At 40.4% G+C, this 144,179-nt stretch overlaps 3 protein-coding genes and 1 long non-coding RNA gene across 7 annotated transcripts; all 4 read left to right on the forward strand.

Annotated features, from left to right (window-relative positions):
• Positions 1–3,920: 3,920 nt before the first annotated feature.
• On the forward strand, positions 3,921–52,654 carry ETV4 (ETS variant transcription factor 4). Of its 2 annotated transcripts, XM_058182312.1 has the most exons (13): positions 3,921–4,093; positions 5,521–5,642; positions 5,761–5,857; positions 7,069–7,116; positions 24,768–24,821; positions 28,689–28,815; positions 32,966–33,040; positions 36,786–37,036; positions 39,361–39,435; positions 40,600–40,668; positions 46,060–46,223; positions 47,103–47,204; positions 49,156–52,654. In XM_058182312.1, the coding sequence occupies exons 2-13, from the start codon at positions 5,583–5,585 to the stop codon at positions 49,369–49,371; spliced, it is 1,338 nt and encodes a 445-aa protein (XP_058038295.1). In that variant the 5' UTR covers positions 3,921–4,093; positions 5,521–5,582; the 3' UTR covers positions 49,372–52,654. The 2 variants fall into 2 exon arrangements, with proteins under 2 accessions (XP_058038295.1, XP_058038296.1); XM_058182313.1 differs by lacking the exon at positions 40,600–40,668.
• Positions 52,655–55,258: 2,604 nt separating this feature from the next.
• Positions 55,259–108,510, forward strand: TMEM101 (transmembrane protein 101). 2 transcript variants are annotated; one of them, XM_058181798.1, is made up of 5 exons: positions 55,259–55,410; positions 58,879–59,059; positions 62,204–62,350; positions 64,025–64,183; positions 108,331–108,510. In XM_058181798.1, the coding sequence occupies exons 1-5, from the start codon at positions 55,274–55,276 to the stop codon at positions 108,355–108,357; spliced, it is 651 nt and encodes a 216-aa protein (XP_058037781.1). In that variant the 5' UTR covers positions 55,259–55,273; the 3' UTR covers positions 108,358–108,510. The 2 variants fall into 2 exon arrangements, with proteins under 2 accessions (XP_058037781.1, XP_058037780.1); XM_058181797.1 differs by lacking the exon at positions 108,331–108,510 and having other exon boundaries at positions 64,025–69,617.
• A 113-nt stretch (positions 108,511–108,623) lies between these two features.
• LOC131197571 (goannatyrotoxin-Vere1-like) lies at positions 108,624–115,218 on the forward strand. Of its 2 annotated transcripts, none has more exons than XM_058181800.1 (4): positions 108,624–108,845; positions 110,012–110,199; positions 113,267–113,341; positions 114,700–115,218. In XM_058181800.1, the coding sequence occupies exons 1-4, from the start codon at positions 108,624–108,626 to the stop codon at positions 114,722–114,724; spliced, it is 510 nt and encodes a 169-aa protein (XP_058037783.1). In that variant the 3' UTR covers positions 114,725–115,218. The 2 variants fall into 2 exon arrangements, with proteins under 2 accessions (XP_058037783.1, XP_058037784.1); XM_058181801.1 differs by lacking the exon at positions 108,624–108,845 and adding an exon at positions 109,203–109,341.
• Positions 115,219–133,102: 17,884 nt separating this feature from the next.
• Positions 133,103–143,822, forward strand: LOC131197285 (uncharacterized). Its single transcript, XR_009154925.1, has 3 exons — positions 133,103–133,238; positions 141,583–141,734; positions 143,667–143,822. It is a non-coding gene; the product is annotated as an uncharacterized LOC131197285 (long non-coding RNA).
• Positions 143,823–144,179: the final 357 nt, after the last annotated feature.

Here is a 144,179-nt window from a genome sequence, read left to right on the forward strand (position 1 = left end):
GTGGACATGCTCACCAAGATGGCACACTTCATCCCATGCCCACAGCCGCAAAAACGGCCCGTCTCTTTTTGCAGCACATCTTCTGCCTCCATGGTCTACCGGACAGGGTGGTTTCGGAGTTCAGTTCACAGCTCGCTTCTGGAAGAGCCCGATGGCCGCGTTGGAGGTGCAGGTGTGTCTGTCGTCATCGCACCATCCGGAGACCGACGGGGGTACAGAGAAGGTCATCGGTATACTGGAACAGTATCTCCGTTGCTTCATCAACCAGCAACAGGACAACTGGGCCGACTACCTGTCCCTGGCGGAGTTTGCTTTTAACAACTCTCAGCACACCTCTACTCAGATGACCCCGTTCTTTGCCAATGTGGGGTACCATCCGCGGCTCTTCCCTCTGGCACCACCGGACTCTCCTGTTCCCGAAACGCAGACCTTCCTGACGGAATTGCATGCGGTCCAACAGTTGGTACGTCAGCAGCTGAATCGGGCAAGGAGGACTACAAACGGTCCGCCGACCGCTCCCGACGGGCAACGCCCCCGCTGGCAGTTGGAGACCGGGTGTGGCTCTCCACCAAACACCTCCCGTCCGACCGCCCGGTAAAGAAGTTGGACCACCGATTCATCGGCCCGTTCCCTGTCGAGGCAGTCATCAACCCGGTAGCCTACCGACTGACCCTGCCACGATCCATGCGGATCCACCCCGTTTTTCACCGGTCCCTTCTGGTTCCTGAGGCCACACCGAGTGCCCTTCGGTGCCCAAGAGCACCCGTCACTGTTGCCGAGGACGGGTCGGAGGAATACGAAGTCCACAGCGTACGAGACTCCCACTGGCTGAAGGGTCGTTTCCAATATTTGATCGTGTGGAAGGGATACAGGACTGATTTCTCCTGGGTAGATGCCTCTGACATTCATGCCCCTGACCTGGTGCAGGCCTTCCATGAGCAGAACCCAGCCCGACTGCATCCCGTTCGTCAGCCCCGGGGGAAGGGCCCTGCGGTGAGAGATAGTGTTGTGACCCAGGTTCCTGGACCCGGACTCCTGGACTCGGATGATTCAGAAAGTGAGGGAGAAGGCCTGGCCAGCCCTGCTTCTCTTGGGCCCTTTCCCTCCCCGGCACCCACTCAAAGGGAGGAGGAGGGGCCGGCACAGCCTGATTCCATGGAGCCTCCTTCTGATTTGGCAACGCCCCAAGAACAGTTTTGGAGTGATGCAAGATTACGAGGCGTGATCGCGCGCAGCAGCGGAAGAGTTGGGACAAAGCCAAGTCATAATTGTCATGCAGTGACATCTGCAGAGACTATAAATAGGAGGCGGACTTCCTGGTTTTTGTCTTGGACAAAAGCAATGAATTGGTGCGAGCTAACTATTTCAATGGAGGGAAGAATATATTCGTGAGTAATTCTGGCCTTATCTATAATTTCCTCGTTATCTCCAGAAACTTGGCAGGCCCGTGGGTAGACGTGGCCAGGACATGTATCTATGTAAATAAAAGGAAAAAAAAGGAAGGCCTCTGACGGACTCTTTGCTGGGAGTATTGGGGGAAGGGAAACAGAACAATAGTTGTACGTGTGAGGACCAGTCAAAAGTGTGAGAATCTGTCAGAAATCACTTTTTTCAGCCGTCTGGGTAGTCCCTATGCACAGTTTAGGCTTAAGTATACTATATGTGTGTGAGTTATATATATGTGCATGTGTATCTCTATGTTTGTGTACGTGTGTGTTTGTGTTATGTTGATTTTTAATGTAATATTTTTAAATATAATTATTCAGAAAGGCATGCGGCTGGACAACAAACAGTATATAAGCCTAGTAAATTCATGTGTGGCCCGGGCCACACACAAGAGGTGACATATTGACACATGATTACTGTGTGTATTTCTAACTCACCTATAATGTGAAGAACATTGCTCTCAGTGGGAGCAGTGATGCTGTCCTTTGGATTGAAGGCGAACTCGGCCTCGGGATGCTCTGGGACAGAAACGCCGCAAAAGAGCGACGGCTCAGCTGCCCCCAAGGGAAGGAGGACCCGGAGAAGAGCCCGGCCCGCCGCAGCCACGCACCTGATCGGCCTCCCAAGGAGCTACGGCCGGGTGCCCGCCAACGAGCTCAGCTCCCACAGCCAGCCCGGCCTCGCATTACCCGGCCCCCCTTTCCAGCAGCTGGTCGGCAGCGGGGGCGTGCGGGGCGCGGCTGGGGCCTCCAAAAGCAGTAGGGCCGCCCAGGCCTTGAGTCCGCGGCTGGCGTCCTCCGGCCCTTGAAGCAGCAGCGGGGCGGCGGCCTCCGTGGCCCGCCGTCTCTAGGCGGAGAGCAGGTGGCAGTCAGTGGCTCCCAGGCGGCGATCCCTCAGCCTCTTCCCCCACTCCCGCCTCCCGCCTGACTCACCAGCCCTGGGCCGCCTCCCGCCTGGCCCGGCCTGGAACCACCAGCGGCTCTCCGTCCGCCTCCGCTGCCTCTTCCTCCCGGGCAGCCGAGGGCACCGCCTCGCTTCAGTCCGAGCGCCTGTGCCTATCCCGCGCCGCTTCCCCCCGCCGCCGCCCCAGCGGATCCCGCCACCGAAATTCATCCTCAGAGTCGCCCATTTTGGCGGCGCAGCTACGCAGGCGCCACCTTTCCGTTGCTGCGCGAGCTCCCCCTGCTGCTCCGCGGCTGGACTGCCCCCACCCTCTTTGCAACAGCCCCGCGCCGGGACGGAAGAGTCACGTACAGAAACAGGAGCCATCTACGATTTTTATTACATATTTTACCCGAGACGTTGCGCAACCTTCTATTGCACCAGGCCACCCCACCTGGGAAGCCAGGCAGAATGGTGAAGGCGGCGGGCCATATTCAATTATATTTTCAGAATTTGCTGCGGGCCAATAAAAACTGACCGCGGGCCGTAGTTTGGACACCCCTGGTATAAACGAATGAAATGCAATGCAGCCAAAGCACTGTAGGCCGAGATAAGTCAACCATATCTGGATTCAACCTAATATTCATGGCTCCGAATATTATAGGCTAAACAGCTTCATCTTTTAAGCAATAAGTGTCTTCTTTATTCCATGTTCATAAAATAAATAATGTTCTTTTTAATACACCTTTTAAAAAGCATAAATCCAGGGGTGAAATGCTCCCTGTTCGGACCGGATCATGAGATCCGGTAGCGATTGTAGCTGGTGGTTGGCAATCCGGTAGCGATTGCCACCCGCCCAGGTATCATTACTTCCTGGTTTTAAGTAGGAAGTAATGTATTTTTAACCTTCTGCACATGTGCAGAAGGTTTTGCACATGCAAAAGGTTTTGCGCAAGGTCAGCACGTGCACTTCTGAACTGGTAAGGAAGGTAAGTAGACTTCACCCCTGCATAAAATTCCTTTGAACCTATTACAAAAACATATTTTCCACTTCTTCCATTTACAAATTGAGTTCTAAATTTGGAGGGAGAAGGGGAAAACATCTCCCCCCAACTTATTGATATGTTCAAGCAAACTCAGTACAGAACATACCTATGAAAATTAGCAACTGTATTTTTCTCTGGAGATCTTCCCTGCCCCCAGCACCTATGGCGGATTTAAGAACGGATGGTAAACAACTATACTTACACCTTTACTTATGTAACTTAATAACCAGTTTCAGGCCAATTAGAAAACGGATTCGATCTAAGCCAAGCCTTCGAATCTACAACCCGTGACACATTCCCTCCCTCGCCAGCCTTTTATGAATGAACTTTGGGCGCTCTTGTTTTTTTATGAATGAGAGTTCCAACACTGAATGAATCTTGGAACATCTCGAGCTGATTGGCTCAAAGCATTCAAACCACGCCTTATTCCAATCTGGGCGAGGGACACGCTGAGCCTTGATTGGTTGGGCGTGTCCCAGCGAGCCTAGGGAATCCCCCCTCCTTTCTTTCATTCACAAAGTCAATGAAACAAAGAGAAACAGAAAAGAGTCTGTTTCTGTGAAAGAGGAAACGACTGAGGGCTAGAGGCGGGAGCAACTCCACACGGCTCTGTTTTTTCGCGAAGCAGTATATTCTTCTTGTTTGAAATCAGCTGCCTTCAGGTGGGGGCCGGCAGGAAAGACCTGAACTGACCCGTCGCGTTTCCACTCTGAAGTGAGGTAAGGAAAACATAAGTTTTCATAGAAACTCCTTTATTTCGCATATTTTTACAGAAGTTGGGGAGTGGGGAGGGGACGAGGAGGATTTTTTTCTTTAAAGAGCCATGGGGCCTAGTGGGTGCTGGGGAAGGAGGTCTGCTCTTGTAGAGAAAATCATATAACAAACACGGGCAAATAAGAAGTTCTAAAGGTCGAAGCCTTGAGGGAAGGGCAGCCGAAACAAACACAGGGGAATTTGAAGCTGGAGAGATTTAAACCTAATCTTATTCTTATTCATAGGTCAATGGGGCTTTACTCCCCAATACAAGATGCATAATAGTAATGAAGATTGGCTTCTTGAATTTGTGAAGAGGAGGAAATTGGGCAGGAGTTGTTGTTGGGATGGGCAAAGCAGACGCTGAGGAAGGGGTAGAGGAAATTACAGGGCTAAATGAGTAATAATGATGATGATGATGATAATGATAATAACCTGTAATCAACCATCAGCACCAGTCAATGGTATTTGTGATGCCTTTTTGAATGTTCAGTTGACTGAGTTTCATGTTTAATGAATAATAATAATAAATAATAATAATATCCAAGCACCCAGGAAAGGAGAAGGAGGAAGGAGGAAACTGCAGGAACTCAGAAGGGTGAGAAGCTTGTCGAGGATCTTAAGTTTTGAAAGTAGACTTTTGGTTAAGGGTTGCATCCATCCTCCTTCATTAGGCATTTTGTTAAGCTATCCCTTGCTGTACATTGGATCCATCTTCAAGGTAGCGCATGGCTCATGAAGGCTGGAAATGTTGGGAGTTGTAATCCCAACAGATCTGAAAGCATCAGATTAAAGGACTTTTATTCTGGAGGGGGCTGAGGAGGAAAAAAAAGAGCACCTTTTGGCATTCCAGCAGGCAAAGGTAACAGGAGGGTCAAGTAAAAGGACCCATGCCTTGGGAATCCATTTAAGAGACCCTTCAAACTATTTACTAAGTCTGCACTACTATTAAACTTCTCATTGTTCCCATCACCCATCTCCTTCCACTTATGACTGTATGACTCTAACTTTGTTGCTTGTATCCTTACTATTGATATTGATTGTTTCCTGATTGCTTATTTGTACCCTATGACTATCATTAAGTGTTGTACCTTATGATTCTTGATGAACGTATCTTTTCTTTTATGTACACTGACAGCATATGCATCAAAGACAAATTCCTTGTGTGTCCAATCACACTTGGCCAATAAAAAATTCAATTCAATTATTTTATTCTATTCTATTCTATTCTTGCAGATGCTGCTGCAAATTCCATGCAATAAGAAACTTATCACAACTAGGATTTTAAAAACTTCAATCTATTGATGCATTTTCCTTCTTTCTTTCTTTCTTTCTTTCTTTCTTTCTTTCTTTCTTTCTTTCTTTCTTTCTTTCTTTCTTTCTTTCTTTCCAGCTACCTGGTGGATTTTTCATTTCGTCTCTGATGCCCTCCATGCCTTTGAGAAAGTTGCATCCATGACTGATGGGAGAATGAAAGGATATTTGGACCAACAAGTGCCTTACACTTCTGCACAGGTGAGTGAGGATGGAGAGTTTGCCCTTTAAGGCTTCTGTTTTTTTCTGAGCAGTAGTTTGAGCACCCGGTACAGTGGTCTGTCTTATATTAACTTTAGTGCTGTTTGTCTACTTACAGAAACCAACAGGGAATGGAACTATGGACAGCAGAGCTGTGATGGCTTCACGGAGGAAATCTATGGACCCAGGTGTGCCCCATGTCCCAGATTCAGAAGGTGTGTGTGGGGGGGGGGGTGGGGGGGAAAGAGGGGCAGATATGGAGGGCATTAGAGATGATCCTGTTCCAGGTGTATTCTAGCTTGAAGCTTCAACCTGATTTGGAAATGTAATGATATCCCAGTGCAATCATGCTTCCTGTTTTGCAAACAGGGAATAACAAAAGTTTTATCATGGACCCAGATTCACTAAGATTAATGTCCAGTACATGATCTACTAAATGCCATTTTTGGTTCTTTCACTTTGGATAACTGTGAAACACACCTGAATAATAAAAAATGATGTTTCAGAATCTGTACCTTCTTTCTTTGCATAGTCTTTGCCTGCAGCCTAGACAGAGAGTGATAATTTTTGGAGATTATCTCTTTGTTTTCAGAGAGTTACACCTTGAGGATACAGATTTTCTTTTCAGAACCCTCTTGGTGGGAAGCAACTGTGCCTTGTTTCCATACTACAAAGTCCTTGGACCACAATCTAAGAAATTCTCTTAAGAACTTCCGTCTTCCTGACTATAAGCCACCATATATAAAATATTTAAAAGGTTAACATTCTCTATTTAGCTTGAATGTTGATAATTCAACATTCAATGTTGATAAAAAAAATGTTGATTTTTTAAAAATGGGTTCATTGGGGACAGAAATGCCTTTTCTTTTTTTCCTTTTAATTCGGAAAAAGTGTATTCTTAGCAGCTTTGAAATGAATCTCCCACAATTCTGCAGTGGCTAAAGCATTGAATGCTTGCAGGTTGCATAGCTGCTTTATTTCTTCCAACACTATTTTAATGAGCCAGTTCTGGAAACACAGATTAGTTTAGAAAAATCAGTTTTTCCTGACCAGCCCTTTTTCCCTGTGGGACTAGTGCAATTGTGAAGAAACAGCTGCTAGAATTGAGGAAATCTCTCTTTTTATTACCATTTTTATTACTCAGACTAGAGCTGGATGTTTTAGGATTATGAATTTAAAATAAAATGCCCTGAATTCCAGAGTGTAGTCTCTTAAGGATTGTTCCTATTTTGGTTAAGTTGCATGATGCTTCAAGATGGATAGACCTCAACTCCAGCTTGCTTGCTGGAGAATTCTGGAACTTGAAATCCACCAGCTTCAAGCTGCTAAGATTGAGAAATGCTGCCTTAATTGTTTCTTTCAAATATTCTTCACTGTTCCAGAACTACTGTTCAGTGATATCACACTTTGCTCCATTTCCTTGCAGATCTCTTCCTTGATCTAAACCAGTTCCAGGAAACTTGGCTGACTGAAGGTAAGGCTATCTTACGGATCTCTCTTTGTCTGCTGCCTCTTTCCTTGTCATGCCCATTATCATCAACTTTTCAGTATCTTTCCTTTTGCTTCCATCTGTTTTCAGTGTAACTGAGCCTGAGTAAATTCAAGAATATGAATGGCATCATTGTGCTGGTATTTGCTTATGAAAGGAACTTGGCAAAGGGCCTTCAAACTTTCCAGCCCTCTGGAGTGATGACTGTTGACCAGTGGAGTTCGGCTTCCCCCCCTTGCAAAAACCCATGGAGCCCCTCCCTGCTTTAAAGCTTTTGAAAGAGGGTGGTTTGAAAATGGGACTTAACTTAGAATCTTGTTGGTTTTCATTACTTTCTGCTCGCTCTTACCCGTCCTTTTTGATCAGTGTTAACCTGGGATGAGAAACATCAAATCTGCTCATTCCCTAAGTGCCCAATTAAGATACATAGTAGCTAATTGCAGTTTGGAAATGGATTTTGTATTTTGTTCTTGAAAGTGTGGGCCTGGGGACATGGCAATTTGAAAAGGTTACAGAGGCTATCTGCATGTTTACTTTACATGTATTGTTCCTCTGCTTATCTGAAATTGGTGGTGCTCTCTGAAACCAGAGCAAAAATGGAGTAAAAGTGAGGAGCTGATCAGCAGTCAGATTTTGTTAAAAAAAAGTATATAATATGGAAGAAGGAATTCCATATTCGTGTATAATTTTTTTTAAGTTAAATAAATATTGTACTTGTCAGCCCAACTGATGCTCTAATACAGTTTGGTGATGGCTAATCTAGAGTGTTGCTAACAACTTCTTTTTTGCAATTCTGATGCCTAAAAATTGAGAATTTGCTATTGTGACTGGAAAATGAATATCCTAAAAAACTGCATTTTACATGCTACTTTTTGAAAGTAAACTTCGTGGTTTTAATGAAAAACTTGGAAGATCTCTATAACTTCAAATTGAGCCAACTTAAGCAAGAACACATAATTATAGCATTTTATTTCCTAATCTTAGTATAAAATACTAAGACCACACTGATGCTATTGACAGCAAGAGGTAGGATACGGAATTGAAAACATGCAGTAGTAGTCCTCAAAATCACAACCATAATTGAATCTGGAATTATGGTTGTAGGTCATGTTGGTCATTAACCAGATCACCATGTGACCAAGCCTAATTTTAAAACTTTTTTTGTGGTAGCCATTAAACAAATTCATTGTCCACAATGTGCTGCTTTTTTTTTTTGCCAGAAACTGGAATAAATGCCATTTTCTAGCAAAAAAAATTGTAAATCATGGTCACATGACTGCAGCACACTGCAAACAGCTATACATTTTTGGTGGTTGTCTGAATTTCAAATTCAGACTATAAATCAGTCATAACTTCAAATCCAACCCCAACCCCCAAATTCAGATGCTTAGAACTGGATTTGAATTCTGAGATCTTAAAATTTGCTGATGACAGCAAATAATGTAGAACAAAGACAGGAAAAATGAATTTTTATTTGTGGTTTCTTTTGGATTACATTATCTTAAATAAAAAACAAAATATTTTTTTTCCAAATCAAGACTTTTCTTACACTTCATGGTGCATATTATTAGAAGTGGGAGCAGTTAGTTCTTTATTTTGATACTTTATATATTTAGATTTGTTTATTTAAGCGATTTATATGGTTGTCACTCTAACAGCAATAAACAGCCATTTAAACAATCTAAACTTAAGGTTCCTAGAAATGCTACTGCCCCCAATATTCATCTTTTATGTTAAAAGAATCGAATCAGAATAATGTTAATGTGTGAGATTTAAACTCTCCCCATTCCTTCCAACACAATTGGTACTGGATTACCCAACTCATCTGGAAGAATTGATAACCAAGTTCTTTTATATCCCTTAATGAGGTTATTAACAGTTTGGAACAGTTTGTTTTAGCAGCTCATCAGTTAAAAAAATAAAATAAAAACCAGGACTAAACTTCCGCAGACTAAAACAGAAGTTGCACCAAGCCATTATCTTATTCATTGTGGTTTGCGGGAGAATTATCTACAAGTCACATGGTTTACAATTGTAGTGTACTATAAGTTATCTAGCCACACATATGCAAAGCTTAGAGCCAGTGAAATGAAACAGGATATGTTGATGTATTCCTGGAGTTCAGATCTAGATAAGTAAAAACTATTGCAAGTAAACTGAAGCAATTGTATGCATGCATAACTGCATTTTTGGATATCAGTCTAAGATTCTAAATGGATCTAGTGGGAGAGACTGATTGCTCAACTCAAGTGTTTTTCAATCTCAACTATTTTAAGGTGGACTTCAACTCCCATAATTCTTCAACCAGCACGCTGGCTGGAAAATTCTTGAGAGTTGAAGTCCACAAGTTTTAACATTGTTGAGATAGACAAACATTGCTCTACCCCTCTCTCCAAGGCCATTTACTATAAGTCTTCGTTAAAAACTAACCTGTGAAGAGAATGTTTGTCTGCATTTCTAAGTTACTTACTGAGGAAGAAAAATTCTCTACAATTAGTATTAAAATACAAGCTACTATTTGCTTCATTTAAAAAAAATCTTTTAATGAAATGGACTAGCAGAGAAAGGCATGGAGTAATTTTCCTTTTTCATTAACTTATTTATTTTATTTTATTTTTTATTCATTAAATCAATTTGCCACCTATCTCATTATGGGGCTACTCTAAGCAGCTTACAACAATAAAAAGGAAGAAATGAAAGAGTGTAAACAAAAGTAAGGTAATAGAACAATAAAAAAGTGAAAAAACCACAGTGAGGATACTTATAGTCTTTGACTTACAACAGTTCATTTAGTGACCATTCAAAGTTACCACTGAAAAAAGTGACTTATGGCTATTTTTCACCCTTACAACCATTGCAGCATCCCTATAATCATGTGATCAAAATTCAGATCTTGGCAACTGACTCACATTTATGATAGTTACAGTGTCTAGGAGTCATGTGATCAGCTTTTGTTACCTTCTGACAGTCAATGGGAAAGCCAGATTCACTTAACAACTCTGTTAATAAATTAACAACTGAAGTGATTCACTTAACAACAGTGGGAAGAAAAGTCATAAAATGGGGGCAAAACCCACTTAACAAGAGTTTCACTTAGCAACATAAATTTTGGGCTCCATTGTGGTCATAAATCTGAAAACTACCTATACAACAAAATGATTACCAAAAAAGAAAGATGGACAGATAGAGAGCAGAGAACTGGGGGGGTGTGGCGGGGAGGTAGAGTCTGCATTTGACACTCAAAGCATTGGCTTGCAAGGGAGTTGGTGATCCTCTGTAATACTCAGTTAAGATTGCATTACAATTTGAATAATCTTGGAGAACTTATATTCTTGATCTATTGGGAAAGAGGCTGCAAACCTATTAAGAATGATGGAGGTTAGAAATGGTAAATGATGAAAAAGGTGAAAAGCTCATATACACACATACAAAAAATGGTAGTGCATGAAAGAAAATGAATTGTCGTAAGGATAGGTAGGATAGAATATATATAGAAACAAGAGATAATGGGACAAAAATTATAATTAAATGAAATGACAGGGGGGGAAAGAATGTAAATATTAGAATAGTGAAACAAAGCTGATGTAAAGAAGAGTATATGTTTTATGTTACTGTTTGTTATGTCTTGTTGGTTTTCTGTTTTGTTTTGTTAAAAAAAGAATAAAAAAAGAATAAAAAAAGAATGATGGAGGTATGGAGGCTACTGAAAGAATAGAGGTATGTGTTTGATGGGAGTGCTGGCCACAAGCCAAACCCACAGTGAGCAATGGCTGCTAGCTTTTGTCTTTATTCAGCAAAGTTAGAAACAGGTGGGGTGTTTTTTTATCTTTTTTTTTTTTAATTCTGCTCTGACAACATCAAAGGAAGAGAAGGCTGAGAGCTACTTTGGGGGATGCAATGACTTGAATAATGGGTGCCATCTAGCCACTTCTTAAATATGCCTTGTGCTGTTTGCTTCCCAAATTGAGCCAAGCATGTTACTGAAGTGGATTGTGTTGTCCAGGATGGGTGGTAGAATGAGTTTTATCTGAGATTATAAATGTTTATCCTCATAAAACACATGCATAGCAGAGATTGGATTCTTTACTTTAATTTAGATGGGTATGCTAAAGACTCTGAAATTATCTCTGCATGAGTTTGAGGCTTTATTTTATCTGAAATAAAAAAGAGTACAATTGCATAAAAAACTGGTTGGAATAAAGAATTATCTAGCAAGACTTATCTAGCAATGGTCAAAATCTCTGAAAATTTACAGGGAGGACATGATGGACAGAAAGATTCTCCATTGCTTGCTTCCAGTTTTTGACCAAAAACTATATTTTATAATTGTATTTTATTTAGCCACTGATATTTTCCATGAACTATTTCCATGAATGAATTGAACAGATAAAGGATTTATTTATATCCCACCTGTATTACTTCTATAAACAACTCAAGGTGGCAGACATGTCTTTCTTCCTATTTTCCCACAACAACCACCCTGTGAGGTGGGTTGGGCTGAGGGAGAGTGAGTGGCCCAAAGTCACACAGCTGACTTCTATGGCTAAGACATGACTAGAATTCACCATCTCCCATTTTCTAGCCTGGTGCCTTAATCACTAGACCAAATTAGCCGATATCATCCCAGGGGATGATTAGTCTAATCCTTGTGCCTCAACACATAAATGTGGATTTCTCAAATGTTTTACCAATAGTTTATCTAGCCGTGATCATCTTATCTCTGAAAAAGGCTCTTGACAGCTTTTTAATCCTTTGCATGATGGCATTAGCAGGAAGAGGATAACTGTGCACTGGAAAATAATTGAAGAAAGAAGGGGATATTTAACCTATGCAGTTTTTCTTTTCTCTAGCCCCCTCCCCCAGCTGTTCTTTCATCCTGCTGGTGTTTCTTACCCATTTATCTTGCAAAAATCATCTTGGGGACCAATGGGAGTAAAACAGCTGTGAATGAAAGAACTATTGGCAAGAAAGAAAGAGTTAAACATTACTTCCTTTCCTTAGAAAATCCAGTTTTTCTTTGAAGACTATGGCTTCTTTTCTTAATTTTCTACTTTACTGTAGATTTCCTTAATACTTGCCTTTTTAAAGTATTATTCCCATCAGCTCCAGACAAGTGATTAACAATCTAGGGTGCTCGGAGTTCAACATTTTGGGAGGTACAGATTTCCCTATAGCTTGTCAAGTGATATGTGCATGAATAGTGCTATATAAATAAAAATAATTTCCCTTTCTGCCAGAATATAATGCAAAAGAAGACAGGCTGTCTGGGATTCACTGTAATACAATGGTAATTTTGTCGCTGGATCAGAAAGGGCTTAATTTTGAGATCATTTTAAAACTTGTTTTGCCACTTCTTCAGTACTTAACTATCTTTTGCTATCTAGTAAATGTGTTTCAGCATTGCAGTTTTAATTGGCTCCAATCCAGAGTCTCACTGAGGTTAGTAAATGATTTAATAATAAATCATTCAGTAGAATACATAATAAATACGAAATGTCATTCACCAGGCTGACCACATTTTATTCCAGTATTGTTCTTTGATATAGAAAATGAAACTTAATGGATCATATTCCATAGAAATGACAGTATTATAAGAATATGTGCAGTAATAATGTACTGAAACATTGGCTGAAATTATACACTACCCTAAAAGTATGGGCTGATAAGCATGGTTTAATTAATAAATAATAATGGATGCGCTCACAGCCTGCTAAATCCAAGCCAAATAAACTATCTTACAGATTAGAATAATATGTGAATGCAACCATTGTTTTAAGTCAGCTTTGTTAACAGTAAGTAAGATTCAAAAGCAATTAATGTAAGCTGGAGAGAAACTAGAAATTTAATGAGGTGGATGATGAAACTTAATTGGGAAAAGATTCAATTTATAAAAACATTGTTAGTGATGCCTCTTCTTTCTCAGGGTTTTTGTAGAAGTGGCTGGGGAATTCTGGAGTAGAAGTCCTGACTGGTTCCCTATCAATGGGTACTAAGTTATGATTTATTTATCCATGTTAATTGAATATTTTATTTATTTATTTATTTATTTAAACTTTTATACCGCCCTTCTCCTGAAGGACTCAGGGCGGTGTACAGCCACAAAATAAAAACAATAAAATATACAAAGTTAAAATATCAATTTAAAATACATATTCGATAATGGCTGAATTAAAACTGCCAATTGACCCAACCTAAAAATACCCCATATAAAATTACAAAATTAAAATTTAAAAAATTTTAAAATTAAAAATCAGGCCAGTCCCGCTTGGATAAATAAATAAGTTTTTAATTCCCGGTGAAAGGTCCGAAGGTCAGATATTCGGCGCAAACCGGGGGGAAGTTCGTTCCAGAGGGTAGGTGCTCCAACAGAGAAGGCCCTTCCCCTGGGGGCCGCCAGCCGACATTGCTTGGCGGACGGCACCCTGAGAAGACCCTCTCTGTGAGAGCGTACGGGTCGATGGGAGGCATAAGGTAACAGCAGGCGGTCCCGTAAGTACCCAGGCCCTAAGCCATGGAGCGCTTTGAAAGTGGTAACCAAAACCTTGAAGCGCACCCGAAAGACCACAGGTAGCCAGTGCAGACCGCGCAGGAGCGGTGTTACCCGGGAGCACCGTGGAGCTCCCTCAATCACCCGCGCAGCTGCATTCTGGACTAACTGGAGCCTCCGAGTGCACTTCAGGGGTAGCCCCATGTAGAGAGCATTGCAATAATCCAGACGAGAAGTGACGAGAGCGTGAGTGACTGTGCATAAGGCATCCCGGTCCAGAAAGGGGCGCAACTGGCGAACCAGGCGAACCTGGTAAAAGGCTCTTCTGGAGACGGCTGCCAAATGGTCTTCAAATGACAGCCGTCCATCCAGGAGAACACCCAAGTTGCGTACCAGTGACTTGCCCCCAACAGACAGCCGTGGTTGCAGCTGGCTGTACCGGGGGGCGGGATCCACAGCCACTCCGTCTTGGATGGATTGAGCCTGAGTCTGTTTCTCCCCATCCAGACCCGTACGGCCTCCAGGCAACGGGACAGCACTTCGACAGCTTCGTTGGGGTGGCCCAAGGTGGAAAAGTACAGCTGAGTGTCATCAGCGTACAGCTGATAACCCACCCCGAAGCCACTGATGACCTCGCACAACGGCTTCATGTAGATGTTGAACAGGAGAGGTGAGAGAATCGACCCCTGAGGCACCCCACAAGTGAGGCGCCTCGCGGTCGATCTCTGCCCTGCTGTCAACACCGTCTGCGACCGGTCAGAGAGATAGGAGGAGAACCACCGATAAACGGTGCCTCCCACTCCCAAACTCTCCAACCGGCGCAGCAGGATACCATGGTCGATGGTATCGAAAGCCGCTGAAAGATCTAACAGGACCAGGGCAGAGGAACAGCCCCTATCCCTGGCCCTCCAGAGGTCATCCACCAATGCGACCAAAGCTGTCTCCGTGCTATACCCGGACCGGAAGCCGGACTGGAACGGGTCCAGATAGACAGCTTCATCCAGGTACTGGGGAAGCTGCCATGCCACCACACTCTCTACAACCTTCGCCACAAAGCGAAGGTTGGAGACCGGACGATAATTACCCAAAATAGCTGGGTCCAGGGAAGGCTTCTTAAGGAGGGGTCTCACCACCGCCTCTTTCAAGGTGGCGGGAAAGACCCCCTCCAACAAAGAAGCATTTATAATTCCCCGGAGCCAGCCTCGTGTCACCTCCCGAGTGGCCAGCACCAGCCAGGAGGGACACGGGTCCAGTAAACATGTAGTGGCATGTAACCTCCCCAGCAACCTGTCCATGTCCTTGGGAGCCACAGAATCAAACTCATCCCAAACAACATCAACAAGACGTGTCTCAGTCATCTCATCCGGATCATCACAATCTTGGTCCAAACTATCCCGAAGCTGAGCGATTTTATTGTATAGATAACCACTAAACTCCTCAGCACGTCCCTGCAAGGGGTCATCCCGTCCCCCTTGATGTAGAAGGGAACGGGTCACCCGAAACAGGGCAGCCGGGTGGTTATCTGCCGACGCAATGAGGGTGGAAACATAGGAACGTTTCGCAACCCTCAGTGCCACTAGGTAGGCTTTCGAGAAAGACCTAACTAGTGTCTGATCAGCCTCGGAACGGCTGGACCTCCAGGTACTCTCTAGGCGTCTTCTCTGGCGTTTCATCTCTCTCAGCTCCTCAGAGAACCAAGGAGCCAATTGAGATCTATGCCGGGTCAGAGGCCGCAAAGGCACGACACGGTCCAAAGCCCCAGCCGCGGCCTGTTCCCAGGCCGCAACTAGTTCTTCAGTCGTGCCGTGGGCAAGATCCTCAGGAAACGGCCCAAGCTCCATCAGGAACCTCTCGGGGTCCATCAGGCGCCTGGGACGGAACCAACGCATTGGCTCTGTCTCCCTGCGGTGGTGAGTGGCGGTCTGAAAGTCTAGGCGGAGGAGAAAATGATCTGTCCATGACACCGGTGTCGTCACTAAATCCCCTAAGACCAGATCATTGAACCACTGTCCAGAGATAAAAATCAAGCCCAGTGTGCCCCCCCCCGTGTGTGTAGGGCCATCAGTTACTGAATCAGGTCCAAGGCTGTCATGGAAGCCTCTAACTCCTGAACTACCGTCGACGACAAGCCGGTCGATGGCAGATTGAAGTCACCCATGACCAAGAGTCTGGGGATCTCAATTGCCACCCCGGCAAGCACCTCAAGCAGCTCAGGCAGGGCTGTAGTCACATAGCAAGGAGCCAGGTACGTGATCAACAGACCCATCTGATTCTTATGGCCCCACTTCACAAGAAGGGATTCACAACCAGCTATCTGAGGCACAGTGGACTCTCTCAGCTCCAGACTCTCTCTCATCGCAACCACCACCCCGCCACCCCTACCCTGGGCCCTCGGCTGATGGAATGCTCGAAAACCCGGTGGGCACAGTTCAACCAGGGGCACACCCCCTTCTGCGCCCAGCCAGGTCTCCGTAATGCCCATAAAGTCCGCAGACTCCCCCCGAATATGATCACAAATCAGGGGGGCCTTATTAACCATGGACCGGGCATTACACAACATCAGCCGAAGGCCCGGGCCCTGGGGATCCTGACCTTCCGGGGAACGGGTAAGAACTAAGGGACCGGAGCATGTTATCGCTTTTAAACAGCGAGTTCGTGCTCCCGGAAAATGATACAGCCCCTTGCTTCTGCCATATCTGCCCCTCCCACTTACCATACAGATGGAACCAACCCCTACGTCTGGGACGAACCCCTCACCCCCCTCCCTCGGACCAGATAAAACGCCATGGACAGACCCCAAATACACTGCATTTGGCTGCTTTCAAACAACATATAAGGCATATATGGTGGTTTCAAGGTTTACATGGTTTATAAGGGAAACTGGTTTATATAATACACTAAACACAAATCAAACAAACCATTTTATGGCCTACGTAAATCTATAAAATACCTGCTAAAAGAAGAAGATTTTTTTCCCAAGGAAGATCCAATGAGTTTTTGCTTAACTTGTGTTGGAATGTTTCCCCCTAACCCGTTGCAACAAAGCATAAATGTATTTTTCAATCTCAGCTAGAGATATTTCTTCCACAAAATAAGAGCTTTAGTTACAATCACTTACTGTCAAAATTTTTAGGGTTAGTGGCCCAGTAGTCTTGGTCGTACAACCATAATTGAGTCTGGAATTAATATTGGTCATTTTATTTTTTGTGGGGGAGGGTTGATCAACAGGGTGATTGTTAAGCAAGCAAAATGGTCATTAAACATAAAACAATGCCCATTATACCCAGTTGGCATCTTTTTCCAGAAACCAGAAGCAAACATTGGTTTCTTGCAAAAAATATGATAAATTGCAATCATGTGAATGTAGAATGCTACAAATATCTACAAATGCAGACCAATTACCAAGCACCCAAAATGTAATCATTGGGGGGGGGTGTCTAGGGTGGCTGTGGCAACTTCAAAACTGGGTTGTAAATAGCTTTGGGAAGGTCCATCATAACCTTGACTGTTTGTAACTCCAGGACTACCTGTACGTTAATCTACTATGAGTACACCATGTCAACTCCAAAACAAACAATCTGTTGTAGCTCAGCCCTCAGCCACCCTGTCTGGGGAAAAGGATGACATTTGAAACTGCTATGATGAAAAATAATATCATGGAAAGACCTGAATTAGAAGTTTGTGTAGGATTGGTAAGCAATCACATAAATATGCTATTACGAATATCTTTGTGTCTCTGCTCTTGACTTTGGTATCTGGTACAGATCTTGTCCACTATTTTTTTCCCTGCTCAAGACTTCTTCCAAAACTAGATTCTGCACAGAAAAAGATTGCATCTGAGGAAAAGTTTTGATTTAGTAAACTATATTTTTCTTCTTTCCTTTATGAAGAATAATGTTGTTTCATTTCAAAGTGTTACTAAAGAATTCTTTGCTGAGTGGCCACATCTGAGCAACAATTGGATGGTGTAATTTCAAAAGAGAGATTATCATTTTCTACTTCATCTTAAGCAGTTTAGTGGGCAGTCTTTTGTATAACGTGAACCATTTCCAGCACCTGTTAAAGCCTAATTATAATGTCTATTACCACCTCCTTTGTTTCATTAAAGGCTGTAACAGACTGATTTCACTGTTGTTCAGTCCCCCCCCCCTGCTTTTTGGTCTCTCCCCTTCCCATTCATCTAATTTCCAAATAGATGAAAAATGCTAGCAAATTTGAAAGTTTCCAAGACAGTGCTGTTATGATTAACCTAATAATATGGGCTGGATCCAGAATTTATTTATTTATTTATTTATTTATTTTATTTTTTATTTATTTATTTATTTTTGTCACAACAATATACATAAGCATCACACAAAATGGTTATATAATATATTTATTTATTTATTTATTTATTTATTTAAATTTTTATACCGCCCTTCTCCCGAAGGACTCAGGGCGGTGTACAGCCAAAGATAAAAAACAGCAAGTATACAAAATTAAAATATCAATTTAAAATACTTATTCAATAGTGGCCGAATTAAAACCGTCAGATTAACCTAACCTAAAATACCCCATATAAAATTACAAAGAATTAAAAATTAAAAATTTAAAAAAATCAGTCCAGTCCCGCTTGAATAAATAAGTGAGTTTTTAATTCCCGGCGAAAGGTCCGAAGGTCAGATATTTGGCGCAAACCGGGGGGAAGGTCGTTCCAGAGAGTAGGTGCTCCAACAGAGAAGGCCCTTCCCCTGGGGGCCGCCAGCCGGCATTGCTTGGCGGACGGCACCCTGAGGAGACCCTCTCTGTGAGAGCGTACGGGTCGATGGGAGGCATAAACATATATATGAGGAAATATGAGGAAGTATAAGCATATATGTATAAGAATAAAAAAAACAATAGGACAGGAACGGTAGGCATGTTTATGCTCTTATGCACGCCCCTTATAGTCCTTTTAGGAATGGGGTGAGGTCAATAGTAGAAAGTTTTTGGTTAAAGCTTTTGAGATTATAAGAAGAGACCACAGAGCCACGTAATGTGTTCCAAGCACTGATAACTCTGTTACAGAAGTCGTATTTTCTGCAATCAACATTGAAGCGGTTAACATTAAGTTTAAATCTATTGGTTGCTCTTGTATTATTGTAATTGAAGTTGAAGTAGTCTTTAACAGGAAGGACATTACAATAGATGATTCTATGAGTTAAACTTAGGTCTTGTCGAAGGCGACGGCGTTCTAAATTTTCTAAACCTAGGATTTCAAGTCTGGTAGGATAAGGTATTTTGTTGTTTTCAGAGGAGTGGAGAACTCTTCTTGTAAAATATTTCTAGACACGTTCAATTGTATTGATGTCAGAAATGTGGTGTGGGTTCCAGACAGGTGAGCTATATTCAAGAATTGGCCTAGCAAAAGTTTTATATGCTCTGGTTAGTAGTGTAGTGTTTTTGGAAAAGAAGCTACGCAAGATTAGGTTTACAACTCTTAGAGCCTTTTTTGCTATGTAGTTGCAGTGGGCTTTGGCACTTAGATCATTTGATATGAAAACTCCAAGGTTTTTAACAGGGTGAGGGGGTCATCTGTAAGGTAATGTCCATCAAGCATATACTTAGTGTTTGGGTTCTTTTTTCCAATATGTAAGACTGAGCATTTGCTGGTTGAGATTTGGAGTTGCCAAGTTTTAGACCAAGTGGTTAGAAGATCAAGGTCTTTTTGAATGGTAGATGTATTGTCGGTGGTGTTAAATAGTTTGACATTGTCAGCAAAGAGAACACAATTACTTGAGATATGGTCACAAAGATAATTTTTGTATAGTATGAAGAGTGTTGTGCTTCCTCACTCAAACTCGGGCAGTATTTCTATTTTTCCCCCTCCATTTTACTTATTTAGAACGCTTATATCACTCATCTTCTCCAATTCATCATAGTTTTCTTTGACTGAGGCATTAGTTTTAAACCATAGTTAGTTGAGTCACAGGAGCTACGGTAGGTTTGTACATAATGTTAAATTGGAAATAAACTTACTCATTTCAGTCCTCTCCTTGTTCTGTGAGCCTTGAGGAATAGTTATAAGATCACAGTTATTTTCAGTAGGAAGTAACTGTGGCACTCCAGATGTTGCTAACTACTAGAATATTCCCGGCATCCATCACTATTGGCTGTACTTCCAAGGGAATTGTAGCTGAGAACATCTGTCTCTAGTTGCTTAAATCTTACTCAAGATCAGCTCAAGGATAGCATGATTTGAACCTTAGATTCCCCTGTCTCAGTTCAGCACTCCCCTGCACCCATTCAATTAAAAGTAGGGCAGCCATATCTTGACTCTAAAAATCAAGATAAGCACTAGTGTCAACAAATAGACAGAAGTAAGAGAGATTATTGAGATGTTAGAATAAGAAGTGCTTGGCCTTTCTCCTGTAATGTTTCCTCAGTTTAAGAGCTACCTACTGGCAAGCTACTATGAATGAGATGTAGAATTCAATTTAACCATCCCCCATTCCTGCGAGGGGAGGACATGAGGAAAAAAGATGATGCAGTGATGCTGAATAAAATCTGAAGGGAAATATTCCCTGATGTTAACAGAACAAGGGCAAAATAGAAATGGAACAAAATGGCTGTTTCGGGAAGGCTTACTTAATGGACACAATTTGGGATCTCCTGTGGCACATCTGCTGTGGCTTTTATACTTTCTGCTGCTTTAGTTTCTAGGAAACAATTTTTTCTTCACTAAATTCAGAGCCAGGTTGGAATGGGCAAGTGTATCACTTTTAGCTTAGTGCCATGTGGAAGACATTAGCAAGTGCCAACATCTTGGAAAATTTGAGGGTTCTATTTATATTATGCAGGCAGGAAATAAAGAGTAGACAGTCTGAGGGTGTAATGACTGGAGGAGGGAGACAGGAGACAGCCAGACAGAGATTATTGAGGATTTAAAGGGCAAGCAAAACTTAGCGAGTGGCGATTCTTTTTTAAAAAACATATTGTTTCAAAGATTTACCCAACATCCATTATGGATTAAATTATAACAGAGCATCAGGTTTAGCTTCATTGTGATTTCCAAATATGCTTCTGGGCCCCACATGGGCCCCGTTAAGACCCCATGTGCCCAACCATGCTCACAATGGAAGGCATTTTGTGACATACCATGCTCACTTAATTCTGTGGAATCCTTGGTCCCCTCTGAGCTTGCAGAAAATTTCTTCCTGGAATTCAAAAATGTTCTGGAGAGTATAGCTACCCAATATGTTACTAATTAATCATACATAGTCAAATATACTGCCACATCAAAACAGTAAGAGTCACTATTAAAGTCATCAGAATATTCTCTTTAGTATGGACAAATAACAGACAAGATTGATGCAGTAAGGTAAGCTCAGGAAACAGAGATCTGCAGATCTGAGTTATTTCCAAATGTTTTATATTGTCATGGAGACATATGTGGTGGTGGTGGGGAGCTTTGGAAAGTGATGAAACTATACAAATAGTGAAATAATAAATAGCAATATATAATTATCATTTGAATCAATGAATTGATTTTAATATTTCAGAAACCATAAATATAGATTTTTCTCTGTGATAATCTGCCCCTCACTTAATTTTTCGGGTCTTCCAATAATATAACCATCACCCACTGTAACGGAATCTATCCATCTTGCTTCTGTTTGTCCTCCTCTGTTTTCTTCCACCTTTCCTAGTGTTAGATTTTCTCCAGAAGGCACCTCTCCATTTACTTGTAAAAAGATTTCAGATTATCCTGTTGGAAGAAATGTCCATCTGGGTTCAGTTCCAAGTGAGGAAAAAGACACTGGATTCATAGAAGTTGCTTGGAAAGAAGGTTTATTGATGAATATGATCACATGCCTTGGAGATCTTGGGCAAAAAATGGAAGAGACGCTGGGAGTCCCTGGGTTTTATGCCCTCTGTTGGGCTTTGAATTTGAGCTTGTATTCTGATTGGTTGTCAGATTCCCATGGGGCCATGCAAAGGCAACTCTGTAGGCTATGTGTTTCCCAGACTTGGTTGAGCCTTGCTGGCTGATGTAGTGAAGGGGCTTTGGACAATTCCTATTATGACTCTCTTAGAAGGAGCTAGATCTTTGTTATGTAGAATAGATTGGCCCAGGCTTTAATGGCCCATTGACAAAGGTGGGGAAATAATCTGCCCTTTTAATATTTCCTTAAATATTTCCTTTTTTTAAGAGAGGGGTGGGTGCTAACCAGGAATGAAATCCTGCAGGTTTTGGAGAACCGGTTCCGGAAAATGAGTAGTTCGGAGAATAGGCAAATACCACTTTTGGTAGGCAGAGTAGGGTGGGAATGGAAATTTTGCAGTATCCTTTCCCTGCCATGCCCACCAAGCCACACTACGCCCACCAAGCCACGCCCACAGAACCAGTAGTAAAAAAAATTGGATTTCACCACTGATGCTAACTTCTTACAATCCTTTTCATAACATTTTTGTTATTAGGAGACCAGAAATTTATATACCATTACTAGTATGCCAAAATATACAAAAATAAAAACCTTCATGAATCTGAAATTTGGAGTTTGGAATGAAGTTCCAAGAATGAAGTAGACTTATGTAACAGAAAGTGAATCGTTTGGTTACAACCATGCAAGATATACTAGGAGAGAAAAGGGTGAAGGGTGTAAAATAAAGAATACTTTACCAATTACTAAATGTGGGAGTTGCTTTGGGATTGGGTGGTAATCCAGTGGCATAGGAATCTTATAGAGATGGGAGAGTGGATTCAACTAAATGTCAATATATCATAGAAACTAAAGATGTATAATGAATGAAAAAATACACCAAAACCCCCACAAGTTTGAACACCAGTATTTTCCAGCAACAGAATGATCTGAAATATACCTCCATCAACTATAAAATACTTATGGGAAAAAAATAATGGTTTTAGAATGATCGTCAAAGTTGAATATTATTGAAGATCTATGCGGAGATCCCAGACATGCAGGAGACTTTAGATTTCTGAGCTAGAAAGAGTTCTGCAATGAAAAATGGGAAAAATTATGAGAAGCAAAAATAAAAAGAGTTGTAGCTGATTAAAGAACACGTTTGGAAAAACATTATTTCTGCCAAAAGACGTACAGTATAATATGTAGTGACTGGAAGGGTGTCCAAATTTTTGCACTCATCTGTATTCATTCTTCATTTGTTCTGAATATGCAAACAACTGCACATAAAAAATAAATATGCATCCATATTTGCAGAAAGATGCAGTGCTTAACTATATAGAGGCTGTGTCAGGTTCTGTTCACTTACAGATTTATTGGTACATGTAAATTGATGAAGTGTATATACATTTTTGCAGCCAACCATACATAACACCTTTTAAATAAACCCTTTAAAAACCTATAAAGAAAAAAAAACCATTATGACATAGTCCTTGAGAATTTTTTCCCTTGGCCTACAAGGAAGGGGGCTGATAATTCGGTGGAAAAATGCCACAAATGTGTGGTGTCTTGCTAACTTATCAATGTTATCCAAAAAATGCAGTGGGATTGTGTCTGGGGCTATGCTGACCTAAATTGGAAGATGGTTAGTATGGCAAGTCAGCAGCTGCCATTGATCCTAGTCCAAAAAGTCCAAACAAAAAGTTATAAATCACAAGTGCCCTGATAAGAAAAGGGAGTTGCATTTTTCTTTCAAGCAGAGGAAAAATGTTAATATAGGAATAAAATTCATTTTTTTGCCTCAAGATAATTAGTTTTTATGTCTTGGTAATATGATTGATTTAATAAACAATGTAATTCTATGGTATTTAACTGGGTTCTTGGCATTTTCTTGGCCAGTTTTTTTCCTTGTAGACATTTTATTATTGGGCAAGATAACATAAGTGATGAGAACACTAGGAAACCAATAATTTTGTCTGAGCTATTTATATTTGCAATTATTGCCATTCTGGCATATTTAAATAATTCAGTAGAATTTTCTTTAAAATATGGGATTACTTTATAATTTTCCTTGATGGATTGCCTTTCTAACAAATGTCTCTGCAATCAACATTAAGTTTAGTTCCAATACATTCCATGCAGATAATTGTTTTGTTGCTGATCTGAAAAATGGCATTATCTAAAAAAGTATCCAGAAGAGAGTTATAATGATAAATATTCTGGGTATACAAATTGGCTGGTTTTACAGATTGTGCTAAATTATATAATGGTCAGTATGATTTTGATTGACATAATATGTAACGCATCACTGGGAATTATAAACTATGATTTATATAGTTATACTGAATGTTGCTTTTGAGTCTTTTCCAATAAAGCACAATTAAAATACTTCACAGCTGGATATATGGTCCTTTGGGTGGATAAGAAAAATAAAACCTATACAAGTAGTCCTTGACTTACGATCATAATGAAGCCCAAAATTTATATTGCTAAGTGAGAAATTTTTTAAGTGAGTTTTGCCCCAACTTTTCTTGCCACATTTGTTGAGTGAATCACTGCGGTTGTTAAGTAAGTAACATGGTTGTTGAGTGAATCTGGCTTCCCCATTGACTTTGCTGGTCAGAAAGTCAAAAAAGGGAATCATGTGACCCTTGGACACTGCAACCATCATAAATGTGAGTCAGTTGTCAAGCATCTGAATGTACAAAATGTGCAAAATGGTCATAAGTCCCTTTTTTCAATGCCATTGTAATTTTAAACGATCACTGTTGTAAGTCAAGGACTACTTGTAGTTAATTTGATCTCTTCGGTATTGCTTAATCTGCCATCCTTGTTTGAGCTTCCTTTTTTAGGATTTCATGGTGATCCAGATCGTTTGGTGTGATTTATGAGGACTATGGAATTAGGGAATCTCTCTTAACCTATGGTGTGCAGTAGATGTGCCTATTTTAACTAGGTCTTAAGTGTTAAGAGGCCTGTATTGCACCACGAGAAGAGGAAAACACTCTTGGAATAAAGAGCTAGGTCTGCTAATTTGCTAATGGCAATTCTACTGGGGGAGAGATTACGCAGACAAGGTTGCAATCTCAAGAGAAAAACTCCCTCCTGTTTCTTGGCAGTGATTTGTTCCCATCTCGTACAAAGACAGGGTTTCCCCCCCCCTTTTCTGTTATTTGTTCTTTCATTTGTGTGAGCATGCGTGTGTTTTAAATAAACCTTTTGTAGGATGCCAAATGTTACTTATCTTCCTCCATTACAATTTGCAGCACAGGTTCCGGACAGTGACGAGCAATTTGTGCCTGACTTCCATTCCGAAAACTGTGAGTCTTGAAACTGGGGAGATGGAGAAGTGGGAAGGCCATGCTTTGATGGGGAAGAAGATGAAAAGTACCTAAACATGATGCCAATGTCTGATCCTTCATGCTGAAAAAGCCAGAGGCTGAGTTTACTTCTCTGGATGCCATATAGGATTGGAAAAAACCATCCTAGCCACATGTTTTTGATTCTACCCATGACCCTTCTTCTACTTAATCTGCTTCTTGGACATTGTTCTTTTTCATATTCCTACTCTTGATTTGTTCCTACTGAGTATTTTATTTTAAAATTTTGTTTGTAGGAGCATATTTGTGATAACTGGAAGTTTTGTAGGCTGTCAAATAACTTGTTAATGTTTGACATTCAGTTATTGAACATAGGGAGGGCCCTTAAGACTTCTCTTCCCCTTGGAAGGGTAGATGAGGGGCCGCATTCCTTAGCTAAACAGCCTCTGATTTCTCATTGCTCCATTAATGGATCTAGGAAGGGGATATTATGGGAATATTTTGGAGCACACCATGGAATCCGGGCACTGAAATTTCTATACATGTCCAAAATATGAGGCAAAAGCGATACTGGCCCAGGAATTGGCATGATTTATTTTTCTTCTATTATTTTCAGTAGGAGTAAAACACATAATAAATGTCCTTTCTCCACTCTGCCCTTTGCAAGTGGAGAATTTAGGTAGAGGCCATTCACTGCTACCATTTTTCCCTTGCAAGATAGTTTTTATATCCTGAACACTATTTGCTTGCAAACTCAATAATATAATCCTTCTAATTGTTTTTAAAAATCTGGACAACCATTTGGGGTGGGGGGAGATAGTGTTTTATTCATCTGAGTATTTTTGACTACAGGGGCCTCTTCCTGCTTTCTTTTGCAATTATGAATTGAAATGAACATTTCTAATCCTTTTAGTTTTGGAAATTTAAGATATTATGAACAACATTCATGAACAACAAAATTCTCTTCAGAGAATTTTGATTCCCAAGATCAGAAAAGATGGGATGTGAGTAAAAAAATGACTCCTATTTTTCTTCATTATTAATTTTCAGAATAGAATAGAATAGAATAGAATAGAATAGAATAGAATAGAATAGAATAGAATAGAATAGAATTTTATTGGCCAAGTGTGATTGGACACACAAGGAATTTGTCTTGATGCATATGCTCTCAGTGTACATAAAACAAAAGATACATTCATCAAGGTACAACATTTACAACACAATTGATGGTCAATATATCAATATAAATCATAAGGATTGCCAGCAACAAGTTATAGTCATACAGTCATAAGTGGAAAGAGATTGGTGATCTCTTATTATGTACATATGAGACAATTAATAGTAGTGCAGATTCAGTAAATAGTCTGACAGTGTTGATGGAATTATTTGTTTAGCAGAGTGATGGCCTTCGGGAAAAAACTGTTCTTATGTCTAGTTGTTCTGGTGTGCAGTGCTCTATAGCGTCGTTTTGAGGGTAGGAGTTCAGGGTAAAGTACCCAAATAACTTCAGTGAAATTTGTCCCTTTAGATTTCCTTGTACTTTGTTAATTCATCCTCATCTCCCTCTCTCACATACATTGTTGTATGGTGTTCTGGCAATTGCTTGGACGAGTTCCCTCAATTGTCTTGGCAAGATTTAGAAGTGGTTTGCTTTTCTTAGACTTAGAGAGTCTGCCTCAAGATCCCCACACTGGCTTTATGATTCATGACAGGCCTAGAACTCATGGCCTTCTGATTCCTAGCCGGATGGCTAAACCACCACACCAAACTAAGTCTCCCTTACCTCTTTAGCCTACCATATTTTCACTGCAAACCCTTTGTGGCCCTAGGCCTGCATTCCATATTAGGCTTAGGTTACTGTTCTCTTCTATTGTGTGTGTCTGTATATTGTTGTTAATTAGTAATGCCCAATTTTGTTTAAAAAGATTTCTTAGGTTGGATCGAGATTTGGGAATATGTGACTGCACTTAGGAGTGACTGACGACCTGTAAATTTGCTCATTGACCTAACTATGCAGTTCAATGAGTACAGTCTAAGGCAGTGTTGGCTAACCTTTTTGCCATCGCATACCAAAAGCCAGGGGAGTGCTGGTGGTGGGTTGCACACGTGTGTGCCCACACCCATAATTCTAAATGCCCTGCTCCCCCGCATGCAACCTCCCCACGCTTTGGGGACAGGATGGCACGGTGGGCCCAGTACGCCCGTTTTTCACTCTCCCCAGGCTCCAGAGCCTTTCTAGGAGCCTGGGGACTGGTGGGACTGGAAGTCGACAAACGGGCCATTTCTGGGGAGAGTGAAAACGGGCATTCTGCATACCTGGAGGCCCTCTGGAGGCTGGAAACAACGTTTTCCTGACTTCTGGTGGGCCCAGAAGGCCCAAAAATCAGCTGGCCAGCATGTGCATGTGCACCAGAGCTGAGCTTGCATGCCCACTGATATGGCTCTGCATGCCATAGGTTCGCCATCATGGGTCTAAGGGTTTCATGTACACAGGAGAATAAGCAGAAATTTTAACTATCAAATCATAACGATCCAAATCCGAACAAATACAAACTAAACACGATATGGCAGCACTTAGTCACTTTTGTAGGCCTTTAGATACTATTACATAATCTGGTTTGAATGGCTAACCACACTCACAAAATCATCCAGATCTTATGAAATTTAAGTTGCCTCAGTCCAATACCTGGGCAGATTCTGACATTTGTTTTTATTAAACTAAAGAAATATTCTAATTTTAAGGAGATGTAGATATATGTAAGGCAAACGCATTTGTGGGGAGGAAGAAAAATAATCAAGATGAAGACCATGAGCCCATAATTAATCCACCCCTCTTTTTATTTAACTTGTACTTGATGCACTAAAAAAAGAATTGGGTTTCTATTGTATGATGGTACTTCCTTGATTAAAATATTCTTTATAGGAAGTAAATGACAAAAATACCTAAAATTCATAGAAAAGAATACTCCACTCATAGTTTCTCATAGAAACTCCTAGAACATCATAGAAATTCATGGAAGAGAACCTAAAACTCATGGCTTTATGATTGACCGATATTTATCCAACCAAAGTGAGTAAAAGAAGAAAGAAGCATGAAAATTTGTTGGATGATTCTGAGTCACCATCTCTTAACTTGCCCTTTAAAGGGTTAATAGCGTGGGCGAAAATTGGAGGACAAACAACTGTGTGAAGCTCCTTTTGAAAGGAAATCTAAATTTAATGAACAAACACAACATTCCAAGGAATTTCTCAGATAGAACTGAGATGATCTAATCTAAATAATTATTGAAACGGAGGGATGGAGCTGCATGAAATACAGAAACTGCCTTATTTCATATAGGACAATTTTACCTTATGATTCTTGACAAATGATTTTACCTTATGATTCTAGGACCTTATGATTCTTGACAAATGTATCTTTTCTTTTTAAGTACACTGAAAGCATATGCACCAAAGACAAATTCCTTGTGTGTCCAATCAGACTTGCCCAATAAAGAATTCTATCTTTTATCTATCTACCTTTAGCAAACTATTGCCTACCTGGATTGGAACGAGGCTCTCAGGCCATTTTCATAATCAATTTATGTATTCTTAACCAAGTTTAAAACTGGGAGTTCTGAATGCTAAGAATGTCCTCTTGTACAAAATCCTATCTCAGATTCCTTTATAGCTAGGCTCTGCAAATACAATTCCAATGCAGGTTAAAGCATCTCTCCCCCTTCAAATCAGAGGGAACATCTAGTTCTCAATTTCTTCTTTGGGGTTGGGAGGGGAGGGAAGTCCTTGCCCCTTTGTTATGCTTGGTTGATGCAAACTCAGACTGATGAGTATCCTGATGTCCTTACTCTCCTTTTTCCCCCCACCCAGTGGCCCTTCACAGTCCTCCAGCTAAGATAAAAAAGGAACCACAAAGCCCTTGTGTGGATGCTTCCAGTTCCTGTAGACACACACAGCATTTTCATTACCAGCCCAGGGAGCAATGCTTATATGCCAGGTAACGCTGCTACGGAACAAATGCCGATCACCTTATGTTCCTGCAGTCATGAGAATTTGTCCTCTGTTAGGAATCGCCAAGAATGCTAAATAGAGGTTCCCTTCAGATCTTGCTAGTTCAGGCAAGTTTGGGAAAAAGGCCAAGGCATGCAGAAGTTGGCTCGTAACACTGTATTATCCAATAACTCACCACTATCCTGCATATTTTGAAGCTAAGAAAACCTGGGTCCATATCGGTTGGCAACTTAATATGTTGGTGGTGCTGATTGGTTGATAAATAGTCAATAACAAGTCTGTTCCACTAGAGAGTATCAGTATCATCCAGATGTAGGAATTTATTCATTAACCATCAAGTTGAGTCTGATCATATAAATGCAGTTATTGAAAAGGGATGGAGGAGAACTGAATTTCACAGATCAGTGGTGTAAATGTAACAAATTGGATGTTTGGCAATTCAGAAAAGTAAAATAAGATTATTAAAATTGTGTTTGGGGGATAAAACAAGGGAAGTGTCAAAGGGACTAAATGAAGTTAGATGATCAAGCTTCTGCTGTAAAAATTAATGAAGGGCTCTTGGACATGTAAGTAGAATTTGCTATCAGTTCTTGGCTCAACAATACACAGTCTTTTTATTCTTCTGTTTGCAGGTTGATTAGAGTAGAATGCATGAAGACTCTGCATGTTTTAGAACCAAGTGAAGTGCTTTAGGCCTCACAAAAGCACAGCACTTCTTGACTAATAATTAAAGCATCCTGAATTTTCTTAAACATCTGTATGAACCTGGAAAAAAAAGTCACTGATTGTAAGGAATCAGAAGATTTCTGATTCTTAAATTCTTTTTTTTTCTGAATTTCATGAAATCTTGAAAATAATAAATATGTAGTGATGTATAGCCAAGAGGTGCTTGGAGTTTATGCAAGGTGTGAAATCCTTCATCATTTTCATAGCCTGCACAGTTTTAATTTGCATTCTTATTCTAAACTGGGTGGGTGACTTTTCAGCATTATGCTCAGTTTGGAACACTACTTTTTAAAAAAGCACAAACAAAACCTTTGCAGATGGGGAGTTACTGCTGAAATTAATCAATAAGTTTAATTTGGAGTGATGATTGAGAAAGACATATGATAATGATTCATTTTACTCTTAAGAATTTTGAATGATAGAGCAAATTTATCTGCTGCCAGAAAGGGTGCAGGGGATGGGAATCGGGGATCTTGACATACTGTTGGAAGAAGCATGAGCTAGTCCAGGGGTCCCTTTAAGACTTGTGGACTTCAACTCCCAAGTCTTTGGGAGACTTATGGACTCCCAAAGTCCCAGCTTTGCTGGCTGAGGGACTCTGGGACTTGAAGTCCACAAGTCTTAAAGGGACCAAGGTTGGAGACCCCTGAGCTAGTCAGTAGAGAAAACAAAGCTGCCTAAGGGAGGTGATAAGCATTCTTCTGCTTGGAAATATTAAAGCCGAGGTCAAATGTCCATCAGGAGTGATGTTGCATTGAGCAAAAGAGATGGATAGGCGAACTGCAAGATGCATTCCAATGTTATGATTCTATGAAGATAATCAGAAGTAGCTCCTTATTGAATATGCAAATAATGTTGCATGCTAGTTGCCTTCATTCAGCAAGAAAACCAGAGTGGTTAACATATGATAACATTGGGCTGGAAGAATGGGGGGACCCTGATTAATTGTGGCCTAAGAATCCTCAACACCAACTGTTCTGTTGTCCACTGTGACAAATTCTCCAGGATCCACATCTCCAGGATTCACACTGGTTTATCTACTGCAAGGCCTTCTTTCTTGGTTGGTTCTCTCTTTTTGATCCAGGTGGATCAAAACTTTGGACCTTTCCAGATTCAGAGAGTATATATGAGAACCTATATGAGCAAATCGCATCCTTACAACTCCCTTTTTCCACATCTGAATTTAGCTGTGGGTGGGGGCAGCTGAGTGGATTGGCTGGCCTATTCTGTTTGTTCTCACTCAACATGCCTAACCTATTTAATTTAGTTTCCTAAATTAACCCATTTTCTGAATTTGTTTGCCAAATTGAATCATAAATTATTAACTGGATTGGAAAGCCACCAAAATAGATTGACAGAAACCTAAAAAAAGGTATGATCAAGATGTCAAGCCTAGCTTAAAATACAGCTGTTAGGTATTTATTTAATTTGGTTAAACATTTATTTGAAGAAATCTTCTGTGTAGGAATGCAAAAGGAGCAGATATGGGGGTGAATCTTCAAAGGACATACTCCTTATTACGTACCAGGCAGTATCACACAGTGTTGTGTATGATAGTGTAGGTGCCTAAAATAAATAAATAAAATTTGAAAAACAGCCCAGAATGTTGGTGTTCCTGTCCAATCAGGTGCTTCCTCTTTGAAATACTACTGTGGATGATCCATTATGTTTGTGTTAAGATGCTGGTGGGTGGAGATGATTGCTTCAGGCTCCTAGATTATCTCTCCAGTCTTAAAATCCTTGTTGATTCTTTGTTCCATTGACAAAGAATATTTGGCCTTTAGGCCAGACATGCAGTTTTAATGTAGATTCCTCCATTTCCTATGAATCACAGAACAATCTGTCACTGAGTCATGCTATATTTCTTTATGTGTGGCATTGTAAAAAAATGCCACGCATAAAAAAATATATTTCTGCCTTACCATTCATAAATTCTCCTTAATGGTCCTGACTTTTTGCAACTTTCTGTTCTCCAGCCTTTGTTTGCCACATTTCAGTATTTCAGTACATTTCAGTACATTTGTCCTCTTTCCTCATTTTCCTCCCACGTGCAGGGTCTTGGATTCAAATGCCATCTCCTAGCATTTACCCATCAAGCTCTCCTTATTTACCCATCAAGCTCTCCTATGTCCCTCTCACTTATTTTCCTACCTCTGTTCCTTTTATGTTCTTATCTATAGAGCTGTTTTCAGTTCAGATTTTCCCCCTCCTGAAGTCTGCATCACATTTAAATGGTGCCATCCAATTTCTTCTGCTCTCTTTTCTGTTTCACCTCCTTTATTTATTTATTTATTTATTTATTTATTTATTTATTTATTTATTTATTTATTTATTTATTAAATTTATATACCGCCCTTCTCCCAAAGGATTCAGGGCGGTTTACAGTCAGGTAAAAACAGATTACATAAAAATTAAGAACATTTTAAAAATCTAATTCAATTCAGCCGAAACAAAATTTAAAACTATAATAGAACCAAGATAAAACCCATGTTAAAATTAAATTAAGCCAGCCCTGCGCGATAAAACAAAAAGGTCTTTAGCTCGCGTCTGAAGGTCCGGAGGTCAGGGAGTTGACAAATCCCTGGAGGCAGCTCATTCCAGAGGGCAGGGGCTCACAGCTCTTCCCCTGGGGGTCGCCAGTCGACATTGCTTGACTGACGGCACCCTGAGGAGACCCTCCCTATGGGAGCGCACAGGTCAATGGGAGGCTATTGGTGGCAGCAGGCGGTCTCGTAAATAACCCGGTCCTATGCCATGGAGCGCTTTAAAGGTGGTAACCAACACCTTGAATTGCACCCGGAAGACCACCGGAAGCCGGTGCAGCCTGCGCAGGAGAGGTGTTATATGGGAGCCTCGAGTTGCTCCCTCTATTACCCGCGCAGCCGCATTCTGGACCAGTTGGAGTTTCCGGATGCAGGAGCACCCAATAATTTACTATTTTGATGAATTGCATATTAGAAGCCTATTTCTAAAAATAGGCCAGATCAGAAGTTATCAAAAGTTAATTTTGGTTTAGTTTACATTTCATAGAATGAATAGGAGTCCTTCCCCTGTGGTTGTGTCCATATCCAAAGCTTTCAGTAGCCACACAGGTGCAGCTCTGCTTTAAAATCATCAGCATGGTAGCCTGTGGCTTAAGAATCATTTGTCTAATTTAGTATGTGTGACACGGAAAGAAAGAAAAGTAGGAGACCAGAAATAAAGCCCTGTTCCCTCTGAAAAATATAGGTCATCAGTGCATTTGTCTGACTGCAAAATAAAAATCAAGTCTGAGTTGAGTTCTGAATAAATAGCCTCTTCAGAGCTATCTATTATGACACATCAGGATTTTACTGGGGGAAAATGGGAAATAACCAGCAGGAGGGAGAGGGATATATCTTGCTGCACCTGATGCTTGCACTTTTCTCTAGGCATGATTCAAACAATGTGAGCCACCAGGGGCCACTCCAGACAGCGCCTGGCCAGGCATACTGTATGGAACACAGGTAAGCCAATGAACTGGGTGGATAAAATTTCTAATACTCTCACTCTACTGAAAGGTTTAGGGCAGCTTAATACATTATAAGAACTCTGTTGCTGACTCAGAAATTACCTTTCAAGCAGAATAGAATAGAATAACAGAGTTGGAAGAGTCCTTGGAGGTCTTCTAGTCCAACCATCTGCTCAGACAGGAAACCCTCTGACATTTCAGACAAATGGATGTCCAATATCTTCTTAAAAACTTCCAGTGTTGGAGCACTCACAACTTCTAGAGGCAAGTTGTTCTGATTAATTGTTCTAACTTCTTAGTTCTAGGTTGCTTCTCTCCTTGATTAGTGTCCATCCATTGCTTCTCCTGCTTTCAGATGCTTTGGAAAACAGATTGACTTCCTCTTTGTGGCAATCACTGAAATATTGGAACACAGCTATCCCTATCCCTTCTTTTCATTAAACAGCCTTATGTTTAGCTGGGTTAGGCTAAAATATTATTGTGTTTTGTTTTGTTTTTGATTACTTGGTACTTGTTGGGCACAACAGCATTGGTTGAATCAGTCAACACATATTGTGTGGGTCGGTAAAATAGGAGTTCAAGTTATTACAGAGTTAGTTTGGAGACCATCAGTCTGCCATTTTTTAACTTTACGAAATACACAATGATCCAAGTGAGGAGCTGGTTCTACCACAGATGGAGACATTTTCCACTCTTCCTATCCTGGTTCCATCTTTGCTTCAAATATCATAGATTGATTGATCTATCTATCTATCTATCTATCTATCTATCTATCTATCTATCTATCTATCTATCTATCTATCTATCTATCTATCATATTTCTATACCGCCCTTCTCCCGAAGAACTCAGGGCGGTTTACAGCCATATTAAAACCATTTCTACAAACATTAAAATAAGATAAAACAAAATATGTAAATTTGGCTGACACTATAAAACCCATCTAAAACTCCCAATTAAAACTATCAGGCCAGTCCTGCTCGATGAAACAGCCATGTTTTCAGCTCGCGTCGAAAAGTCCGGAGATCGGGGAGTTGGTGCATGCCTGATGGTAGTTCGTTCCAGAGGGTTGGAGCCCCCACAGAGAAGGCTCTCCCCCTGGGGGTCGCCAGCCAGCATTGTCTAGCCGACGGCACCTGGAGGAGGCCCATCCTATGAGAGCGCACTGGTCGCTGGGAGGCCGTTGGTTGCAGTAGGCGGTCCCGTAAGTAACCAGGTCCCATGCCATGAAGCGCTTTAAAGATGGTGACCAGTACTTTGAATTGCACCCGGAAGATCTTCGGAAGCCAGTGCAGCCTACGCAGGAGTGGTGTTATATGGGAGCCTCGATCTGCTCCCTCTATCACCCGTGCGGCCCCATTCTGGACCAGCTGAAGCCTCCAGGTGCTCTTCAAGGGAAGCACCATGTAGAGAGCGTTACAGTAGTCCAGACGGGAGGTGACAAGGGCATGGGTGACCGTGCATAGGGCATCCTGGTCTAAGAAGGGACGCAACTGTCATATCAGGCGGACCTGATAGAAAGCTCCTCTGGCGACAGCCGTCGTTTGTTCTTCCAACGACAGCCGTACATCCAGAAGAACGCCCAGATTGCGGACCTTCACCGTGGGGGCCAGTGACTCACCTCCCACAGTCAGCGATGGAATCAGCTGATTATACCGGGATGCCGGCATCCACAGCCACTCGGTCTTGGACGGGTTGAGCCAGAGCCTGTTTCTCCCCATCCAGACCCACATGGCCTCCAGACACCAGGACATCACTTCGACGGCTTCGTTGGGGTGATTTCAGGTGGAAATGTACAGCTGCGTATCATCAGCGTACAGATGACACTGCACCCCAAAACCACGGATGATCTCGCCCAGCGGCTTCATATAGATGTTGAACAAGAGGGGTGAGAGGACCAACCCCCTGCGGCACCCCACATAGGAGGTGCCTCGCGGTCGACCTCTGCCCCCCCACCAACACCGTCTGCGACCGGCCCGAGAGGAAGGAGGAGAACCACTGAAAAACGGTGCCTCCCACCCCTAACCCCTCTAGCCGCCGCAGCAGGATACCATGGTCGATGGTATCAAAAGCCGCCGAGAGGTCTAATAGGACCAGGGCAGAGGAGCAACCCCTGTCCCAGGCCCTCCAGAGATCATCAACCAACACGACCAAAGCCGTCTCTGTGCTGTACCCAGGTCGGAAACCAGACTGGAACGGGTCCAGATAGACGGTTTCATCCAGGTACAGAGGGTGCTGGTAAGCAACCACACTCTCAACATCCTTCGCCACAAAGCAAAGGTTGGAGACTGGACGGTAGTTCGCTAAAACAGCCGGATCCAGGGAAGGCTTCTTGAGGAGGGGTCTCACCACCACCTCTTTCAAGGCAGTCGGAAAGACACCCTCTCTCAAAGAAGCATTAATAATTCCCTGAAGCCAGCCTCGTGTAACCTCCTATGTGGCTAGTACCATCCAGGAGGGACACGGGTCCAGTAAACATGTGGTTGCCCTCAACCTCCTCAGTATCCTGTCCATGTCCTCAGGAGCCACAGGGTCAAACTCCTCCCAGCGGGCAATCTCAAGACCTGCCCCCGTCGACCTGTCTGAATCTACCCAGTCTGTGTCCAGCCCCTCCGAATCTGAGCGATTTTATCATGCAGATACTGTCCAAAGTCCTCAGCACGACCTTGCAAGGGGACCTCCCTAGCTCCCTGGGCGAGAAGGGAGCGGGTCACCCTAAACAAGGCGGCTGAGCGATTATCTGCCGATGCAATGAGAGCGGCAAAATACTCCCGTTTCTCCGCCCTTATCGCCAAGATAGGTCTGAATATGAGACCTTACTGGTGTTCGATCTGAGTTGGAACGGCTGGCTCTCCAAGCACTCTCTAGGTGTCTTTTCTGGCGCTTCATCTCTCTCAGCTCCTCAGAGAACCAAGGAGCCGGTTGAGAACAGTGCCGGGTCAGAGGCCGCAAAGACACGACATGGTCTAAGGCCCCCGCCGCCGCCCTTTCCCCGGCAGCGATGAGTTCCTCAGCCGAGTCCTGGGCCAGGGCCTCAGGAATAGGCCCAAGCTCCATCAGTAACCTCTCTGGGTCCATCAGGCACCTGGGACAGAACCAACTATTGGTTCCGACTCCCTGCAATGGGGGTAGGCAGTTCGAAGGTCCAGTTGAAGAAGAGAGTGATCTGACCATGACAAGGGTTGGACGACTAAATCCCTTTCAACTAAATAGATGGTGACGTGAAGCAAATTAGAGACATGGTACTCCTGCAACAACCCTATTTTGACAACCCCCACCTCTAGGAGTTTTCCTCCATAGCAGCTACTAGACAAAAGAACTAACATTATTCAGATGACACAACTGATGGGGGAGAGTTTAGCCCAAACAGAACTAAGAATCAAACATCTCAATTGAATTTAGCAATTTACATAACATGCTGCCTCTTTACCTAATTAAACATGTCTAGTGGAGGGTACTAAATAAACTACTGTGGTTAATAGTTCAACAAGATCCCATCATCTCAAGTGGCATGTTGAAAAGGGATGATGGGAATTGTTTGGCTCAAATACCCAAAGAGTACTTCACTTTGTAAACTTTGTTGAGCATAAGTGTTCCATTTCCTGATCTTGGACTCTTTTCAAAGGAATGTTGGGTCCCCATCCCCTTCGTGTACTGTAAGGGATGATCAGGTGATTGAATGCGTGTTATTTATTTGTCTGCCTGTACAACTGTTGTATGGCTGCTTCTGCATTCCTTCTAGTTCCTTGTACCAGCTGCATGCTGAGACCAGCCAGTCCTTCTCTGCCTCTCAAGCCTTGGTATCAGACAGCTCTTCCATTTATCAACGTCCGTGGTCTGCCCCATGTCTGCCGTATCCCCCACAGGGCTTCAAGCAGGAATTCCACGACCCCATGTACGAGCAAGTGAACACACTGGGAGATGTAGACAGTTCCCAATATGCAACTGGCGTGGTGATAAAACAGGAGCGGATGGACTATGCTTTTGACACAGGTAGAGTGTCTTTCTTGTGGGCATGAAGTGTGCATATATGTGTGTGCATGCATTTAGGACTAGCGTTAGTTCTTTGGACCAGGTTTATCTTTTTCCTGCTCCAGAAACAGTCTGAAATTTGCATGGTCCAGCTATGCTGATCAACAGTCAAAGCATTTGAGCTTACTTGGCATTACTTGTACATACTATCCCCCACAGCCCAAAAAAAGTGAAAAAGAAGTGGGGAGGCCTCCGTACTGGTCCTGCCAAAATCTTGGATTGTTGCTGCTATTGAAAGATCCCATTTGTTGATTTCACTTATGGACATACCAAAACTGAGCACATAGAACAAGATTTATATCTGTATATAACTGTGTTTCCCAATGATACATCCAGCCAGGAACTCTGGGATCGTGGGTTTAAGCCAGCTTCCGCCAATCTCAGGCATGCCAGAGGCGGTGGTCTACAATTCTCACCATCCCCATATTCTGGTAGGGGATGAGGACAGTCATAATCTATTGTATCTGGAAGGTACCTTTTTCTTCCATACAGTATTACTATTTTTGTGTCTTCCCAATATATTTTACATTATGTTCAGATTCTCTTTCATACACACTTGATTTTGTTACAAAAGTTTTATACATAAATAAAAGAACAAAAATCATGCAGAGGGATGTTTGTTTCTGGTGTTATGTTCCCTTGCCATTGTGGTACAGAGGGCAGACAACTAAGTCTAGACTGGACCTTAATTCCATTGGCTGATCCTGAAACCTCAGTGGGGTTCAATTGGGTTATAGTTGGTTGGGGAAACCACCAGGTGTGTAGCATAACTGATCAGTTTAAAAAAACAAACAAACAGAAGATTGCAATGGGAAATCTCTTTCATAAGGCTGACAAGAAAATTGTATGGAGTTGAGCTTGATTCATGGGCAATTGCCCAATCCATTTAACTAGCTTGGCAGGGGGGGAAAGTGCCAACACTTCTCCAGCTGATGAGAAATTCTGTACGTTAAAATGTTTTAAGTTGCTTCCCCCCCATTCCCATTAAACTTCAAGTATCTTCCTTTTTCTTTTACTACCACCCTTGCCTATTTAAGAGGGATTTTTATGGATTCCCTGACCTTTAAATGTTTGGAGAGAAAGAGGAAAAACTATTTTGTTCCCCAGGGCTGGCAAGGCATTGCATAACCTTGAGTCTCTACCTTCCTGCTGGTTTGGCCCAGAGCCTGTCTCTGTGGCTGGCTGGAATGGAAAGGAATTTCATTCACAAAATGGATGCACAGGAACTGGGTTCCGGATAAGGAGTGTTGGGTTTCACTGCTCATGCTCTCCTAGTGGTGCAACTGAAATCAGCCGGCAGGCTGGTAACACAAGCCAAAGCTTGGCTCACTGCCCAGAGAAAGTGGGAGCATGTACAGAAAATGACACCTGGAAACCTGGGAGGGAAGCATCCAACTGGCGTTTGAAGTAGGAAAGCCTTTGGCTATCCAGGAGAAATGCACACCCTTCCTGACCCTTTTTACAACTTCACATTTCCCCAGGGACTGCCATTAGTGCCTTTCCTCACTTGCTTTTTCTCCTGCTATAAACCTCTTAGAGTGTCACTGATTAGGAAAAGAATAAGATTGCATTATCCATGAGAGCTGTCTTTTCAGGATTTAACCCATTAATACTGAATAAATGTTTACTTGCTTTCATTTTTTTTTCTGCTATGTGTAAATGGGTAGATAAAACAGGTGGAAAATAAAAGTGCCCAGTGAACCATGGATTTGGCTATTGAAAGGTGTTTTTGTAAGTATGGATAACCCAAGGCCCTCCAGATATTGATAAATTACAATTCCCAGCATCCGTTATAGCAGGCTAGTTTAGATGGAGTTTCTGAGAGCAGTGGTTCAGCGGCAATTGAAAGATCAGAAGATCTCCAGACCTTATAAGAAAGGCACGGCATATTTATTTCATACACTGTAATTTATCTTAATCCATTTTTATATTCCACTTTTTCCTTAAAAAGCTCTTCTCCACTTAAACTAATAATATTCATTTATTCAAATCAGAAAATGTCAAACAAATTCTGCAAAATAAAAAGCTAGAGCAAAAAAAAAAAGTGTGTCCTGAAGAATAACCATAGCAAAATTGGTCTTAAATATCTTAATGAGTATAAAAATGTTGCTGGAAGGGAGTTACAACAAGAGCATTCCGCAAATTAATTCATTTTGGATTTAATTCATGTCCCATTTGTTTCCCCAAAATGGTATCCAATAATGGCATTGGCACCTTCAATACATCTGAAACAAAGCCAGCAAATCATATTTATTCCATACTCACTTTTTTTGTTTGAGTTACAGATGTGGCAAGTTGCCATTCAATGTATATGAATGCAGAAGGATTACCAGGTTGTTCCAGTTCTGAAGGCATATTAGGTGAGAAAAATAATCTTGCGGTTCCTGGTAGATTTGATACAATTTTCTCTTTAAGGTAGTGATAATTATAAGCAACAACAACACAGCCTATTTCAGGTCCTAAGGAAGGATCTGATAAGTGGATAAAATGCTAAATTGAGTATAAACATCTGGCTATGTGACCAATTATAATTTGCTGTGGATTGTTCTGGGAGTAGATTTGGATTCATGACTGGCTAGTGGGGACAAGTTCCAGCTTGTATTATTTTCCAGAAAAAAGTCCAGTACTTTCTACAGCAAAAATGATCTGTGAACTTGTAAGATTCTTAGCAGATACTGCTAAGAAAAACCTGTAGAGTGCAGGAAGAAGTGATTTTGTAGGCTTAAGCCTTCCTTTTACCCTACAACAAGCAAGTAGAAGGTACAGAAGAGGCAAGTCAGTCTAAAAGAGTTCCACTCTGAAGGGTTCATGAAAGGGCTTGAATTTGTATCTGATTCTAAGACTCAGTCCTAAGATACAAAGCAAGCACTTAAGCAATCAGTTACAAGAGTACATGGACCATATTATTCTTAGCATTGGGTTTCCTTCAGACTTTATCTAAGAGGGTGCAAATATTCACACAAGAGGGTTGCATCAATTATATTCAAGTGTATTCAACACCAATGCTGACTTGTATGTAGACATTCATTTTGAAGAGATACTGAGTTGTCTGCTTATTGACTTATTGCTAGTTAGAATGAACCATATCAAAATGGACTTGGGATATGTGTTATAAGAGGCAAATTCATACTTTTAGGAAAAGAGACAATTCTCCCCAGTCTGGTTTCAGCCATAGGATCTATAAAGCATCACCTCCCCGTTCACAAGTAAACAATGGGGGGAAAAAGCACACCTACTGAATATACAGCTATCTTAAATTCTTGGAAATAATTAGTAGAATTAACACCATTAACAATGGAAAGTTTTATAATGATAAAGTCTCACATGGTTAAGTCTCGCTAATTGAAAGCCCAAGGAGCAGCAGTTATTGTGTGATCAATCCTATCAATCCTGGGAAGAATTTTGGTAGTTAATCTCTGAATGTCAAGGACTTATATATATCTAGAAGAAATGCAGATCAGATTCTTTATATTTATCTGCTGTTCTTTAGGTTGTTGTTGTTGCTGTTGTTGTTGTTTTTGCAGGCTATGGTTATGAGAGGCCAATGCGACCATTTGCAGAAGATGTTTGTGTTGTTCCTGAGAGGTTTGAAGGTCAGAGACAATAGCATTTGGCTTTAGTTCCCTTAATAGCCAAGCTACCCAATCTTCCAATTGAATATTTATTTATTTTTTATTTATTTATTTTATTTGATTTTTATACCGCCCTTCTCCTGAAGGACTCAGGGCGGTGTACAGGCAAGATAAAACCAGCAATACAAATCTACAAGTTAAAATGTCATTTAAAAAACTTATTTAAAAATTAGCCTGAAATTAAAATTACCATAAACTAAAAACCCCGTTTAAAAATTAATAAAATTTCCTATTAAAAATCCAATTTAGGCCAGCCCCGCGCGAATAAAGAGATGTGTCTTTAGTTCGCGACGGAATGTCCGAAGGTCAGGTATTTGACGTAGACCTGGGGGAAGCTCGTTCCAGAGTGTGGGAGCCCCCACAGAGAAGGCCCTTCCCCTGGGGGCCGCCAGCCGACATTGTTTGGCGGACGGCACCCTGAGAAGTCCCTCTCTATGGGAGCGTACGGGTCGGTGGGAGGCATGTGGTAACAGCAGGCGGTCCCGTAAGTACCCAGGTCCTAAGCCATGGAGCGCTTTAAAGGTCGTAACCAACACCTTAAAGTGCACTCGAAGCCCACAGGCAGCCAGAGAAGCGTGCGGAGGAGGGGTGTTACATGGGAGCTACGAGTAGCTCCCTCTATCACCCGCGCAGCTGCATTCTGGACTAACTGGAGCCTCCGAGTGCACTTCAAGGGGAGCCCCATGTAGAGAGCATTACAGTAATCCAAGCGAGAGGTAACGAGCGCATGAGTGACTGTGCATAAGGCATCCCGATCAAGGAAGGGGCGCAACTGCCGAACCAGGCGAACCTGGTGGAAGGGCCTCCTGGAGACGGCCAGATGATCTTCAAACGACAGCCGATCATCCAGGAGGACACCTAAGTTGCGCACCCTATCCTTTGGGGCCAATAATTCGCCTCCAACAGCCAGCTGCGGCTGCAGCTGACTGAATCGGGATGCCGGCATCCACAGCCACTCCGTCTTGGAGGGATTAAGCTTGAGCCTGTTTCTCCCCATCCAGACCCGTACGGCTTCCAAACACCGGGACAGCACTTCAACAACTTCATTGGGGTGGCCCGGGGTGGAAAAGTACAGCTGGGTATCATCAGCGTACTGCTGGTATCTCACCCCGAAACCACTGATGATCTCACCCAGCGGCTTCATGTAGATGTTGAACAGCAGGGGCGAGAGAATCGACCCCTGAGGGACCCCACAAGTGAGGCCCCTCGCGGTCGACCTCTGCCCCCCTGTCAACACCGTCTGCGACCGGTCGGAGAGATAGGAGGAGAACCACCGATATACGGTGCCTCCCACTCCCAATCCCCCCAACCGGCGCAGCAGGATACCATGGTCGATGGTATCGAACGCCGCTGAGAGGTCTAATAGGACCAGGGCAGAGGAATAACCCCTGTCCCTAGCCCTCCAGAGATCATCAACCAATGCGACCAAAGCTGTCTCCGTGCTGTATCCGGGTCGGAAGCCGGACTGGAACGGGTCTAGATAGACGTCTTCATCCAGGTATTGGGGTAGCTGTCGCGCCACGGCACTCTCTACAACCTTCGCAACAAAGCGAAGGTTGAGACTGGACGATAATTACCTAAAATAGCTGGGTCCAGGGAGGGCTTCTTAAGGAGGGGTCTCACCACCGCCTCTTTCAAGGCGGCAGGAAAACCCTTCCAACAAAGAAGCGTTGATAATCCTCTGAGCCAGCCTCGTGTCACCGCCTGAGTGGCCAGTACCAGCCAGGAAGGACACGGGTCCAGTAAACATGTCGTGCCGTGCAGCCTCCCCAACAACCTGTCGACGCCCCTCGGAGCCACAGGGTCAAACTCATCCCAAATGGGCTCAACAAGACGTGCCTCCTCTCCCTCGCTTGGATCATCCCAAATTCGGTCCAGACCGTCCCTCAGCTGAGCGATTTTATCGTATAGATAACCACTAAACTCCTCGGCTCGTCCCTGCAGAGGGTCATCCCGCACCTCCTGATGTAGGAGAGAGCGGGTCACCCGAAACAGGGCGGCCGGGCGGTTATCTGCCGACGCAATGAGGGTGGAGGCATAGGAACGCCTCGCTTCCCTCATTGCCACTAGGTAGGTCCTAGAGTAGGATCTAACTAGTGTCCGATCAGCTTCGGAGCGACTGGACCTCCAGGTGCTCTCCAGGCGTCTTCTCCGGCGTTTCATCTCCCTCAGCCCCTCGGAGAACCAAGGGGCCGGACGAGACCTACGCCGGGTCAGAGGCCGCAAAGGCGCGACACGGTCCAAGGCCCCGGCCGCGGCCTGTTCCCAGGCCACGACCAGTTCCTCAGCCGTGCCGTGGGCCAGTTCCTCAGGGAATGGCCCAAGCTCCGTCAGGAACCTCTCAGGGTCCATCAGGCGCCTGGGACGGAACCACCGTATAGGTTCCGTCTCCCTGCGGTGGTGAATGGCGGTTCGAAGGTCTAGGCGAAGGAGAAAATGATCCGACCATGACATTGGTTCCGTTACTAAATCATCTAACACCAGATCATTTAACCACTGTCCAGAGATATAAATCAGATCCAGTGTGCCTCCCCCCGTGTGCGTAGGGCCATCATTTACTCGAATCAGGTCCAAGGCCGTCATGGAAGCCAAGAACTCCCGAGCTGCCGCCGATGACAAGCCAACTGATGGCAGGTTAAAGTCCCCCATGACTATAAGTCTGGGGGTCTCAACCGCCACAGCAGCGAGTACCTCCAACAGCTCGGGCAGGGCTGTGGTCACGCAGCAAGGAGCCAGGTACGCGATCACCAAGCCCAACTGATTCCTATAGCCCCACCGCACATAGAGGGATTCACAGCCGGCAATCTGAGGAACAGTGGTCTCCCTCGGCTCTAGATCCTCCCTGATAACAACCGCCACCCCCCCACCCCTACCTTGGGCCCTCGGCTGATGAAATGCTCGGAAACCTGGAGGGCACATCTCAACAAGGGGGACCCCCCCCTCTAGGCCCAACCAGGTTTCCGTAATGCCCATAAGGTCCGCGGACTCCCCCTGAATAAGATCGCAGATCAGGGGAGCCTTATTAACCACGGACCGGGCATTACATAACATCAGCCGAAGATCCAAGCTCTGAGGATCATGGCCACCCGAGGAACGGGTAGGGACTGAGGGGCCGGAGCACGCGATCGCTCTCAAACATCGAACACGTGCTCCCTCAACCCGGTACGGCCCCCCCCCCCCGCCATATCTGCCACTCCCACTTACCGTATGGATCGAGCAACTCTCTAAACCTGGAACGTCCTCCCCCCCTGCCTTCAGACAAGATGGAATAGTGTCGCGAACTAGCACAGGGCTGGATCCCCCGACGGGTTCTCACCCCACCACAAATCCGCCCCTTAAAAACCCTTGTTTAAAAACTATTTAAAAACCCCACAACTTCTTCTTGGTCAGATACCACCTCTCTGGGTCCCAAGACCCTTCGTTAAGGTAAGCCCTCGATAATTTGAGGCCATTCCTGCGAGGCGGGGAACCTCGCAGTCGTAGTAGTTCGGCAAACGAGTATCTCATGGGAAATAGTCAATATACAGCGAAAGGATGTCCATCCCTAACCGGCGGAGATGTTCCGGTCGTACCGATAGTTAGTCATATTACTGGCCACTCGGGCGATGATATTGGTTATAGTCCGTAGAAAATCCAAAGGGTCCAGAAACAACCAAGGGGCCGAAAGTCCAATCCCGATCTAATGACCTCCACCTCGGAGGTTGGCATAATAGCCTTCCCTTGGTTGTTTCCTCGGCTACAAAGATGGAAAAAGTCAATAGCCGGGATAAAAATCTCCCTTGGGTTCCCGGCAACGTACCATCACGGGACAGAAACCCGTTTGAACTAAGAATACATCTTTCATAAATATAGTATTTCCTTAAGCCAGTGGTTCTCAACCAGTGCTCTGCAGACCCCTGGCGGTCAGCAATGTCATTGCAAGGTATCTGCGAAGGCTTGAAGAAATGTTATGATTTAAATCTTATCTTGGGGGTCCATGGTCATGGTCTGTGACCACAAAAGACATTTGAAGGGAGTCCGTGGTGAAAAAAAATGTTGAGAACCAACTGCCTAAGCATTACTTTTTCATTTATAGTAGACACCACCACCCCTAATTTTGCAAAGTTTACATATGCTGGACTTCAGCTTACATCATGCTTTATATATTTGGTTAGTATCAAATTGGTGAAATTATCTTTTAAATCTGAACTTGAACAAAATATCCCCATATTAATCCCAGGGAATATACAGTCCATTTTACAGGTAGATATTTGGATTATTTTCTCCCGTTCCAGAGAACGGGCATCCAAGATGGAATCCACCTTTTCATGCTATTTGTGAAGCGTAAAAACTTAGATTTGTAAATATCAACTTTACAATCTACATGTCAGGGTTCCAAGTAACACCCACAACGAAATCAAAACTCCAAGGCAGGTATTTTCCTCAAAGCTTGAATTTATTAGAGATGTCATATTGGCACATCTGGGGAAAACCGAATCTGAAGCCCTCGGGTTTTCCACACCCAAAGTAAAGTCAAAGTTCCTTCCCCTGCATCCACATGGGCATCACATGGTCCAGTCCGGTCGCTGTCCCAACAGTAGCTGACTCCCAGTCACGCCTCCCCAGGTGCAGGCTGAACATCCTTGACTCCCAAGGGAAAAATGTTATGGCTATACACCCCACACTGTCTCCACTACCACCCTTTCTGTTCCCACAGCTTGCCCATTCACCGTTGTGGCAGCCCTGAAGATTCCAAGTTAAAGATGGCTCCAGGGCTGTTTTTGTATCTTTGAAAATTTGGGGGTTCACTTGCTAATATTTCCCTCTTGCTTCTCACTGCATCCATATCACGGATGTGAAACTCGCCGCATCATGTTGCTGTCATGTGACATTTTATGACGTTTCCCCCATTAACGGAGCTGCGGTGGGCATGGCCTGTTCATGAAGCATCCAGCCCACAGGCTGCAACTTTGACACCCCTGCTCTATATCTTTATCAACATGCCTATTTGTAATTCCACTTAAGTTTCCTCACAGATGGTGCGATAATAAAAGAGAAATACTTTGAAATATAACAGCCTCCCCAAATTAATCGGGATTGTAATTTCCAGATTTCCAACTATTCTCTGGCCAGATTTGTTAGTAAATCTGGGAATTGTCATCTCAGACTTCCTAGAGAGCAAAAGGCTGGAGAAAGCTGGTAGATACAATAGATTCCCTTTGGGTTTTTTGCCTATAGGGGAAGCAAAATGTAGATGTTTGATTTCAGGATATGGCATTGGTCCTCCCTGTGAATTTTCTCCAGAAAATGCAGGGTTTTTTAAAAATCAGTTTCTTTCTTCCCTTTTATTGTACTGTATGTTGCCCTTAATAGGGGATTTTAAGCAAGAAGGCTATCGCGAGGGCCCACCTTATCAACGGCGTGGGTCTCTGCAGCTTTGGCAGTTCCTGATGGCTTTGCTGGACGATCCAAGCAATTCCCATTTTATTGCCTGGACTGGTCGAGGAATGGAATTCAAACTCATTGAACCAGAAGAGGTCAGATTTTCTGTTACTTTTTTTAAAAAAACTGAAAACCATCTTATATAATACTTCATTGATAGTGGATTACAGGAACCTAGTTAAAACCATATCTGGCCTTGGAATATTGAGGATGGCAGGCACTGCGCTCCTAAAATTGTCAAACTATACTGTGATTGAAAAAGAGTAATTTTATTTTCTGATTGAAGTATCAACGGACACATATCGGTTACAGGCTCAGAAAAAGTTGCACGTATCTAACTTTCTAATTGAACGATATCAACTTCAGAACCCCACAAAAATGCAGTTGTTAGAAAGAGGAGGGTGTTCTGAACTAAAAAGTAGATTTGTTTACTTAACTCCTTAATGCAAATGTTTTTCGCAAGGTTATATACAAATATGAAGCCAGTTATAAACTAATGTTATGTTTTTTTCAAGTTGCTACTTCAGCTGCAACTCAAGCCTATATATGAGTTCAAAGTACATAGCCAAAATCATTATATTGGAGAAGTTTACTTACAAAAACTGCTAATCCCAAAGTTTTTTTTTTTCTAAAAGGCTTTTTTCTAAAAGGCTTCTCATCTTTCTCTAAAAGATGAGAAGTGAAATGTTTTCAGAGAAGATACCAAGAAAATCCAGCTGCCTTTTGGAAAAAAACACCATTGGGACAACCATGACCTGGATCATTGAGAATCTCCATAGACAAAAGTGCTAATATTGGGGAAAGTATTTGGATATACTAGAAGAAATGTGCACATAGAATTGTCTATCAATTGTCATTTGGATTTTTAAGAGAAATTGCCTGAATGTGAATAGAAAGTTTTGGTTTTTCTCTCTAAGACTTGGTCCCAGTTTCTTTGCATGTAAATGTGATCTCACTCTGAATTGGCCCTGCAGGTGGCACGACTTTGGGGCATTCAGAAGAATCGTCCAGCTATGAATTATGACAAGTTGAGTCGCTCCCTTCGTTACTATTATGAAAAAGGCATTATGCAAAAGGTTGGTCTGGAGTTTGAATGCTTGGCACATGCCATTTAAATTTGGGAAGGTGGGCACTCATCTGTCAATAAACTGCCAGAATTGTTCATTGTTCAATTGTTAATCTCTCATTAACAATTTCTAGCTGGAGCATTTTGAACACAGATGATCTTAGTTTAAATATCTATTCATTGTTTTTATTCAATACTTTATGTAAGGGTACATATTTTGTGCCATAACATTGATTATTGGATTAAAAATACAAGAGAAAGTGGGAATGGCACATTCTACAATCTTAATTGGCATAAATTTGAAGGGAAGGGCCACCAACAATGCAACATTATAACACTTTAGTAATAATCAGACCAATGGTGGGATTCAAATAATTTTAACAAGCGGTTCTCTGCCTTAATGATTTCCTCCAACAACCAGTTCACCAAACTGCTCAGAAAGTTAACAACCGGTTCTCCCGAAGGGATGTGAACTGGCTGAATCCCACCACTGAATCAGACTAGGACTAGGTCTTGGTGTGTAGGAAGGTCAAGAGATCTGTCTCAAACAGCACCATGAACTGGATCTCAATCAAAACAGAATAATTGTCTCAAGGATACAGGAAAATAAAATGAAGCATTTTCCTTTTTTATATTGGAGTGTTTGTTTTAATAATCTTGTTGGGCACTTGATGCTCTTGGATTTTATTCCATTAAAAAAATCTTTTTCATGAGGGTTATAAATCTACTTTTTAAAAAACCCTGGTTGAGCATCTTCCCATCTTGATTGTTTCTTTAAGCGTTACAAATGCTGGCAGTGAAGCTATGATTGCATATTATATTATATTTTGAGTGTGCATGTGTGTTCACACACACCTTTGAATCAATATTGATTCTTAGAACAGCCTGTATAAGTTGCTATAGTTTTCCTGGTGAGATTTCAGAACTGGTTTGCCATTGCTTTCTTCCTAAGGCTGAGAAAGTGTGATTGGACTGAGATAATCCAGTTGGCTTTATGCCTATTATGTTGAAACCTCCAATACATGCATATTTTTGACTGAATTGACTGTGTATTCACAGTCTTTATACAGTATCTTATTTTATGAACATAAATAGTTTATGTCAGGGGTGAAATCTAAAAATTTTCCCTACCGGTTCTGTGGGCGTGACTTAATGGTCAGGTGACTGAATGGGCATGGTCAATAATAATAAATAATAAAAATAATAAAGTATACAAAACTTGGGAGGCACCGGTCTACCTACTTTAAAAATAGAGACCCCGGTCTACCAATTACCTTTTACTGAGAGGCCCCGATCTACCTTCTTTAAAAATAGAGGTCCCGGTCTAGATCAGCTGTAGTGCGGCCCTTTGAAGTGCCGCGGCAGTCATTTAAGGCCGTTTGCAGCTATATCACCACCCAGCGCTTCAGGGACAGAGAAGAGGAACAGCGAAGCGTGGGCAGTGGGGGGAGCAGGGATTTTTGCTACCGGTTCTCCGAACCACCTGCCCCCATCGCTACTGGATCGCGCAATCCAATCCGAACTGGGAGCATTTCACCCCTGGTTTATGTGCTTTTCTTCTGTTTTAATCAAGAGTTTGAGAATTGGGATTTTTTTTTTTGATTGGAATGGCATAAAGGTCATGTAAAATGAATTTTAAAATGCAGACATTAACTTAAAGTAAAAAACACATATTTTAAATGTGCATATTTAAATGTGCATATTTAAAAACACATATTTAAAATGCTCTTCCAGTATTTTTTTCCCAGGACTTTATGCCACTCTTGGAAAACACCTGGTTTGCTATGAAGCCAAATTAAGCTTCTGGGAAATGGCAGAATAGAGGTCGAACAAAGAAGCATCATAAGATACTTGTCACTTCCGGGGACATCTGTGTGCGATGGGGGTGGGGTAGGGGGAGGATTTGCCAAGAACAGAACAACTGCTGTAGTGCTTGTGTTTTTCTCCCTTCTGTGACATAGGTGGCTGGTGAGCGCTATGTGTACAAGTTTGTCTGTGAGCCTGAAGTGCTGTTCACCCTTGCTTTTCCTGACAATCAACGTCCATCTCTGAAGGCAGAATTGGAGTGGCATATCAGCGAGGAAGAAACCGTCCCTTTGTCACACTTGGATGAAAATACTGCCTATCTGCCAGATCTGGGAGGTGCCCAGCTTTATGGGAAAAGCTGCACATACTAGCCAACAGTAGAATGGACAAATTACATCTGGGAGAGTTGTGTGTGTGTGTGTGTGTGTATCTGTATATATTTATACATATACATATACATACATACATACATACATACATACATACATATATATATAAAGATATTTCTCAAGGTTTGAGAGTTCATTTCTAGATAGCGGCAAATGCCGTATTTTTCGGTATATGTGCATAAGTGTATAAGATGGATTCCCCACCCACAAAAGAAGGTGGAAATGTTGGTGCATCTTATATACCGAATACAGCCATTTTTGGCCTCTCGAAGCCCCGCCCTGCTCGTCCCATTTTTGTGAAAAATAGGCCCCTTTTTCACAAAAACGGGATGCGCAGAGGGTTTGGGAGGCCTGCAGAGTGCTCCTGGGGGCCAGGGAGAACAAAAAAATTTTTTTTTCTTATTACCTCTTCGAAATCTTGGTGCGTCTTATACGCCGGTGCATCTTATAGTCTGAAAAATATAGTATTTCTCTCCTAGGGCGTAAAGAAAAAATATCTGCTATGAAATCTGCATGGCATCAAGAAGGGCATCCGGCCAGTAAATGCTCAGCTCCATTCAGTTGCCCTGACTCTATCCCGAATTAAGGGATTACAGGGTCGATAAAAGGGAGGTTTTTTTCCTCAGTATATAGAATGTGGCCTTGGCTATTGGAAGTAAAATCAGAAGCCTTGGAAGAAAGGCAACTGGATCTGCCACTTTGAGAGCAAAGTTGGGATTTGGGTTCAAATCCTGCCTTAGTCATAGACTCCTTGAATGAATGTGAGGCAATTCTCAAGGAGGGACAACCTACCTCACAGGGATGTTGTGAGGACAAATAAGATAAAGATTGTAAAATGCTTTGTATATTTGTCTTTTTATTTTAGGGGATATCTTGGTTCAACAATAACTAAATGAAAACTAAACAAGGGAAAGACAAGGTCTCTCCGGTTTTAAATGGAGTTTTTCCTTGCTTGAGGCAGATGGAATATGTACACTCCAAACTCAGAATAATTTCTTGACAGCTGGATGATGGATTGTAGACTCCTTTGCAGTGGATAAATGATATATGCAACAGAGAGAGTAAGCTTACCCATCATGATGCCAAGTGCTCAAGAGAGAAGAATTGGCAAAGAATTACACTTTTAATGTCCTGCAAGAATCATAAAACAATTGCTGCAGCTTAACCTATACCTAGACCTTAGGTTCTGTGCCTTATTGTGCCTAATGATTAATTCATGCAGAGTATCCACTGGGACAAGAAGTATATAAGCCTTATATACAACTAGGTTTTCTTGAGCCCTCCCTGCAAATTTATTTTCTTGCATTTGCTTTACATTTCAATTCTGGCACTTCCATTTTGGCCGATGGCTTCCAACACGTGTTAATATTGATGCCTTCTGCTCATCTGATGCTTGGTTTCATGTGCTAAGCCATGCTTTATTTAACAATGATTTGCATAAACTATTAGTGGAGAGTGAATTACTAATCACAGTGACGGGTCATAAGAAATGCAAAACTAAACAAACTCATGACAATGATGAATTTGATCATTAGTGTTGGAAAAATGATGCCTTTTTACGATTGTCAAATTTAGAAAGATTATGTAGAAAAATACTGTTGATGTGCATGTAATCAAGAGCTCTCTGCCTGCTGCCTGCTTCAATACTTGTGTCACCTAAGAATGAGCGTTGAACTGGGCAGACTTTGGAAGAAGCCCCATTGGAATCTGTTATGCCTGAATAATTCTACAAGGATGTAAGTTCCAGTCTCTATCAAGAAACTAGAGCTTGCACGCTCTCTCAGAAGTATCCATATGATCAGCAGCTTGTCCTTTATCCTTCTTGAAGATGAATTTTAAGTGAAAAGTTGTAGGCTCTGTGAACATTTCCAGGATTTTTGTCCTGAAAATGCCACCATCAGTCAAATTTCTTGTTGTAAGAATTCAGATGATGCCCTCAGATTTTAGTATGCCCCATTTATTATTTTTGTGTGCGCATGCATCTGAATATTCTGATCTGATTTTTTAAAAGAATGATTTCTTGTCCATGCAATTGGATTTATGTATTTTTAGGCCCTCCCCTAAAAACCAAGGTTATGAATTGTTTTGGAGTGTGAAAGTCAAAAAGTGCTTCCATGAGGTTTTTAAATTATTTGATGGCCCTGATGAAGTGACTCTAGCTTTTAATTTTCCTTTATTTCTGTGTCATGTATGAACTAGACCTAAAGTTCGATTTAATTATTTCAAATTTCCAGTATATAGAGTTAGTTTAGTATAGTATAGCCTTTATTGTCATTGTACATCATGCATACAACAAAACTGGTTTTAGCCTCACTAGTGCAATCCATGACAAAAAATACAAGCAACATAAATAGTATAAAGAATAATCCCTATGCAAGTAATTAGGGGAAAAAAAGAAAAACTAGTCATACATTTCTGCGTGTGTTTGGAGTGATTGTGGTTGTGTTGTAAGAATCTGATAGCCCAAGGACAGAAACTATTTTTAAATCTGGCTGTGCTCTGATGTCTTCTACCTGATGGTAGAAATGCGAAGAGACATTGACCACGGTGTGAATCATTTCTGAGTATCTTCCTTAGTCTTAGTTCCTTAAAGTCAATATATTTGGAAAAGACTTTATATTCTATATTATTTCCTCTCTAATTATGTACACTAATATTCTTATGTGAACCCGAGACAGGGGAGATGGGATATTCCTGGATATTTATCATTTTTCCATCTAAGTGTCAGCTTGACCTCAGAATAAAAATGGCCTGGGCCAATCTGCCTTGTTTCAAAAAATTCCAGGAAGTGTGGGAGATGGGGGAGGGGGGTTTCACCCTTTCCTCATCAGGAAGGATATTTGCAACAGCTCCAAGTCTAGCTAAAGTCTTCCATTAGTATGGTTTTTATTTGGGCATTAGAGATCTCCTGAATTAGATGGAATGGGGGGAGGGATGTAAAATAAAGGAACAGTTATGAAAACAGGATATCTTACTAAATGAAAGTTAGAACAATACAAGTTTGGACTGTAGAAAGCCTTAGAAATTTCACTCATAGAATGAAATGAGGCAGGCATTACCCATGCTAGCAATGGATGGGCCATCCGTCCACCAGTTCATATTTCCCTAGCAACGACGGTGCCCACATTTTGACCAATAGTGCCAACAATTTTTGGAATGTATTTTAACTATGTTTGCCAATGAAACTGTAATTATTAATGGAGTCATAATATTTCTGATTATAACCTTTTAAAATCCATTGCCTTAGAAGAAATCCTTTGGAAATTTTAATAAAAAGTGCCCTCTTCTGCAGAATAAAGATTTTAAAGATATTTCTGTCTTGCATTTTAATTGGTGTGGACAACAAGTTCAATGAACCCAGAGATTCCTGGGATAATACATGTAGTAGATTTATAACTTTCTCTCTCTCTCTTTTTTTAAAAAAGGATTCATATGACTTTGTTTTGAAATCCTGAGGATGGAAAGTTGATTGCCTCCCTGGAGTTTCTCAGACTTTGAACAGATGTTCTGAAAATTCCTAGAACTTTTAAGATGGTTTTTCCTTCTCTGGCTTATCGCAAAAAATAACCTAAATCACTGCAGGACCTTGAAAGCATATGTGGTGGACATAGATCCTTAGCTACATGACTTTTCTTTGGCTTTTGTGAGATACATCAATATAAATGCAGATGCGTTGCTTGGAAGCATTTTGAATTCTTTTCTTATCTGTTTATTGGAAGAAGATACAGAGTCTTTGGAAATCTTACCATTTATTTTGAATAGTTTCATCAGATAATTTAATCTGCGGTGGTGTCAGGAAATAGCAAACATTTTATCCAACGAATAAGTAATTTACAGAATTGATCTGGAATGTGTACAGTATTAATTATTACATGATTTTGCATTTTACTTTCTGTGGGTGGCCTTAATTTTCATTTACTGCTTATGTGTTTATTAATCCAAATGGGTACCATATGGAATATTTTGTGATATTTATTCCCATCTGATGCTATGGAATGGCTTTAACTTTATTGTTTAAAAACTTAGAATTTGGCATTGTGGATTGCTTTCCCATAAAAAAAAATCAGAGAAGATTGATTTCTTAGAGTGACAATGGTTCTTTTAACATTTTGTACATGTATTAGTATATGGCTGTGGGTAGCAAAGAACTCAATTTGAGGGATCTTTAAATATGACTTAAATTGATTATAAAAATATCAACCCAATTTTTTATATTTTTGAAAGTTTAACTTGTTTTTCTTTTGCTGTTCAGCATTTTAAAATCATTGAAGCATCTTTATAGCAAATAAATACAGTTGATCAACTCAAATTAAAGAAAGGAAAAGAGAATGAAATCTAACCCTTCTTTTGAAATGTGACAGATTATGATTCTTTCAATTCCCTGTCAATGCAGACAATTTATTTGCTGATTGGAAAACAAGGAAATTGTATTCCTGGAAGATTGCAAAATGGAAAGGCTGTGAAATCAATATAATAATTGGCCCTTGGAATTAAAATGGACAGTTTGGGGCTCATTTTGTGACAATAGTTTTTTTTTTTTTTAATATACCAGTAGTTCTCAAAGCGTGGTCTGCAAACTCCTGGGAGTTCAGAGAGCCTTTCATGGGGTCCATGAAGAAAAATATTTTTAAATGTCTATGTTTTAATTCATAAGTTATCAACAGATATTAAACCACCTAAACAAAGCTCTTTGGGATCCTGATTTTTAAGACTATATAAGGGTTCTGAGACTAAAATGCTTGAGAACCTCTGCTCTATGCAACCCTCATACTGTTACTCTGGTATCTACTTAGGCAAAGAGCAGAATATTCAATGTAAGACATAAATAAAATAAATTCTAACTCAAAGATATTGAAACGTTAAATGTTCCTGCAAATAAAACTCATTATTTATGCTTAATGCTTGCTTTTATGTTAACTGAAAATCACCATTTTTTGATATAAATTAGCTCAAGCTGAGCAGATAACCAACCCATATTCACCAATAGAAAAAGCATAATTTTCGGAAGTGTGTTTCATGGTTCTCTCTTATGATCTGTTTTTGTCTTAAATCTGAAGAATAATCCATGTCTTAGTTACAGCTCTACTAGGATGTTCGCCCACAAGTTGAGGTAATCCATCCCTCCGGTTTTCTTCTCCCTCCCTATCTTATTATATTTATAAATGTCTCAAGGTGGTGAACATACGTAATGCGCCTTTCTCCTCCTATTTTCCTTACAATCATCACCCAGTGAGGTGAGTTGGACAGAGAGAGAGTAACCGATACAAGGTCACCTAGTTTTCATGCATAATCCGGGACTATAACTCTAGCCTGGTGCTTTAACACTAGACCAAACTGGACATATTCTCAAACTCCCACTTGGTGCGTAAGTCTCCTATACCGTAGTTTTATGAAACGTGTCACAATCCCTGCTTCGCATTTGGTTCCTCTGTGTAACCCATTTTCATATCCTCTGTCTTCACCGTTTCCTCAAATATCAGGCTACGAGTTTCTCGATGCAGAGCCCTAGAATTTTGTAGTCTTTTATGTACTATAGCAAATCGCACGATGTTGGTGAGATGAGAACGGTGCTGATGGTGACATACGAACTCTAACCGGTATGCAATAATATGGGGCAGCTTCCCTAGCACGGAACTATTGTGTTGGATTTCTATTTTAAATTGCCTAGAAGCAATTTAAATTAAATAATATAGGTGGAGTGGCAATCACAAAATCCGAGCAAACGACTTTTAATGTTTATAGCAAGAAGTAAGGAACCTTTGGAGTACGGCATCGGTTTCTGTAGGGAAAGTTTTGTACCGGGACTTTAGAGCGATGCTCTAACGGACCAAGGAGGACCTTCTAGTAGGAACGGGATATGCCAGTAATTCCGCCCTGTCGCAAGATGGCGGCGGGTAGCGGGAGGCGGCGCGGTGTGCTGCGGATGCTAATGCGGATCGGGTCGGTGCTGCTCACTCGCTTCCCGTTCTGGCACTGTCTCAGCGGCCTTCTGCTCAACGCCGAGCGCGCCGAGGTTCGCCGGTGAGTTAAGTTCTTCTTGAAAGTTGCAGTGCCTCTGAGCGTGTGCAGAGAGTAATCGATGCCCGCAGCCTCCGTCCATTTAGAATCCGGAGACAAACTCTTTAAGGCCGGAGAAGTCGAGAGTGCCGCGTTAATCTCTTATCGTGGACAAGTGGTGGGAGTCTGGGGACTGTAATGTGGGACTCAGTGGGCGGAGAAGGTGTGCGTGAGAATGAATGGAGTGGGAGAGAGGCTCGGGCTTTCGCACTGCGGGGGCGGGAGTAGGACCTGTTGGAGGAGGAGCTGGGGATGAAAGGGAGGGATGGAAATCTCTGGGATGCGCAGTATATAAATATATTAAATAACGGCTGAGTTTATGCTGAGATAAAAGGGGATCAGGACGGTTGCCGGGCGTGCATAAGAGCTAAGGGGCGTGCATAAGAGCACAAAAGTGCCTACCGTTCCTGTCCTATTGTTCCCTTTATTATATCAAATTAATATAGCTAATGCATATTCTTTACATGTTCTTTACATATATATATATAATGATATGTTTTTTACTTATGACAATGTTTATGTATACTGTTATGACAAAATTAAATTAAAAAAAATGGGTGGCGGGATCTCAAGATGGGCAATGGTGGATCAAGCAGGGAGAATGATTGGATCCGAGGGCTGGGGAGGCAATTACAAGTTTATAATAGTATGTATTTCTTAGACGTTTTGCCTCTCAGGACTCTCCTACCTTTTTGGGACGACCCTAAAAGAACTTTTGTTATCATTGGTTATATTTATCAATATTTGCAGTATTAACAATTAACCTTGATGCATGGTTGCTGGATTGCATCTCACAATTGTTCGATGGGATTTTAATATTGTATTTTTTTCAACATAAGCTATCAAATAACTTTGATTTTGCAGGCTCCTGAGGAAAATCTTGAGGGACTTTCAAGAATCCTCAGAGCACACTTTAAAGAAAACTGATTTAGAACAACCTTATCCAGCTGGTTTCCTCCAAATTTGTTGAGTTTAAGTTTCATTCTGTTAGGTCAACGGAGAGCCTATTGTTTTGGAAGTGAGGCTGGTGACAGCCATAAATCAGGTAGCAACTCGGTAAAATTGTTTGGACCAGTTGCCATGAGGGAATTCTGTTGCAGGCCTTTCTTCTTGAGTAATATGTAAGATGTGACCACGTGTCAGAATCACCTCAGTGACAGCTGCTATTTTATAGAATACCTTTCTCAAGAAGCTGTGTATATGGCTTTCACTTTCTTTGCATTTTGTAACCAAGTTGCATGAACACATTCTATAGTTATACAAGTTTTACTACACACCCATGATGTTATATAAATAATTATTGATATTATTGTAACCATTTGTATTTAGTTTTATTATCTTTTCACTTCATTGTACCTGATCTAGCCCATTAGGAATGGGGCATGATGATAGTGGTGGTGTGATGATGATGACAATGATGATGACGACGGTGATATAGAACAGGGGTCTCCAACCTTGGCAACTTTAAGACTTGTGGACTTCAACTCCCAGAGTTCCTCAGCCAGCAAAGCTGAGGAATTCTGGAAGTTGAAGTCCACAAGTCTTAAAGTTGCCAAGGTTGGAGACCCCTGATATAGAAAGCAAAGATAATACCAATAGTAAGAGGGATTTTGAGCGCAATCCCAAAATAACTAGAGCACAATTACTTGGAACCGCTTATATCTTGTGACAGTACCTATAACACAACACCAAATAACAACAGGTCCTACCCTAGATTCTTGGGAACAACTCAATAAGTGGACCAAAATGCCATATCTAATCTACACATCTGGCTGACTATTTGACCAAACATAATAATATAAATGGACCTTTAATGACTCTCCAAATCATGATGGCTCTTAACCGTTATTTCTTAACTGTCATCTGAAGGCTACTTGGTTCTCTCAGATTTATAGTAAATATCCCATCAACTCTTTTTTGGGGAGTGGGTGGATAAACTGCTGTTTCGAATAGATTATTAATGCCTTGCCCATTGTAATTTTCTGTCTTTCATGGTAGCCTTGCAGATTGACTAATGAAGGTTGGTTATCTATAACTCAGCTACCTAGAACATGTAGGAATAGGTAAAATGCAAATCAATAAAAACAAAAATAAATGTAAACTCTTCTTATGTGATATCTGCTAGTCAGAAGGGAAAAACAGCACTTTGTTTCTTGTACTTCCAAAGTTCTTTATGTCAGGTTGCTTAGAGATGATTCCTGGTTGCCACAGGTGATCACACCTGCACTTGTTTACATGCCTTTGAACAGTCACGTAGCTCTTCAAATATACAGCTAAACCAGATGTGAAATGCTCCTGGTTCGGACTGGATTGCCCGATCCGGTAGCGATGGCAGTGGGTGGTTCGGAGAACTGGTAGCAAAAATCCCTGCCCCCCCCCCCCCGCCAGCTGAGCTGCGCCATCATCAGAGGGTTTTTTTTTACTTTTAAAAGCATTTTTTCTTCGGCCAAAAAATGCTTTTAAAAGTAAAAAAAAAAGCCTCTCATGATTGCGCGGCTCAGCTGGGATCGTCAGAACCCTTTAAAAACATTTTTTCTACAACCTCTTCAGCCGAAGAGGTTGTAAAAAAAAAGCTTTTAAAAGGCTCCTCTGGCGATCCCAGCTGAGTTGCCTGATCGCCAGAACCTTTTAAAAGCCATTTTTTTACAACCTCTTCGGCTGAAGAGGTTGTAGAAAAAATGTTTTTAAAAGATTTCGGTGATCAGGCAACTCAGCTGGGATTGTCAGAACCCTTTAAAAGCGTTTTTTCCCTCTGGCAATCCCAGCTGAGTTGCCTGATCATCACAGGCTTTTAAAAGCATTTTTTTTACAACCTCTTCAGCCGAAGAGGTTGTAGAAAAAATGCTTTTAAAAGTAAAAAAAAAAAAAAGTTGGCCACGCCCTCCCAGTCACATTACCCCCCCCAAGCCATGCCCACAGAACCAGTTGTAACAAATTTTACATTTCACCCCTGAGCTAAACGTGTGTATCTCTTCTCTGTATTTCATTGAGGAATATGAAATAAAATTGATAAGAAAGCAAAGAATGATAGAATGTTGATAAAAGGTTATCCAAGAAAGTTATGTAAAAGAAAAGTGAGGTATGTGGCTCAGAAATGTTCATCTCATGGATAGAGCATTATTTTCTCTCTTCTCTCTGATAGTAGTTTTTAATAATGAATTTCTTAATCTTTGTAACTGCTTGTACTCCTCAACACTTAATGCTGAATTCCCAGTACTGTAATTTCATACATATTTAGGTTTTAGTGCCTATTGGGTAGGGGTTTCTTTTAACTTTTAAGAAAAATATACAGAAATGTTGTCAATTCCAAGTAGGGCTGTATTCTTTGGCAATTAAGGCCAAGTTCTGCATGTGTACCACCCTCTCTTGTGTGCCATGTTCATTTGTTTCTGTTTTCATGGAATAATTTTCTACTCTTATTTCCTTATACAGGAAACCAGACATCCCTGTCCCATTTCTCTACTTTGACATGGGTGCAGCGGTTTTATGTGCCAGTTTTATGTCCTTTGGTGTGAAACGTCGATGGTTTGCTTTGGGGGCTGCGCTCCAGTTGGCTATCAGCACCTATGCAGCATATGTTGGAGGCTATGCACATTATGCAGACTGGCTGAAGGTGAGAAAATTATCTGCTCCATTTTTGGCATTCGAACTCTGGTCATAGATCTGCTTTATTGCAGAATTAACAGGCTCAAGTTGGATGGAGTGTCAGTATTGGCATTTTTCCTTTGATTAGATTCTGTTTCACGTGTTGCATTTTTCAGTGCTAGCAAAAGAGGATCTTCTAAAACAGGGCTCACCAACTTTTCGGACCTCAGGGACCACTAAATTCATAATTTTAAATCCCGCGGACTACTAATACAAATCCAGCACACCACTCACTGAAGCACCTGCCCTGGACTCACAGTGACGGGATGGGGTCCTTCAGACACTTTTTTAAGCCGCCTGTTTCTGCAACCTTAAACACTAAAAGCCATTTGGACCTATTTCCCACAGAAAACAAAACACCAGGATCTCTCATCTCTCTCTCCTCCCCTCTCTGTCTCTCTCATCTCTTTTTCTCTCTCTCCTCTCCCCCGTCACTTTGTCTGTCTCTCTTTCTTATCTCTCTTTGTCTCTCTCTCCCCACTCTCTTTGTCTCTCTTTCTCTCTCCCCCCATCTGTCTGTCTCTCATCTCTCTTTTTCTCTTCCTCCATTTTTTGTCTGTCTCCCTCTCTCCTTTCCTTCTTTCCTTTCTTTCTTCCTTTCTTCCTTCCTTCCTTCCTTCCTTCCTTCCTTCCTTCCTTCCTTCCTTCCTTCCTTCCTTTCTTTCTTTCTCTCTCATCTCTCTCTCTCTCCCCCCGTCTGTGTCTCTTTCTCTCTCATCATCTCTCTCTCTCTGTCTGTCAGTCTCTGTCTCATCTCTTTCTCTCTCTCTCTCTCTCTCCACCCTTTCTTTGTCTCTCTCTCTCATCTCTGTCTCATTTCTTTTTCTTTTCTCCCCCTCTCTGTCTGTCTCTCTCATATCTTTCTCTCTCTCTCTCATATCTCTCTCTCCTCTCTCTTTCTCTCTCTCTCCCCTCTCTCTCTCTGTCATGTCGGTCTCTCAGGGAAACACCTGCAAGACCCAGCAAGAGATGAAGCTTTGCTCCTGCTCTGGAATATGGAGTGAATCTCCATTCCCTGCCCTTCCCTTCTCAGGCCAGGTGAGGAATGACTGGGAGGGCAAGTGGCAGGGACAGCCAGTTGTGGGATCATTCAACAGGAAGCCACAGCAGGGGGACGAAAGAGCCATGGGTTGTCGATACCCGTTGCTTCGGGCTGCCTGTGCTGCCACCCACCCCCCTTGTCGCAAAAACACCATTATCTGATCCTGGCCAGTGAGGGCTGTGCTACTCCTTGCATGTTGCTACACCTGCGAAGTTGCAAGTTGCATATACCTCCCTCTACGGCGGAGATTTTGAGCCCCACCACGAGCCGCCTGGCTGGTCCCGTATTGAAGAGCTCTAGTCACAGGACTGGCCATTGGTCATCCTGGAGCAGCTCGTCCACCCGGGTGCACTGTGGACCACCAAAATTTTCTTGCGGATCACCAGTAATTCACGGACCACAGGTTGGTGACCTCTGTTCTAAAATATACCTGTGCAGTTAAGTGCTCTGTAAGCAAAATTGGCGGTTTTTAAATTTGATAGATAGCTAGATAGCTAGAGACAGACAGATAGCATATATTTTATGCTGGAATAATTATTCATTTTATAGAGGTGAAAACATTTCCAGGTATTTACATCTCCTATCAGTCAGTGAAAAAGAATGAACATACAAGTTTTCCTCTGACAATATTTGGAGGCTTAGGTATCTTCCCCCCTATTGAGTCCCAATGTCTGGATGTGGAGGAACTGACTATGACTCTATCCTACCAAGTCTGTGGATATTAGAGATATTATAGTCTTATAGATCCTAGGACTTTCCATGCATACTCTTAGCCGATGGGGTAGAACTTTCCTGTTCAAGAGTATGTGCTATCTGGAGATTTCTTGGATTAACACTTCTTCTTGAAGAGCAGGCAGCAACTGTGGCCCCTTCCTCAACTCCTTCTGATACACCAGTTGTACTCTTTCCCAGGTTGGGAAGCGAAGCCCTTCAGACAGCAGCCTCAAAGCTCAACTACTGCAGTGTGCTGTACAGAAAGTTATATTTGAAAATCATTTGATCTTTAGGTGGTCCAGAATAGAGCAGTTCGGGCAGTAATAGACGTGCCTCAATGTGCACTGGTTGCCAGTATGCTTCCTAGTGTGAGTCAAGGTGCTGATTATTACCAAAATATTCTACATATAATAAGTTACATGAAAGACCCTGTTTCCCATAGATTCTGCCTGGCTGGTACATGCTAGCAGAGTTGGTGTGCTTGGATCCCTTCTTAAACAATCTCATCTGTTAGTCCTCAGTAAGAGTACCTTTTTTGGTGCCATGCCTGCCCTCTTGAATGAGACCCTGCCTGAAAACCACATGGCTGTCACCCTATAAGTGTTCTGTAAAGCCTTGAAGATTGGTTGTTCTCCTAGGCCTTGTTATGAGACAGGTGGGGCCCCTTGGACATGTTTGCTAATTTTATTTTCTGTTCATTTTTGTCCCCAGATGCTATCTTGTTGTTTTAGTGGTTTTTATGCTATTATTTGTGAACTATCCAAAGCAGTTGAAGTCAGGTTGTGTCCAAATAAGATTGTTCCCTACCTTGAGGGTCTATAGAAACAGTACTGGCTGTAATTATATTGATCAGTTAAATGGTGATTAATTAATTGCTTTCAGCTTCATAATTATTTTTTATTTGGTGCCTTCCATTATCAGAAGTTGATCAGAAATAAACATGTAGAACTTAACTTTACATGTAATATGCCTAAATTTAGTTCTTCTATTGAGGCTCACACTTTTTGTTAATTGTCATTTCCCTTTATATTCAAATCCTTATATATTTAAACCTGATAGGTATATTTCTGGTTGAACATAATGAAGTAAGGTTAATGGAAAATTATCCCTGTGCTGTGAAAAGAAGGGATGATAAATATATAATCTACAATCTGTGTGCCCATATTTAGGCAGCCACTTTTCATCTCTCGAAGAAAATTATCAGTACAAAATCAGATAAAATTATTTTTTCAGAAATTAATATATAGAGGATATTGAGTCCAACATGAAAAATTTATAGGATTGGGAGGATTAATAAAAAAATAGGCATTCCTGTTTTTATTAATTGGCACATTTTGTTTACTTTGCATGACGCAGGTGAGAATGTATTCACGAACAATAGCCATAATAGGTGGATTTCTGATTTTGGCAAGTGGCGCTGGTGAGATCTACCGTCAGAAACCACGGAACAGATCATTGCAATCTACTGGGCAAGTTTTCATTGGAATCTACCTCATTTGTGTGGTATGTATATGAAAAAGGTCTGAATCGACTTTCTCTTTCTTTTTCATCCTCTTTTACTAAGTTTGCTGCTACAGGATTAAAAAATAATAATGAGACAGATAGTGGTCATACTACGTGCACCATAAGTCAGGGATCAGATCAGAGATCAGCAGTCCTTGCAGATAGTGAACTGTCTCATAAGTGCTCATGTGTAAATGCACACAAACATAAGAGCTTATGTTTATTTCTTAAAATATAATTTTAAGATTCTGCAAATGTCACTAAAGTACAATAAATGCGATATTCCAGTAGAATGTAGGATTCGTAGCTCAGGATTGAATTGTGGAGTTTTTAGAATTCTCCAGGTTTGCTTGTTTATTTGCATATATATCATTTTGAATTAAATAATACCATCAGTGCAAATAATAAAACATCTGCTAGCCAACAACTAAGCTCAGAGAGCATCAAGAATTCCACAAACTTCATACAAAACCACCAAGCTTTGTGTTACATAAACAGGAAGCATTATTTGTCTATGAGTAGTCTTTGTTTAGTGACCCTTATTGAGATCAGAATTTCCATCACTAAATGAAGCAGTCACTAGATGAAACATGTGACCACATGGCTTAGCAATGGCAATTCTGATAAGTCCCAGTTGTAGCTGTTAGATGAAAACTGCACTGCTGTTGGCAAGGTCCACAGGCTTCTGCCCTTCACAAATTGCCAGCTTTGTCCTGCTGCCTCCTCCCCAGCTGGGCCTGGTAAACTCCCTTCAGCAGATTTGCCTCGCTTCAACTCAACTATTCCACCCTCCACATATTTGTCTTTTTGGCTGCCCTGCCTTCTGTCCCCAGTTGACCTTTACCATGGAGGCCTCACTAAGCTATTCTAGGAGAAACAGCAAAGGTCTTTTTTGTTTTTAAGAGTCTAGAAAGTCACTTATCTGAAATGGTATAGATTCTCCTGCTTGAGCGGGGGGCTAGACTAGAAGACCTCCAAGGTCCCTTCCAGCTGTTTCTATTCTAAGGTTGGCTGGGGATGGGTTTGTGTGTTTGGAGTGCAAGGTATAAAGTGTTGTGAAGGGCCAGCAGGTGCCTTGGCTGGTTTTCTCGTCAGCAGTGGGAGGAATCAGGGGTGCAGGGTAGCGGAATGGAGGGCAGCCAAAAGATCAGAGGATGAGGAGATAGATGAGTGGGGGCTATTGGATTTCTGTTGGAAACTTTTGGATGGGAGGCTAGGAATCTCTTCCCATTTTTTGAAATCCTACATTCTAAGATGAGAGTGAATAAGCTTCTAGAATAAAGGATTAAATAATTAATTTCCAAAATTAAAAAATAAATAAAGAATAAATGATTTCCAAAATTGTTTCTGTTGCTTCTGTCCAAAATTGTCTTTAGTTGAAATTCAGCAGGATCCAATGTATATCTTGAAAAATGTAGTCATCCAACTATGGGAGAAAAACCAAAGAAAACCATGAACAGGTCTGAACCTGAAAAAACAATCTGATGCAAACAATAAAAAGATACATTCATGTCCCACTTGGAGTTTAATAAATCCAGTGTGGATTTCCTAACAGCACTAATTGGAGAAATAGAAATTGCATGGAAGTTTATATTCGTCTCCCAATAGGCATACCTTGTAGAAGGGTTAGCCTAAAGATTGCTGTAAACCAACATTCCAATTTATTCTTTTCAGGCTTACTCTCTTCAGCACAGCAAAGAAGATCGCCTGGCCTATCTTGGTGGTATCCTGGGTGGGGAGATCCTCCTACAGCTTCTCTTTGTTCTCTACGGTGTCCTTGCTCTGTCCTTTCTATCCGGTTATTACATCACCACAGCTGCTCAGATCCTGTCGGTAATTCTTCCTCTGGTCATCCTCTTCATTGATGGCAATCTTGGTTTTTGGCATGATTCTCGCAGAGTTGAATTCTGGAATCAAATGAAGTTGATTGGCCAAAACGTTGGGATTTTTGGAGCCTCCATCATTTTGGCCACAGATGGCTGAGCATAACCCAGGGGACTTGAGGGACTATGCTTGATTTCAGGCCAGGGAGAGGAGAAGACCTCCGGAGAAGAAACTGGGAGGATTTTAATTAATTGCTTATTTATTTTTGGTTTTACTGCATTGTTGAAACTCTTTGCTCCTTTCCACTGGCAGCTAAATGAGCTCATATCCTTTCTTTATGATGCGGGGTCATTTCTATTTTTTTAGATATTTTTGTCAAGGACAGTTCAACAGCTGTCTTATTTCTTGAGCAATAGAAAATGAAAGATTAAGGTCTTCAATTACACCCATGAGGGTTCAGGGTTTGGTATCCCCTAGTAGAATTGATTTAGGTTTCTGTTTCCAGTCTTTCAGAAACTTAAAGAAAATGTGAACAAAATTTCCACTTGGTATGCTGCTGGGCCTGAACAACACTCCTGGGTTGAGTAGGCAGAGACAGAGAGATTTTGAATCATTTTACTTTGGATTCAAGAGTATGAATATGATAGTGATGGTTCTCATTGAATGTGCAGTTTTTTATATCGTGGGGCTTCTGAGCATTGATAATTCTCAAAGAGCCCAAGATAAATGGTAAGGTCTGTTTGCATTGGCTAACTTCTGCTCTACTTGTATGAACACATTTGTGAAACTGTATTATACTCTTCCAGACAAGCATGAAGTCCAAACAATGATCAATTGGATAAAATATTATTTTATTCATTGTGGATTTAGGAGAGAAGAGACCCCAGTATTTATATATTTAGTGCATCAGCTAATTGCTAGGAACACTTATTCCTGAAACTGGATGGTAAAAGGAAAGTCAAATTTTTTGTTAAATTCCTATAGGGCAGAACATTTAGAGTTGGATTCTAACTAGCTGCAAGTGGAGGGAAACAAATTTAGATATAATTTCCCTTGATTTAGATGCCTCAGATTTTGTGATACTGGAACTAATTAGGGATGGACAATATTTGAAATGGTAGATGATTGCATCTCTGCCTCATGATTTTTAAAATTATATGCTTGTCCTATGACAGAAAATGATGGAATGAATTTGCAGTCTGTTGTTTTATGTTTTTTTAGGAAGAGAGAGAGATTGGAAGGCCCTTAACTCATCTATCCCCATCTCTAAATTTTGGAAACCCCATATTTAGAAACCCCAAATACTTTCTTTTGGAGGAAGATTAAAAGTGGAGAATGGAAATGAAAGGAAAATGCTCCCAAATGCCATTTCTTGCAGTATTTGTGGAGAGTTTAAAAGTGGGAAAAGTGGGAGCAGCTTGTCTCCCAGAAGTATCAAAACTGGGAATATGTTAAAAACCTGGACTATGCCAAAATACAGGCAAAATTGGCTTCTGAGAAAGCAGTTTGGTGTCATTATGGGAGATAAGTCTTAAGGATGCAGGTGAGAATGAGAGGCCTATAAATCCATCACTTCTATCAAGAGCATAAGCTGACATAGAACCTCAGATCACAGGCCCATATTTATTTCTGTGTGAATAGTGAAGCTGTGGGGAATGAGATGAAAAATGAATGATACTGGGTGGAATCAGGGAGTTTGGGAATTACATAATTTGGATCAAATAAGATTATGATACTGAAGACTCCAGGAATAGAAGAAGGGTTTTTCTCATACATTGAAGCTCTTCAAAATGTTAACCACTAGAGGAGGTTGCTGCCTAACAAATATATTGATTTTTTTCACCCTCATTGGTAAATTATGTTATTAGAGGCACTAGAATCTCAATCAGTTAAAGCAATAGACTGCCATAGTACACGCTTAGCCACCTCCACTCTGAATCCCGTTTTCTTTCAGTTGACCATATGTGATCTAGATACAGTAGAATCCATGTTCATAATAATGTTTATGCAGCTTTTCCTATCTCTGTAATTGCATTCTTCAGGCCAGAATACATTCAGACCATTTCTTTCCAGAACACATTTTTGATAGTAATCTTGTCTGAAATGTAATTTGCATTTGGAAAAACCCAGTGTACCTCTTGAGATGTAACGGTGGAATATTTGTATTCAGAGGCTCTCAAAGAATTTAATATGCTACTCAGGAATCATTGGTTTAAAATCCAGCCCCATAATGGGTCTTTATATGTATTCACTCTCAAAGGAGAGATGCAGGAATTTGGAAAATGCTGCCATTCTGGAATCATAGCCTATTTCAGCTGTCTTAGCCATACACTATGTTGCCTTTTCCTCCTCATTGGCAGGTATCATTGATTTGCTGCATCTTCAGGATTTCCTAATACGTATTTTGCATTTGGAAGTTTAAAAGTCAATAAATGCACTTTTCTATTAGTGTATCTTTCTTTCTTTCTCAGTGGTTGTTTTGTTTCCTCTCTTAACAGCTTGCTGAACCCCAGTAGCTCAGTTAGAAATGCATCAACAATTGTATGTTGTACAATTCTTCTGGACAACTTCAGCAAGAAAGATAAGAGAGCCAACAATTCGTGTTCCTGAGTTCCAAGATCATTTATATGTTCAGAGATTCTTATTATATAAGTAATCCTTGATTTATGATCGTTTGCTTAGCAACCATTCAGAGTACCGATGGAGCCCCTAAAAGGGTTACTTACAACTTACAACCCAGTTCCAATGGCCATCTCACCTCTCCCGCGTGGTTATGTGATCATGTTTTGGCCATTCGACAGCAGGTTCACATTTGTAGCAATTTGCAATGTCCCATGGTCATTTGACCACAGTTTACAACATTTTGTTGAAAACTGGTGTTTACATCCAGTTTTTGGCAAAAACAGCCCACTGTGAACAATTGGTTCGCTTAGCGGCCATGGAATTCACTTAATGATCTTGGTATTCATTTTACAATTGCAGTAAATGTCATAAAATCAGGTCTGAACATATGATGATCCACTTTACAACCATCACGTTTTATAACTGTATTGACCAGTTGGTGTTGCAGCAGGACGGATATGGGATAACGAAACTCTGTGGGGGCTTTGCGAAATCCAGCCGATATCTGCTTGCCAGAAGACCCTAGGGGGCCAAAGCCACCCTGGAGGGGTGGTGAAGAAAGGAGGTATGCTTTGCATATCACGAGGAAACAGCAATTTTTTCGTTTGATCCAAAGAAAACCCTCCTGACCAGCAACAGAGGATAGCCATTTTTGGCAAGACTGAAGCTGTGACAACTGGGATAAGAAGAATATGTGCTGGAGCAATGGATTGAAACTGGGTGAGATAACTCAACTTCTATATTAGAGACTTAAAACCAAAAAAAAAAAAACCACTTAAAAAAAAAGATTCCCCACGACATTAAGAAAGGGGCAATTTATTATATGGAGAAAGATCACATACCTAAAAGTGAAACAAACTATTAAGGAGAGATTGTGAAGCTTTACAATAAAGACTGGTTTGGGACTGTTAGCAGTGTGAAAAGGGATTTAATTTGTGGATAATATTGTTTGATTATTGGAAGAATTTTAAAGAAAGAGGAATTTTGCTTTTCATTTTTCCTTCCCCTCCCCTCCAAGTTTTATAGAGTTTTACAGTCTTTACAGCTGGATTTTAGAGCGGGGGCGCCATCTATGGATCAAAGAAGATATAATATTAGTGTTTTATGGGAATAACCTTGGATGAAGAATTACTTGAGATAAATACATTAATAACAAAGGAAATAATGAAAGACAAACAACATCTGGAAGGCTTTTTTATTTTGGTTCCACATCAACTCAAATTTTAGCTGCCTGGAAGTATTAGAGAGCCATTTGAAGATTTTTAAGGCAAGACTGATTACTATTAACAAGAAACATCTTTGAAACTGTGTATCTGATTTTGTGGATTAAAGGCATTTAGGGAAATTTGGTGGGCCAATTTGGAACACTAAGATGTAAAGAAAAATTGAATAAGACTTAACATTTGGAAAAACCAGAGAGTACAAATTGGATAATTTTAAGGACTATAAATTTAGGGCGGTTTGAGGAACAGTTCCAGGACCATGGGAATTTTATTAATACTGGTGGGTTTGGTGTTTCTGCATAATTGGAATATTGAAAATTTGGTGGAATATTGAGAAATGATTAGTGTAGCATCTCAGCACAAAATGTGTCAGCAGGAGAAAACAAATGCAGTTTATAAAGAAATAATGTTGATGTTTCAATGTATTAAGAAAGATATAACAAGGAATCATAAGGAGATGATGGAATTGATGCAAGATATGGTGAGATTTCCCCAGTTGCAATGTATGGCTGTGAAAGTTAGGACCATAAGAAAAGTTGAGTGGCAAAGAATTGAGGCCTTTGAACTGGAAAAGACTCCTGCAGTCCTTGGATTGCAAGGCGATCAAACCGGTCAGTCCTAGAGGAGTCCTAGAGGAAATCAACTCTGATTGCTCTTTAGAAGGCCAGGTCCTGAAGATGAAACTCAAATAACTTTGGCCACCTAATGAGAAGGAAGGACTCTCTGGAGAAGTGCCTAATGCTGGGAAAGATTGAGGGCAAAAGAAGAGGACGACAGAAAATGAGGTGGCTGGATGGAGTCACTGAAGCAGTACGCATGAGCTTAAATGGACTCCAGAGGATGGTAGAGGACAGGAAAGCCTGGAGGAATGTTGTCCATGGTTCGTGATGGGTTGGACACAACTTTGCAACTAACAATAATGGTAAGATTCGGAAAACCCCAGCAACTGACAATAAAAATGAACAAAAAATTCAGAAAATAGAGGAGAAAACAGGAAGTGTTGAGGAAAAAATAGAGATAATATCAAAAATGAAACGAGTAGACAAAAGGATAGCAATAATTTTGAATACGGAACAAATAGAATATTTTTTAAGAATTAAATCGAAAGGAGAATAATGAGAAAGATTCTTTAAAAATGATGGGGGAACTAAGGATGGGTACTCTAAAGATCCAACAGCAAGAGAGATGCTATGGCAGCAGAAATATTTAGACTAAATAAAAATGACAAAAAGAGCTACAAGATACCAGAGGAGAAGCAGGACAGATTCACCCAAAAGCTTATAAGAGTTGAAATTCTAAAAAGGACAAGAGATGATGGATAGACATAGAATATTTTTTAACATGGGGGTTAGTCTAATAAGTGTTAGAAAAAAGTAGTAGAAAGTAGAAATTGGGAAAATAATATGTATACTGAAATATAATAGAACATATTATGATTACTATGTATACACAAATGTTAGAAGTTGAAAAAGTATGATTATGTATATTTAAATGGTAATATCACTATCAGAATTGTATGCAAAATGTATTGACCCAAATAATACTGTCCACTAAACACTTACGGATGTTAAAGAAAAAATAAAATAAAATTATTATAACTGTAATGGGCAATTTCTATTATAGTTGTAAGTGGAGGACTACCTGTAATTGCAGGATCCTCGATGCTCTCTGACCTTGTTTTCTTGCAGACATTTCATTACCAAACAAAGTAAAAACATCAGGAGTACTACTGGTGGTGAGCTACAAATATTCTTATCGGTAGTACCTGTAATCTTTCCTAATGGACTTGCTGTCTGGTTGGTGACATAAATTGTACTCCAATACATCTGGAGTGCAGTAGATTGGGAAATGCTTACCACTATTATAAGCTATAAAGTGGGGTATATCTTTAATAACTATATCTTGCATATTTCTATGCATACAAAACTTACTGCAATGGCACTCTCAGCATATGGAGTTCAGCTGAAGAAAACAAGGTGATCTCAGTAATGAAAAGCTAGAAAAAACACAGAAGAGGGTAACCAAAGGGGAACAGCTTCCCTTGAGTTCCTTTGGAACTTTTTAGCTTAAAAAAATGATGAGAATGTGAAAATACATGGGATTGAAGTTTAATCATTCTAATGGTGGGACAGTAACTCCTATCAACTTCATCAATTGTTGGGATTTCCCTCACCCTCTGTCTTAAGATAGTAGGCCAAAAGGTCATCTTATGAGGTTGGAAGAAATTTTGAATAGACAATAATTTCTTCACATAGTGCATAATTAATTGCTGGAATTCATTACACTGAAGGTAGTAATGAACACTAATTTGGCTTTTAAAGGGCTTGGATGAATTCGTGGAGGACACTCCCCACATGGGAATGTCTTGAATCTTGAAGTTTTTTGAGTTTTTGTTATGCTTTAGTGTGAGCGACCCTAATCAGTTGGAGTAGGAGAGCATCTAAATTAAATGAATGAATAAAAATAAATAGCCCTGGTACTTCCAACTTGTGATCCACACATTTTTAATTTCTTTTATGATGAGCATAATGAGAACAAATCTGTACATTGACATTCACATGTCACAGGTGTGGTCTAAAAACATGGAGGAATTTCTGCTTTCGGCATTGTTAAGAAAAAAAATTGTAAAGGAAACTTAGTATTGTAACTGTCTTCATGTAAATTATTACACAACCATAGCTGGAATATATAGTTTTATAGAATATATAGTGGACTATATAGTTTTGGTTTTTGCCCCACAAGAAGTACAAAATAAATCAATATATTGATATTGATTGTTTCCTGATTGCTTATTTGTAGCCTATGACTATCATTAAGTGTTGTATCATTAAGTATTAAATTTGTACCCTATGACTATAAGTGTACCTTGATGAAGGTATCTTTTCTTTTATGTACACTGAGAGCATATGCACCAAGACAAATTCCTTGTGTGTCCAATCACACTTGGCCAATAAAAAATTCTATTCTATTCTAAAATAAAAAACTAAATGCTCAAGAGGTTCCTTCCCAGAAAGTTTGGGATCTTTTACCTCAGAAAAATGGACACAATGGGAACTAACAGAGCAACATATTAAATTTATATGCCACCCAACTTTCAGTGATTGGGTGTCTCACAAAAATAAAAGAAATCACAATAAAATCAATAAAACAAAAAGGACAAATTGTGGCTGAATGCCTTTACTAGTTTTTGGAAAACAGGATATTACTCAGCTTGGCTTCTGCTCATGGACTTTTCAAGGCTAACAAAAATGCTGGACTTGATAGGACTTTTGTCTGTTCATCTAAGAAACATCTTGTTTCTTATGAGTCAGCTTAGTTTTGTATCTGTTTAGAAGTGAAATGAGGCATCATCAGAATATCTCCATGGCTCACTATTTAAAGTAATATTAAAAAATATTCCAACCTGGCTGGTCTTCATTTTCTTTATGTGATGACTTAGGATAAACATTGGATTATAGATTCTTTTTAAATGCTGTGCTTCAGCTAAATCAGTATTAATTTGGCTGCTTTTGGTTGATAGCAACTTGGAATCTCATGCAATTTCAGAAAACGACCGCTAGATGCCCTTCTTACCTAATTGTATAAATGGATTTTTCCTCCTTTCTCTCTTTACCTTGAGCCCTCCATTTAGTTTTCTTGGCAAAGGTACAGAATCTGTTTGCCGCTACCTTCTGATACGTTTTTAAACTTCCCAGAATCCAAATCTAATCTACATCACGATTAGTGGGCATTATAATGAAACCTAAATTTTCTGGATCTCCATACAATCGATTTCACATGATATTAAATCATAGTGGCCAACAGATAGATTTTTCTCCAGGAAGGTCAGCGCCTAACCTGGTCCTTCTGGGTTTTCAAGGGTGTACCCATTGCAGGCACTGTAACTGAGTCCACCCACATTGCTGTTGGTCATCTTCCTCTCTTTCCTTCCAAAACTTTCAGTAACACGCAACAGACAAAATTCTGTTGGATTTATATCAGTTGGATAATGGTATCACTGAGCAAATGATGTACTTAGGTTATTAGCATTATTACTCAAATGGTGCAATCCATGTCACTTGTGTAAAATCCCAATGACACCAAGGTACCCTGCCTTTCTGGGACAAAAAAGAAAAAAAGACCAGTTCCCTAGCTCTTGAGACCTTTCTATCCCATTGAGAAGCAGCAAAACTCCTGTAAAACCTGGCCCCTGCATAAAAAATAACAGCTTCAGGTGGAGCTTTCCAAACCCTTCCCTTGTTTAATGTCCTTTCTCCCCCAGAAAAGCACATTTCTTCAATAAACAATTTTTTTAAAAATATGGGAGAGATAGACATGTTGATTTCCACCCATCCACCTACCAATCAGGTGCTAAAAGTAAACTTTCCTCCTCTGCTTTCCAATCTTCATCTCTTTTAAAAAAAACTTAGTCTGACTCCAGGCTGTAGAATAGAGGAACCGAGCAAACAAAAAGAGAAAAATCTTTGTGACTTTTTCCTTAGAACTGGAGAGGGGAGAAAACTTCATCTTCAAAAGTCAGCTGACTTAGTGCAACAAAATGGAGAATGCTGGGTCTTTTGTAAGCTTAGCTATCCATCTGACTATTTGTAGAACCCAGCTAGGACTTAAAGGCTAGAATAGAGTCTTATGTAGTTTTGGTGTGTTGTTTGTAACTTTGAACTATTGTTAAATGGACTGTTGTTTCTCAAGACTACCTGTATCACCTTGGACTCATGGCTACCCATGCCGGGTAGTGGTGGTAGTCTTTGTATAGTTCATATTCAATATTCCAGTTGTGGTCATTCCTTGAGCAGGAATATCTGGCTATTTATGCTTTTATCATCATTTGGTGGAATTTCTGCACTATTTTCTGCATGGGGCTGCCTTTAAAGTCTACTTGGTATCAGATGATCCAAAATTCAGCAACCTGATGTTGATGATTGATACTCATGACTCATAAGCCTAGCTTATGAGTTTATGATACTCATAAGCCTAGACTGGTTACTTCTGTAATATTGTAAGTGCAGTTCAACATACTAATTTTGACTTAAAGAATTATATCTTGGCACTAAGATAACCTGCAGGATGAACTTCTCTTGTGATCCCCAAAGCTGGAAAGGTTGGGGAACTCTGTATTATATATTTTTTCCTGTGAGTTGTTGAACCTCTTTGAATTCTCAATAATATAATTATCATAGGCTGAGCCAAAGTTAATACAAAAATTTGTGTATATAGAAAGTGATTTAGGGAGCATAGAATTAATGCATTCGTATCACCTACTTGCTTGCATACAATTGCTATAATCTAATACGTAGTTTAAGCCTAAAGCATGCCTAATTATCAGAGATCTGTGAAATAGAGTTAGTATAAATATGCAAAGGAACTTTTATGTCAAGAACTATGAATTGAGTTGTTGTATAAATCAACATCACACTGCATCACACATTAGCCTAGTTCACATCAGATGGAAAAGAAATTTGGCTCCACTTTTCTATGCAATTTATTCTAAATTGAGCCAAATTGAAGTCTCTGTTCACCGTGTCCTAGTGTTTCTTGCTAGGACAAGAGACAGAACATTTCACTGAGATTTGAAATGCATATCATACTTTTTGAAGCACTCATAAATAGGCACCTTCCGCTCACTGATTTTGCTTTTAAGAACCTCATCAATCCCAGGTTTAATGATAACAGGACAGCAGGGACACTGCTAATCAATCAGCTGAGAGACATAATATTATAAACTCTTTGAAGCGGCTGCTGCATCCTTTCTCTACAGACTGGAAATGGAAGGTGACACTTGTTGTCCAGATGCTCTTTGTTTTTATCTTGTTGGAAATATTAATTGCTTCTGCAAATAAAATCTATTTGCTTATTTTCAAGTGAATTCTTTTTTAAAAAAACAGGTTCCGCAAGAGGTAACTTTGAATCTAGGAAAACAACATTCATTCTTTTTCTCCTCCACCTCTCTTATTATTTGCTTCCCAGTAAACTTAACCTCTTGTGCTATTACCAACCTTTCTTCTAGGACTAGAGCAACAGTTTTCTTCATACTTTTGCCTTCCAGATATTTTGGATGTTAGTTCCCAAAGTTCCTAAATCAGTATGTCCCCATGGTTTAAAAAAAAAAACCCTCAAGAGAACAACTGCTTGGAGAAAGCAGAACCACGAAAGAGAAAAAGTGGTCACACTTTTGTTTGTTGAGTGTTTCTCAGTACTGGCAGCTTTCAGAGACACTGCAACTCCCAGAATTCCCAATATAGAAAGTGTGCTGGGGAATTCTGGGAGTTGGAGTCTATCCATCTGAAAGCTGCCCACATTGAGAAATGCTGAGTTTACATGAAAGACTACAGGTATATATTTATAGAACTGGTTTGATACTGAGAATCTATAATGTTCATGTAATTTCCTACAATAGACTACTGTTGGATATTCAAATGACCAGGCTTAGCTCTGTTTGCTTACACTGAATTTGGAAGAGTGGCTTAGTAGGGAAACTGTGCAATTCAAATACAATATGTATTTGAATTAATATTGTGACAGATAGCAGCTTGACTGGACATAGTTCTGAAATGGTGTTCAAGCCTAAATCATGGCAATGAAATTTAAAAAAAATTAACTCTCAGTTTTAATTATTATATACTATTTTATATTTCAGTGTTTTATTGTATACTGCCCAGAGTCCCTCTTTGAGGGACTTAGAATAAATAAGGATAATGAAGCAGCTGATTAAATTCCCCACCCTTATTGTGATGAATTAAATTTCACCACGGGGCCACGGTGTGGCTCAGGCTGTAAGAAGCCTGTTATTAAAACACAGCTGCCTGCAATTACTGCAGGTTCTAATCCCACCAGGTCCAAGGTTAACTCAGCCTTCCATCCTTTATAAGGTAGGTAAAATGAGGACCCAGATTGTTGGGGGGGGGGGCAATAAGTTGACTTTGTAAATATACAAATAGAATGAGACTATTACCTTACACACTGTGAGTCTTCGGAGAAGGGCGGGATATAAATGTAAATAAAAAAAAAATTGAACAAACCCTCTTCAAAGTGGTATAGTCTGTTTTTTTGAAGTGTTGGGCAACAAAGGATGTGTTGCTATAAGTAATTTGGGAAACATTTTGGAGATAGAATTGCTCAAATTTGCTCAGGCATAGATTCAACATGGCCGGGATCCAAGGAGATGATTAGGGCAATGTTTTATGTTTTATTTTGGTAGGGTGAGATCTGGAACAGACTGAATGGATTTAAGCCCCACTAATTCCTATAGGAGGGACGCGGTGGCTCAGTGGCTAAGATGCTGAGCTTGTCAATCGGAAGGTTGGCAGTTCAGCGGTTCGAATCCCTAGTGCCGTGTAATGGGGTGAGCTCCTGTTACTTGTCCCAGCTTTTGCCAACTTAGCAGTTCAAAAGCACATAAAAAATGCAAGTAGAAAAATAGGGACCACCTTTGGTGGGAAGGTAACAGTGTTCTGTGCACTTTTGGCGTTTAGTCATGCCGGCCACATGACCACGGAGACGTCTTTGGACAGCACTGGCTCTTCGGCTTTGAAACAGAGATGAGCACTGCCCCCTAGAGTTGGGAACGACTAGCACATATGTGCGAGGGGAAGCTTTACCTTTACCTTTAATTCCTATAGGAAACTGGTGGAGGAATGAGTGATGGTTCTGGGAATGGCTCTAGCAACTTTGAAAGAGGTGATGATATGTCTGAAGAATCCTTGGTGCTGTCTGAACGTGGCTGTTTTCTTGCAGATGTTTCTTGCATCACTGATGTTTTCTTGCATCAGTGCTTGTGACTAGCACTGATGATGTTACCTAGTTTGGGTAATAAAATTTCTTCAAGAAAGCAACCAAGCTCAGAGGGCACCCCCCATTTCAATTCTGAACTACAAATATTCTCCTTTATAGGTGATGGAATAATATCCCCCATTGAAAAGGCCACTCTGATTCCATCCATAATTGAACAATCTCCAATCTATCTGTTTGGGAAAACTCTGTGGAGAAAATTGTGGGGCTACAATTGCAGAGTAGAAGAAATGAAATATTTAAATATTTAAATATTTAAATATTTAAATATTTAAATCCAGTCAATCCATCCTTTACTGCAGCCAGTGGCTTCAATTCTACTTAGACAAAACAGAAATTAAAACTTACAAAATGGACAAAGAATAAACATTAACTGAATAATCATTATGAATACATCAGGTTTTACAAACAATAAAATAAAATTGGGCCACCTGCAAAGTAGTTAAGTCATATTGATCAGGTAACAACTCTATATAAAATGAATCTAAATGACCCAGAAATGGGTCATAATTACTGTAATAAGGGGAATATAAAACTTAACCATATGCTTTTGTAAAATGGGCAGTACAACAATATATAAAATATATATTCAAACATCAGGACAATTAGAAGTGTGTTGATGATAAACAGATAAATCTCCATTCCAGGTTGCACTGTAGTGTAATGTTTTTCAAACTCAGCAACTTTTTAGATGGGTAGACTTCAACTCCCAGAATTTCCAATATAGCATGTTGGTTTGGGAATTCTGGGAACTGAGGTCCATCCATCTTGACCTGGTGGATGTATGGATGGGGACAAACAATCTGAAACTGAATCCCAGCAAGACAGAAGTGCTGTTTGTCCAGAAAATATCTGGTTCTTCATCTATTTCAGCCATGGCTCTAGAATGGTATGAGTTCATTCTTGAAAGAGCAGGTTGATGTCTTGTGCTTATCCAAAACTCACAGCTATTGCTAGATAAACAGGTCACCAGGTGAATGAAGGTCTTTTTCTGAGTTTAGGTGGTATGCCAGTTGTGGAGAGAAGTCCTAACATTCCTAGTGCACAATTTTGTCATCTCTGGGATGGATTGCTGCGTTGTATTGAAGAAGGGACTACCTCTGAAGACAGCTTGGGAACAGTAACTCCTACAAAATGTTTCTACATGCCTTTTAGAGGATGATTTTTCAATGCAGGTAATCCTAAACTATTTGTTTAGTGGCCATTCAGAATTACAATAGCACTAAAAAAGGTGACATGATTATTTTTAACACATTACTGTTGCAGAATACCCATTATCCATAGTCATGTGGTCAAAATTCAGACGCTTGGCAACTGGTTCATATTTATGATGGTTGAAGTGTCCTGGGGTCATTTGTCAAGCAAAGTCCATGGGAAAGCCAAATTCACTTAACAACCATAACAAGAAAGTTCTATAAAATGGGGCAAAATTTAGTTCTAGCTTAGCAGCAAAACTTTGGGGCTCAATTGTGGTCATAGGTCGAGGACTACCTGTATTGCAAAAATACATCTATTACAGAATTAGCCAAACTTTTTATAGCGCTTAACAATTATTTGGGTCAATAAGGACAGTTGATACAGTTAGATTACGGATGAATTATGAAACTAAGTATTTTCAACATTTTTTATTTATACAATGGTAATTAAACAGAGAGAGGGAGATCCATTTTGTCTTCTAATTCTTTAGCTATCCAATCCCCCTGCCACCCTTTTGGGCTAAAAATAGCGAAGGTTTTTTTTTCCCCCACGAAAAATTGATCATTTGGTAAAAAAATTGGTAAAATATTTTTGAAACAGAGGCCTGTATGTACTAATCTCAGATATGAGATTATCTTTCTTGATATTATGGCTTCCTAGAAGGTCAAAAGTCAACTGGTACAATCTTTCCCACTATCATATTGGTTTGTTGTGAATTTGTTTGGCTGAAATTTATTTATTAGAGAAATGCTGTCTCAGGTCAGATTTAGCAGCAATTTAAAAAAAGAACCAAGAGAGGCTGTAAATTAAGAGACAATATCACAGTTTGTGCCCACACTGAGTGTCTTGGGCTCAATTCATTTACTTTTACTTGCTTGCACATTTAGCTTGGCCAGGCAATTGGCTTCAGTCTTCATTCATATGTCTCACAATCTGATGTCATCTGCCAAAATAGATGAATAGTTGCACCTGCTTAGAACATTGCTATTCTATTCATCAAGGTCTCTCAACAGGAAGGATTCCCCTCCCCCCTCAGCAAGCTCTTCCAATCTGGATCCAGTTCTAAAACCACTAAGCAGTAGTGGTCATATTTACTATTTATTTCAAAGACAAGGCTGGAGGAGGTATTTAGTAACAAAACCTGCTTGTTACTAAAGCCCTGTGTTCCAAATTTTGTCCTCCATAATGCTGAGTAGCTTGGTAATTAGTGATTGGTAAAGGAATAATTGTGAAGTGAATCCAATCAAAGAGCAGTATGATGATGTGTTCAGTTATCCTCCATCACCGAACATCTGCCTCCTGGACATAAATGGGAACTCAACTTCACCTGTGACAATTGAGAACTAATTACTGCTGGCCCAGGGATACAGGAAGGGTCATTTCTACCTTTGTCCCTGGGAGGATCTCACCTTCAATGATCTGTACCATACCACCTGTCAGGCCATTGTGGAACATTCATTAAATATAATAGATGTTTTTACTGAAGGCTCAATTATTTCTTCATTATGATGGATCCAGGTGCCTGTACAACTCACAGGCCTGGAAGCCTAGAAATGTAGCAGATGATGGGAAATTAAATCCTTATAACAGATGTGGGTTCAAGGCAGTACTGAGCACGTTAACTAGGAAAATCTGATTTTGATTTTGGTTCTATTTAATCTATGGCAACATAATGTGTAATGGAAGGATGTTTGTCATATTTAATCCATATCTTAAGCCCATAATGATTTAATTTATTTTTAATTGTACTTCAATTAAATCAAATTTCATTTTTTCTTACCTCCATTTACTTAACTTGTTTTGATTTCTCTTTTGGGTGGAGAGGAAGAGGCTAATATCACTTTACCCAAGCCACCTTGATCCTGAACACAGTTGTATAATGATTAACTTGGTCCATCAGATCCAGCCAGTGCAGTCATGATATGCCCTCAAGATGTTGGGATTACAACTCTCATAATCACTGACTATGTTGCAAGGTTTATGGAGCTTGAATTGAGAACATATGGCATGAGCCATTTGATATCTGTGTTGTATCTGGTTTAAGTATCTTGGAGAACTCAAAAACTGGTATGCTTTTTGTCAACACTGCCATTGTTTAAATACATATTTTTGAATTTTCCTTTAAGGCCATAATTTTCTATGTTTTTTTGTGGAACATAGTTGATCTATTTTTCACCCCATCACTGTGCTCATGTGTACAGTATTGCATTTATATATCTCTTTTCCTCTAGAGAATGTGAGAGAGAAAGAGAGGAAGAGAAGGAAAGAAAGAGAGATCTGGTCTCATTTTGTCCCCAAAACAGTAATCCTGTTTTGAGGACAAAAACAGATTTGCTCTAAATCTCCTGGTAAGCTTCAGGGTTGAATGGAGACTTGAATCTGGATTTTCTCTATCCTATTTGAATATGTTTACTACTTACTAAAAGCAATTTTTGAATTATGAATGATTGAATTATGGAAAACATTATCTTGGAACAAAATAGAATGGGAAATGTTATGTCTAACAAAGTCCTCGGGGTTACGACCCGCCTGAGCCTTGACAACAGCCAAGCGGTCTCTGATTGGTTAAGACGCGCTGGAGGGAAGAAGCGGGAGTTTGGAAGTCCTGTCATTGGATAAAGTTCCTGAGGCAGCTAGTATATAAGGGCTGTCACCCGGAGAGTTAGTTTTGAGCTTAACATGTTATTCCGTTGTGATTAATTGCGAGTTAAATAAAGGTTGTGTTCCTTACAACCTCTGTGTGAGACTCTTTCTGGACCCACTAGTCACGGACTTAATAGGAAACAAGTTTGATAGGGAATTACATGGAAATGTTCATGAAGTCACTTGTAATTTAAGTTGACCCAAATGAGACTTTGTATTGCTTAAAGGGTGGTCCATTGAGGCAGATAAACATGCAAAGAACTGAACAGACATAAGAAAGAGGAAAAGGATTGCTGAAATAGGAAATTCTCTCTAAATAAGATTTCTATTTTTAAAGAATGCATTGAATTTTACTCATCTCATGCTGATTGTCTTAACCAGAAATTTTCTATCCTCTGGTATCTTTGGACTGTTTCTTTTTCTGTCTTCCATTGCAGCTTCATTCCTGAGTTTACTTCTGGCCATTTGTTCTGCATAGATCATTAGGCTGCATATTTGCTTTCCTGTTATTTTCTAGAACCTTGCAGTCTAAAGTAATGTATATGATGTGACTTGATCATGTGATTTTGTCCAAAACTGCAATGAAGATTTGAGTTTCTTTCCTTAAAGTTCAAACTACACTAATCTTTCTGTTGCAAACTTCATCTCTCATTCTCACGGGTTCACAGAAGAATCAATCATTTTATATTAAAAAAAAAAACTTGTTGGCAAGTGAGTGAGATATACATTTTTACATTTAAATATATTGTAACTGCATTCTCTGTCAAAATATATATATTTGCATTTCCAGTTCTTTGTCTTCTTTGAGCTGCAGCAGAATCTTTGAGAGATTCAAGAGTTGTTGGATAGGTTGGTTTTTTTTTTGCATTACTCTATCAAATGTAGATAAATCACTACTGTTCAAATTCAGAAAGACTGAATTCCTCATAACAGGGACACAGGAAAAAATACTTGAAATAATTGATATCTCAGTTATATTTCATTGTGGTTACAATGGTATTTATACAAATGGGGTTTAATGTGTAATCAATATCTTTTAGAATATTTGTTGTCAGTTCCTTTCTGTGGGACATGTCCCATTCTGTGGGAGGAGAGAACCAGTGGGTGCAGAAGGGAAAACAAGAAACCAAAACCACTACGAGTTCCTGGCAGAAACATCAGCCGGTGACCCCAAGGTCACAAGCAAGGGATGGAATTTGGACCATCACCGAGCCTGCCAAGTATCAGAGTTGCTACCAAAACAATTTATTGGAATCCAATTGGACACCATGGAGAAATGGGGTGTGGGGGAAGGATTTGGGAAAGGGAGCAGTTTTTGCGTGCTAACCTCAGATCTGGCTTTTTCTATTTTGTAACCACTTGGCTTTAGTAAAAGTATACCTTTCACTACAAATGCAGTTGGAGGCTCTTCTTTCCTAAATGACCAAGCTGGGACAAGTCCAACATAATCATTCATTTGAAAAATGAAAAATGAATGACCAATATTTAAATCCATATCCAGCCATACTGTTGAACAGTCACTAGCTGGCTTCACTTAATAGACAGGACATAATTTGCTTAGACTGAATTTGGCTTATCAATTATAACATACGACTCTGTGTTATTGCATGAACCGGCTGCTTCAGTTATTATAGTTACCAATTTTAGGATTCACAGGATGATGTCTGTAGGCATATATCTTGGTAACAGAGCTTATTAACTCTAAATGAATTCTGTAGGCATTTTTAAAAAAATAAAAGTGATAATTAACTACTTTGTTTGGAAATATGTCAGCTTTTTATTTAAAAAAATACCTCAAATATAAGAACACTAAGGAAAGCATGCAGCTTCTTTGCAAGTTTGCCTAGTGTTTTATGACTGGCTTGACATCCATTTTGTGAGTAGTCAGTTCCTTCATGGAAGCCATTTTGTGAGACTACCCTATGATATACAATTCGGCTATGCTATTTTTGTTCCAGAGTGGCTTTTTAAAGCCTGGGTAATAGGAACATGTGTTTATTAATCAATAAAAGAGGCTGAAACATGGAACAAATCTTCTCATCCTTAAAAAAACCCCTCAAAGTTTGCCAAAGTAGGATTAAAGTCTCAAACCATGCTTATATAGTAGTTAAGAGTCTAGCCCTATTTTATTTTACCCAATAAAATACTTATTGGAATATGAAAAAAATAGCATATGTTCAAATAAATGGGAGATAAATTAATCCATCCTTGTTGCTCTCTGAGCTTTGTTGTTTTCTTGCAGACCTTTCATTACCCAAACTATCATCAGTCTGGTCACGTTACCTAGTTTATTTATTTTATTTTATTTATTTATTTTGTCACAACAGTATATATAAGCATAAGCATGAAAATAACTATATAATATATAAGCATATATATAAATATAAGTGTGTAATTGGATATAATGAAAGGAAACAATAGGATAGGAACGGTAGGCACGTTTGTGCTCTTATGCACACCCCTTAGTTTGTATAATGAAACTTCTGTGAGAGAAAAAACCAAGAAGCAACAATCAGAGAGCATCAAGGACTCTTTATTTCAACCCTGAGCTACAAATATTCTCCTTTATTGATAATCCATTCTTTCCTTAAAAAAAAACTATTGTAAATAGAATGAGGCAATGTCTTCCATGAATCATTGCTGAAAATGAAATACTGATATATAATACTTCTTATAAAAAGGAGATTCTCTAGATTGTTTGCAGTAGATTGAGAGGAATTGAATAAATAGTTTATTACTGACACTTCTCTTGACTTAGGAAGGCTACCAAACAGAGGCAAGATATGGTTCCTAATGATAATGGCACAACAGCTGTTCCTAACGATCAGGACAAATTAATGATTTGTTCTGCTTGTTCTTTTTATGTGTTAGGGCAGAGCTTAATGTTAAAGTTAGCAAATGCCTAATTTCTTGCATGTAGGCCAGATGCAAATGTTTAGGTGACTCACAAGTGCATAAATAGAGGGTTATCTTCTTTGCCTTTGTGCTTTAAAATAAGACAAAGAGATATTAGCTAGGGAAAATTGGAGGCGAAATTAAAAAAGAAGGTATCATCCTTAACTGCTTGATTTAACCATATACGGTAGATAGATCTCAATTTATTTTATCATAACAGAGCCCAGCATCTCCATTGCTGAGCAAAACAATTTTTAAGTGAGTTTGGTCCCATTTTATAACCTTTTTTTGTTACAGTTGTTAAGCAAATCCTTGCAACTGTTAAGTGAATCATGTGGTCATTAAGCAAATCCGGTTTCCCCTATCGACTTTGCTTCTTGGAAGCCAGCTGGGAAGGTTACAAATGGTGATCACATGACCCTGGGACACTGCAACTGTCATGAATACATGCCGGTGGCCAAGCAACAGGATTTTGATCACATGACTATAGGGATGCTGTAACAGTTGTATACATGAAAACTGGTCACTTTTTTGAGTGTTGTAACTTTGATCATCACGAAATGAATGGTAGTAAGTTGAAGACTACCTGTGTTTCCCTCTTCTCCCCCAGCCTTTATATTATCATCACAAAGGCAGGGTTCATGATAGCTCCAGTAGCTTTGAAGGAAATTTCAAAATGGGAGCATGCGTTTGAGCAGAGGGAGCACCAGAAACCCAAAAAGCAACTCCCTGGCGCGCATGCACAGGAGCAATGGAAACAAGAAGAGCAGTTCCCTGGTGCGAGCTGAGCTTTCCAGTGTGCACATGCATGCTGGTCACCTGGTCTTCTGGTTTCTGGCGCACATGCCCATGCAAAGACCAGCTGGCCGACGTGCATGTGCACGCCAGAACCCAGAAGAGCAATGGGCAACGATTGGCATGCCTGGAGAGATGGCTCTGTGTGCCACTTCCGGCATGCGTGCCATAGGTTCACCATCATGGTCCTAGGGCAATCTCTTGTCCCCACCCTTCCCAAATAGCCATGAATTCAACTTCCTTAGGCATAAAAAGGCAGCTGGATGATTTGGGCCAGTCATTCTCTCTCAACCCTACAACTCTCAGAGTTTGAGTTGATCAGAATTAAATTAAATTAAATTTAATTTAATTGAATTGAATATAGATTTTTAAACATTTCTTAATTTTTGTAACTCTGCTTTTTATCTGGCTGTAAACCGCCCTGAGTCCAAAAGGCTTTTCTGAAATAGCATCTGAAAAATTAGGATAAATTGAAATGGCAAGAGATGTACAAATATATCCCAACTATAAATTACCTGGTTCAAAAAATGTCATCTCAAGTTTCTGAAATAACTTGATGTGAACTGATTGTCTAACCAAATATCTAACATCCTAAAGGCTACAACCTGAGTCTACAGATGTGGCGTGCCAAAATCCTCAGTTCAACTCTCATAGCCACTGTATAGTTGCCCCTAAAACAATGCACCGGACAGGAAGGGAAAATGATTATATGGGAAATAACAATATTGGCTTATACTGAATTATTTTAATTGCATTTCAAGTTAAATTAGATTTAATCAAAGATTTTTATTTTGCCTTTCTTTTGGAAGTGGGAATCTGGGCAACACCATTGAAGGCTTGTGTGCAGCACTGCAGAAATTGCTCTAGCCCAGGGGTCTCCAACCTTGGCAATTTAAGCTTAAAGTTGCCAAGGCTAGAGACCCTGGTCTAACCATCAGGTGGAGAAATGAACATCGGTTTAGATAGTTTTAAAAGGAAATGGAATTCATGACCAAATTGCCTTGACAGCTGTGAACTATTTATTTATTTATTTATTTATTATTTAAATTTGTATACCGCCCTTTTCCCGAAGGACTCAGAGAACTACCTCCTGATTCATGAGGAGGAAGCATTAAATAACAGTTGTTGGGAAGAAGCAGTGGAATTTTGTTGCTTTTCTGTCCAGCTAGTGAGCTTTCACAGGGCACGTGGTCAACCACTGGGTAACAGTGGCCATATCTAGCAGGAGGCATCTTCTAATGATTTTTGTTTTTTGTAAATTCAGGACATTTTGTTCTATAGTGATTTCAAAAAACAGTGTAACTTTTTGGACAAATTAGGAAATATCTCTGAATTTGGACAAGAGTGTATTAAGGTTGGCATTAACAAATACATATGATATTACTTGGATTACCCCCCCCCCCCAATTGTCCCTTGCTTGTAATTTCAAAATTGCAAAAAGATTGCAGATGATATAGATCAGGGGTATCAAACTCACGACATCATGTGATGTATTGCAACTTTTCCCCCCTTTGCTAAAATGGGGGATGGGCATGGCCAGCGCAAGACGCATCTGGCCCATGGGTCACAAGTTTGACACCCCTGATACAGATGCTTGAGATGCAAATGGTTCCTATGGCTTTTGTTCAGTCCGAACAAACAAGGCGGGTCCAAGGCTTAGTAGCAATAATAACTTTATTTAACTCACAACTAGCAGCCTCACTAAAGTTAAACAACCTCCGCTGAATCGCCTCAGCGAAAACTCACTTGACAGCTGCTTAAATAGTTAACTGTCAAATCAGAACAACCAATCAGAACTGTTGCCGGCTCCCGTTCTTCTGCTAGCCGCGGCTTAACCAATCAGCGGCGGCTAGCAACAGAGGCGTGTCTCTCGGGTCGTAACAGCGAGGACTTAACACTCCTCACCCCCCAGACGTCACATGCGTAGTCAGCGAGGTACGCTGGGCGGCGCCGGATCCGCCCTGATCGTCTAGGTCCTGTTAGAGATGCCGTAGGATTAGGAGGAGCCGGACTTCCCTCTCCTCGACTGGGCGGTGCCGGTGCCCGATGACAGGCAGGAGGACTGACCGGATCCGGGGCCCCGGACCAAACAGGTAAGTCAGCCGGCGAGATCGCTTCGGGACTGGAGTGTAGCGTAGCTTCCTGGTGTGTTGTCGTTGGTGTAGGTGAATCCGGCTGGGCCGACGAGCCCCCGGGCGGCGAATCGCTGCGAGTAGCAGGTGAACTTGGTTCAGGGAGTGGACTGGCCATCCCTGTTAATCTTCGGCGCAACTGATTAATATGGTAGCACCACTGGCATCCGTCTTCAAGTTGGACCCTATAAGAATAGGGCCCAGTTAATTGAATAATATGTCCCGGAACCCACCGGGTGTCTGTTCCGAAGTTCTCGGCATAGACCAGGTCTCCTACTTGGAAAACTCTATAATGGGCACCTGTGTCCCTTGGCATGTCGCAATTGAAACTAGGGTGTAGACGATCCAATCTGGTCCGGAGGCGCCGGCCCATTAACATTTCAGCCGGGCTCACGTTGGAGACGGGGCAAGGGGTGGTATGTTGAGCTAATAGGTATTGGCAAATCTTGCTGTGCCAATTCGACGGGCCCAGGCGGCTTAACGCCTCCTTAGCTGACCTAACGGCCCTTTCTGCCCGGCCATTTCCCGCCGGATGGAAAGGAGCCGAGGTGGCATGGCGAATGCCAAGCCGCGCCAGGAACCTCTGAAAGGGTGCAGATGTGAATTGGGCCCCATTATCTGTGACAGTGACGTCGGGAAGCCCATGGGTGGCAAACAACCCATCCAAGACCCTTATTACTGCGTCCGTGGTGGGGGAGGTTGTGATAGCGATCTCTACCCACTTAGAATAAGCATCCACTAAGACTAGGAAGGTCTGTCCCCTAAACGGCCCTGCGAAGTCCATATGGACTCTTGCCCATGGCGCCCTTGGGTTTTCCCACTCCCGGACAGGGGCTGATGGCGGTGCTGGCCTGGAGGCTTGGCACTGGGGGCATGCAGCCACCCAGGCTTCGATCTCATGGTCCATGCCCGGCCACCAAACGTAGCTGCGGCCGAGAGCTTTCATCCGCACGATGCCAGGGTGGGCGTCGTGCAAGCATTCTAAAATGCGCTGTCTTAATTCGGAGGGAACTACCACCCGATTTCCCCATAGCAGGCAGCCCTTAAGGACAGACAGCTCATGCTGTCTGCGAGTATAAGGCAAGAATTCGGGGTCGGTTGGCCCCCTGGGCCACCCTCTTCTTGCCCAATCCATAACCCTTGACAGGATGGGATCCCTGGCAGAGAGCTTCCCTATGTCCGTAGAGGATATAGGGAGGTCCAGCTCCTCGACCAAGAGGACGGAGGATTCTGGGGCAGGCTCAGAATCAGACAGGGGAAGGGGGCAGCGGCTAAGGGCGTCCGCATGCCCAATGGCTTTCCCCGGTTTGTACAGCAATTGATATGAATAGGACGCGAGGAACTCCACCCACCTGGACATGCGAGGGGACAATATTTGGGGAGTTTGGCGATCCCCCGCTAGCAACCCTAATAGCGGCTTATGGTCTGTCACAAGAAAGAAAAACCGACCATACAGGTAGTCATGGAATCGCTTGATTCCTGCTACCATGGCCAGAGCCTCTCGATCTAGCTGACTATAGTTCCTTTCAGAAGGTGATAAGGTACGGGAATAGAAAGCAATGGGCGCCTCCGAGCCATCAGGGAGTAGATGGCCTAGGACAGTGCCGACGCCATATGGGGACGCATCACACGTGAGTGACAGGGGTAGGCTGGGGTCGTAGTGCATGAGAACAGCTGCTGATGTGAGGGTGTCTTTGACAGCCTGGAACGAGGCGGCAGCTGCTCGGCTCCATAGCCATGGCTTATGAGAATCTAAAAGACGATGGAGGGGCTCAGCCAAAGAAGCCTTATGAGGCAAAAATATTGCGTAAAAATTAAGGAGCCCCAGGAATGCCTGCAGCTCTGTTCTATTCTTGGGCGTCGGGGCATTAGTTATAGCTTCTACTTTAGAGGGTGCCGGGTGAATTCCCTGAGCATCCACTAGGAATCCTAGAAATTCCACCCGGGGAACCCCAATGTGGCACTTTTCTTTCTTGAGCCTCAGCCCTGCATCCCGGAACCGGCTAAGGACAGCCCGTAGCCGACTGACGAGTTCGGACCGGTCAATGGCCGAGATCAGAACATCGTCGAAGTAGGGAATGACCCCCGGAATGCCATGGAGCAGTCGCTCCATTAAGCTCTGGAACAGTCCAGGGGCAATACAGACCCCGAACTGCAATCGCTTGCATTTGAAAGCTCCGCGGTGGGTTACAATCGTCTGGGCCATTGCAGTGTGTTCATCCACCGGGAGCTTCTGATAGGCCTGAGCTAGGTCCAATTTAGCAAACACCCGCCCCCTTCCCAACGAGTGCAGCAGGTGTTGCATGACTGGTACTGGGTATGGATTTGCCTGCAGGGCCTTATTGATGGTACATTTGTAGTCGGCACAGATCCTAATGGATCCGTCCGGCTTCAGCGGTATCACAATGGGGGTTTCCCAATTTGAATGGTCAATAGGCTCCAGGATCCCTTGTGCAATTAGTTTGTCCAATTCTTTATCAACCTTGGGACGAAGCGCTAAAGGCACACTTCTCGGTTTAAGCCGAATCGGTGCCACTTGGGGGTCCAGATTGAAGGAAATGGGCCGCCCTGTATATTTACCCAAACACCCATCAAACACATCAGCGAATTCGGTGAACAGCTGAGCAGGTTCTTCCGGTGCCATGGCATGTATACCCGCTATGTCAAGATGTAGGGCTGCAAACCAGTCCAAGCCCAGAAGGCTTGGAAGTTGGTCTTGACCACAATGAGAGGCAGACAACCTGAAAAGGATTCATGAGAAACATTAAAGGTGGCACAGCCCAAGGTTGGGATCAGGTTGCCCTGATAGTCACGTAACTTAACAGGGCAAGGTTGAAGCTGCTGTTTGGTGAACGTAGGCAATAGGCGTCGCAACATAGGCCAAGAGATGAGCGATTTCGAAGAGCCGGTGTCAACCTCCATGGTGAGTGGAACTCCTTCCAGGTTCACTTTGAGGTAGATCTTATTAGCAATCACGCCGGTAGATGCGTGATTGACAGCGACTGCAGCGATGTCTTCCTCCCAGGCCAGGGAGTGGCAGTCCTCTCGGATGCGCGGCAGGTTCTTGGTCCCCCTCTTGGTATTGACAGGGGACTGGGGTCTTGACGAGGCAGGCATCGCGGCGCGGCAGACCCTTGACAGATGCCCCCTTTTTCCGCAGCGGCGGCAAATTGCCGATTTAAATCTGCAATTAGAGCGGTGGTGGTTTTCTCCGCATCCAAGACACCCAGCTTGAGGGAATTTGGCATTCCTGTTTCGCTCACCCCTGCGTGTCACCTTAAGGCGGCTTACTTCGCCCTCTTCATCGGACGGCATGTCCGGCTCTGAATCTTCATGATGGACAGTTTGGGGAACATGGGCAGGAGCGGTTCCTACGTGAAACTGCTGAAGCTCCGCCGACGATTTCTCAGACATCTCTGCGGCTCGAGCTTCGTCCATGGCAATCTGAAATGTGGCGTCAGTGCGAGCCAGCAAGCGGCGTTGTAGCCGTAAGTCCTTGACCCCCGTAACCAGCTGATCTAACAGCATGTCCTCCAAATCAGCAAACTCGCAATGCAGTGCAGCGACCCGTAGGGATGCTATATAATCATTAATGGATTCCCCTTCCTTCTGCATACGCTGTCTAAAAGCGTGTCGCCTCGCAATGCGAGAGGGGGTTGGAGAGTAATGAGCTCGTAGCTTTTGTAACAGGGTGTCCCAGGGCACAGAAGATACTTGTAGGGGGCAGTCAGAGCCCTAGCTATAGAGAAGGTTTCTCGGCCACATAAACTTAAGAAATAGCCGCGCTTCCGGTCAGCGGGGAGGTCGGACAAACCGCTAGCCTGCAGGAAACACTCGAAGCGCTCTATGTAAACGTCCCAGGCTTCGCTTGCAGGGTCGAATGGCGAAAAATTTGGAAGGGATGTAGCCATTGCCATATTTAATATTACTGACCGTCACCTCACCACTCCTCGTCGCCAGTGTTCAGTCCGAACAAACAAGGCGGGTCCAAGGCTTAGTAGCAATAATAACTTTATTTAACTCACAACTAGCAGCCTCACTAAAGTTAAACAACCTCCGCTGAATCGCCTCAGCGAAAACTCACTTGACAGCTGCTTAAATAGTTAACTGTCAAATCAGAACAACCAATCAGAACTGTTGCCGGCTCCCGCTCTTCTGCTAGCCGCGGCTTAACCAATCAGCGGCGGCTAGCAACAGAGGTGTGTCTCTCGGGTCGTAACAGCGAGGACTTAACAGCTTTCATCATAGAAAGCCATATTTATTTGGCTTTTTGAAACTATAGTGTATCTTGTGCTTGCTTGCTAAGCCAAGAATAATTTTCTCAGAGATGTTGGATTGGAATAATACTTCTTCCTGAGCTGGAACACTGGCAGTGAGACCCTGCAGCCATTTTGAACTCTTAGGGTTCAAAGTTTGTCCCTCTGCCTTTTTATCCCCCTGTTTGGATCTCAGCCAACGAGTGTTCCTGTTCCCACAAGGGAGCCAACTTGTGACCTTTGGAAAATGGCTGTTGATTGTGTTCCTGGTAAATGGAATGGAAAACTGCCTTTTGCTCAGCTCAGAGCAGGTCAGGAAGACAGCTAACCTGTTCTACATAAACTATTCAGAGCATGGTAGTTAGGCAGCAGCCTTTTAACGTTTGCCCATTTTAAGTGATGGGGCATTGAGTGCATGACGCCAGAGGCGGCAGCTAAATGGTTCCTCCCCCAGGTTTTTCTGTTTACACAAGGAAATGCAGAACCATCTGAAGAAAGGTTATGGCAAACAGATGCTCCTCCTCCACCAGTTTCCTGCTGTTACCTGAAAAATGGATTCTCAGAGAAAAAAATACAATAAAGCAGCATTTAAAAATGCACTTCAGAAAGCACAATAAAACGATATAGTAAAAGCCAGCACCTAAACAGCAGGCATAACGCTGATGATCAGCCCTGCAACAATAGCACTAAGATTAAATTTAAAAGTTAGAAAAGAAAGTATTGATTTCTTTTTTTACTTTGTTCCAGAAAAGCAATGAGGGCAGAGGGAGTTAGAAGGAAATAGATTCATACTTTTGTTTTGGAATTACTTATTGGATTTGTTTTTAGAATTTTGGTGTAACTAACCAGTTTGATGATTAGTTACTTCGATGTAACTAACATGTTTGTTAATTTGATGTAACTAACATGTTAGTTAATTTGATGTAACTAACATGTTTGGAATAAAAATAAGCACGAAGGAACTTGAAAAGGACAGAACTTGGGAGGACAGGTGTCAAAAATGTCAAAAGAACAGCAATAATTGTGCAGCTGAAGTTTTGCCTTTCTTCTACATGCATTATGATTGGGGTGGGGCTTCAATTGCATGGTGTGGCTTCCTCCTTGATGCCTTTCCTGCAGATCCCCCTGATTTTCATTGATAGAGGCAATTAAATACAGCCCAAGTGACCTATGCCAGGGGTCTCCAATCTTGTCAACTTTAAGACTTGTGGACTTCAACTCCCAGAATTCCTGGCTGAGGAATTCTGGGAGTTGAAGTCCACAAGTCTTAAAGTTGACAAGGTTGGAGACCCCTGACCTATGCAATGTCCAAAGCTCAAACTGTTTTATTTTCATCTCCTAACTGCTCCTCCCAACCCTGAGGGGGAAAGGCCAGACAATGACTCTCAATGTCCTTCTCCCAAAGCCCATCCAGAAGGATCTACCCGAGTCATGGGAAGAAAAGCCAGCAGGTTTCCTATTGAAGATGAAATCCATCATTTCCAATTAAAGGAGATTCCTTAGAGCCACCATTGGAGTGCAGGAGAAAGGGAAGCACTCTACTCTCCTTTTGGGAAGTGTGTGTGGCACTGAATTGCTCAGAATGGGAATTCCCTATTGATTCCCTTTTTTAAACAACTCCCTTTAGATGTTGAATCAAAAGGCAGCTACAAGCAAAATGGTCTTCCAGCCTGATCCTCAATATATGTATCCCAAACATCTCTCCTACATTCATTTTTCATAGTATGGAAATTTGTTTCCCTAATAAATGGTAATTTCAAGTGTTGCGAGGTTGGATTGGCAATTGAGGGCATATTTTGAATTTTGAAAACAAGTGGTAGATGCAAATCATGCCGTTTGCCTTAATTGCATCAAAATTCAAGGGAGAAATCTGACATCTGTACAATAATGCCATGCTGCACCTTACATCATTCGCTTCTCTTGGATCGTAAAACACTAATTTATTAGAAAGCAAACTAGCCACGTCCAGCATGCTTATTATCTCCACTAGGGGCTGCTACTTAAATTTCCCCATTGCCTGGTATGATGCTGGATCAAAAGCATGAGCATAAGCATGAAAATAACTATATAATATATAAGCATATATATGAGCATAAGTATGTAATAACTATATTAATTGGATATAATGAAAGGAAACAATAGGACAGGAACGGTAGGCACGTTTGTGCTCTTATGCACGCCCCTTATAGACATCATTATAGATATCATTAGGGATGACCACAGACAAAGGGAAGATTTAAGACTAAAGCTTTAAGCAAATGAAATTGCAAATCCTGTCCCCGCCCCCGCCCCCCATCACTTTTTCTTTCCAGAGAATTTCTCCAACCATTTTCTCAGAATGTAATCATTAGTTGCAGGCGCAGTATCACAGCTGGTGATCACATTTTTTCCTAACTTGCGTCTATGCTTTGCATCCTCTGCAGTATCCTAGGATCCCTATGCATTGGAATAGATGGGAATGTCAGTTCCTATTTATTTTTGTTTTTTAAAGAAGATTCAGACAAAGCTACTTCTATTTATAGTATAGCCTTTTGTAAAGGTTAAACTCCTAGAGTTCATGTCCAAAATGGAAATATAGTTCCCTACCTACCTGGAGTACATCACATGGGATACAATTTTACTAAAGACTGATTTTCACTGGGGAATAAGTGCATGAAGCAGCTCAAATTGATTTCTTTCTTGAACCCATTGCTTTTTGCTCTCCTAATAGTTTTTCTCTACTGTACTCATTTTGGGCTCTGACCTGCCTTTTGAGGGAGGGGGTCCATTAGACAGGGTCTTTTACATTTCCCAATTGCCTGAAAATATAACCAGTTCAGATTGAAGCTGGAAAATGCTTCATTGCTTCTCTCTTCTAATCTGCTAGCTAATAAAAGAGTTGAGCCTGCAATTTGTTGATCATTGCCTGCAATTTGAGTAAGGATGGACATGATTCAGTGGATACCAGGTGTCTATTTCCTCTGCTTCTTGTCTAATGCATTCATGGAAAACCACTGGCAAGGCTGGTACAATTGTGTACACAGAAAATTGGGTGGTGGCAGGGAGTGTTTCTTAATTGACTTGCTCCACTCAATTTTATCTTGTTTAAACACATGTTTGCCCTTCAATCAATCAGTGGAGGAGGTCCCAGGGCAAACAGACTGTAGTCTTTTTTTACAACAATTACAGTGATAACTAATTGGTCTCTGAATGTCAAAGAAAGCAATTGCTGTTTTCTGCATGGCCTGATTTTTGTATTTTCTTTTAAGCCATAGAGACTATCCCACTTCCCCTCTCCCTTTATTTTTCCCAATCACAAGAACATAGGAATGAAAAAGCTGGAGAAGAAAGAAAACCTAAATATTGTCATCTCATTTGAACGGCATAGCCGAAATCTACTTTAAATGACAGTTCCTAATAATTTCCACATAAAAGTTGGAAAATTTTTATGAGCATTCAGGCAAACATACAAATCTGTTTTGCAGATTGGGGGAGTTTGGATAGTAGGATTTCCATTTCCTGTATGAATGGCGGCCAATGTTCTCATGATGTGGTATGGTTGGACCTAAAAACAGGCTCTCTTCTTTGTTCAGTACTGTGTCTTACCAACTGCAGTCCTAGAACATCAGTTTAGATATCAGAAATACTTTGAAATATTGAGCATTTAGAAGCTGACAGGTTAAGTCCAGTGATGGGTTTTTTACTACTGGTTCTGTGGGTGTGGCTTGGTGGGCGTGGCATGGCTTGGTGGGCGTAGCAGGGGAAGGATACTGTAAAATCTCCATTCCCTCCTCAATCCAGGGGAAGGTTACTGCAAAATCCCCATTTCCTCCCAATCAGCTGGGACCTGAGAGGCAGAGAATAGATGGGGGCGGGGCCAGTCAGAATTTTTACTACCGGTTCTCTGAACTACTCAAAATTTCCATTACTGGTTTTCGAGAACTGGTCAGAACTTGCTGAAACCCACCCCTGATTAAGTCCATGGCAAAAGATCATCCCCCCTACCCTTCCTCAGTCTCACTGGGGAAATAAACTCTTTTTGCCCAATCCTTTATGTATAATACTGTATAAGTTATAAGCATCTCTCCATGTTGGAGCAGGTTCATTTGGTATCTATCTATCGTCTATCTATGTATCTCTCTCTCTCTCTCTCTCTCTCTCTCTCTCTCTCTTTCTCCCTACCTCCCTCCCTCCCTACCTACCAACTATCTATAATTACTTTTTGTGGTACCTAATCAGTGGAGTCATTTTTGAGATTCCATATTTTCCTATTGGAAAAGGTATTTGGAAGTCCATTGCCTGCCTCTCAAACCAACAACTTATCATTAATTTGTAGTAATCATTTTTATTTTCTTCTTGATTGATAATTTGCTTTAATCAGTATCTCCTGGATCAGCCTTTTCTGAATTTAAATGCAACTGTGTAAGATGAAGAACTGATTTCTGATTAAATAAATAGCATTGAGACAAATTAATTCTGTCTCTGTATTGTATGTCATGGAAGGATAATGGTTGTTACTAATCAAATTATAATAGCTTATATGACAGAAAGAATAAATTATTAATTACATGACAGAATAGTAATTATTCAGTTACATTTTATTTTAATCACAGATAAAGGTAAAAAATCCAATATTTATGTGTTCTAAGGGAATTCATAAGAAGACAGTTAAAATATCAAGATGGCGGCTCTACTCCATAATTGGAGCTCCAGCCCCTTTTTAACATGCCTCCCATGTGGGGCTTCAAAGTTATGATTATGGCATCCATCTTGACTTTTTAAATCCTCCATGGATATCTCTGGTTTTTCCTCCCCCTGTTACTTTTTTGAGCATAGTTCCATCATGCACCCCAAAGCCACATGTGGCTTATGAATCAGGTAATTGAGCAGTTGTAGAGCTCTAATGTACAGCATTGTTTCATGAGGGAATGAAAATGGCAGTGCTTCTATGTCCAGCCACACTACAGACAAATTAAAGATTATATTCCTGGATTTAGTTGTTTATTTGGGCGTGGGTGTCAAAAAACCAAGATAGCATCCACCATCATACAATCCTACTTTAGTGGGGGGAGGTATGTTGCACTTAAAAAGGGGACTGGGGCTTGGATTGCATAGTTTGGTCATCATCTTGGCTTTAGTTATTCTCTCCTTGCAGGCACCACAGCTTCCCATTGTGGGCCTCATCCCTGGCTGACTTGCTGCTCAGATCAACAAAGGATCACAAGCTGTTTTTGCTGTCTTTTGTTATTGTGCTCATTACCTCACCATCAATCCCAGACCAGTCTGTGGCAATTAATTAGTTCAAAACCATTTCCCTCTGTCTTTATTGATTGAAAACTTCTGTTTGAGTTACTACTTAATGATTTCTAGAAGAAATTAGAAAATAGCATTGATTTTGTGGCAACAAGTAAACTTTTATTTCCCTTTTCTGTGTTGCATGCCTGTGTTCTATTCTTTCATCTGAATTTTAGATTGTGGATAAATATACATATAATGTTGATTCCACTATTCCTGTCACACTGGTTCCAAAAGCTTTATTTACAAACTAAATAAAGCTGTTGCATGACGTTCTAACGTTCTAGACAATTCTTACTTAGGGAATTGTTTTCTTTAGAACTTAGATGACCAGGCTAGGTCGATTGCAGTTATCTGTCTGGTTTATGGCAAATTTCACAAGACTGAATCCAGAGACATAGAGGGAATTGTCTTTACATTAGAAAACATTCAAGGTTGCAAAAGGATTATTTCCATCTTTCTTAACTTTAATATTTACAGTGCTCTTTAAAGAGCATGGCTTCCTTTCATAGTTCCTCCTAGGGGGGAAAATCTATTGTTTGAAGAGTTCAATAGTGCTAAAAAGTGTTTTGGTTTTTAGAAAACTCAAAATGTAAAAGGGAGCTGTCAACTATTTCATACATTTTAGAAAAGAAAAGCTATCCATATCTTATGTAGAGTTGTTTTCCCCCTAAAGAATGACAAACCCTAATTGGATTTTATTCCTTCATCTTGGATGACTTGGCAATGAAATATTCAAAGTTTCTCAAAATCCATACATTTTAAGATTACCAAGTTTCAAAAATCAAGCTTTAGTTCATTAGAAAGTAGCCTATAGGCTGTGTGTATGTAATCTGCAAGATACTCATTTCTGAAAGAAACACTATATTATTCAATTTGATATTTGAACTTCCCTCCCATTTTTATAGTGCTTTCCAACTGTAATATTTTTAAAATGTCTGATAAAGAAGAAAATGTATAGTTCAAGGTTGAAATGAGGAGTCTTTAGTGCTCTTTGAGTTTGGTTGTTGCAGATACTCTTGCAGATAATTCATTACGCAAACTAGGTAGCCTCATCAGTGCTAGAAGGGAGTGGGGTTTGTTCTCAGTTCATATTCTAGTGGCTTCCCCTGTCAAGTGTTGATGGGAGTGGTCTTGGGGGTTCTTTGGTTGGGCTTACTGTTGACTTGTTTGGCAGTTTCTTGATTGGGGTGATGTTTATTCTCAATTATTGATCTGGTGTTAATCTTGCTGTTAATCTATGCTCATCTGGGCGTTGATTGCTGGCAGAGAGATGTTTTGATCTTTTTGTTCCCTCTTTGGCTTGTTGATTGCACAGTACATAGATGTTGTTTATATCTATGTGTCTATTGATGGACAATTTATCAGAGTGCCAGGCTTCCAAAAATTCTCTAGCATTTTTGGACTTGGCTTGGTCTAGGATAGTCATGGTTTTCCAGTTGAAATTATGATTATAAGTCTGTCCATATGTTGTGAAATTAATGACTTTTCATGATGTCTCATGCCTGCTACTTGGTATTCATGGATGCATTCTGCTAGTCTTCTGCCTGTTTGTCCTTCATAGTGGTTATTGTAGCATCTGCACTGTATGTTGTAGATGATTCTTGTTTCTTTTCTTCTGAGGCTGCTGGGTTGTTTTATTATCTTAGGATGTCTTGGAGAGCTTTAGCTGGTTTGTGTGCTAGGCTCATTCCATATTTCTGAGATGTTTTGATGTATGGGAGTATTATCCTTTTTTATAGCTTATGTTGATTGTGCTGTATTGGACTAAGTGATAAGGCACATTTTGATGAAATTGTGCGACAAGCCACTAGAATATAAATTGAGAGTTAACCCCACTCCTTACTAGCACTGATGATGTTACCTAATATGGGTAACGAGCAGGAGTAAAATACTCCCGGTTCTGACCAGATCTTGTGATCCAGTAGCGATCGTGGCCAATGGTTCGGCGATCTGTAGCGATGGTGGAGCAAAGCTCCGCCCACCCGTCCGGGTGTCATTACTTCCTGGTTTTAACCAGGAAGTAATGTGTTTTTTGCACATGCACAAAAGGTTTTGCGCATGCGCAAAAGCTCTGCATGCACATGTGACATGTGCGGCATGTGCACTTCTGAGCCGGTAAGGAAGATAAAAAGATTTCACCACTGGTAATGAGATGTCTGTAAGAAACTCCAAGTTCAGAGAATACAAGAAATCCTAACTTTAAAATTTCCCTGGCCAGGCCCTACAAGAGATCATCCTGTTTTTACATCTTTGCATGCAAATAATGATTCCCTGATGCTAGCGCATAGCCCTTGCCATATACTTTTCGGATAATGCCAGTACTGTAGAAGGGAATAGTGAGTGATGGGTACTATTGGCACAAAAATATATAAACAAAATTTTAGTTTTCTAAAAGTGATCCCACCTATAACAAGGACAGGTATTGCAGTAGGAACTTTTTGTTGTCATTTAGAAATGACCGGATCTAAGACATACCGGCAAATCTAAGAAACTGCCTGCTGGGTTATGTAAGCCAACTGAAGTAGCCAACTTGAAATATTTAAGGCCTGAAAAGGGAAACCATATGTGGAAGATTTTAATGTTGTCTCTGATCAAGAACACTTAGGAAGAGAATTATTTGCAAAATAGTTTTGCTGTAGTAATAGACATCTCTGAACTGACTCAGAGGAAATTGGGTGGAATTTATACAGTACTTGTTCAACATACGTGCATCCACTGCAGAATGATGACCCCATTCATCAAAATGATTTTCAGGGATTCAAAAGGACCATAGAGATCAATGGTGGGTTGCTCCCAGTTTGGTCCAGTTCTATATAACCAGTAGTAAAACCGGCAGGAGGCTCCACCCACCCACCATGACGTCATCATGGATGATCTGCGCATGTGCAGAAGCATGCGGGTGGTTCCATTGCGAACCAGTAGTAAAGGTAAGTAGAACTCATCCCTGATACAGATAATTCTTGAAATAATACCCATTTGTTTAGTGACTATTCAAAGTTACAACAGCTGAATAGTCTGAACTGATTATTGAACTGAACAACTGAAAAAGTGACTTAAAACTAGTTGTTGCAGTTATAACAATTGTAGCATCCCCACGGTAATGTGATTAAAATTTGGGCACTTGGCAACCTGCATGTATTTATGATAGTTGAAGCATCCCAGAGTAATGTGATTTGCAATCTGCTCCATCAACTTCTGGCAAGTAAAGTCAATGGGGGAAGCCGGATTCGCTTAATGACTCCATAATTTACTTAACAATTCCGCTGATTTGCTTAAAACCATGGCAAAAGAGATTGTAAAATTGGGAATAACTTACATAAAAATTTATGACCAAAATTGGATACAACTCAGTTAACAACTTTTTAGTAATGGTCCCACTTGTGGACATAACTTTATGGTTATCAAGGTCTAGAAAAATATTTTATTGCACCATATCATACAATTCTCTTTGGGAGGAGGGAAAGTTCCATTTATCGGTAAGTCGGATCTTTTTTGAAGTCTCTTATTTTTACACTTACAGTTTTCAACAGGCATTTTACAATGCAGCCCAGGAGGATATTACAAAAAATGTTCCATCATCCAGAGACATAATCACCATATCAAAACAATGTGCAAGGGACGATATTTTTGATTACCAAATATGAAATACCAAATATTTGGTTGATTACCAAATATTTACTTTTTACCTATATATAATTTTTGAGCTGCATATTAAACTGAACCTCAGAAGTTTTCATTGCATTAGTACTAATCAGATATTTCCAAGCTAGTTTACTTTTCTATCAGCCGAACAGTGTCATTATCCAATGTTTCTTTTTAATCCATGGAAACAATTATGAATGTTTATATTAACAATATCCCCATTTTTATCTAATTTGTGCAGTTTTAATCTGAATTTCTGGAGAACTTCTACTTGAAATAGAAATTTCCCCATGTTGTGTCAGGCCTGCCTGGTATTTTTTTTTCAGATTGCTTTTACTATAGTCCCCAAATGGTGGATTTGATTGTTTCTTTGCTCTTGTTGGGAAAGGAAGCACCAATTGCTTTCCTTTCAACAGTGGGACTTTAAGAATATATGGTCAGATTGGGAGATCATATGGAACAGAAACCATAAACTAACAAAATCAGCATCATATAAAGAAAATACATATAAAATGTTCTACAGGTGGCACCTACCCCCTTTGAAATTAGCGAAAATGTATCAAAAAATGAGCCCCATATGTTAGAAGTGTAAAAAGAAAGAAGGAACATACTACCATATGTGGTGGTCCTGCCCTGAAGCTCAAAAATATTGGCTTAAAATTAAAAATTGGCTACAGGAAATTATTAATGAACAATTAGATTTAGAACCGGAACTCTTCCTACTGGGGATCTTTAAAAAAGGTTATGTGAAAAGTACAAAATATCTAATACTACACATATTAACCACTGCCAGGATGGCCTTCGCTCAATGCTGGAAATAGCCATGCATACCTGCAGAGAAACTTGTCATAAAAAAGGTCATGAATTGTGCAGAAATGGACAAATTAACGCTGAGTTTAAAAGATAAAGAGGCATCGCTATTCTACAATGTGTGGGAACAGTGGTATAATTGGATAGAACAGATATAGGTTAAAGATAGTTATTAACGATAAGTAATAGGTAAAATAAGAATGTAAACACACACAATTTAATTTTTGTAAATAATGCACGAATTATAGTCATAAGAAAAACACCACAAATAGCTGTTGTTGAATGATATAATTTTCTATATTTTTAATGTTAAAAATGTTGAATAAAGTGTATTTTTAAAAAAAGAATAAATGGTTTCCTTGAGAGACCTTTTGTATAAGCACTTGATCATGCTTGTTACTTTCCAGCATCCAATTTGATGTGTCCACCAGTGGACCAGTATACAACAATCAGCCAATCAAAAAACCCTTCCAGTCCCTTGGTCTAGAAAAGGAAACTAGCATAAACCTTGTCAATTTTCACCTGATTAAAAAAGTAGAGAGAAGTTTATGATTTCAACACACCATCAATGAACTTGTTCCATTGTTCTACTGATAAAATGGGTTTGGGGGAGGAGAGGGAGCACTATGGTTTTTCACTGGAGTCTAGCAGACAAGCTTATTCTCTCTTGGGTTTTTGTGCATATTTGGAGATATAGAACAAGCTTTCCATATACATGGAAATATACAAGATTGCCTTGCCATTATGAGCAGTAAGCCCTGGAGTGTGTCTTCAAAAACAGAGAAGACATTGAGAACAATGTGTCCTTGAACACATCCAAAGCACCCATTGCTCACTAGGAAATAGTGTTCTGTATGATTAGATGCCAAAGGAGGATAGCAGACAGGCATTTAAATATTATTATACCATTCCCAGTTATACAAAAGGGGAGATTTTGCAGTAGACAAATTGCAGTTCAGTCACCTTTTCCATGGTGTGATTAAAATTGGAGAATATCCTGACCCTTTTCCCAGTTCCTCTTTAGAGGCTGGTTATGCTAACCTGACCTGGCTTCCAAGCTTCCTGCATGAAATTAAATCATAAAAGACCTGGTCAACTGAACTGTGTTTTTGTCTTTGATTGGCAAATTTGAGGGAGGGAAAAATGCAAAACTGGGTGAGAGGGAGCAGGAAGTTGGTTAGAAAGGGAGCTAAGCAATACTCTGATTATTTCTATTATCCTACAATACTTGGCTTGTATTCCAGCCTTTGGAGAACAAACTGTATTGTTATTAGTTGTTTGCCTTCAGTTAAATACCCGTTATTACTGACACCTGAATGAGTAAATAGGCCCCCTGCTTTTTTGCCTATTGTTCAGGTTTTGCAGCTGAGGAGACATGTAGTATATCTTGGGTACTGGAGAGAGAAAATGTTCTTGAACAGAAACTTTATAGGAAGAATGAAGCATTAACAATATAGTTATTTGCATTCTGGAGGGGTTTTTTTTATATATCGAAGTTTTTTACATAGCTTATCAAGTATTGAATCCTTTGGCACAAGTCCTACATCAGGGATAGGAAAAATCTAGAGTTCCATATATTGCTTCCAGCAATATACTTCCAGCATCTCTTGCAATTCAATGTACTTATTTAAAAAATCCCGGGAAATGTCATGTATAGATAGTCCTTGACTTATGACCATAATGGAATTTCTGACAATACTCATTATAAATTGAGGCACCACATTTTATAACTTTTAAAATAATAGTTGTTAAGCAAATGCCACAATTGATAAGCGAACATAGCAGTTGTTAAGTGGGGCAGGTTTTGGTCATAAATAAGCTGAAAAGGCTGGAAATTGGCAAAAAATTTGCAAATCACAGTCATCAGCTCTCAAAATGCAATAATATGACCAAGAGCATGTACGTAGCCATTGCTAAGTGACCAGTCATTAAATAAGGACTACCTGTAGTTAGAGCTACCAGTAATCCTTTCAAAGCTCTGGATGATCACCCAATAGCAGCAAAAAGATGAGGAAAATTAACACTAGGTTATGTGAGTTTTGGAGCCCCTGTATGGTAGTTCTCCTTTATCCCTATCTGGGGCATTCTAAGTTCTCCACCATTGCTTAGAACCAGGTCAGTAGAAACTGCTCAGAAGCTTCTTTGTTCTTATAATAGATTCAGCTTATGGGCATCCAGTCAACTTGCCTTGAAGAATAGAAACCTTATTTGGGCTAGTTTTTTCTTCTATTTTCAGCTCTGTATCATGTTTGCCTCAACTACCTGATGTCTGGCGTCTTTTTTGGCTTCAGTTCAAACTTTCCATTAGTTTAATATTCACTTATTACAAAGAGGAAAAAGAGGGTAGTAATTCTTGGTAAAATGCATGAGAGGAATGTGTCTGTGGGGAATCTGCTGGCTAGAGATTCCAGAGTCATCTTGGGATCTATGGCCAAATTCATTAGAAGAGGTTCTCTTTTTGTTCTGGCTGGATTGATCGGAAGCTGGAGTTTACACAAGAGTTGGAACTACCATGACATGCACACAACAATTGATTTTGAATTCTTAAAAGAGCAACAAATAATTAGTTTGCTAATGTGGAGTGGGGATAAACATGTGCAGCAAAGTAATCTGAGAATAATGCACTTTGAGTTATGGGTTAATGTCAGCCTTTGCTTCTTCAATCAGCTTAACAGTATGTACAGTATGTACATATTACTTACATGATCCTTCCCACACATCCACCTCTCTTGAATACTTTATGTTTCTTAAGGGAAAAATCCATAAATAAAGATGAGCAAATTGCGGCTAGAATCATAGATTAATCCAAATGAATCGGAAAGGAGACAGACAGAACAGAACACCTTGCTATCAGAATTAATACAAACACAATTGTATGGAGGACCAGATCTTTCCCCTTGCTAATTTTTCCAGTCTGGAAAACCTCCAGCCACATGGAAACCATTGGCAAGAAAATAAATGCTATTTCTCCTCTTTTCCTATCTACACAATGCCTGTAAAAAGTCAGAGTGGTGCCCAAACTGCCACTCAAAAGGCCTTTTGTGGGGTTGATTGGATGTTACAAGTCTAGAGAGCTGGAGGGGGATGGATAAATCTCCTCCTTTTATGACTTGCTTTCTATGGTCTGTTGATCTTGTCCATGTTTATACTTAGAAATATATATGCACAACTCAAATAAACATACATGCACAGATTTGTTTATTTAGCATTGTAGTACATATTTTCTCTGAAAACTCTTTAGGTCTTATATCAGGATCTCTTGCAATCCATCTATCCATCCATCCATCCATCCATCCATCCATCCTATGATTACCCATCCATAAATGTTTCTGGATAGATCACAATAATTAAAAATGAGAATGGTTAAAACAAGGGTAAGCAAATCATGCCTGGGCAATAATAATCTAACAACAGCAGGAAAGGAGAAGCCTGACTCCTGGGCTGAACTTACTAGATTGATTATAACAAGGGTATCAAACTAGATTTCATTGAGGACCACATCAAGGTTGTGCTTGATCTGGGGGGCCAGGGGGGCTTGGCCAGAGTCGGTGTGGCCAGCTCAACATCAACCATGTTGGGGGCGCCTGTTGCGGCCCAAGTGCTCTGCCAGTGAAAACAGGCTCCCAAGCTCTGCTTTCGGCTGCAATAGTCTCCTACAACCCTCTGCCAGTGGAAATGGAGCTTGGGAGGGCTGAGGGCAACCTTGCTGAGCTCCATTTTTGCTGGCAGAGGCACCACCGGCCAATCCTTCACTGTTTCCAGGTCCGCCCCACAGGCCAGATCTAAGCATCCTGCAGGTTGGATCTGGTCCCCGGGCCTTGAGTTTGACACCTCTGAATTACAAGAAGATACTGGGAAATAAAGACAGCAAAAAGAAAGGATTAGGATGAAAATGATGTCTAGACACAGGCAGAGAGATTAAAAGAATAGGGAAGCAAGATGGCACAGAATTACAGAAAAAGGGAAATAGTTGAGAGAAATGAGACACAGCATTCTTGGCTTCACTCCAACCTTGAGAGGCTGCCTTGTTTGCAACTCTGACCTACAGATTTAACACAACAAATGGCAAGAAGAGTGGCTTGCCTTTCTAATCAGAGCACAACAGCCATTCTTTATTTTGTGGCACTGGCACCAGAACATTGAAGAGTGAAGGGGAGAGATCGGTGGAGTGTTGAAGTCCAGATCAAAAAGTTGCCAAGATTGAAAAGAGAGGGGACCTTCCAAATAATTATTTGAACTTATACAAGAGGTTTTCCAGTGGCCATTTTCATTCTGAAATTGGAACTTCAAAAGTATATTTTGCACTTGTCAAAATATATATATTTGAATTTCATTAAGGTTCTTGTTTTCTGAAACTCTTATGAGGGTACACAATTTTCACCCTCCTGTAACTACAGATGGCATTATTTCTTATTGCATAGACTTTCATTGATTGATGGCTGTTTTTAGAAAGGTAGCCCAGGTGTTTTCAGCTGTACCTGCCTCAGTCAGGTGTTTTTCTTTCTTTTCTTTTTTTGTAATTTAACTCAGGTCCACCCATTAAACCAGGTTTTGGGATAGTATTGAAGACTGAGATGATTAACAACCTCCCATTTTATTTCTTTTGCCAAAGACCATAGACCAGATGGAAGGATGTTCAGCTCTATCTATAAATACGGCATTTTATTTATTCTTGTGAGAGGCCACTGAGAATCTTAATGGATGGTTGAATAAGTAAGGGATATTTATAATAGAATTATCAGATGGGTCCTTATCATATCTCTTGATCATGAGTCATACTTACAAGGCTGGTTTCGAGTCAATTAGTACTGCTATTAGTACAGCTTGAAGTACAGCAGCCTTCTGAAAAGTCTCTTGGGAACTTCATAAAAGGAAGATCAATACTAAAGGTTATCTCTTTAAAATCATAGTGGAGACAGTATGAGGAGAACACGGTTTGTTGTTTACTATTACACTGGGCCTTCCTTTTGAGAAATTTGACACATGGGCCACTTTGTAGCAGAGATAACTAAGTGAACTCAGAAAATTCTTAATAGCAAATCTGCTGTGACAGCCTGAAGGGGCTGGAACCATTTAACCTGCAGAAATATAAAGAGTGTTGATCAGAACAATTGCAGTTGGAAAACAATCTGTGTGACATATTTCAGCCATTACAAAAGATGTTAGATTGGGTGAGCTGTAACTCTTGTTTATAAGGTGGTCGCAGATCATCTTTTGCAGTAAAATTGGCCAATAGAACAAGATTAGGGTTTAGCTTGTTCTGGAAGGGGTTATAGTTTCCCTAAAATAATCAAAATAATTGCTGCACTGTTCCTGATAGCAACAGTTGTTAGATGTATAGCTTCATGGCTGTGCATCAACTATAGCCATTCTTGAGTTGGTCTAACTTCATAGTGCTTCCTGATATTTTGATAATTAGGATTAAACTCCTGCAACTTAATTGGTTGGATTTCCATAATATTCCTAATAATTTCAGATTGAGCATAACATAGTCATTCGTGGAGAGGGGGACAATGAATGTTAAGCCTCCAAAGTTCTGCCTTTTGAATTAAGCTGGCCTTACTCAGTTTCTTTTGGCCACCCTATTATATTAAGAAGTGGAACAAATCCAAATTTTCATTATATAACTCTTTAGTAGAATTTTGGGAGCCCCAGAATATAAGTCCCTAGTGGTGATTGGCTACAGCACAGAACCCAAACCTAGTTCTGCTGCTCTGGCTGAGGGTATAAGCTAATTATACCATGAAGTCTTGGCTTTGCACCTGTAATTCTCCAGCATGAGAGTTCATTGGACATTATCAAGCATTAACAGGAGGAAGCAGATGGTTTTGCTATGTAAACAGATTCACTCTATCTGGTCTTCTCATGAAGAGAATCTGAAGTCTTTAGCTGGGGATGCACAGCCAGGTCTCCAACTGATCCACATATTGGAATATTTTTAACAAATTGTTTTGGCCCAATTTAAGTTTAATTCAATTCAGAGTCAGGCTATGCATGGCATTTACTGTTGTATTGTAAATCTATTTGGACTTTTAGCTTTATTCATTCATTCACATTTGCATAGCTGCTCATCTTACATAGTTATTCTGGGCAACATGCCTTACTAATAATCAAAGTACATAAAAACATTGAAACAACCAGTTTAGGTTAAAATAGAAACAAGATAAAAACAAAATAGCAGTGAAGCATAGAGAGTCCCTTCCGTTAATTGCCATATAGCCATCTAGCATCATGAGAGTCCCAAGTTCACTGAAAATCTGTTTTAAGCACCTTCCAGTAGACCAACACATCCTGTCAATGGGGACCTAAACAATATGCATATCCTGCTAGACCTGATGGAATAGGTAGAAATATCTACCCTCAAATATCTCAGTCCTATGTAATGTAAAAGTGATAACAAAAATCTTGAATTGGATCCAAAAGCAAACTGGCCACCAATGCAACTCAAAAGGCACAGTGGTAACATGTGCAGATTTTGGAGCACACATCACTGCATTTGGGCCAGCTGAAGCTTCCAGATATTCTTCAAGGATAACCCCTTCTAAATCGCATTTTAGTAATCTATTTGGGAGATGTATAAAGTAAAAGTGATTGAGAATATATCCTCCCTATCTAGAAATGGGTGCAAATCTTCCAGGAAATATTTTTATGATTGTTGTTTTTTTATAGAGGTCCACTTACTTTGGCAAAATCAGAAAATATATTCTACTATGCCACTTTAAAATTATGTATCATCTTCATTTTGTGTTTTAATTAGTCATTACTTTCTCTGAGTTTCAGGGTGGGCATCAAGCATATATTTTCATTATTCATAGTTAGATGTTTCATAATATAATTATCAATATTTGCTAATTAGTATATTTTGCTTAAATTGTGATGAGTTTGTTCTGTGTTGCACTATTTTTCAGTGTTAGCAACTTTAACACTGTCTTTCTTTTTACGATGCCACTATAATAATTAGGACATTGTTTTTATCTTGTTATAAATGAGGCCAAGTCCAGGTTGGGTTTTTGCAAAAACCTGCAGAATTAACAGGGTTTTAATCTTCACTTTGTATAGAATATTTTTTAAAAATTCTGATAGAGATTTCCAGTTTTTTTAACTAAGGTTTTTTTTCTCAACTGTATCATTAAAAGAGTCCTCATAGACACAGAATCTGGATTATGTATAAATTTATTTTAATACGTGTATTTTGTATGCTGGTCTCTTTGAATGCATACTTTCTGCAAAAAATGCGGAAGCAAATGTTCATGCTTTTCTCTTATTTGCATTTTGCAAGTAATTTGCATATATACTGTATATGTTGGAGCATTTGTTGAATTGTGAGCTACATCCCAACAGTTAGAAAATGTGCATACATGTAAGCACGCTGCTTGTATATGGATTCAAGAAATAAGAATTAGGTTAAGTGTTATAGTCAAGATTGGGAAATTGAAAACTGTCCCAGAAGAAGGCAGTGGCAAATTCCATCTACTGTGTTGTCCAGAAACGGATAGCTATATAATCAGTCACAATTGATCAAATTGGCTCAGGGAAGTTTTTACTTCAAGCGCATAAAAACTTTTGACCAAATGAATTTTTCTTTCACTGTTATAAAAAGAATTTTTTGCTAATGTTCCTTGCCTGTTGCTTTCATTTGCTCTACTGTAAACATTTCAGCATCGAGTTAACTGCAAAATGGTAGCTTGTTATTTTGGTTAAAGATATGTTAGCAAAGATCCAATCACCCTATAATATGTTTCACAATATAGATAACCATAGCTTAAATCTCAGATTGTTCCATAAGTCCATCTTCCAAAACATCCCTAGATATATGGATTCCGAAATTATTTCTAAATTACATGATCACACACAAACCAAAGCAAAAAAAAAAGCAAGATCACTTCATAAGCGGTAAAATTTTGGAGTGACTTTAGCATTCTCAACAAAACCTCAGATTTCAGAATTTCAGCTGAGAACTCTAAAATCACAGGGATGAACTCCCAGCATGTTATGAGAGCTCATTCACTGTCAATTTTATTGTAAAATAAGCAACTATCTATTGTTATTATCCACTGTGTGACTATACAAAAAACAGAATATAAGATTCAAAGGTAAAGTAGAGGATCAAATAGTCAATAATGTTAAGTTTGGAATGTATGGAAGACAAACTTCCATATCACTCCAGGATTGTGTGATACATAGTCATGCCCATGACTTGGCAATGCTTAAAAGTTGAAATATTTTCCACTTGAGTTACTGTTTTAATGAATTGAAACCACAAGGGCAACTAATCTGTCTATAAAGTGGGAGTTTGGATGACTATTGATTAGGTTGGAAAAAAATCTTTGTGATGCAATCAACTCTTAATGGGAGACTGGACAGCAAAGCAATGATTAATTAACAAATCATTTGTCCTTCTAATTAACAGGAGTGGGAGGAGGAAGGGCGAATGCTTGTTGATGTATTCAGAGTATGTAGAATCACCAAGAAAAGGTGTACAGCTAGTCCTCAACTTACAACTATTCATTTAGTGACCATTCGAAGTTACAACAGCACTGAAAAAAGTGACTGTTTTTCACATGACCACTGCAGCATCCCCACGGTCACGTAATCAAAATTCAGACACGTGGCAACTGACACAAATTTATTGCAGTGTCCCAGATCATGTGATCCCCTTTTATAAACTGACAAGCAAAATCAATGGGAAGCCAAATTCATTTAAAAAAATGATCTGCAGTGATTCACTTAACAACTGTGGCAAGAAAGATAGTAAAACGGGGCAAAACTCATTTAACCATTGTCTCACTTAGCAACAGAAATTTTGGGTTCACTTGCGGTTGTAAATCAAGGACTACCTGAACAACGTGAGTATATTATGTTCTTCTTTTCTGTTCCAGAGATCTGAATACCCTCAGTTAGGATAGTCCACAAATTCAAGATCAGGCTTCATAAAGATCAAGAAACATGACTCCTGGGACTGTAAATACGCTCCTTAACCTGTATAGGATTTTCAAGTCTGATCTTCAAGTTTGAAGTCTGCACCTTCGGATTGACAGAATACCATGAGACCCTACTCAGAAATAATGTCCACTACTGCTACTTCCATTGTCTTGGTGGGAAAAAAATTGTGGTCTCCAATTGGTTTTGAATTACAACTCCCAGCAGCTCCAGCCAACATGGTGTATGCCAGATGTCAGCAACCCGCGGCTCTAGAGCCGCATGGGGCTCTTTCATCCCCTGCTGCGGCTCCCTGTCGTTCAAAATTTGTGTCACAACCGCCAATATGAGACACCTGCCGGCACGCAATTTATTGAGCTTTTCGAACCCCAATAGGCTAAGAAAACACCTGGAGCCACAAAACCCTTCCCAATGTCTGACTCTTTCCTCAGCGGCCACAAAACCAGCATTTGTAGTTGAGTTAAACGTTCCGTTTTCTTCTGAAACTTTTCTTTTCTTGGATTTATCCATGATTAGTCACTCTGCATTATACTCTCTTAGTGGGTAGACTTCTCCATCATTGCCATCCTATTGATGGCCGTCAAAAATTGTAGTTCTTTGACACTGGCTTAGAGACACAGTTCTTAATTCCCTATGGGTTCATCTAGTTTTCTAATGAATTCCTCCCTCCCTTGGCATGCATAGATAGTTTCCTTGGAAAGATAATCAAGGTAGCTGATACTGAATTGCATCGATCAACAAATTATGGGTGAATGATTGAATGAACGTGGGGGAGAGAGAAAATGAAGGAGTGGGAGGAGCCTTCCCCCTCCTTCGTTTACTCACTTACCAAGCATATAAACCCTGATTGTGAGAGCTGTTAACAGAGGCAATTGCAAGATTCAACCTGAAGATCGCAGAGCTTCAGCATCTCTTCATATCCAGCTTTGCCTTTGTACCTCCTTTTCACAGTGAGTAGCTGGGACAGGGTGGAGGAAAATCAGTGATGAAAAAGTTGTGCCATTGTGCATTTTATGGGATAGATGGACAAGATTATTGCTACCTCACATCCCACCTTACTTTTATATGCATGCTTTCTTCCAAGCAGATGTTTGTGTTCCAGTGCAGTCAGGATTAGACTGGTTTTAGAAAAACTTCATTGCCAAATGCTCCACAGGACCAAACTCTTAAGCAGAGTTTGACAAATTAGACTAAATATATCAGTAAACCTGATGTTCAGTAGGGTGAGATGGTGCGTTTAGGCATTTGTTAACATACAAATGATAAGTGTATGCAATATCAAATGATTTTATACATACATACATACATACATACATCATACAGAGAGAGAGAGAGAGAGAGAGAGAGAGAGAGAGAGAGAGAGAGAGAACAATATACAAATTGTAAGCTTCTCCAGCAATATCTTTTACTAAGCTTATTATGGGTACGACAGTTAATATAAAGGTAGACTTCATGCAGAACTTGAGAATATTGGTTTTCTTGCAGTGTTACATGCTAGAGTCGGCAATGACTAGCACGTATGTGCGAGGAGAACCTTTACCTTTACCTTTTACATCTAGGCTAGCATGGATTATTTCCTAGATTTTTATGAATTTGTCAGTATTATTTGTTTCCTTCTAGATGGTTGCCTCTCTGAAGTCTTGGCCTCTTTTGATTGCCATGGCTCTGTGCATCATGTTCTGTCTGGGAACTTTTGTGGATGCCTATCCACCCAAGCCTGAGAGCCCTGGAGAAAACGCTTCGCCGGAAGAAATGGCAAAATACCTTGCTGACCTTCGGCATTACATTAACTTGGTGACAAGGCAAAGGTGTGCAAAAGCATGAATGTAGTGTTTGTAGTCATGGGCATGTTTCATGGGTGATATTTTATGCCATTTGTCCACCTGTGAATGCTACCTTGATCTATTTCATTTCTTCTTAATGTACAATGGATAAGAATTAATGTACAATGGATAAGAATTTGTGCTGTGGATCCAAAGAATAGGAGCAATTAATGCAGCCTCATTTAACTCAAGCTTCCAACTCCAAGCACATTTTGTTACGTTTTTCCTAAGTGAAAAATTTGCAATAGCAAATAGGTGTATACATATAAATGGGGGATACAAGACTGTTGATTGAGAAACTATAGGGTTTACTTGAACATGCACCATCTTAAATCATGATTAAACAATGCATCAGCTTTTTATATCAGTTCTATTTAGAAGCTATGGATTCTTTTCATATTGCATCTATCTTCAGCCAAGTACTTCAGAAAGTAATATAATTCAAAATCCTATTCTGGTAGAATTTACAGATTCCATCCTGATAAATTTTATGTTTCTCAGTCACTTAATAAGCATGTATATCAGTATGGTGCATGCATTTTACAATTACTTTAGTAGCTCCTTCCTGGTGCACATTTGTGCATACATAATGATGCTCTTAATCTTCAGGGATTGCTGTGCTTTGCAGTCTTTTAGGAGGGAATGAGGAACTCAGCTCTAAAATGCCTAATTAGCTTTTTTTCCTATACGTGTTGGTTATATGGAATAGCTTATTAGCTGGGCAGTGTTGGGCTTCAAGATTGTAGTCTAATCTAGTGAATGGTCACTAAATTCTGAAGTCCACCATTGCCCAACAGAAACCAGTCATGAAAGCCTACATCATCTTATTAGCTCTTATTACCTAGAAACTTAATTGGAAACCAGATCCAGGAGAGAATCAGTGAGCAATTGTCTCTCTCAGTTGTTGGTGGTTACTTTTGAGCTCTTCAGTATTCATAGTCTAGTCATAAAGTTGAGAAACTGTTCTTTTTTTGCTGAGCCATGGAAGACCAGTGAATTCTTTCTGTAGAAGCCAATCAAAGAACTTTTTCTTGTTAGCAACCAGAAGTCAACTTATAGATTTTCTTCTGTATAAATATTATTGGATCTTAGAATAAGTGGGAAAAATATAGTCAGTTTCGTTATGAAACTACTGAATCTTGGGCTGTAACTTTAAGTCTTCTAATCCAACACTCTGCCCAAAGCAGGGATCCTTATAACATCCCAGGCAAATGCTTGTCCAATCTTTTTTTGACACCTTCCAGCAAAGGAGCATATCTTCAGTACAGCTGAACTGCTTTTTTGCTAGCTACCTATTAACTGGGAATATTTCTACAACTTCCTATGAAACTCTGGATCTATTATTCTTCAGGATAATTAAAAAGAGTGGAGAAATAGAAAAAAGTTCTTAAATATATGTCCTCTGATTTTTGCTTAGATTTAGTTGATTTTATTTATTATTTATTTATTTACATTTATATCCCGCCCTTCTCTAAAGACTCAGGGCGGCTTACAGTGTGTAAGGCAATAGTCTCATTCTATTTGTATATTTACAAAGTCAACTTATTGCCCCCCCAACAATCTGGGTCCTCATTTTACCTACCTTATAAAGGATGGAAGGCTGAGTCAACCTTGGGCCTGGTGGGACTAGAACCTGCAGTAATTGCAGGCAGTTGTGTTTTAATAACAGGCTATCTTACAGCCTGAGCCACCATGGCCCTGATGAACCTCCTACAGATAGTTCTTGACTTACAATCACAATTGGGATCAGAATTTCAGTTGCTAAACAAGGTAGTTGTTATTGCATAAAATTGCACCCAATCTTAAGATCTTTTTTCTTAGTTAAGTGAATCACTGTAGTTGTTAAATGAATCATGTTAAATGCATCATATTAAGCAAATTTGGCTTCTCTCATTGCTAGTCAGAAGCCAGCTGGGAAGGTTGCAAATGGTGATCCAGTGGTGGGTTGCTACTGGTTTGTCCCGGTTCGGGAGAACCGATAGCAGCGGTGGCGGGAGGCTCTGCCCACCTGCCTGGATGTCATCAAATATGATTTGTGCATGCGCAGAAGTGGTATGTGCGCAATCACATGTGTGTGCGAGTGAACGTAGCAATGGCAAGTGAAACCCACCCCTGTGGTGATCACATGATCCTGGGACACTACAATCATTGTAAATAAATGCTGGTTGCCAAACATCTAAATTGGGACTATGTGACTATGTGGATGCTGCAACAATTATGTGTGCGCACTAGTTGTAAATTACTTTTTTCAGTGCTTTTGTAACTTTGAATGATCACTGAACGAAGAGTTATAAATGGAAGATTTATCTGAATAATCTGAGTGCTCAGATTTTGCAATCAGCTGTACACACCCCAAATCTCTACAAGTGGCAATACTGGGGAAACTTTTTCTTGAATTGGAAGCAGGCTTAAGTCTGGGTGATACTTCAAGGGAATTCTATAGCTATAAGCTAAATTGGAAAGTTTTAAAAATCCCAGAAAAAGACAGGGCTCAAATACCGGCATATTGTTGCCAAGAAATTACATAGTGAGAACTGTAAGGAATCAAGCTTTATTTCACTTTCTCTAAATCCAAAATAGAATTTAATTTGCCAAATGAGAAAATATAGAGCTAGGGCCTGATTGATGCTTAAAATTTCTTGCCTTAAACTTGGTTGTGCAGAAATCAATGGTGGATTACTTGGCTATTAACAATTTGCAGATGATCAATAACTAAAATTTATTTAATTATTCATCCATTTTGTTCATGATTTGTTTTATTTATATCCTGCCTTTTCATCCATCCAAATGATTAAGGATTTAACAGAACATGATATATAGAAATAAGATAGAAGGGAGACAATCAAAACACAGTTAAATACTTAAAAAGTAATATCATGTTATATTTTCAAAGCCTATTCCAGGTAATCAGTCCTAGCTGGTAGGATTTTATTTTATTTTTTGCAATTTCAGGGATCGGGTACAAGGAAAAAATGGATAACATTTGAGAAGCTTTTTCTCTTCAAGGAAACAATTGGGGATCTTTAACTTGGTCTTTACTTTTTATAACCAGGTATGGCAAGAGATCTATCCCAGAGACCTTGATGTCAGAGCTTGTTTTTGGAGACAATAGTAATGCCAGATCAAGGTGAGTCTAAGCAATTCATGTTATAAGGATGCTACAATCTATTCCATTCCCATTTCTACTTATTAAAAATAATATCTTTACTTCTGTTGACTTTGGAATTGTGAGAAAAATTAGCAAAGATGAACAATTTATCACTGTCCTTTCGAACTGGTGCAACTCCTGGTAGTATAATAAAATCTCCCACAAGGTGAAAATATATTAAGTTTCTACTACCACCACCTGTTTCATAGGCTGTATATCTCTCTGGTGGCATGCAAAAACAAAACAATACCTAGTTTTGGCAGTTGCAAATCCATCCAGCCACCATTCACGTTCTAGGCTGCAAGTAACCCCAGAATTCCTGGAGAAATGGATTATTTAGAAATTATCTTACAAATTTTGTGGAGTTGCAGGCTTTCAACAGGTTTCAAAAGAAACACTGCTACAATTTCAAATATTTGAAATCTGAATAGAAATTCAATCTCATTTCTCAAACATGGCTTAAATAGCAACAGCACTTAGACATATATACTGCTTTACAGTGCTTTACAGTGCTTTACAGCCCTCTCTAAGCGATTGCTCCCAACAATCTGGGTCCTCATTTTACCCACCTCGGAAGGATAGAAGGCTGAATCAACCTTGAGCCTGGTGAGATTTGAACTGCCAAATTGCAGTCACTGACAGTCAGCAGAAGTAGCCTGCAGTACTGCATTCTAACCACTGCACCATCAAGTCTATATCATGAAATCCAAGAACTTATAGGTTTATGCTTATATATATATAGCAGCCTTTCTCAATCTGGTCCTCTTTTAGTGTTGTGGCCACAGTTTATTATTTCTATGTTAACATTGCATTGGATAATACAATTACTGTTGCTAGTTTCTGGGCAAGATCTGTTTAATTTATACATATTTTATTCTTGTATTTTATGTTGTATAGTGTGCCTTATTTTAATTGTGATGCATCTGACACAAATAAATAAATAAATAGGATAATGCTGCTGTTGATCCATGCAAGCTAATCCCAGCAAAAATGGAAGTTGTACCATGGTGGGTTTCAAAACCTGTCGCTACCGGTTAGCGTGCTCAATGCTTCTGCATCTGGGTGGGTGGGCGTAGTCTTCTGCTGCCACTGCTACCGGTTCACCCAATCCAGAGCGAACTGGTAGCAATCCACCACTGATTTGTACCCATTTGTTTGTTTTATCTGCATGCATCAATGTTTATTCAGATTTAGAATCCCACCAGCAAGGTCAAGAATCAATTTATAATTACATCACTAGCAAACCATTAATTGAATAGTTTAGTGTAGAGATAGTCTTCCTTTGAAATAAGGTTTAAAGAAAAGGTTTACTCTAGTTTTGTCTTTCTTTTTCATAGGTTTGATGATTCCTATATGTGGTGAAGACTTACTCACTTTTCAGTGAATGGAAGATCACCTGCCTCTTTTTAAATATTCCACTCCTGTTGTGTCATTTAACATTTTTTAAAAGCCTGTTCTTTCCCCATTTCTGTTTTCTATCAAATGTTGAATCTTGGGAAATCATCCCTTTGGGGATTCCTTCTGCCCCCTAAATTTTTTTTAAAATGAAAATGCTTCGTGAAAGCATAAGGGGACACTGCAAGAAATCTATTGTGCTGGGAACAGGTATGATGTATACTTGTGTTCAGTAGTGGCCTAGGCTTTGTTTAAAATAATGTCTGCATTGACTCACCCATGAAAGATCACACTATGTCCACTCTTTATTTTATACAATAATAGATGTGTGTGCGCGTATGAATGTTTGTATGTGTGTGTGTGTAGTGTGTATGTGTATATATATCTATATATCTATAGATATAGATATATAAATGTATGCATATTCAAAGAATTTTCTGCATCAACAATAAAAAAGCATATGTATTGGAGAAGAATTTTGCGAGGTGTTGCTTCTTTCTTTTCATCATTTCAGCTGTCACATTTGGAGTCTTTGCAACAAATCAAACACAGCACAAAGTTTGCTCATTTTTTTTTCTGCCATTCCCCACAGCATTGTCTTCAACTTGCCTCAATTCATACATGAGAGAGACTTACACCATCTTAGTAGGATTTTCCTCTTATTTTGGTACCACCCAACAGTAGTCTTAAGGAAATCATTGACTTATGACCACAACTGGGACCAGAATTTTCTTTGTAAATTAGGGTACTCACATGACTGGACCCGATCGTATGATTTTTTAAAAACCACAGCCATTAAGTGAATCACTTGATTGTTAAGCAAATCCAGCTTCCTCAATTGACATTTTTTTTAATCAGAAACAAGCTGGGAAGATTGCAAATGATGATTATTTGACAGCAGGAATTTGCAACCCATTGTGCATATAAGCTGGTTGCCAACTGCTCTAACTGTGAGCAGGTGACTGCAGGATGATGGTGCAATGGCCGTAAGTGCGAGGACATGTCATAAATAACTTTTTCTGAGGCTGTCATACTATCATTAAATGATTAGTAGTAAGTTGAGGACTACCTATATGTTAATTTATAAATTATAAATTCAGGAGTCTGTAAGTAGGATCTCTTCATTGCTAGTGCCTGCATTTTTAATTGTTTTGTGATTAAAATAGAATTTCCGTCTTATTCTGTTATCACCCAAGAATAGCTTTAAGCTATGTAAATTCTGTATAGCTTCCTTACTTGTTACCTTAGAAGGAAGTCAGATGGCTGCTGTGATTTGAAAGACAGTACACAGAAGCAGCTTAGAGGAAGAGCCGTGAAAAATAGTGGCCACCGAGTGCCACCCGCTGCTCAATGCAGGAATTCAGATTAAAATAATCTCAACAGATAGTAATAATATTAAACATCTCTCTGAGGAAGATGGGCAGTTAAGAAATGAGACGAGAGAAAGACAAATAGATGATAGATGATAGATAGATAGATAGATAGGTAGATAGATAGATAGATAGATAGATAGATAGATAGATAGATAGATAGTTTTCTTAGAATAACAAAGTTGGAAGGGACCTTGGAGGTCTTCTAGTCTAACCCCCTGCTTAGGCAGGAAACCCCACACCGCTTCAGACAAATGGTTTTCCAATCTCTTCTTAAAAACTTCCAGTGTTGGAGAATTCACAACTTCTGGAGGCAAATTGTTCCACTGATTAATTGTCCTGACTGTCAGGAAATTTCTCCTTAGTTCTATGTTGCTTCACTCCTTGCTTCTTGTCGTGCCCTCAGGTGCTTTGGAGAATAGCTTGACTCCCTCTTCTTTCTGGCAGCCCCCGAGATAGTGAAACACTGTTATTATGTCACCCCTAGTCCTTCTTTTCATAAGACTAGACATACCCAGTCCAGCAATCATTCTTTATGTTTTATCCTCCAGTCCCCTAATCATCACAGATGGCTGTCTAGTCTTTCTACGAAAGGAAGCCTGCCACTTCTTTGAGGCTATAATCAAATAACTTCATTCCTTTGATACAAGGGTCCCCCAGGAAACATTCCTGGGTGATGCATCCACAAGCCCTACCTGCACCTCAAGATCAGTCTACTGCTGGGGGACCTCAAGAATAGTTTAAGACCTCTGATTTTCCTCTTTGACCTCACCTTATTTCATAGTATGTAGCAGGGGTGAAATGCTCCCGGCGGCGGGTGGTTCGGAGAACGGGTAGCAAAATCCCTGCCCCAGCCCCGCCCCAGCTGAGCCACACGATCATCAGAGGTTCTTCTGCCGAAAAAAAGCTTTTAAAAGTAAAAAAACCACAACCCTCTGATGATCGTGCAGCTCAGCTGGATGCTAGCCAAAAAATGGGGGGTGGGAGTCCATTTTTCCTCCCAGCAGGCTTCCTAAAGCCTGCTGGGAGGAAAAACAGATTCCCCCCCATTTTTTGGTGGGGCTAGCAGGCTTCAGGTAGGCTGGGAGGAAAAACGGGGTGTGTGAGGGGGGTCATTTTTGAGAGAGAGAGAGAGAAAGGAGGGAGGAAGGCAGGGAAGGAAGGAAGGAAGAAGGAGAAGAAGGAAGGGATACAAACCTGGCACTAAACGCAGCTTCAGAGGATAATCCAGGGCTGGAAGGGACCTGGAGGTCATCTAGTCCAGGGGTCTCCAACCTTGGTCACTTTATGACTTGTGGACTTCAACTCCCAGAATTCCTCAGCCAGCAAAGCTGGTGAGGAACTCTGTGAGTTGAAGTCCACAAGTCTTAAAGTGGCCAAGATTGGAGACCTCTGATCTAGTCCAACCCTGCTCCACCCCTGCTTCGTTTCTGGGTTATTGGAGCTGAGGATCCCAGGAGACTGGGGAGCTATTGAGGTGGCCCCATTATTGTTTTTATTGTTGGTATTCTCTCTTAGCCTTGGGATTTTTTTAATTTTTAAAAAAATAATGATTCTTTTTTATATGTTTACTGTTTACACCTTTATTGTATGCCACCCAGAATCAGTTTTTTTATGAGATAGGCCATATGTGAGATGAACCATGCTAGCCATATATGTGCCAGCACCACATAACATACCTGTTCTGTCCCCCTCAACCACAACCAAGAAGACACGTGAGCTGACTATATTTGCCAGCAATTTATTCCTACGACGGATATCAGTTCTGGCAATGAACCTGCAATTGCCTGCCAAGTTCTCTTATCTCCTCAGAAGCTTGCGTAGCTGCAGGTTGTTGTTGGAGCAACCAAGAGTTCAGAAATAAACAGAAATCCAGAAGCCAAATTCTTAGTCTCGAAATATTGCAGCCAAAGTTTCCAAGAGTCAGTTTTGTCCGTCACAGAGCAGCTCCTCCTGTTTTTATACCCTGTGGGGTGTGGCTCCGTGACTCAGCACTCTCTGGGCCTGCCCCACCCCTTCTTTTGTTGCTCCCTCCTCTCCTTTCTGCGATGCCTGGGATTTAACCAGGACTGATTGTCAGCAGCTGGGTCTTGAGGTGTTGCCTGGGGGGGGAGGTGGGGGGGGGAAGAGGCCTCATCATCTCCTCCACCTGGCCTGCCTCTGGGACCTGGAGCAGAGCCAGAGAGGAAGGTCCTGCAGAGGGAAACCCCGTCGGTTCTTCCCCCTCATTCTCTGAGTCATTCTGCCAGGAGGCCAGGCTCGGGGGCCGAAGACACAACAATACCATTTATTTACACACAGACACACATATAGGCACAGACACACATCTTGATGTGGTATTGGCACATATATGGCTAGCATGGCTCTTCCATTTAATATTTTGTCTTGTATCATTGCTACAGCCTGGTATTTTCAGCATAGATCATTTACTGGGAAAGGGGGTTGTTGCTATGGTGTTGGACATAGGGACAGCTAGACCAATGGGCATCAAGCAGTGGTGGCATTCAAAATTTTTATTACCGGTTCTTTGGGGGTGGCTTGATGGCCATAGCATGGCTTGGTGGGTGTGGTTTGGTGGGCATGGCAGGAGAAGGATACTGTAAAATCTCCATTTCCTCCCCACCCCATTAATCTGCTTTCCAGCTCTGTTCAGGGCAACAAAAGAAGACCCAGCCGATCAGCCAGTACTCAGGAGGCAGAGAATAGATATGGGTGGGGCCAGCCAGAGGTGGCATTTACCGGTTCTCTGAACTACTCAAAATTTCCGCTACCAGTTCTCCAGGACTGGTCAGAATCTGCTGAATACCACCTCTGGCATATAGGCTGGATGTTTGATTCATGCTCTGCTTCCATCATAAAACTGATCACATATGGTTAACAGACCAAGAGTTTCAATATCCCCCTGAAGATTTTTCATTGATTTCTGGATCTCTTATATACCAGATAGCCAGAGATTTTATGTCCTAGATGTTTTGAGGACCTCCCTCTCTTTGCTTTGTGATGATGTGAGAGGCAGAGTAACACAAGTACCACCAAGAGGATGATACTCTGCCTGCAGGTTTTGCAAAGCGTTTTCCACCTATTTTTCCTGCAGTTTTGGATACTGTATAATTAAGTCAGAAATAAAACAGCTCAGCTGGTAAACACAGATGGTGGCAGCAATTGTAGAAGTCGAGCTGATTTGGGAGCGATGCCATGAATTCTTGTAAAAATGCTCATGCTGTAGCTTAAAGCAATAAAGGCAATACATTCTGCAAACTCACAACAATATAAAACTTAAAAATAAGACCAAAAGAATTTCTAAAGAATTCAGATGATGGGATAGAAAAAAAAAATAGCATATCACAAAGGCAAAGAGAACTACTGACATCTTGTTACTTTCCTTTATTTCTTTCTTAGTGAGATTTTCCTAAATCCACACAATTTATGCCTCAAAGTTTAGATTCCAAACAGCTGGTCTAAAAGGCAAAAACCCTGATCAAATAAAAACACTTGTTCCAGGCAAATTAAACTTGGAATACTTTTGGGACGTCATGTATATTGGAGTTCCACCTAGTGGTAGCTGCAACAAGGCAATTTAATGCAGCCATATAGAAGTAAAAACACAGTTCCAAGTTGCAAATGAAGATAACTTCTAAAGACTGCTGGATATTTATATCAACCGGTGATGTCTAACCTTTTCGGCACTGAGTGCCGAAACTGGAGCATGTGTGCGCATCAGAACACCAGAACCCAGAAGAGTAGCTGGCCGGTGTGTATGTGCACAGTGGCCAACTGCTGTTCCAGGTTCCATCATGCACATACATGCCAGCCAGCTGGCCCGGCGCACATGCGCACCAATCATCTCTTTTCCGGGTTCTGGCGCATGCATACATGCATGCCAGCCAGCTGGCAGGCGCACATGTGTGTAATGTAACCAGGAAGAGCAGCTGGCACGGTGCATGTGCCCACAGAGAGGGGTCTGCATGCCACCTCTGGCACATGTGCCATAGATTTGCCATCACGGATATAAACATTGTCCTCTCCCAGAATATGTGCTGCATCATCTAAGCACTAGGGGAAGGGATAACAGGTGTACCATAAAGAAGGAGTAGCTTTCCATAAAACTACCCATGATTTTGTCAGAGAAGTTGGGAAAGAGGAAGAGCACTTCCATTCCAATTTGGGTATAAACAAACAAACTAATTTTTCAGCCATAACTTTGTAAGGGGTCTTTTTAGTGCTGGGAGAACTAGTATCTCAAAGATTCCATTTTCCCTCTTTTCACCTCTGCTGACATTCATGAGTTGACAAGGGAAGCAGCAGAGATGATATTTTGGCACAGTGGAGAGCTGTGACCCTCTCATTGCAAAAGATGAATTCTCCAAAAAATTCAGTGGCTAGGAACTGATCATCAACAAGGTGCCCACACTACATGCTCAGTTGTGATAGGGTAGTTCTTTGCTCCTAAGCTTATCTCGGTATGATGATTTTCATATCTGGTGAGAGAAGACACTGGAAAACTCTTTAACAGTTTTGGTTCTCCCTTCTCCATGTTTCAAAGGTGAGGTGAATATGATGCTATCTGTTCATGTCCTCTAAATTTGTCTGCTGAAGCTTCACTTGATAATGGACACAACTTGCAAATTGGCCAAAAGAACCCAAATAAGCAAATAGTAATTGGCATCATACAAATCCCAAATTATAATCTTTAGGCCTCCCAATAATAAAGATGTTATGTATACCAAATAGTTGTGATTTTATTCAGTTTGCATCAAGGTCCACTGGAATAAAAAAACAACAATGACTCTTACCGGTTTTAGCACACAGGAAATATACAGTATTACTTGCAGTACAAATCTGTTTTTACTTAGAAAGATTTTATTTTGATGAGTCCAAAAACTTGCTCATTCCTTTCAAATTTTTGGTGGTCCAGGTAAGAGTTAATGTATTTGGGAAAGCTTACTGATGCAACATTCCAGATTCAGTCCTTGGTGTTTTAATACTATCCCGACACGTAGGATATTTAGCCATAAAATGTCAAGTAAGTGAGTTACTCTGTTGTGTGATGTATGAAAATAGATACAAGGGCATGGTCTGAAGCAGAGTGGGTCAGAGTTGTTGGATAAAAGAGAGAAGTGTGAAAGGGATATGGTATAGTCAGAATGAGAGGACACAACAAAGATTTTTTGCATCTCTGATTCTTGACAGAATTAGATTGACAGCATGATTTGACTGGGGTAATTGGATCTCTCATCTGAAGCATTATATCTCCCTTGGAAAGTGATAATTTGACAGAGAATATCTCATCTATTTTAGCAGCCTATCGGTATATCAGAAGGCTATGCTCCCAGTTAGGTCATCTTCAAATTATAGGTACAAATTAATTCATGTCAAGAATTGGAAAAGAAAATTTGAAAAAAATTGAAAAAATTGAAAAAAACTTTCAATTAATATAGCTGAACCCCTAAACATAATCTTTAATAAAGCCTTCAAAACTTGTTCCCTTCCAAAACTCTGGTCTCTAGCCACAGTCATCTCTATCTTCAAAAAAGGAGATCCAGGCCTTGTTGAAAATTACAGACCTATCTCTCTATGTTGTATCTCATGCAAAGTAATGGAATCCATCATAAACCAATCCATTACACTCCATCTCAAAACAAACAATCTTCTCTCTAATAAACAATTTGGTTTCAGAAAAAAATTGTCTTGTAACCTACAACTTCTCCACTGCAAAAACATATGGACTACCAACCTTGATCAAGGAAAAGCAATAGATGCAATCTACATAGCTTTCTGCAAAGGTTTTGATTCAGTAGTACATGGATGGGGAGAAACAGACTCAAGCTCAATCCCTCCAAGATGGAGTGGCTGTGGATGCCGGCATCCCGGTACAGTCAGCTGCATCCGCAGCTGACTGTTGGGGGCGAGTTAGTGGCCCCAAAGGAGGCGGTTCGCAACTTGGGTGTCCTTCTGGACGGACGGCTGTCTTTTGATGAACACCTGGCGGCCGTCGCCAGGAGGGCCTTTTACCAGGTTCGCCTGGTTCGCCAGTTGCGTCCCTTCCTTGATCGGGATGCCTTATGCACGGTCACTCACGCTCTGGTTACGTCTAGGCTGGATTATTGCAATCCTCTCTACATGGGGCTGCCCTTGAGGTGCACCCGGAGGCTGCAGCTAGTCCAGAATGCGGCTGCGCGAGTAGTAACGGAGCCGCCGTGGCTCCCACGTGACATCGCTGCTCCGTAGCTTGCACTGGCTTCCTGTCTTCGGTGCGCTTCAAGATTTTGGTAACTATCTTTAAAGCGCCCATGGCTTAGGACCCGGTACTTACGAGACCGCCTGCTGTTACCTTTTGCCTCCCACCGACCAGACGCTCGACAGAGAGGGTCTCCTCAGGTGCCGTCCGCCAAACAGTGTCGGCTGGCGGCCCCCAGGAGTAGGGCCTTCTCTGTGGGGGCAGTGACGCTCTGGAATGAACTTCCCCCCGGTCTGCGTCAAGTGCCCGATCTTCGGACCTTCCGTCGTGAGCTCAAAACATATTTATTCATTAAAGCGGGACTGGCATAATTAGTGATGTATTTTAATTGGGTTTTTAATATTTTTTAACTTTTTAATTTAAATTTTAATAATCGGCCTTTAAAATTTGCTCTTTTTAATTGTTGTTTTAAACTGTATATATCTTTGTTTTTACTTTGGCTGTACACCGCCCTGAGTCCTTCGGGAGAAGGGCGGTATAAAAATTTAATAAAATAAATAAATAAATAAATAAATAAACTACTCCTCAAACTAAAATCCTACGGCATTTCGGGACCTCTTCACAATTGGATAAATGCCTTCCTGTCAAACAGACAACAAGTGGTCAAAATTGGCAAAGCTATATCAAATCCTGTTCCTGTAAAAAGTGGCGTTCCAAAAGGTAGTGTTCTTGGACCAACACTCTTCATACTATACATAAATGATCTCTGTGACCTCATCTCAAGTTATTGTGTTCTCTTTGCTGACAATGTCAAACTATTTAATACCACTAATAATACTTCTACCCTTCAAGACGACCTCGACTTAATTTCCGATTGGTCTAAAATTTGGCAACTCCAGATCTCAACCAGCAAATGCTCAGTCTTACATATTGGAAAAAAGAACTCTAACATCAAGTACAAACTTGATGGACATTACCTAACTGACGACCCCCACCCTGTCAAAGATCTTGGAGTTCTCATATCAAATGACCTTAATGCCAAAGCCCACTGCAACTACATAGCAAAAAAGGCCCTAAGAGTTGTAAACCTAATTTTATGCAGCTTCTTTTCTAAAAACTCTACACTACTAACTAGAGCATACAAAACATTTGCCAGACCTATTCTTGAATACAGCTCATCCGTCTGGAACCCATACCACATCTCTGACATAAATACAATAGAACGAGTCCAGAAATATTTTACTAGAAGAGTTCTTCACTCCTCCAAAAACAACAAAATACCTTATACCAACAGACTTGAAATCCTGGGATTAGAAAACTTACAACTCCATTGACTTCAACATGACCTGTGTTTAACACACAAAATCATCTATTGCAATGTCCTTCCTGTGAAAGACTACTTCAGCTTTAATCGCAATATTACAAGAGCAAACAATAGATTCAAGCTAAATGTCAACCGCTTCAAACTTGATTGCAGAAAATATGACTTCTGTAACAGAGTTGTTAATGCTTGGAACTCATTACCTGACTCCATAGTCTCTACTCAAAATCCCAAAATCTTCAACCAAAAACTGTCTACTATTGAGCTCACCCCATTCCTAAGAGGACTATAAGGGGCGTGCATAAGAGCACAAAAGTGCCTACCGTTCCTGTCCTATTGTTCTCTTCATTATATCAAATTAATATAGTTGATGTATATTTTTTTCTTCAAGATATGTTGTTTTATCTATGACAATTGTTTGTGTATACTGTTGTGACAAAAAGAAATAAAAAAAACTTGGTCTCTTCTGTGCCTATAGGAAAGGCAAAGTAGAGGCTTATTGTCAGAGTTTACTTATCTTAACAATCTGAAATTGAATAGAATCAAATTTAATTTATTATGCTTTGAAGTCATATGCCTCCCTACTATTTTCATCACAGTATCTTATAAATGCTATTACTGTTTGCCTGTCCTTTTGATGGTAGTCAGAAATTCCACTGTTTTAAACCTTGTTTGGTACTCCAGCAATTGTGGTGCATTCAACAGGTGGTCCTTTTGTAACGTAAGTAGTTAGCCTTTCAAATTCAAAGATAGATCTGCAACAAAATCCTGCTATTTATAAGCTGCAGCGGTGCAGTGGTTAGAGTGCAGTACTGCAGGCTACTTCTGCTGCCTGTCGGCTGCCTGCAATTTGGCAGTTCAAATCTCACCAGGCTCAAGGTTGGCTCAGCCTTTCATCCTTCTGAGGTGGGTAAAATGAGGACTCAGATTGTTGGGGGAAATATGCTGACTCTGTAAACCAATTTGAGAAGGCTGTAAATCACTGAAAGTGGTATATAAGTCTAAGGCTATTGCTATAAAGAATATAAGGAAATGATATATCTGCTTGTAGGTAGCAAGTTGTTATTTATATCCTTAAAAATTGGAGTCCTTCAGATGTAGTTGAGTCTACACATTCTTTATGGCTGGTCATCCTACCTAGTGCTGCTGAGAATTATAGTTCACAATATTTGAAGGGAGTGATTTTGTATCCTTTGCTTTACACAGATGTTCTCATTAATATGTTGGGAAGATAATGCCCCTTTAATTGCAGGATCCTATTTACATCTCTGCAATCATACATGTGTCCACAAGCATATGCTACACGTTCTCCAGAGGTGATTTTTTTAGTTGTGACTGCAGTTCTGCCTACTTTATCTTCAGGTTGACTGAAAACAAATAACCACTCTTTTTTGTTGCTTTTTTCACTCTTTTTAAATCCACTTTTACTTACTTAAAATTTACTCTTACTTGTTCTAGTGGTTTCAAGTAAATGAGTGGAGAACATCAATTGCATAAGGTTGTCCATGAGCTATATAGAGATTGGAAAGAGGGCAGCAAGGAGGAGACTAGGAATATAAAGATGTCCCAGAGTTGGGCCCAGAAATAAGCCATCCTGACCAGCATTTACTGCATGAAGTTTGCCAGAAGCTCAATGTAAACATTGGGAGAAAGATCCTTGGCATTCTAGAACAGGACTTGTGGACTTCAAAGGGACCAAGGTTGGAGACCCCTGTTCTAGAACAGTGAATTTTCTGAAGAATAACTCTGATATTATCACCAGCAGCTCTTTACAATGCAGCCTTTTTATGGATGGGTACACAGAAAAAATGTAGTTCACTTTGTTCTGATTGAATAAAAATTATTATGCTGACTAGTTCTGGAGAGGATTGCTGCAAGAAGAACAAAAGCAGACACCAATTAATGATGTTAACAATGCATCTTCCCAGGCATTTGCGTCTACTAAATATGGGAGCTGATAGGCACAATACTTGACTATGTTGCCTTTGGTATTTTAAGGAAACTTTGGGTTGATTTAAAAAGTACATTTCTCCAACCCATTGTTCTAATATAATAGATAGACATGAACTGCATTTGAATAGAGATATATAGATATAATTTGAATTTTTTGCCAAAAAATTCAGGTGGACTATACTATGACAAATATTTGCAGAAAGTTGAGTGTGTATACCATTGCCTTGTAACCTCAGTAGGGTTAAAGTTGATTTCATTTAGGGGTGGAAGATGAAATAAAGAGTTTGATTAGTACTTGCATGGGTAACTGATAGAAAATGCAAGGTCTATATTATAAGATAGTCTGGGCAATTGAAAAGCATCTCACAAATCAGTGCCAAATCATTTCTTTATTGCAGCCAAGAAAACTACATGGACATTTATTTCCATCTAATCATCAGGTCTTAAACTCAGCATTAAAGAGACATTTTGCTGTTATTGTTGTTGTTGATGATACTGTCAACAGTTAAAACTAAATTTTGATTTGTAGGAATTTCTACTAAACTTATAATGAGAACAAGAGGTGTCATTGAAAATCTTTAAAACTTAGTTGAAAGTTGATGATGTTTTGTGTGTGTGTGTGTGTGTGTATGTGTACAAACAAACAGCATAACTTTTGTTCCCCTGTTAATAGATCTATAAAGACATGGCTTGAATTCCTATTCATACTTCCCCTTCATACTGTAGTAAATTCCACAGAAACCTCTCTGAATTTGATTTCTGAGGAATAGTGTCTATCAGTAGTGGGTTGCTACTGGTTCTCCCCAGTTCGCAAGAACCGGTAGTAAACATTTTGAGTAGTTCGGAAAACCAGTAGTAAAAATTCTGCCTGGCCCCGCCCCCAATCTATTGCTGCCTCCTGACTCCCAGCTGATCGGCTAGAAGGAAAAAATCAAGACTCACTTGTCAAAGAAGAGGGGGAAAAAACCAAGATACCGTCCCTTTAAATTGAGAAGCCAAGAAGCCTCCCAACTGATTGGCTCGCTTCTCAGCCAGGAGATCGCTTGGCAAAGAAGAAGGGGGGGGGGAAATGCTGTTGTTTTAAATTGACAGAGTGGCTAGAAGCTCCTTTCTGGGTCAGCTAAACAACAAATTGGATAAGAGGAGGAATTCTTATATGGTTCAATGTTTTTGAAGTTTTGGGGTTTGTGCAACATGGGCTTTGTGTTTCTAAAAAGGTTTGGGCGATTTCCATTATGAAGTATCCTGTCTTGAATGAGTTTTCTGCCTGCTTGTAAATGGAGCCGAACTTCCGGCTTCCACTTTATATTATTTGTAAGCACCGGCAGCTGTTTTCTGCTTACAAAGTTTCCTTTATGCAGCTGGCAGGAATGTGGAATTCCAGGTAGGTTCCTTGCTAGCAGCTTGATTATTCCTTAATTATCTGGGATATTTTATTTGGGAAATGAAGAGGGGGGAGTTTGATTCCTTCCCAGAACAGATTAGTAGGGTGGGGAGGAAATGGGGATTTTGAAGTAACCTTCCCCTGGAGTGGGGAGGGAATGGGGATTTTAGGCTTGCTGTCAAACATCAGCCATAATACGAATGATTGTTTTGAACAATATGCAGGTTGTATTACATGAATGGCTATTTTATATGTAAAATTATGACTAAAACCTATATAGGTTCATACTGTCAGGAAGTTTGTCCTTAGTTTTAGGTTGCTTCTCTCTTTGTTGAGTTTCCATCCATTGCTTCTTGTTTTGCCTTCTGGTGCTTTGGAAAATGCTCCCCCCCCTTCTTTCTAGCAGCCCCTTAAAAGACTGTTGCCCATCACACTCTTGGGCAAAGCATGTGAGCCATTTCCTCCTTTCAGTGGTCCATGAAAGTGCATCTATAGCAGAGGTCTCTAACCTTGGCCACTTTAAGACTTTAAGACAGCAAAGCTCGCTGAGGAATTCTGGGAGTTGAACTCCATAAGTCTTAAAGTGGCCGAGTTTGGAGACCCCTGGTCTATAGTATGTAGATAATAAAGTTGAAAAAAGGTGAACAACATTTTGCAGAACTATATGTTGAGGCTGGGTGTGACAAGGAATGGCTGGGAGGGGAGGGGCCAGGGGAGGTACCCCTTGACACGAGTGACATTGAGTTCGCTATGCCTACCCAGTCATATGACCATCAATCCACACCCACTGTCACATGACCATCAAGCCACGCCCACAAAATAAGCCACACCCACATAACTGGTAGTAAAAAAATTTAGAACCCACCCCTGGTGCCTATGTTGTTTTCTGTCTTCCTTCTTTCGAGTTCAGGTGTTCATTCAAGATGGTTTACTGCAATTATCCTGACTTTATGCCTGACTGTGTTTCTCAATCATCTAGAAACTGAGGCACCTTTGCATCTATATTCTATGGCAAAGATGCCTCAGAGATGAAATGACAAGTTTTACACTGAATTCCAGCAATATCTCAAATCCATCAATCAACCTCAATCAATTCATTCTTTTCTTTGTTTTCTTTTTCTTTTTTTCTTTTATTGAAAAGACAGTGCCATGTCAGTATAATAGAATAGAATAGAATAGAATAGAATAGAATAGAATAGAATAGAATAGAATAGAATAGAATAGAATAGAATTTTTATTGGCCAAGTGTGATTGGACACACAAGGAATTTGTCTTGGTGCATATGCTCTCAGTGTACATAAAAGAAAAGATACGTTCATCAAAGTACAACATTTACAACACAATTGATGGTCAATATATCAATATAAATCATAAGGATTGCCAGCAACAAGTTATAGTCATACAGTCATAAGTGGAAAGAGATTGGTGATGGGAACTATGAGACGATTAATAGTAGTGCAGATTCAGTAAATAGTTTGACAGTGTTGATGGAATTATTTGTTTAGCAGAGTGATGGCCTTCGGGAAAAAACTGTTCTTGTGTCTAGTTGTTCTGGTGTGCAGTGCTCTATAGCGTCGTTTTGAGGGTAGGAGTTGAAACAGTTTATGTCCAGGATGCGAGGGGTCTGTAAATATTTTCACGGCCCTCTTCTTGATTCGTGCAGTATACAGGTCCTCAATGGAAGGCAGGTTGGTAGCAATTATTTTTTCTGCAGTTCTAATTATCCTCTGAAGTCTGTGTTTTTCTTGTTGGGTTGCAGAACCGAACCAGACAGTTATAGAGGTGCAAATGACAGACTCAATAATTCCTCTGTAGAACTGAATCAGCAGCTCCTTGGGCAGTTTGAGCTTACTGAGTTGGCGCAGAAAGAACATTCTTTGTTGTCCTTTTTTAATGATGTTTTTGATGTTAGCTGTCCATTTTAGATCTTGCGATATGATAGAACCTAGAAATTTGAAGGTTTCTACTGTTGATACTGTGTTGTCTAGTATTGCGAGAGGTGGAAGTGTGGAAGGGTTTCTCCTAAAGTCTACCACCATTTCTACGGTTTTGAGTGTGTTCAATTCCAGATTGTTTTGATTGCACCACAAGGCTAGTCAATGCAAATAAAGCAGAACCAGAAAGAGATCAATGATAAATCTTAACATACATGCTAATTACTATAACTGTACTATGTTAACAGTAATTGCAACAATACAACAACAAAAATCAAACAAAAAAAAGGAAAGAAGGGCCGGATAGCTCAGGCTGGTAATGCCTGTTATTAAGAACACAGAAGCCTGCAATTATTGCAGGTTCAAGCCCGGCCCAAGGTTGACTCAGCCTTCCATCCTTTATAAGGTAGGTAAAATGAGGACCCAGATTGTTGGGGGGGGCAATAAGTTGACATTGTAAAAATATACAAATAGAATGAGACTATTGCCTTATACACTGTAAGCCGCCCTGAGTCTTCGGAGAAGGGCGGGGTATAAATGTAAACAAAAAAGAAAAAAAGAAAAAAAAACTTCAACTAAGTTTCTACTTATATTAGCTTATTTACAAATTTTTTCATATTATATCCATAGTTTTATACATTTTTATTGTACTGGCATTCTTAAACTTTCCTCTCATTTCTTCCTCTTCTCTCTATCCATTCATAAAATTTATTCCATGTCCTGTAATATTTCGAGTTTTCTTTATCTTTAATTTTTTAAAATTAATCTGTCCATTTCTGCACAATCCCAAAAATTTTGTCCAATGCTGTTTGTTCTTTGTTTACACCCCGTAATTTAACACTTTTTTTGTGCCTTGCTTGGGTCTGCAAATACGGCCACCAAGATAAATCCAACCCCTGCTTCTGCAATTGTTGTCTGGATTTAAGATCCCCCCTTTCACCTACAATCCATTCTTTTCTTGATCAGCCTTCCCGCATTCTTTCCAGTGCTTTCACTAAAAACAGAACATAATCCCACAAAAGCTTCTAATGTATCCCTTTTAACATTGAGAAAATCTAAAATCTTCTTCCCTGGCTCATCTTTTTCTTTTTTCCGTTTTTTTCATGCTGTTGCTAAAACAAATTTCATGGAAAAAAAAGAAATCTTGCAGACTTTTATAGTTCGATAAATTTTAAGTTGAAGTTATATATGTATATTACAAAAATGCCTAATTATCCTGATAAATAGATTTCCACATGGGTTTTCTTTTAATATTTCTTTTGTATAATATTTTAGCAAACATGTAAATTAGTGTCCATATTCTAAATATGCCTTCATTTTTATACATGTATGCATCTTTTTTAAAATTGCATTCTATAAATCAGGAAGTCTATGAAGTCACAGAAACTGTGCTTAACTCATATGAGAATTTATTTATGAAATATCAGTAAATGTAATATTTATTTTAATTTTTTTTTTGCTTCAGCTTCTACTTTCTCCAGGCTTTATTTTCTCTTTGAAAGAAACTTTGGCATGTCAACCTCAGTTATACAGGTAGAATAAAGGAATAGAAATACAAATATTTGTGTCTATGGAGATTCTCAGTTATCCAGATTGTCCCAAAGGTGCTTTTTCAAGAGGCAACTGGACTTTGTTGTTTTTCTTTGAAGATGTTTTGCTTCTCATCCAAGAAGCCTCTTCAGTTCTGACTGGATGGTGGGGAATGGAAGGATTTTATACTCCTTGCAGACAGCTGGTCATTTGCATTCTTTTAGCGGGTCATTAAGGTCACCTGGAGGTTTATCTGTGTCATCAGGGTCACCTGAGTGGTGCAAATTGATGTGGAGCCTTCTTGGAACAGGTGAAAGGACTGTGTTGTAGACTGGAGATATGTCATATTCTTCCCCCTCTATTGAGAGAGGGCTGTTCAATTTTGACATAGATGGCCTCTTTGACCCCTCTTTCAAACCAGCGGTCCTCTGTCCAAAATATAGATTTTGTTGTCTTCAAAAGAGTGGCCTGTGTCTTTTAAGTTCAGATGGACTGCTGAATCTTGTCCTGATGTGTTTGTTCTCCTATGTTGTGCCATGCATTTATGAAGCGGTGGTTTAGTTTCCCCGACGTACCTGTTCAGCAGACAACTTTTTTCACCTCCCTTTCCTCAAACAACTGGGAAACAATTGTCTGTTAGTGTCCATACCAGGAATTACACCCAATGGTGGGATTCAACCAGTGTAACAACCGGTTCACTAAGCGCGCTCTCCGCGCACATGCAATGATCTGAAAACAGCTCTAAAACTTACCTTCTACTGTAGCCCCAGTGAGTAAAACAGCTGAGGCGTGGCAGTCCCCTCTGCTGCGCCTATCAGCTTGGCTTCAAACAAAGGAAATATAGGTATAGCGTGGGGGCGGGCGGGCCCAGCTGATCATCGGAGTGAACCGGTTCGCTCTCAGCTGATTGTCACAGCTTTGCCCGAACCAGTCCGAACTGGCTGAATCCCACCCCTGATTATCCCTCTCCCTAATGAGCATGGGTTTTTAAGAGTGATATGCAACCCTAAGAGTGGTTGGTGGGTTGAGGATGCTCCCTCCGCCTCTTTTAATTTTTCAACTTCTTCATTTTAACCTTGCTATGAATAAAATTCTTTTTTATCTCTGTCTTTTAACTATGTTCTAATATTTCTAATTCTTTTATTGTATATTGCTTTTATTTTATTGTATATTGGTAAGTGTAGAGATGATAGACAAATAGATAGATGATAGATGATAGATAGATAGATAGATAGATAGATAGATAGATAGATAGATAGATAGATAGATAGATAAATAGATAGATAGATAGATAGATGAATAGATGTTAGATAGATGGATGGATGAATGGATGGATGGATAGACAGAGTAAATGGCAACCAGATGTGTGCCTGTCTTTTCCTGCATGACCAATCAATAATGTAACTTCATTCCCCTACATGCTGCAATCTGAGAGGGTGGAAGTTAAATAGAAAACTGTTCATATCCAGGCAGGGGATAACATGGAATAGCTAAGCAGCCTGTCCAGTTCCTTGTAGGAATGGCCTCAAGGAAAGGTTGAGGGTTTCAGAAGCTTTTGGGTCCTCAATTTCTCCTGTTCAGCCCCATCATACTTTTCTCAAAACTTTCTTGGAATGAAGATTTTCTAACATAAGGGAAAAACCCCTAAGCATTCTAGATCAAGTAAAAGATCCCTTCCCTCCAAAGATGAAGATTTACTTTCAACCATGAAGGACATTTGAAAAGCCTAAATTTATTGACCTTAAAGGCGTTACATGCTTGGCATTGTAATTTTATGGGTTGTAACTTGAGGTCAGTTTCATTTTATAGAATGAATGCTATCTTGGGATAAAAACCAATGGTGTTGTTTACTGTTACGATGTGTATTGTTACTATTATGTTGTCATGTTGGACAGAAATGAAAATTAGTTGCATGGAGATTAATTTTCCCTAGCTTAAGAAAAATATAAATGATGCCTTTCCTATTTCTAAATTTTTACATCTCTGTACCTGATTACTATAATAATATAGTAATTATACAAATAGTCTATCATTCCCCTTTACAGTCAAAAATAAAAATTCTTTCTTAAAATTTCTTTAGGTGTTTATTTGTTCACTCATTCACTCTGAATTCTTACAAAGGAAGAATTTGTTTCTGGCTTTGTGTTCTGCACACTTATTTAGGAAACCAGCTAATTGGTTAAAAGCCAGACTGATGATCCCTGCTCTAATCATATCATAACTTGCCTGTCTAGACACTGTCACCAATAGCTGATGCGGTAGGCATAAGGAACTACAAATACCCATCTACCAGACGCCAAATTGTACGAGAGGAAGTTGAAAAAAAAATGAAGCTGAATGAAAGTTACATTTCCTTATAAAATTATATGAAGCATTGAAGAATCACTAAGAAGATGACTTAATGCAATATTTACAGCCGACCTGAAGAGGAGTAGAAATCACTCCTGTTTGGAACTCGATGCATTTTGTGGCAAAACCTTTGCCCTGGTATTCATCATTTGTTTGATACTCAACACACAAGCTAGGACTTGTCGGTTTTGGCTGACTTGTGACTTACTACATTATGGGAAAAAATTGTTTGGGTTACTCATTTATTTGGTACTCATTCTGGTTCCCAGAACCAGTTAATAATGAGTATCAAGGTATCACTGTACTGGAATATAATATCACTTTTTCCTGCAGAATCTTTTTGCATTCCTATATTTGAAGATACTTTTCCCCCCTTCAGTTTCATTCAGATATGGGAAGCGATCCAACTGCCTGAAATGCTGTGGAGGCTTATATACCAATTTGGATTGTTTGTTCTCAAAGGTAAGTTTGATATTTGATGCAATTTGACATTAACTTCTTTTGATTCTAAATATTAGAAGCAGTTTTGGAAAACAGAGAATGGCAGTACATAGGTTCAATCTAAGCTGTGCTACTTTTTCGTATTTTGCACCATTAGGGAAATGATTCTTTTTTCCAAGGGCAATTAAGTGGGTAGCCAGCTAGAGACCAACAGAGAGACGAATAGACAAAACAGATCAAATATAGATTGCCTTTACTAACTGATGATAATCGGGATCAGAAATTATGTTGCTAAGCACATGATAGTAAGGTACAATATCATGTGATCACACTGACTTTTAGGCAGTGCAGTGCATAGGAAAATCCCATGTAGCACTGCATCCCATGGTCACATGATTGTCATTTGTACCTTCTTGCTGGCTTCCTCATAACTATTGCTGGTTGCAGGTCATGAGTGAAGAGTCGCAAATGCTGATCACATGATTACAGAACTCTGCGATGTCATTATCAGGAGGAAACTGCTGAGTATCCAACTTATAATCAAATGGGAACAGGAATACAATCAAAAGAGTCACAACTATGAGGACCCATCCTAAGTAACCCTCGTTTAGCTCTGTCATAAAGAGCAAATGTTAAATGAGACTACCTATAGGGGAGTACATTATTAGGTTAGGTAATTTAAAAGGTACTGAATCTGAACATATTCAAGGTATTCCCAGTGAGCAGAAATTGCTTGAAAACTCTTCTCCCAAATCTGTATTAGCACCATGAGGGACTTTGGGTAATGTGTGTATATCTAGCATTCTGGAGGAATTAAGCTTCTTAAGGGATGAAACTGAGTGGCAATTCTTTATTGGGTCAGTTCTTAATAGACAAGAACAATTTACTAGATTGCCTGGAATAAATTACTCTTGTATAATTACTAGAAATGGGAACCAGTGCTTCTCTATCCTTATTGCATTGCTTAAGGTGATTTAGTGACTCCTGGGTAAGGAAGGGGGCAGAATATCACCTATAGGGCTGTGCAGAAGAATATATTAGAATACATTAGACATTAGACCGAATCACTCAACTCTCCACTTCCTAGTTCAGAGGTCTGCAAAGTTGAATTCTGAGAATTGAAGTCCACAAGTCTTAAAAGAGCCAAGTTTGCAGACCCATGTCCTAGTTGAACTCAAGTCTTGGTTCAGGTATTATGAAAGTACCTGGCATGCAATTTTGCCATGTTATCTGGAAAGAGTTTGATCCTGTTGGGCCTAATGAAGTGGACAGGGTCCTCACAACTGTGAATTCAGTTACCCACTTATTAGATCTAGGTCCCCCCTTGATGATGAAGGCTTTCCACTCCAGGAAGTGATGTGTAGCTGGCTTCCAACATCTATGAACTCCCTCTTGAGAGGAAGAATTATCTCTCTGTCCCTTAAAGAGCCCTTGTTCACCCCCTTCTCAAAAAGTGATCACTATACCCAATTACATTGGATAATCTGGTCCCATGTTCAAGTTTTCTTTTTTAGGAAAGGTTGTTGAGAAGATGGTCACTCAGTAGCTTTAGAATGTTTGACTAAATGAATAATTTGAACCCCTTTCTGTCCAATTTTAGACCTGGACTGGAACTGAAACAGCATTGGTTGCATGTCTTGATGACATCTGGAATGAGCAAGATGGGGATATTGCACCCTTTCTGGATCCTTTTAACCTCTCAATTATTTTTGATGCCATCAACCATGCCAATTTTTTTAAATTGGCAAAGAGAAATTGGGAGGGTTGGGCAGCATTGTATTATGCTTACTCTCCTCATTCTTCCAAAAATGGTATTGTTAAGAAGTAGGAGGTTCTGCCCTCAACCCCTGCTCAGTGAGCTCTCTTTGTTCCTGTCTAATCTATATAAAGCCATTGCATGAGATCATCTATTATTATGGGGTGAGGTATTATCAGTATGGTTTATAGCTATGCTCCTGGCAAATTAAGCAATATTGTTGATGTTCAATCTTCATTTTTGGAGGCTGTGCAGGTATAAATGGAAAAAAGGCTTCAATTCAATCTCGGCAAAATTGAGTGGCTTTGGGTTTTGGGGTCTTCTGGTTGCAGGGATTTAACATTTCTTACTGTGGTATTTCCCCAAACAGATATTGTGAACAACCTGGGGGTCCACCTGGACTTTGCACAGCAGCATGATGTGCACAGATGCACACTTCCTGGACCAGGAAGCATTTCTCTCTGTCACACATCTCCTAGATATCTCCAAAATTGATTACTGTGATGCATTGTACATGGGGCTGAGCTTGAAGAGCATTCAGAAACTATAGCTGGTACAAATTGTGGTTGCATATGCAGTTATGTGCATTCCTTGAGCAGGGCACCTTACACCTTTGTTCTATGAACCATGATGACTGCCTGTGTACTTCCAGGTGTCATTGACAGTGTTGGTAATGCATCTGGTAATTCATGGCATGGAACTGGGATATTTGGGAGATCACCTTTACCTGGTTACATCTATCACATCCCATCAGAGCCAGCAGAAGAGGCTTGTTCTTGTGCATGCATGTGTTTTAACATTGTGAGTTCCTTAGATTCAATATGTGAGACAGATGGCTATATTAATTGGGTGGATGGATGGAAGGAGAGAGGGATGGAGGCATGGAGGGTGGGATAAACAGACAGACAGAAAGATATTGTAGTAACTCAACTATAGCATTCACTTTCCAGATGAAACTAAAAGTCCAGTTCAGTGGTGAAATCCAATTTTTTTTACTATTGGTTCTGTAGGCATGGCTTGGTGGGCATGGGGGCTTGGTGGGCGTGGCTTGGTGGGTGTGGCAGGATACTGCAAAATCCCCATTCCCTCCTCACTTCTGGGTGAAGGATATTGCAAAATCTCCATTCCCATCTCACTCTGGGACCAGCCAGAGGTGGTATTTGCTGGTCCTCCGAACTACTCAAAATTTCCTCTACCAGTTCTCCAGAACCTGTCAGAACCTGCTGGATTTCACCCCTGGTACAGTTTCAAATCTGTCAGTGACATAATAGACTTCATAGATGTGGCTTTTAGGAAAAGTGTAGAATTTCCTGTCTTCATCGTCTTGTAAATTCCTTTATAGTTTTTTTTCTCCAGGACCTGATTCTCAATGGACAGCTGCAAAGAACAAATATAGGGCTGAACTCAGAGAACTTGGTATTTCTTTTCTTCCTCAAGCCACTGCTGTTGCTACCTTGGAAGATCTTCTTTTACATAGCCTTCTTTTTCTCCTCCTGTTGAACCCAATTCTTTCAACAAAGTGAGTGAGATTCCTATCACAATATGTTTCAACTTATTTTTCATGCCCCTTTCTAATTCTTCTTCTTTATTTCATAAAATCAAACAGACATCTTTTAATTTGTTATGTAAATTGTGAGGCTACCCAATTACATTAAATTTAAGTATTATACCCCAAACCAATCTAAAGTAGTTAACAGTGGTGGGATATGTAGATATACTCATCTGAAGTATAGGAACAACAGCAGCAACAACTTTAATTTAGAAATAAATTATGTTGCAATTCATACCAGAAGAATTGGAAGAAACAAGGGAGAGCTAACAAGAACAAAATATTTATTGCATATTTGCTTTTATTTTGTGATTCTAAGCTCAGAGAGAAGTATAAATAACAAATGAAAAATAAGTGAGGCTCAAATATCAATTGCCACTGTAGCAGCATTATATTTCAGACTCAAATGCATCCAAATACAACTGAAATCTTCCATTTCTTCCTGTACTCATTAATATTGTCACAGGTCAACAAGACAAAAATTATTTCTTCTTTTTAGTCAGGATGTACAACCAAGTGGTTTTTCCCCCTGTTTTTGTTTGCAATTTATTTTAATACAAGAATGCAGAAGCATATAAAACGTAGGTCTTTGGCAGAAAAAAAAGGAATATGACATCTTTGCTCCACAATTCCAGTTATAATTTGCTGCCTTGAGTAATTTATAAAAATAATAAAGGTGGGTTTTAAAAAAATAAAGACTGTTTTAAAAACAGGCTTTTTGAGATCCTAAAGTCTAGAGTTGGCCACACTAATGAGCACAGATTGCCTGCAGGATTTTATTCCTTGTTCCCCATATGATTTATTTAGTCTACTGCTTGAGCAGAGGATTGACTAGATGACCTCCAAGATCTCTTCCAACTCTGTTACTCTTAAAAGTAAGAAGTCCCTACCTAAAGAAATCTAAGGGATGTTAAATTGCAAAAGTCAATGCTGTTGACTGTTTTTTATTTTATTTTAAAAAACCTCAGCTGTAACAGCACTTTTGCTTGAAATCTTGGACAACAATTGGACAACAATTGGAGAATATGAATTTGAATGTTTTCCAGAAAAATTGTGATATTGTAATGTGTTTAAGAGTTCCATGTTCCAACTGTTCAGTTCTAATAAATGCCCAGGAGGTGGAACTAGTTGATTATTATTTCAGTCTTTACTGCAATACTGAACCAACTCTATTGGTTCATCAGTTGGCAGCAAGGAGGTACAATGAGCATTTGTTAATTTAACAGCATGTAGACCAGCTCAAGCTGAGCTTCCACTGGGAAAGTGTAGACATTTTAGATCAAGTAAAGTCTAGAAATGCAAGAAGATTCTTACAAGTTTGACACGCTGGCAAAGTATGTATAAAAATAAACTCCATTTATGAATCATTCAAAAATCAAAAGTCAAAAAAGTGACAAACAGTTCTGAGCACATCCTTATCACTAACTCGGTCAAGCAGGCAACAGCACCTATATTTATATTACACAATAATATGCCATCCAAAGAAGAAACAATATCCCCAATCAACACATCCTACCCAAATCCATATAAGGCTGGTAGAACAAGTTACTAACTTTACTTCCAAATATAGAAGACTATTTTTTTAAAAAAATAATATTTCATAGAATTAAATTAAATTAAATTTAGTTTATGAAATGTTTGCAAAAGAACAATCAAGTTCAGAGAGCACCAAAGATCCCTCATTTCAACCCTGAGCTACAAATATTCTCCTTTAATTTATAAGCTGCCTAACCACCAAATGATTTTGAGTGACTAACAACTAAAAAAAAATGTAGCTAAATTGTGAAACTGCCCAATTATTTTAAAATATATACACAATAAATCAACCAATCTAAAAAAATTAACAATGTGAGCACACACACATCCAGCAGAAGCAACAATAACAACAACCGTTTAAAAATAAAGATGGGAACTTCATGGATCTTCACATTCACTCAGCATCAGTGCAGAAGTACATTGCTCTCTGTGCAGCTTTTTCCCACTTCCTGCTTTTCTTCTGAAATTCTCCTGTCCCTGCTTGGCTTTGGAGACCAGATAATACAAAGATAGTATAATTATAGCAGGTATGTAAGAGCAAAACATTATTTGATAATTCAAAAATCATTTTCTTAACTGCTAGAAAAAGTAGATTAAAAAGTGCACTAGAAATACCATAATTTAGGCACCTGGAAAAAGGAGGGAATACCACCAACTGGACACCTTTAATACAAAACATTCCCTCTGTTCTTGGCAATGTTGGAGTACATAACCCGAAATGAAGGGCTGGCTTTAAGCTAAGACTGAACAGACTAATGGGAGGTGCCTCCTTTCAAATCCTTCTAGCAATGCAAATCTCCAAATTTTGTGAGGTGATTCTATCAGTCAATGTGGCCTAGGGGCACCATCAGTGGTGGGTTGCCCCAGTGGTGGGATTCAAGTGATTTAACAACCGGTTCTCTGCCCTAATGATTTCTTCCAACAACCAGTTTGCCAAACTGCTCAGAAAGTTAACAACCCGTTCTCCCGAAGTGGTGCGAACTGGCTGAATCCCACCACTGGGTTGCCCCCAGTTCAGATAGGTTCTATAGAACCGGTAGTAAAACGGGTGAGAGGCTCCACCCACTGACCCGAATGTCATCATAGGTAAGCTGTGCATGCACAATCCTGTTGCGAACCAGTAGTAAAGGTAAGTAGAACCCACCCTTGGGCACCATGTATCCTCGTACCCTTATGCAGCATTGCGAAAACACATTTATTTATTTATTTATTTATTTATTTATTTATTTATTTATTTATTTATTTATTTATTTATTTATTTATTTATTTATTTATTTAATTTCTATACTGCCCTTCTCCCGAAGGACTTAGGGCGGTTTACAGCCAGGATAAAACAATATATACAAAAATTAAAATATTTTAAAAAACTGATTCTAAAATTTGGCAACAATAGTTAAAACTGTCATAAAACCCACATAAAATCCCCACATTTAAAAATCACATTCGGCCAGACCCGTACGGTGGAACAAAAAGGTTTTAAGTTCGCGTTTAAAGGTCCGGAGGTCAGGGAGTTGATGTAACCCCGGAGGGAGCTCTTTCCAAAGAGCAGGAGCCCCCACAGAGAAGGCCCTCCCCCTGGGGGTCGCCAGTCGGCATTGTTTGACTGACGGCACTCTGAGGAGTCCCTCCCTGTGGGAGCGCACAGGTCAGTGGGAGGCTATTGGTGGCAGTAGGCGGTCTCGTAAATAACCCGGTCCTATGCCATGGAGCGCTTTAAAGGTGATAACCAATACCTTGAATTGCACCCGGAAGACCACCGGCATCCAGTGCAGCTTGCTCAGGAAAGATGTTACATGGGAGCATCGTGTTGCTCTCTCTATTACCCGCGCAGCCGCATTCTGGACCAGTTGGAGCCTCCTGCTGCTCTTCAAGGGAAGCCCCATGTAGAGAGCATTGCAGTAGTCCAGGCGGGAAGTGACAAGGGCATGAGTGACCGTGCATAGAGAATCCCGGTCTAGGAAGGGGCGCAACTGGTGTATCAGGCGGACCTGATAAAAAGCTCCCCTGCTGACAGCCGTCATATGTTCTTCTAAAGACAACTGAACATCCAGGAGAACACCTAAGTTGCGAACCCTCTCCCTAGGGGCCAATGTTTCGCCACCAACAGTCAGTGATGGAATCAGCTGGCTGTACTGGGATGCCGGCATCCACAGCCACTCAGTCTTGGAAGGGTTGAGTCGAAGTCTGTTCTTCCCCATCCAGACCCGCACGGCTTCCAGACACCTCCAGACATCACTTCAACGGCTTCGTTGGGGTGGTTAGGGGTGGAAATGTACAGCTGAGTGTCATCAGCATACAGATTGTGGTATTCTGGTAAATGTTGAAAGTTCCTTGCAGAAAAATATTTATAAAGTTAAATATGCAGCAAATCAAAATGTGCCCTTTCCTTTTCACTACATTGTAACTAGGCTTGGCATTTGAGTAGCAATTTAATACATGCAGAACTGGATAATAGCAGAAAAATAAAATAAAATGTCTCTTAAAAATAAATGGAATAAATTAACAAGGATTTAAATCTATTCCATTTAAGAAAATGAAAATTATCTTTTGGGAAATTTCTCTCTCTCCTAGGAATTTATGGAGAAACCATTTGTTTCAAATCATGTTATCAACTTTTCAACTGCCTACCCTAAGATACACTCTATATTGCCATCTACCATTTCTGAGCAAAAAAAAAAAAAAAAAAAGCAGATTAAACTTAATCTCATGAAGAGGATCAACAAAGAGAAGAATTTAATGAGAAAGAGGCCATCTAGGCACAGATTTAGTGCTGTGCAACCAAGAATATAGTCAGATCTTTACTTCAAAGCAATCTCTACTACAAACTTTCCAAAATTAGGGAGGACTGCAAGTCCTCTCTCTCTTCCTTGGCAGCAAGGCAATGATGTGAATTGTAGTTTGACATGTCTTGAGGGCTTTAGGTTAGAGAAGGCAGGCCTTTCCAATTGTAATTCTGTACCTATCTATTAATGTCTAAACCTCCTAGGAAAGTAGGCCACCTATATGATTACAGGCTAAATTGCCTATTTTCAATTCTTGCTCTAGTGTTTCATATTGAATTGAACATAGTATTTGCATCATGCAAGCAATTTTCATTTCATAAAATTTCAGAAATGAGAGAACTCAGGAAAAAGGGTTGTTTTATATTGAGCATGAAACATTTATTTATACCTATGCCCGATTCAACATGAAAAGATATTGGCAATTGGGGTTAAATCACTGTTTGCCTTTGTTGCAAGACTTACCAGAAAACACTTTGTAAAACTGAGGGAGAGCTCACTAGCACAACATGATTATTGTGTTTTGGTTTTTATTTTATGCTTCTAAACTCAAAGCCAAACACAAATAATGAATGAGAATTAAGTGAGGCTCAAGTATAGCTTGTCACTGTGGGAACACTATTTCTCAAGCCCAAGTACATTCAACCACAAGTCAAATCTAACAGGCTGACTCAGTGCTTCCAAATCCAATCTCAATTTTATACATTTTTATTAGAGAAATAAAATAAAGTCCTCTTCTTGCAGACCTTTGCATAATTGAATAACAGAGTTGGAAGGGACCTTGGAAGTCTTGTAAATCCCCTGCTCAAGGAGGAAGTCCTAAACCATTTCAGGTAAATGGTGGTCCAATCTTTTCTTAAAAATCTGGCATGTGGGAGCATCCACAATTTCTGGAGGTAAGTCATTCCATTGATTAATTGTTCTAACTGTCTGGAAATTTCTCTTTAGTTCTAGGTTGGTTCTCTCCTTGATTAGTTTCCATCCATTGCTTCTTGTCCTGCCTTCAGGTATTTTAGTTAATACCCTCGTCTTTGTGGCAGGCCCTTAGATAACAGGAACACTGTTATCATGTCACATGTAAAGGACGACGTGTGACATAATAACAGTGCTACAATATCTTTTTCTAGAGACATATCCTAACTAGATAAACTAGACATATCCAACCCCTGAAACCATTCTTCATATATTTTAGCCTCCAGGCCCCTAGTCATCTTTGTTGCTCTTCCCTACACTCTTTTTAGAGCAGGGGTGTCAAACTCAATTTCATTGAGGGCTGCATCAGGGTTGTCGGGGTGCCAGGGTGGGCATGGCCAGCTCAACGTCAGTTATGTTGGGGGCACCTGTGTGGGCCCAAGAGCTCTTCCAGTGAAAATGGGCTCCTGAGCTCCATTTTTTTTGTGTGTTTTTTTTTTTTTTGTTTACATTTATACCCCGCCCTTCTCTGAAGACTCAGGGCAGCTTACAGTGTATAAGGCAATTTTCAGCTGTGATGGCCTCCAGCAACCCTCTGCCAGTGAAAACGGAGCTCTGGAGGGCTGCGTGCAGCTTTCCCGAGCTCTGTTTTTGCTGGCAGAGTCTCCATGGGCCAGTCCTTTGCTGTTTCTAGGGTGCCACATCTAAGCACCCTGTAGGCCAGATCTGGCCCCTGGGCCTTGAGTTTGACACCCCCGTTCTAGAATCTCAACTTCTTTTTTATATTATGGCAACCAAAACTGGATGCAATATTCCAAGTGTGATCTTAAAAGGTAAAGGTAAAGGTTCCCCTCGCACATACGTGCTAGTCGTTGCCGACTCTAGGGGGTGGTGCTCATCTCCGTTTCAAAGCTGAAGAGCCAGCGCTGTCCAAAGATGTCTCCGTGGTCATGTGGCCGGCATGACTTAACGCCAAAGGCGCACGGAACGCTGTTACTTTCCCACCAAAGATGGTCCCTATTTTTTCTACGTGCATTTTTACATGCTTTCGAAACTGCTAGGTTGGCAGAAGCTGGGACAAGTAACGGGAGCTCACCCCGTTACATGGCAGCACCAGCACTGATCGGCAAGCTCAACGTCCTAGCCCCTGAGCCACCACGTCCCAAGATCGCATGTGATCTTACCAAGGCTTTATAAAGTGATACTAGCACTTCACGTTATCTGGATGTTATTTCTCTGTTAATGAACCTAGGACTGCATTGGTTTTTTTGGCAGCTGCAGGGACACTGCTGACATCACTATTTAAGTGATTGTCCATTAGGACTCTAAGATCCCTCTCATTTACTACTATTAAACCAAGTTCCACCCATTCTATGTACATTTGGTTTTTCTTGCCTAAATGTAGAATCTTAGTTTTCCTATCATTAAATTTTAATTTGTTATATGGGGGTCCAGTTTTCAATTCTGTCAAGATCCTTCTTGAGACTATCTTTTGGAGTATTATTCCTGCCAGCTTGGTATCATCTATAATTTGATGTTCTCTTTTCTATCCCCTCATTTAAATAATTTGTGAAGATATTGAAGAGTATTATACTAAGAAAGAGTCTTGGGTACCCCATTGCATACTTCCCTCCATGTAGATGCAGTTCCATTAAGGACTAAACATTGAGTGCAGTTGGTCAGCTAGTTACAAATCCATCTACTAGAGATGCTGTCTAATCTACATTTTTTTATCCTATCAAGTAGTGGTCTACTTTATCAAATGCTTTACTGAAGTACAAGTAAATTATGTCCACATCATTTTGCTCATCCACCAACTTTGTCACAATGTCAAAGAATGCAATAAGATTAGTCTGGCATGATCTGTTTTTGACAAACCCATGTTGGCTTCTGATTATGATTTTGTTTGCCTCTAGGTGTTTACAGATTCATTGCTTATCTTTTCTGGAATCTTCCCAGGTGTTGATGTCAGGCTGATAGGTCTGTAGTTTTATGGGAACTATATCAGCCCTTTTCCAGTCATCTGGTAGTTCCCCAGTGCTCCAGGATTTTCAAAATATGTGATTCAGTAGTTTTCAATTTGGGTGTAATTCATCTGATCCTGGTGATTTGAGCTCATCTAAAATAAAAAAGTTCTATTACCATTTTCTTACTTATTTTGGCTTGTGTTCCTAATCTGCATTATGTGTGATAGTTTGAATTGGTTTTTTTCCTTTTTGTAAAGACAGATGAAAAATTAGTTAGTTCTGCTTTCTCCCTGCTACTCATCACATTTTTGTCATTTTCTCCCATTAATGGACCAAACAAAATCAAATGTTTACAGAAAATTCACTTTAAATAATACCTTAGTAATCCTAATTATTTCTTGGAAATTTGGGTGATATGGTCCAGAACTAGAAAACCCCATGTTCTAGTAGCCTAGTAGTAGC

The sequence above is a fragment of the Ahaetulla prasina genome, chromosome 4 (assembly GCF_028640845.1).
Source record: "Ahaetulla prasina isolate Xishuangbanna chromosome 4, ASM2864084v1, whole genome shotgun sequence".
In the NCBI taxonomy this organism is placed as follows: Eukaryota; Metazoa; Chordata; class Lepidosauria; order Squamata; family Colubridae; genus Ahaetulla; species Ahaetulla prasina.

Bases quoted from the DNA above. Each gene is read 5' to 3' on its own strand.
- ETV4 (XM_058182312.1), top strand. From the start codon at position 5,583: ATGACTGATGGGAGAATGAAAGGATATTTGGACCAACAAGTGCCTTAC. The intron at 7,117-24,767 runs GTAAGGCTATCT...TACAATTTGCAG, and splicing joins GGAAACTTGGCTGACTGAAG to CACAGGTTCCGGACAGTGAC. The intron at 37,037-39,360 runs GTAGAGTGTCTT...TTTGAGTTACAG, and splicing joins GGACTATGCTTTTGACACAG to ATGTGGCAAGTTGCCATTCA.
- TMEM101 (XM_058181797.1), top strand. From the start codon at position 55,274: ATGGCGGCGGGTAGCGGGAGGCGGCGCGGTGTGCTGCGGATGCTAATG. The intron at 59,060-62,203 runs GTGAGAAAATTA...TGCATGACGCAG, and splicing joins ATTATGCAGACTGGCTGAAG to GTGAGAATGTATTCACGAAC. The intron at 62,351-64,024 runs GTATGTATATGA...TATTCTTTTCAG, and splicing joins GAATCTACCTCATTTGTGTG to GCTTACTCTCTTCAGCACAG.
- LOC131197571 (XM_058181800.1), top strand. From the start codon at position 108,624: ATGTCAGCAACCCGCGGCTCTAGAGCCGCATGGGGCTCTTTCATCCCC. The intron at 108,846-110,011 runs GTTGAGTTAAAC...GTTTCCTTCTAG, and splicing joins CCACAAAACCAGCATTTGTA to ATGGTTGCCTCTCTGAAGTC. The intron at 113,342-114,699 runs GTGAGTCTAAGC...TCTTTTTCATAG, and splicing joins AATAGTAATGCCAGATCAAG to GTTTGATGATTCCTATATGT.